The sequence below is a fragment of the Pongo pygmaeus genome, chromosome 9 (assembly GCF_028885625.2).
Source record: "Pongo pygmaeus isolate AG05252 chromosome 9, NHGRI_mPonPyg2-v2.0_pri, whole genome shotgun sequence".
Classification (NCBI taxonomy): domain Eukaryota; kingdom Metazoa; phylum Chordata; class Mammalia; order Primates; family Hominidae; genus Pongo; species Pongo pygmaeus.
Window position 1 is genome coordinate 6042330 of NC_072382.2, and position 125705 is coordinate 6168034.

The 125705-nt window shown below is 49.5% G+C and overlaps 1 protein-coding gene across 1 annotated transcript; it reads left to right on the forward strand.

Annotated features, from left to right (window-relative positions):
- The first annotated feature begins 34354 nt into the window (after positions 1 to 34354).
- Positions 34355 to 121684, forward strand: CPT1A (carnitine palmitoyltransferase 1A). The gene is made up of 19 exons (XM_054439228.2): positions 34355 to 34499; positions 59824 to 59977; positions 62732 to 62871; positions 67635 to 67806; positions 71176 to 71277; positions 75934 to 76071; positions 78060 to 78137; positions 80094 to 80201; positions 81601 to 81688; positions 91033 to 91228; positions 94095 to 94283; positions 95312 to 95417; positions 100942 to 101058; positions 104881 to 105045; positions 116141 to 116275; positions 117188 to 117340; positions 118563 to 118676; positions 119246 to 119338; positions 121164 to 121684. Exons 2-19 carry the CDS (start codon positions 59837 to 59839, stop codon positions 121248 to 121250), a joined length of 2322 nt encoding a protein of 773 aa, XP_054295203.1. The 5' UTR covers positions 34355 to 34499; positions 59824 to 59836; the 3' UTR covers positions 121251 to 121684.
- The last annotated feature ends 4021 nt before the right edge of the window (positions 121685 to 125705 follow it).

Here is a 125705-nt window from a genome sequence, read left to right on the forward strand (position 1 = left end):
TAGGAGCAGTGTCTTCAGTTTTAAATGCTGCAGGGTGGAAGAGTGTGTTTGGGTTGACACAGCACCCGCAGCTCACCATGGGACAATCACGGGGAGCTGTCCCTGATTCAGACACGCAGGAGGTGACTCCCGAGGGGACAGCTGGACTGCTGGACTGGGTAAAAGTCACTGTAGGGTCTGTGTACCCTGAGAAAGGTCCCTGTTCCTTTCCTCGTCTACGTGCCAAGTCAAATGTCTCAGACGGAGCAGCTGATCAGATTTGAACACAAGCCATTCGATGCTGGCTTTGTGATGAACAGAATGTGTTTCTACTGGACATGCCCATTACCCAGGTCATGGAAAACGCTGTGTGTAAGGGTGTTTGTTTGTTTGTTTTGTTTTGTTTTGTTTGAGACAGAGTCTCTCTCTGTCGCCCAGGCTAGAGTGCAGTGGCATGATCTCAGCTCACTGCAACCTCTGCCTCCCGGGTTCTAGCGATTCTCCTGCCTCAGTCTCCTGAGTAGCTGGAACTACAGGCACACACCACCATGCCCAGCTAATTTTTGTATTTTTAGTAGAGACAGGGTTTCATCATATTGCCCAGGCTGGTCTCAAACTCCTAGACTCAGGCAGTCCTCTCACTATGGCCTCCCAAAGTGCTGGGATTACAGGCATGAGCCATCACATCTAGTCCACCTGGGACTTTGGACTAGAAAATTTCCATTGGAGGGACATTTACTAACTTGCTGTTAGACATTAATTGAAGCTACCTCATGACTGAAGGACATAAAATAATCTTGAAACCTGAAATAACTACAATAGCTTGGGTGACATCACAGAAACCCTCTAATGGAGATGACAGCACCAAGAAAAGTTCCATAACAACACGAAAATGGTTCATATAGGATGATGCCACCTGGGGAAGGCAAGGAGGAGTCTCACAAGCAGGGACAATCCCCTGGGACTGACTCTGGAACTGTGTGAGGAGCTGCTGGATTTTTTTTTTTTAACTTTTAGTTTAGGTTCAGGGATACATGTGAAGGTTTGTTACATAGATAAACTCATGTCGCAGGTGTTTGTTGTACAGATTTTTTTTTTTTTTTTTTTGAGACAGAGTCTCGTTCTATCCCCCAGGCTAGAGTTCAGTGGCATGATCTTGGTTCACTGCAACCTCCGCCTCCTGGGTTCAAGTGATTCTCCTGCCTCAGCCTCCCAGGTAGCTGGAATTACAGGCACCTGTCACCGCGCCCAGCTAATTTTTGTATTTTTAGTAGAGATGGGGTTTTGCCATGTTGGCCAGACTGGTCTTGAACTCCTGACCTCAGGTGATCCTCCCACCTCAGCCTCTCAAAGTGCTGGGATTACAGGCTTGAGCCACCACATCTGGCCTGTTGTACGGATTATTTTATCACCCAGGTATTAAGCCCAGTACCCATGTATCTCACGCTGCTAATTAAGACATACCCGCGACCGGGTTATTTATTTATTTATTTATTTATTTATTTTGAAATGAAATCTCACTCTGTCACCCAGGCTGGAGTGCAGTGACATGATCTCAGCTCACTGCAACCTCTACCTCCTGGGTTCAAGCGAGTCTCATGCCTCAGCCTCCCGAGTAGCTGGGATTATGGGCATGTGCCACCACGTCTGGCCACTTTTTGTATTTTTAGTAGAGATGGGGTTTCACCATGTTGGTCCGGCTGATCTTGAACTCCTGACCTCATGTGATCCACCTGCCTCAGCCTCCCAAAGTGCTGGGATTACAGGCTTCAGCCACCGTGACCCGGGAGACTGAGTAGTTTATTTTAAAAAGAGGTTTAATTGACTCACAGTTCAGCATGGCTGGGGAGGCCTCAGGAAACTTACAATCATGGCGGAAGGGGAAGCAAGCATGTTCTTCTTCATATGGCATCAGATAGGAGACGTGCCAAGCAAAAGGGAGAAAAGCTTTTTATAAAACCATTAGATCTTGTGAGAACTCACTATCATGAGAACAGCAGCATGGGGGTAACCTGCCCCATGATTCAGTTACCTCCCACTGGGTCCCTTCCACAACACGTGGGGATGATGGAAACTACAATTCAAGATGAGATTTGGGTGGGGACACAGCCAAACCGCATTAACCCGATAGTTACCTTTTCTGCTCCTCTCCCTCCTCCCACCCTCCACCCTCAAGTAGGCCCCAGTGTCTGTTGTTTGCTTCTTTGTGTTCATAAATTCTCATTTGAGCTGCCGGATTTTATCATCGCTTGGGGAACGCCCCATACACAGCTGTCAACTGGCCAGGAAAGAGCTGCCTGGTTAGTGGTGAATAGGAAACATCCGGTCTGGAGGGATGCCACTCTGATCAAAGAAGGGTGGAAACAAATCAGCTCGGTGGGCTGAACTGCACACTGGTTTCCTGGCAGTGGTGGAAGAATTGAAAGGTGGGCCGGGTGCAGTGGCTCACGCCTGTAATCCCAGAACTTTGGGAGGCCAAAGTGGGCAGATCACTGGAGGTCAGGAGTTTGACAGCAGCCTTGGCAACACGGCGAAACCCCATCTCTACTAAAAAATACAAAAATTAGGCAGGCATGGTGGCAGGCGCCTGTAATCCCAGCTACTCAGGAGGCTGAGGCAGGAGAATTGCTTGAACCCGGGAGGCAGAGGTTGCAGTGAGCCGAGATTTCACCACTCTACCCCAGCCTGGGTGACAGAGCAAAACTCCATCTCAAAAATAAATAACATAACATAACATATAACATAACATAACATAACATAGCATAACAAACATAACATAACATAACATAACATCAAATCGAACAGTGGTGGGAGCCCGTGTGTTTGGGTTTCTACTGGCTGCTGGGCAGCAGCCACATGGTCAGGCAGGAGGGTGGTGGAAACCTGGCTTATTGAAGGTGGTGGAAAACCTGGCTTATTGAAGGGGTGGCTTATTGAAGGCACAGCCCTGTGGAAATGTGGGGGTTCCTTCAAGCAGGACACATCGATGCCCATCAGAAGAACTCGTGCGTACTGGCTTAACGTGGCCACCACTTGGGACCGCGAAATGAATGGGTGCGGGGGGAACTGCCGCCGTGCAGGGATGGGCTGAACTGAACCCTGCTGATGAGTAGGTTTCCTTCCCCAGGTGGCACCATCCTGTACAAACCATTTCCATGTTGTTAGGAACTCTTCTTGGCACTGCCATCCCCACTAGAGGGTTTCTCTGATGGCACCCAAGATATTTGTAGGTATTTCAGGTTTCAAGACGATTTTATGTCCTTCAGTCATGGGATAGCTTCAATCAATGTATGATTGTTGCGGTAAACTGAGTAATGGAGAAACCAATACAGAGTACAGGAGGATTTGTTTATTTTAGGTACGCACTGGCTCAGAGGATTCATATCCAAAAGCTAAGCCCTGAACAAAGACAGAGCAGGGTTTTTATAAGCAGCCTTACAGAAGCAAAATAAAAACAGCAGCAAAATAAAAGCAGTTAATCATACAGTAACAGGTCACGTAATCTATAGCATAACATAATTTGTGACCTAGCCAGTGGCCTTGTAGCTGCATTAAAAGAAAAATAAGAACTGGCTAAATACAGACATTTGTAAAACATAATCATGCTAATCATGCTTAAGAAGCCCGGGAAAAGAATAACAGTAAAAGAACATGTCTTTCTCTTTTTCCTTTCAAGCTTGCTCTGGAAGGGAGGTGGGTGTCTGGAGCCCATTCCTTTGGCCTTGGCTATTTGAACAGCATTATCTTCTAACTGTCATTGAAGTGAGCTGCTAGGCAAGAAGAAAACTTGTTCTTTTCTTTTTAGCCTTTGCCTTGCCATATTCTGGGCCTTAGCGTTTACTTTTCTTGGAGTGAATAAATTCAGTATTTATTATTATTATTATTTAAATTTATGCCTCAGTTTCTCCCCTTTGATGCCTTTTATGAAAGAAGTTTAATAAAAGGCATCACTATTACTTAGTTCTGCCTGAAGAGACAAGTTTTCTTCTTTAGACAAAGGTTGATATTTACGCAGAGCTACTAGCTGAGTTGTAGTTTGCCTGGCTACTATTGCCTCTATAGTTGATTGAATACTTCTAACAAGAAAAGGTAAGAGACAATGGAGTATTATGCAACTTCCTAGCATGGCCAGCACTACTCCTATTAAAGTCTTGAACTCTCCGAAAAATGAAAACCAGTCTCCAAAGAGAGAATCTGGGGATCACCTTTTCTAAGTTCGAACTGGAACACGGGCTAATTTTCTCATTCTTGCAGTTATTTCTATAATTGCTTTTCCACCGTCATCGATGTCCAGGCAACAATTAGTTAGACTGAACTTTCCACATACCCCTCCCTCCTGGGCTAGGATAGTCTAAAGCTAATCTGTTCTGATAGGTAGCGTTTCTCAATGTTGTGGTTTGCTGGGCCAGTACATCTAATGCATTTGTTGTTTCCTTAGTGATGATTTCAAGTACTGCCTGCAATCTTATGATGCGGTTAAGCATGTAAATAGGAGTTCAGTATCCCCTATGACCTATCTTGTGCCCAGGTAGCTGGCCTATAGTATTGAATTATTTTTTCAGGGGGCTAATCTGTGCCTTTTCAATCTCTTATTTTTATACCTCTTTGTGTCTGCATCTCTTTTGTTTCTTCTTCTAACTTCATCATAGGATACCTTGAAGTGTTTCCCTGTTGCAGTGGGAGCAGGAAGAAAGATGGTCTAATTGTTCTAAGCACACAGGCCTCTGTCCATTTAACTGGCAACTGTCGATATGCCTGTAGCCTACAGATCCAATAAAGATGGGGGGTGCTTGCCAAGTATTTGGAGCTTCAGGTTGATACCAAGTATGGTTTAGAGAAGAGAAACGAGAACGGATTTGGATGAGGTGCTTTGTAGTCATCTCTGCCCTGCTGCAAAGTTTTTCTTAATGTTTCATTATAATATTGCTGTCTTAAGCAGGTTAGTTCTCCTACTGGGTCTGTAAAAACTTTTCCCTAGGGAGCAACACAGTATCTGCTAATAATAGAAGTTTTTAAGAACTAGATGCTGGAACTTGTGGGTGTCTGTTTGGGGAAAAAGGCAATCAGAGTAAAGTTATCTTGAGGCATTAACTCTTTTGCTTCCCAAAGCTATTTGTCTCCCATGTTAGTCCTTCTACAAACATAACAGGAGGAAATGCCTAGGCTGCAGGCAATGTTTTTAGCTGAGCAAAAAAGGTTTTTGGCTAAAGGAGGAGGCTCTGGTAACTTTTGGTTTATATGCTCAAAGAATGACTTAAAGACTCGGAATTGCTGCTGGGCTGACTGCTTGGTTTGAGTCCTCTTTAGAATATACAAAGTTATTTTAGCTTTTTGACCGTGGCTTTGTAATGCCATGGAGTAACCTGTAATCTATATAGGTAGATCTGGCTCTAAGATAGTAAGATTTACAGGATTGCAAGTGCTTGTCTTACAATCTGGTTATGCTGGCACTTTGATGAGCAAGATTGGCTTTAGCCTCGGTGATGATCGGTCAGTAAACTGCGTTGTGCAGTTCCAGCAAGCTATTGCTAGGGCCTTGGAGGGGCAAACAGGGGGTGCACATACAATTTTGTACTGGCAGTTTGTATAGTACCCTGTAGGACCAGAGATTGTGAGATAGTTCACAATCTCTGGTTCATGGATGTTAACTGACAAATATCAAAGTATATGGATATAGCCACCCCACCCCCCACCCCCGGGAAGAGAGGCTTGGGTTCGACTTATAAAACTTCCTCCCTTTGACTCGGTATGAATCTCAAACCGAGTCCCAGGTAAACACTTAGGGTCATAGCATATATAAGGCTGGCCATTTCCTGGGTCATAGGTTGAATAGGTGGTTTGATTATAAGTACAAGTTCCTAAGCGAGTCCCTGTACACTCATAATAAGTATAGGGCAATAGGGTTCTAGTTATACTGTTCCCTGACCAAGTAGTATGTGTACAGTGGGAACACCTTCTATAGGTGTTTATCCTACATAGTTAAGGGGGTAACAACAAAACAATGTACAGCATATTCATATTCAGCAAGGACAAAAGAGGTCCTTACCTGGGAAAAAGGTTGAGCACAGCGACAGAACAATAGTAAAACAGTTAGTATACAGGAAAACCACTAGTCTTAAGATTTTTAGCTACATTACTTGCTTGATGAGTGCTCAAGCTTCAGCCGTGCGTAGACTAGTCAGCCTCCAGAGTGACCAGAGCAGGGCTGTTGTCCTCAGTAGCAGCTCGGTCTCATCTAAGGATCATCCGGGTTGGATGATCTGGGTCCTGCTGGCTGGTTCACTTGTCCTGAGCTGCCAGTGTTAGCCGACTGTGGCGGACCCAAGACATAACACCTGCAAGTTAAACAGCAGTGGGAGTGGACAAGACTACAATACAGGACCCATCCTACACGGGTCCTAGAGAAATTAGATTCTACTTTTTAACCTAAACAGAGTCACCAGATTTAAAAGGGTGTCAGACTTATAGGCATTTTCATGTACCTAATTATGAACACTTTGGCTGTTTCAAAAACCTGCATTTGCTTTCTTAAGGTTAATTCCCCTAGTTCCTGGAGGTCACCTTTAATTTGACCCATGATGGGGGGTGGCCGACGGAACAAAATCTTACAGGGCAAATACCCAGTTTGTTTGGTGGGGGTGCACCTGACTTGGAGGAGGACCATAGGCAAAAACCTGATTCTATCTTAAACGAGTTTCCTGGCAATATTTCTTCAGTAGTTGCTCGAGTGTCCGGTTCACGCCTTCCACCTTCTCCTGAACTTTGCAGCCGATAGGCCGTGTGTAACTTCCATTTTATTTTTAACAGTCTTGTTAAATCTTGCACTATTTCAGCTACAAATGCTGGCCTATTGTCTGACTTTAAAGTTAGAGGCAGTCTAAACCTGGGAATAATGTCTTTTAACAGTACTTTAGTCACTTCTTGTACTTTTTCTGTCCTGGTGGGGAAAGCTTTAACTTACCCTGAAAAGGTGCAAACGAGCACTAGCAGGTACCGATAGCCTGTCTCCTGCTCAGTTTCCCAGAGGAGGGGTTCTTTTTCTCCCTCTTTTGTAACTCTATCTAGTGGCGTAGCCATCAGTGAGAAATTGGAATCCAGATACGGCAGAATCCTGCTGCCTTTAACTTCTATTGTGACCATGCATGGGCTCCTGGGTGCCTAATGAGAAGGTGCCCGGTCTGTCCTATTCCTTACGTCCTTCAGCTCCTGCCAGCCTGATCAGATCAGTATTTGCTTCCTCCAAGGTGCGGCAGCCCTTGGCCGATGGCCTCTTTGTCTCGTGTGGTCTTGGCTATTTCCCTCATTGCCTTCTGAACACTCATCCTTCCAGTGTCCTTTCTTTTTGCATCGTGCACATTAATCTCTTTCTTTCTTTCTTTCTTTTTTTTTTTTTTTTTTTGAGACGGAGTCTCACTGTGTCTCCCAGGCTGGACTGCAGTGGCGCGATCTCGGCTCACTGCAAGCTCCGCCGGGTTCACGCCATTCTCCTGCCTCAGCCTCCGGAGTAGCTGGGACTACAGGCGCCCGCCTTGTCTGGCTCTTGAATCCCTGCCTAACTTGACTTTTTTCCACGTCTACGTCCGTGTCCACGTCCTCTCACATTGCTAATCTCTTTCCATAAGAGCCGTTGCCAACAGATTGACCTTTTTCTTAAGCCTTCAATTTACTTTCCTTTTTTTTCCTGAGTTCTTCTGCTCTTGCGACCAGCCGGTGGGGCCGGGCAACGGCACGGGCCTTGCCCCCGTGCACTGCCGTCTGTCTCTCCTGGTTTTTTCTGATTTCCTTTTTACTTTCTTCTTTCCCTTCTCACCCTTACTCTTACTTTCTCCTTTCCTTTTCCTTTGTTATTCTCCTGGCGCCAAGTCGCTGGCCCCTTCTTTTTCCAGATAGAGCCGGGCTGGGGAGAGGGACTCAATGGTTGGCGTGCTTAGCTGCCACGCTTGTGGCTTTTGCTCTTTCCCGTTTTGTTCCTTGGTCACAGTTAACATACACCTTGGTGGCCACTTTTATAGACTGGGTGGTGGTATTCATGCCTGAAGCTTCCACTTGATGTCACCCTGGGCTTGCCCTACAAATGAAGTATTCACCATAATGCTGATGTTCAGCAGCCTCACAGTTAAATGGGGTATAAAGCCAGAATGCTTCACAGTCTCTTATAAAACTGACTTAGGCTCTCATCAGCTCCTTGAAGCACTTCTGAAATCTTCTTTATATTAATTGCTTTCCTTCTACCAACTCGTAGCCCCCGCCGAAGTGCCTCTCAGTACCTCTGCAAATGCTGAAGCTGAGTTTCATCCTCCGGGTCCTAGTTGGGATCCTGGTCATCATAATAGATAGGTCCTCGCGTCCCCCTGAGAGGTATTTGCATAGCTCCAGCATGGCCAGATCTGAGACAGCCCACTTGACTATCTTGACCTCCTTCCTGAACTCTCAAGGCTCTGATCCTCCCCTTCGAGGTGAGACCTGGGACATGTTAGCTCCTGAATCTGGTTCCTGGGGGGGCTGTTGGCCTCGGTAAAGGGGGGGTAGGCTGGGATATATGGAGGAAGAATTTCTGTTACCTCTGGTGGCTCCCGTAAAACTGGCTTCTCTTGCTGTCTCTGGGATTCCCCTTTTAACTCTGTGTCTGCTGGCAACGCTGCTCTTACTTTCACTTTTGGCTTTTTTTTTTTTTTTTTTTTTTCGATATAAGCCATTAAACAGGCCTGGATCTATGTCGGTTTTGGCTATATTATATTTAACTATGAGTCAATATGAGGAAATCGATCCAGGTACACTGGCTGTTCTCCATCCCGTCACCACCTTAAATACATGGCCGATTGTTCACTGTCTATAGTTCCTTCGGTCGGCCATCCAACACCAAAAGGGGGCAATTCTAATTCACACAGAGTTCTCAACCTCTGAGGGGGTTAACTTAACTCTATAATCCCCTGCAAAACCTTTCTTAAGTTTCCGTAACATGCACTCCTACAGAGTAAGTTCGATGTTTTGATGACTTTCCTGCCGTTCCTCCCTTTACAACGCAGCACGGTCACTCTTGCCTACTCACTCTTCCTCTCATTTCCACCAACTACACCGTCTCCTATTACGAGGGTTTTCAGATGCTGCTTGGCTTTGGAGAGGTCCTTATTCCTGCTACAACTCTGAGCTGTAGGGCAGCTCCTATTAGCCATATGCAGATCACCACTAGTCTTAGTCGGCCTCACACTTTCTCGGAGCACACAGTCTACACTAAGGGATCTGTGACTCTTCACTTCACAGCTGATGCGCCTAATTAGGCCCTTTCATTCACACACTTTCACACACCTTCAGTTCTCATGTTTGTAATTGGGGTGGCAAGCCACTCTTGCCCCCTCTAGTTCCCAGTTGGGGTGGCGAGCCACTCTTGCCACCTCCAGATTCCTAGCCGACTTAGCGAGCCACTCTTGCATCCTGTGTCGGCGGGGTGTGAGTTTCATCGGAGTTGACGAGCCACTCCAGTCTCCCCCAGCCCCTCTGGGTCGGACTATTCGGCACACCCCGGGAGGTGATCAGGCTTCCTTTCTGTCCAAGGGACAGGTCCTGCCTTGGGCCCCCAGAAACCTTACCATGGTTCCTGAAGCACATTGTTTCTGAAATCATCCTGTAGCCCCTCTTTAGGTTCCGTTGCGCTGCTGGGTAGGGGTGCCGGGTCACAGGAAAGCTGATCTCCCCTCCAGGCTGAAGTTCTCCTGGCGGCACCTGGGGTCACAGGTTTCCCGAGACCCTCGCTCCAGCCTCCAGAGGCAAAGGAGACAGTAAGCCTGCCGTCTCCAGTCCCTTCGTGGTTGCCAAAAATGTTGCGGTAAACTGAGGAACAGAAAAACCAATTTGGAGTACAGGAGGATTTGTTTATTTTAGGTACGCACTGGCTCAGAGGATTCACATCCAAAAGCTGAGCCCTGAACAAAGACAGAGCAGGGTTTTTATAAGCAGCCTTACAGAAGCAAAATAAAAGCAGTAGCAAAATAAAAGCAGTTAATCATACAGTAACAGGTCACATAATCTATAGCATAACATAATTTGTGACCTAGCCAGTGGCCTTGTAGCTGCATTGAAAGAAGAATAAGAACTGGCTAAATACAGACATTTGTAAAACATAATCATGCTAATCATGCTTAAGAAGCCTGGGAAAAAAGCAACAGTAAAAGAACCTGTCTTTCTCTTTTTTCTTTCAAGCTTTCTCTGGAAGGGAGGCGGGTGTCTGGAGCCCATTCCTTTGGCCTTGGCTATTTGGACAGCGTTATCTTCTAACTGTCCTTAAAGTGAGCTGCTAGGCAAGAGGAAAACTTGTTCTTTTCTTTTTAGCCTTTGCCCTGCCATATTCTGGGCCTTAGCTTTTACTTTTCTTGGAGTGAATAAATGCAGTACTGATTATTATTATTATTATTTAAATTTCTGCCTCATGACAGCAAGTGAGTAAATGCCCCTAGTCAGTGTCCCTCTTGTACTGTCTGAGGCATAAAATGCCAATAAGGACAGTGCTGTCAGCCAGCAACAGAGACAGACATTGCTGCTGGCTGTGTGGCCAATTCCCTGGGGTAGACCCTGGACACAGCTGCAAGTCAGGCTGATGCGGGAGCCCTGGGTGTCGACTCGGGACTGGGCTTGGCTTGCCTGGTGGTGGACGCAAATGCTCAGAGTGCGTAAAAGAAGGAGAACAGAAGATACTGCACCAATTTGGATGGTGGAGTCACATTTCCTCAGCCAGAGGAACATCCTGTGCACCCCATCATGTCCAACGATGGGCAGAGAGTTATCCTCAGGGGAATAGTTGGGCAAAAAATTGGAATGGGCAATTGAACTGAAACATTGGTTGTCTAAAACACGGGGAGATAGGCCAGGCGTGGTGGCTCATGCCTGTAATCCCAGCACTTTGGGAGGCCAAGGCAGGCAGATCCTGAGGTCAGGAGATTGAGACCATCTTGGCTAATGCAGTGAAACCCCGTCTCTACTAAAAATGCAAAAAACAAATTAGCCACGCGTGGTGCAGGTGCCTGTAGTCCCAGCTACTCAGGAGGCTGAGGCAGGAGAATCGCGTGAACCTGGGAGGCAGAGCTTGCAGTGAGCCGAGGTTGTGCCACTGCACTCCAGCCTGGGAGACAGAGCGAAACTCTGTCTCAAAAAAAAAAAAAAAGCAAAAACACGGGGAGATAAAGCCATAAAGGGCTGGCCTACATGCCTTCACGGGTGTGTGTGTGCCTGTGCGTGTGTGCGCATGTGTGTGCATAGGTGTGCGTGTGCTCACACTCAACATGAATGGGGCTAGAGGAGAGTCCCCACTAGACATTCCTCTAGTGGAATCTGGGGAGGAGAAGGCAGAGGCGGATGCTGGAATGATGACTCTTTCTTTCTATATATATATGTGTGTGTGTATATATATATATATATATATATTTTTTTTTTTTTGAGATGAAGTTTTGCTCTTGTTGCCCAGGCTGGTGTGCAATGGCACAATCTCGGCACACAGCAACCTCCACCTCCTGGGCTCAAGCCATTCTCCTGCCTCAGCCTCTGGAGTAGCTGGGATTACAGGCATGCGCCACCACGCCCGGCTAATTTTGTACTTTTAGTAGAGGCAGGGTTTCTCCATGTTGGTGAGGCTGGTCTCCAACTCCGGACCTCAGGTGATCCACCCACCTCGGCCTCCCAAAGTGCTGGGATTATAGGCGTGAGCCGCTGCACCCGGCTACTTTTTTTCTTTTAAAGAATAAGAAATCAAAATGAAAGTAGGGCCCAATGGTGTGACAACAGCAACAAAAAGGTAGAGAGTGACTGACCAAATGCAGACAGAAGGGAAGGAGAGGAGAGGAGAGGAGAGGGGAGGGGAGGGGAGGGGAGGGGAGGGGAGGAGAGGAGAAGGGGAGGAGAAGGGGAGGAGATAGGGAGGAGAAGGGGAGGAAAGGAAAGGAAAGAGGAAAGGAGGGAGGGGAAAAGGGAGTGAGGGAAGGAGGGAAGGTAGGAAAGGAGGGAAGATAGGAAAGGAGGGAAAGAAAGAAGCAAAAGGCATGGGAATGGTGGTACAGGATGTACGGTGTAGAACAGGCGAAAGGAAACTAGCGTATTGGTGATCCTCCGGAGCAGTTTACAGGTAAAGCAGCCTGGCGGGCTGTTGGCAGTGCCCAGTGCAGGTAGCAGTGGGAGGCTTTCGGGAAGGCCCAGAGCTCCCACAGGCCAGGGTGGTCAGAAGGCTGGGGCCAAGGAGGGCCTGCTGGTGTTGCTGTGACAAGGCATGGTCCCAGAGTCCTGTCCCTCATCCTGGCATCCTGTCAAGACAAAGCCCACCAGTGTTGACCCAACTGGACGTGGGGGGCAGGGCACCTAAGGGCTTCTAAACACCCTGTCACCCCCAGAGACCCTCTCCAGCCCTGCCTCCTTCTCGTCACGTCCCCAGCCTTCCACGTGGCCATGTGCACCTGGCACCTGGGACCAGTGGTCATTGTCTTTCCCTGGAGTGTGGGGAGAAGCTCAGGTCGGGTGTAGGGCTGGAGAGGAGGCCTGTCTTGCAGCCTCTGCAGTGTATGCCCCTGCGTGCGTATGCGCGTGTGTGAGGATGGGGCACCTGCAAGCCCAGGACTGCCACCTGCAGCCACCCATCTTACCTGGTGTCTTTGCAAGGGGGAAGGGCTTGCCCAAGTCAAGGTGGAGCAGTGAGGCCCCTGCCTATTTTCACTGTTTCTGGACTCTTTTGCGGTAGCCTATGACCATGGGTGTGATCATTTCACACTTCTTTCATTCCTTTCACTTTTTTTTTTCAAGATGGAGTCTCACTCTGTGCCCCAGGCTGGAGTGCAGTGGTGTGATCTCGGCTCACTGCAATCTTCGCCACCCAGGTTCAAGCGATTCTCCTGCCTCAGCCTTCCAAGTAGCTGGGATTACTGTATGCCCAGCTAATTTTTGTGTTTTTGTTTTTTGTTTTTTTTTTTTTAGATGGAGTCTTGCTCTGTCACCAGGCTAGAGTGCAGTGGCACAATCTCGGCTCACTGCAACCTCCGCCTCACAGATTCAAGTGATTCCCCTGCCTCAGCCTCCCAAGTAGCTGGGACTACAGACGTGTGCCACCACGCCTGGCTAATTTTTTGTATTTTAGTAGAGACGGGGTTTCACCATGTTGGCCAGGATGGTCTCGATCTCCTGACCTCATGATCCTCCTGCCTTGGTCTCCCAAAGTGCTGGGATTACAGGCGTGAGCCACCACACCCGGCCTTTGTATTTTTTTAGTAGAGACAGGGTTGCACCATGTTGGCCAAGCTGGTCTCTAACTCCTGACCTCAGGTGACCCACCCGCCTTGGCCTCCCAAAGTGCTGGGATTAGAGGTGTGAACCCAGCCTCATTTCTTTCACTTTTTAGCTTAAATCGCTCCTTTAACCTTGTCGTACATCACTGCAGCTGTGAAATCCTAGCCTCGATGTCACAGCTACTTATTGATACACATTAAATAAATACCTGGCTGTGGATATAAAACCCCTGTGTTCACATCTCACCTGAGTCCCATCCGGTGTCCCCAGCACCACTCAGACCACCTGCTGGGCTGTTGTGGCCATCAGAGTGGAGCAGAGCTGGGTTTGGTTCCAGTTCTGTTGCTCATCTGCTATGGGATTTTTCAGCCAGTCCTCGCCCTTCTCTAAGCCTCGGTTTCCACACCTGGGAAGTAGAGGGCCCCTGGCAGGTAATGTTACTGAGAGGCCAGTTCTCCCACTCCCCCTGCCTTGGAACTACTGTCAGTCACTCTGGAGGTCCCTGCCTCCACCAGAGAAGCCTGCGGAGTTGAAGGGGGTTGAACTATCCTTGTTGCAGAAGCCTCCTGAATTCTGTAGAAAGGGACATGGCAGAGGGCAGGCTATTGGGCGCTCCCACAGCAAACTCCACCAAGGTACTGAGTACTTCAGGATCTGAAGGAAGAGGGAATATTTGTTTCCTTCACAGCCACAAAAGGACCTTTCCAAAAATAGCCACTTCTTAGGTCCAAGCAGAAACATCTGAGCCACGTTTGGAGGGTATTTTTTTTTCAGCATTACAATGATTCAACTTTTCAGAAAGAAAATCAAGTGGAAAGTGCATGTCATACCTAGCAAGCCTTGTGAACAAGATTGGGCAAATTGCTTCCAAATTCTTAACATTCATAACCTTTGGTCTGGAAATACCAGTTCTAGAATTTGTCATAAGAAAATAATCAAGCATATGAAGATATCTGTATGTATGAGAATGCTCTTCCTAGCTGAAATAGCAAAAATGGGATAAGCATGGATGTCTAACAGTAGAGGAATGCTCAAATAATTACAAGGCAGCCATATGGTGAGAAGCACCAGGTAATCATTACCAAAAAGCAGATGGGCTGCTGCCTGGGGGTGGCAGGAGGGAAACACCCCAATGGGGTACAAGAAACTTTTGGGGGGGTGATGGATGTGTTCACTATGTTGACTGTGGTCATGGTTTCCCAGGTATATACAGATGTCAAAACTTATCAAACTGTACACTCTAAATATGTATAGTTTACTATATATCAACTATATCTCAATAAATATGTTTTTTAAGAAACCATGCAGTTATTAAAAACCATGCTTCAGAAATATTTAATAAAATAGCAAATGATACGGAAATAACATAAAGTGAAAGGTGAGGGAAAATAATATAGTTTTTTGGAGAACAATTTGCAATTTGCAATTTGCAGCAATATTTTTTTTTTTTTTTTTTTTTTTGAGATGGAGTTTCACTCTGTCACCAGGCTGGAGTACAGTCCCACGATATTGGCTCACTGCAACCTCCACCACCTGGGTTCAAGTGATTCTCCTGCCTCAGCCTCCCAAGTAGCTGGGATTACAGGCGCCCACCACCACACCTGGCTAATTTTTGTATTTTTAGTAGAGACTGGGTTTCACCATGTTGGTCAGCTGGTCTCAAACTCCTGACCTCAAGTGATCCACATGTCTCGGCTTCCAAAATGCTGGGATTATAGGTGTGAGCCACTGCGCCCAGCCAATTTGCAGCAAAATTTGAACTGTCCATACCCTGAGGCCCCCCAGTTTCCCATCTGGGTCTTATCAAGTGAACAGTTTTAAAGATCTTACCTGCAGCTCCTCGGTACCATTAGAGCCCAAATCCAAGCCAGACTCCACAGTTACCTACCAGGCCCTACATGGCCTGGCCCCTCTGGGAACCCATCCCTGTCCTCGTTGCTTCCTCAGCACCTACAGCCGCACTGGCCTTGCTGTTCTGGGAATCAGCCGAGCTTCCTCCCACCTTGAGACCTTTGCACATGCAACTGTCTCCATCTGTGGTCTCTGTGTATGGAGGAGACTGTGCCTCCTGTCTTCGGTCTCTGCAAATGTCACCTCCCCACACTGGGCTAACTGCCCGAGCAAATCCTTTCCTCCAGGTTGCCGGGGACACACACGGCACAACCTTGGGAAAATCGAAGAAAGTTATGCATATTTCACGTCAGACACCAGAATAAAATCCACGTGGATCCAAGTTTTCTTTTTTTTCTTTTCTTTTTTTCTTTTTGGAGACAGAGTTTCACTCTTGTTGCCCAGGCTGGAGTGCAATGGCATGATCTTGGCTCACGGCAGCCTCCGCCTACCTGGTTCAAGCAATTCTCCTGCCTCAGCCTCCTGCGTAGCTGGGATTACAGGCATGTTCTACCACACCTGGCTAATTTTGGTTTTGTTTTTTTTTTTTGAGATGGAGTCTCGCTCTGTCTGTCAGGCTGGAGTGCAGTGGTGCGATCTCGGCTCACTGCAAGCTCTGCCTCCTGGGTTCACACCATTCTCCTGCCTCAGCCTCCCAAGGAGCTGGGACTACAGGCGCCCACCACCATGCCTGGCTAATTTTTTTGTATTTTTAGTAGAGATGGGGTTTCACTGTGTTACCCAGGATGGTCTCGATCTCCTGACCTCGTGATCCACCCATCTCGGCCTCCCAAAGTGCTGGGATTACAGGCGTGAGCCACCGCGCCCAGCCTAGTTTTGTATTTTTAAGAGACGCAGTTTCTCCATTTTGGTCAGGCTGGTCTCGAACTCCTGACCTCAGTTGATTCACCCACCTCGGCCTCCCAAAGTGTTGGGATTACAGGCATGAGCCACCGCACCTGGCCGGATCCAAGTTTTCAATGGAAAGCCTGAAAGCATAACAGTCCTAGAAGAGAATATGGGAAAGTTTCTTTTGAATCTTAGAGCAGGGACAATTTTATCTATGACTCAAAACTCAGACGCCATAGAAGAATAAAGTGTTTGACTACAGAAAAAGTCTACGTTAAAAAAAGCAAACAGGCTGGGCGTGGTGGCTCACACCTGTAATCTCAGCATTTTGGGAGGCTGAGGTGGACGGATCACTTGAGGTCAGGAGTTTGAGACCAGTCTGGCCAACATGGTGAAACCCGTCTCTACTAAAAATACAAAAATTAGCCAGGCGTGGTGGTGCATGCTTGTAGTTCCAGCCACTCGGGAGGCTGAGGCAGGAGAATCGCTTGAACCTGGGAAGCGGAGGTTGCAGTGAGCTGAGATTATACCGCTGCACTCCAGCCTAGATGACAAGAGGGAGACTCCATCTCAAAAAATAAATTAATTAATTTAAAAAAAGCAAATAAAAAGACAAACTGGTTATTGGGGAAATGCAACTTGAAAGCATAATGAAACCCCCTTCACACCCACGAGGGTGGCTATAATCAAAGCTCTAGGTAATAAGTGTTGGTGAGGACATGGAGGAAGTGGGGCCCTCACAGTGGCCCTGCTTCTGCTGGTGGGAATGTAAAATAGTACAGCCACTTTGGAAAACACTCTGGCAATTCCTGAAACAGGTTCCAGCAATTCCATTCCAAGAGAATTGGAAACATATGTCCCACAAAAAAACATGTGCACAGACGTGTACAGCATCATTACTCATAATAACCAGAGTGGAAACAACCCAAACATCCATCCATAGCTGAAAGGAGACTTGAAATGTGGTCCGTCCACACAGTGGAATATTATTCAGCCATGAAAAGGAATGAAGTTCCGATACATACCACAACCTGGACGGAAGCATTACGCAGAGAAACCAGACACAAAAGATCCCATACTGTATGATTCCATCTGTATGAAATGTCCAGAATAGACAAATTGATAGAGACTGAAAGTATATTAGTGGTTGCCAGGGGCTGGGAGAGTTGGGGGAAATGAGAAGTGATTTTGCTAATGGTACAGGGTTTCTTTTGGGGTAAGGAAAATTTTCTAAAATTGATTGTGATCATGTTGCACAATTATTTGAATATGCTAAAAACCATTGAAATATACTTTAGAGGGTGAACTATATCTCAATACTGTTTTTAGGACACACTGGTAATAAATTTTTTTCAGCTCAATCTATAAAGAGCAACAGCCTAATAGAAAACTGGGCAAAGCATGTGAGCAGTATACTGAAAAAAAAGAAATACAAATGGCCCCCACATTTGTAAAAAGATGCTCAGTGATTGAGCCACTGCACTCCAGCCTGGCAACAGAGCAAGACTCCATCTAATAAAAAAAAGAAGATGCTCAGCTTATTTATTTATTATTTTTTTTGAGACAAGGTCTTGCTCTGTTGCCCAGGCTGGAGTGCAGTGGCACAATCACGGCTCACTGCAGCTTCAACCTCCAGGGCTCAGGTGATTCTCCTACCTCAGCCTCCCAGGTAGCTGAGACTACAAGCACACACCACCACACCCAGCTAATTTTTGTAGAGATGGGGTCTTGCTATGTTGCCCAGGCTGGTCTCAAACTCCTGGGCTCAAGAGGACTTCCCGCCTCACCCACATGAAGTGCTGGGATTACAGGCGAGAGCCACCGTACCCGGCCTCAAGCTTACTTACAATGAAAATAATGCACATGCAAACCGCCCCCAAGATACCACTTTTCACTTCTCAGACAGAGGAATGTCCACATTTCGGCAGGCACTCTGGCGAGGCCTGTGCAAACCCTCACACCTGGGCAAGGGGACCACGGAACAGGACAATCCCCACGGGGAGACGTGATGGTTACTCTGATGTGTCAGCCTGATGGGGCAACAGGGTGCCGAGATATTTGGTCAAACATGATCCTGGGTGTGCCTGTGAGGCTGTTTCTGGATGAGATGAACAGTGAAATCCAGAGACTGAGGAGAGCAGAGAGGGCCCTGCTACCTCGGATGGGCTCCATCCACTTAGTTGAGGGTCTAAGTGGAACGAAAGGCTGACCTTCTTCCCCCAAGCAAGAGGGAATTCCTGCTGCCTGACTGCTTTGGAAGGGGGATGTGGCTCTTTCCCCGCATCTGCTCTCCTGGGTTTCTAGCAACTGACTACAGATCTTGGGACTGTCAGCCTGCATAATTTGGGGAGTCATTTCTCAATTCCTTACCATAAATCTCAGTCTCTCTCTCCCCACCCTCCCATCTCTCTCTCTCTCTCTGTGTGTGTTTGTGTGCGCGCATATGTACACATATATCCTATTGGATTTGTTTCTCTTGAGGTCTTCACTAATACAGAGGGCAACTCGGTGAAAGACGTCAACACTGTCTGTACCGTGGCCTTGACTCGGCAATCACAATTCTGGGAATCCACCCAAGGGATGAGGCCTACAGGTGAAGACCTGACCTTTGTACAGAGTTATTCATTGCAACAATGTTTATAGGAGCAAAAGATTGGGAAGACTCTTGTGTCACAGGGAACAAATCATTGTGGTAAAATAAATCCTTATGATGGAGCACTTTGTCCCTTTAGGCAGCATATATAAATAAAGTTAACGAACCTGGAAGCTCTCTATTTACTTAATGGAAATGAGCACCCAGACGCAGAAGTAGATTCTAAAATGCAAGCACAGAGCACGGGTGATAGCGTGCTCCCTTCACCATGAGAAACGAAGCAAACACATACAGGTACTCGTTTTTGCTTCTATTTTCATAAGTAAATTCTGATGGATACACGAGAGACCATGTGTCATATAGGCCAGGGATGGGAGTAAGACTTTTCTCTAGATACTTTTTTCTTTGTTTTTTCTTTTTGAGACAGACTTGCTCTGTCACCCAGGCTGGAATATAATAGCGCCACCTCACCTTACTGCAACCTCTGCTGCCTGAGTTCAAGCTATCCTCACACCTCATCCTCCTGAGTAGTCAGGACTACAGGACTACAGGCGAGCGCCACTACGCCCAGCTAACTTTTGTAATTTTTTGTAGAGATGGGGTTTTGCCATGTTGCCCAGGCTGGTGTCGAACTCCTGCTCAAGTGATCTGCCCACCTCGGCGTCCCAAAGTGCTGGGATTACAGGCGTGAGCCACCGCACGTGGCCTCTAGATACTTTTTAATTTTGATCTGGTATTTGAACCATAGTAATGATCCCAGTATATCCTCTTCTCAGAAAATAAAATATCCCCTCCTCATCCACCTCCGGTGTACTGGTTCATTGCCCTTGCGGGCCCAAGCCCCGCGATGGTGGAATGTGTCTGTTTGTTCCTGACTGCACACACTCCCTGCACCTAGGAGACGCCTGGAGTTCATTCAGCTGGTGCACACAGGGGCTGAAGGGTTGGATAGAGAAAAGCTGGAATCAAACTAAAAACAACAGAGAATGCTTGAAATAAACGAAGGTGCATTCCAGCTGTGAGTGGCACATCTATTACGCAGTTAAGAAGGAAGGAGGTCCATTCCAGGCGCAGTGACTCAACGCCTGTAATCCCAGCACTTTGGGAGGCCGAGGTGGGCGGATCACGTGAGGTCGGGAGTTCAAGACCAGCCTGACCAACAGGGTGAAACCCCATCTCTACTAAAAATACGAAATTAGCCGGGCGTGGTGGCGCATGCCTGTAATCCCAGCTACTTGGGAGGCTGAGGCAGGAGAATCGCTTAAACCTGGGAGGCGGAGGTTTCAGTGAGCTGAGATCGCGCCACTGCACTCTAGCCTGGGCAACAAGAGTGAGACTCCGTCTCAAGAAAAAAAAAAAAAAAGAACAAGCAGGTCTAGGCCAAGCAATTTCTGAACTCCCTGTTAAGTGGGGGAAAGCCCGTTCTAGAACTGTATCTACAACCCCATCTGCTTTACATTAAAGCGACCCCTAAATAAAACTACGTATTTCTAGATATATACACGGTATATAAAATGCGAAAAAGACTGGGAGAATACACAGCCGACTCACAACTGTGCTTACTTCCAGAGGGGGAGTGGAAGGGTGTGGGAGGGAGAGGGTCCGTGGGGCTTCGCTGTTCAGTTTCGGTGTCTTCTCAAGAGATTGCATTTATTATTCGAGGAAAACAACGTTTAAAAATATAAACGTTAAAAAACAACGAGCGAAAACGCTTATATACCAAATGACTTCCATTTTGTTAGCGCGCACAAAAACAGTTGAGAAAACTACATGGAAAGTAGCACAGACCAAAAACAGGAAGCAGAGCGGCATAGTAATCAGGCAACAAGATTCCAGGCGATTTTAATAAGCATTTTGTTTTACAGGTCAGTGTTTCCTGTTTTTCCACAAGGAATGCTTCTAATAAAGGGGGCTCGGAGCAACCAGCCCGGGGAGTGAACTGTCCCTCCAGCCCGGACGGGGCGGGCCGGGAGCCCCTGGGGGCGCTGGGCCGGGCTGGGGGCGGGTCCGCCGGGGCTGGGCTGCAGGGTGGACCGCGAACACCCGGAGCAGGAAAAGGTGCTCGGTGCTCAGCGCACGCAGGCGACCAGGGGGTGCTCGCGCAGAGCGCTCAGTCCTCCCTCCGGGTCTCGGGGCTCTGCGCAGCTCCGGGAAGCGCACCAGGCAGCGGGCGGCCATCCCCGCTCCGTCTCTCCCCACCCCCAGTCCCAGCCCGGCGTTGGGCAAAGGGGCGATTTCACACTCCGGAGGGGCGACTGAGGGGTTCACGCCTCTGCCCGTCGGTCCCTCCTGCGGTCTAACTTCTTCCCTCTCGGCGCAGCCTGGGCCAACTTCCACCTTCGGCTATCGCCCCCGGGTGGAGGGGCGCCTCTCCTGCCAGCCGCCTCCGACCCAGCTGACTCGGGAGAGTATTCGCGCGCTCACCGAGGACGCCCTCCCCACTCACCCCTGCGCCTCGTCGTCTGCAAAAGAGGAGCTGAGGATCCCAGCACTTTGGGAGGCCGAGGCGGGCGGATCACGAGGTCAGGAGTTCGAGACCAGCCTGGACAACATGGTGAAACCCCGTCTCTACTAAAAATACAAACATTAGCCGGGTGTAGTGGTGCGCGCCTGTAATCCCAGCCACTCAGGAGGCTGAGGCAGGAGATTCGCTTGAACCGGGGAGGCAGAGGTTTCAGTGAGCCGAGATCGCGCCATTGTACTCCAGCCTGGGCGACAGAGCGAGACTCCATCATAAATAAATAAATAAATAAATAAATAAATAAATAAATAAATAAAAAAGAGGAGCCGAGGGAGAGAGCCTGGGACGGAACTGGGGCTGTCCATGGGCGTCTAGAGGAGCTGAGGAAGCCAGGGGACACCCGCACGCCTCCTCCCCAGCCTCCGCCAGCTCCTTCCCAGAGGGAAGGACACGCGGCTGCGCGGGCTCCCCGGACCTGGACTGCGCCCTGGACCCCCAGCCCCTCTGCGGTCCTGCGCGGGCGCCCGGGCCGACAGCGGAGGGGGCTGCAGAGCCTGGACTGGCCATCGAATTATGTTGCATGAAAAACAAAGAGAGCAGGGCCATTCGGCCGGTCAGCCGCTCCCACCCCACCTCCCCCCACCCCGGGCCTTAGAGGAGGATCACTTCCTCCTCCCCACCGGTCCCTACCGCCAAAATACCCCAGCTCTTCTTTCCTCCGTCCCAAACCTGTGACTTCAAGGAAAGAATTAGCTTCTCCGGCAGCCAATTAGCGCCCAGCCAATTCCCCATTTTTCCAATGCACAAACGTTTTGGGGGGTTGGAGACGCCCAGGACCCCAGAAGCAGGACAATCGCAGTTCCGGACTGGAGCGGCTAGGAGGGAGAGACGGGTGGGTCTTAGACAAGGAAGAAGCCTCACTGGAAGCACAGCGGAGGAAGGGATTATGTCGATTTGTGGTAATGCGGGGACGCAAGTGACCTCCGAGTGGACCTTGAAGGCTGAGTGGGAATCTTCCAGAAGGGAAAGGAGACAGCCATTGGGTTATATTTCAGGGTCAAGGTCTGCGTGGGAGGTCCAGGCACCCACACCCACCCGCAACAGGCAGTCTGGGAGCTGGTTCCTGAAAGTGCTGTGCGCATCCGTCATATTGTGAATGGACGCATCCAATGTGGTCTGTCCGGACAGAGTACTATTCAGCTACACAAAGGAGTGAAACACCGGCCCAGGCCACAACATTGGTGAACCCTGAAGACATGATACTCAGTGAAAAAAGGCAGTCACCAACGACCACATATTGTAGGATCCCATTCCTATGAAATGTGCAAAATAGGCAAATCCATATGTGAATTTGACCGAAAGTGGACTGGTGGCTGCCCCGGGTGGGGAACATGGGGAGGATGGCTGCTAATGGGTTGGGTGTTTTGTTTAGGGATTAGATTTCCTAATCTAATGTTTAGGAAATCAGATTGCGGTGGTGGTTGCACAGCCCTGTGTATATACCAAAATTGATTGAACTGTACACTTGAAAACCGTGAACTTTATGGTATGTGAGTCAAATCTCAGTAGATCTAAAAAAAGAGAGCTTAGCAGGGCCAGGCGCAGTGGCTCATGCCTGCAATCCCAGCACTTTGGGAGGCCGAGGCGGGCGGATCACCTGAGGTGAGGAGTTCGAGACTAGCTTAGCTAAAATGGCAAAACCCCATCTCCACTAAAAATACACAAATGGCCGGACATGGTGGCTCACGCCTGTAATCCTAGCACTTTAGGAGGCCAAGGTGGGTGGATTACCTGAGGTTAGGAGTTCGAGACCAGCCTGACCAACATGGAGAAACCCCATCTCTACTAAAAATACAAAATTAGTTGGGCATGGTGATGCATACCTGTTATCCCAGTTACTTGGGAGGCTGAGGCAGAAGAATCGCTTGAACCCGGGAGGCAGAGGTGGCGGTGAGTCAAGATCACACCATTGCACTCCAGCCTGGGCAACAAGAGCAAAAACTCCATCTCAAAAAACAAAACAACAACAACAAAAATTAGCTGGACGTGGTGGCGCCCACCTGTAATCCAGCTACTTGGGAGGCTGAGGCAGGAGAATCACTTGAACTCGGGAGGTGGAGTTGCAGTGAGCCGAGATTTTGCCACTGCACTCCAGCCTGAGCAACAGAGCAAGAGATCAAGACTTCCTCTAAAAAAAAAAAAAAAGAGAGCTTAGCAGAGTTGCACCTCAGATCCTGCACCGTGGTTCTTATGGCTGCTCCATTTTGCAGCAGAGGAAGCTTCTGCTTGAGCCTTGCAGTGGGGTAAGGCTGCAACTGCCCTCTGAGAGTGTCTTCTCTGGAGAGCTGACTGGCCCTGCTTTGCCTCCGTCTCCTCTCCTGGCACCTGATCCATGGCTGTGCACAAAGACAAGAAGAAGTGAGTGGAAAGGCACTCTGGGCAGAGGGAACAGCGAGAACAGATGCTCAGAGGCAGGATGTGGGGTGAGGTCTTGAGTGGAGGGAGTACAGAGCCCAGTGAGGTTTGTGAGCCCAGGTTGGAAAGGTCGTTTGGGTGCAGATCTCTAGGAGGTCTTTCCGGCTTGCCTGAGAGGAAGGGCCAGCTTCCGGGAAATGCAACTCGCACAGTCACACAAGGGGAGAACTTAACAGGGTTTCGTGGTTAGTTTCATGCTCTGCAGTCACTGGCTTGAAATTCCTTTCTTGTTTTTTAAAATTTTTTTTAATTTTATGTATTTATTTATTTTGGAGACAGAGTCCCGAGAGCTCTGTCACCCAGGCTGGAGTGCAGTGGTGCGATCATAGCTCACTGCAGCCTCGAACTCCTGGGCTCAAGCTCAAGTCATCCTCTTACGTCAGCCTCTCAAGTAGCTGGGACGACAGGCACACCACCAGGTAATTTTTTTTTTTTTCTTTTGGTAGAGACAAGGTCTGGCTTTGTTGCCCAGGCTGGTCTCAAACTCCTGGTTTCAAGCGATCTTCCCACCTCAGCTTGAAATTCTTCATAGTTTTTGATCAAAGGTCTCAGCCTTCATTTCACTTTGCTTGACAAATTTTGAAGCCTGTTCTGCCTGGAGGCCACAGATTGCCTCAAAGATGTTGGGGCACAGAAGGTGACCGTGAAGAAGGGCACGCATGGGGACCGTTTAGAGGTTCCTGTGGGAGACATGGAAATGCGGTGAGGGCCTGGAAGGGAAGGGCCAGATGGAGGGGCACCAGGCAGCTAAGCCTGCAGAGCCCCAACTCTCCACCTGTCCATCCCAACCATCACTCAGTCATTCAGCTAACATTTCTGAAACCCAAGTTTTGTATCCGGTTCTGGTTTCCAGGGTCTCCAGCCCTAGGGGGCTTATCGTCTATCAAATCTGTAAGCTAGTCCCTACCCACCTCATGCCAGAGCCACACTCTGCCCAACTCCCTGGTTTGTTTTTCTCCTTTGCTTTTTATTTTTTTATTTTTTATTTTTATTTTTATTTTTAGATGGAGTCTTGCTCTTGTTGCCCAGGCTGGAGTGCAATGGCACAATCTCAGCTCACTGCAACCTCTGCCTCCCAGGTTCAAGTGATTCTCCTGTTTCAGGGTCCCAAGTAGCTGGGATTACAGGCACCTGCCATCATGCCTGGCTAATTTTTGTATTTTTAGTAGAGACAGGGGTTTCGCCATGTTGGCCAGGCTGGTCTCGAACTCCTGACCTCGTGGTCCACCCACCTCTGCCTCCCAAAGTGTTGGGATTAGAGGCGTGAGCCACCGTATCTGGCCTCCTTTGCCCTTTTCACATGAATCTGTTTCTTGACCACCTCTCTCACTAGAATTTGTAGCTTGGTTAAAATGCTCTGTTCACTCCCTGAGAGTCCCAGTGTCTAGAATAGTGCTGGCACAAGTGTAGGAACTCAATACATATTTGCAGAATGAATGAATGCGTGATCAAATGAATGAATATGGGTAAGACCAGGGCCAGATTCAGATCTTTCCTCTTTCCAGGACCTCCAGACTGCGCAACATGGTGAAATCCTCTGTCTACTAAAAATACAAAACTTAGCCGGGTGTGGCATTCGCCTATAGTCCCAGCTACTGGGGAGGCTGAGGCAGGAGGATCACTTGAGCCCAGGAAGTCGAGGCTGCAGGGAACTGAGATTGTGCCACTGCACCACTGCACTCCAGCCTGGGTGACAAAGGGAGACCCTGTCTCAAAAAACAAACAACAAAAAATCTTTCCGGGTCCTAAGTGCTAAAAGGTTTATGGCAACCTCTTCATATGTAATTTGAAAGATGTCGACTAAAGAAAAAAAATATCAAGATTTTGAAGCTTTAAAGTTAGTTTATTCAGAGATCTTGCTGAGGACTATTGACCGAGGCCTATAGCCCGAGAGCGGTTCCATCATATTGCTCCACCACGGTGTTTCAGGTCACACCTTATATACCTGTGGTGGAGGTTCCCTGTGTGCAAAATCACATCAAACTTTCTCAGAAGTTACATTGACGCAGAATCACATCAGAAGCTGGGTTTGGCCATATTTGGTTATAGATTACAGAGTCATAATCACTAACCTTGTTAGACGTTATTTATTTTTATTTCTTTTGAGACGGAGTTTCGCTCTTATTGCCCAGGCTGGTGTGCAATGGCGTGATCTGGACTCACTGCAACCTCCGCCTCCTGGGTTCGAGCAATTCTCCTGCCTCAGCCTCCCGAGTAGCAGGGATTACAGGCGTGCGCCACCACACCCGGCTAACTTTGTATTTTTAGTAGAGACAGGGTTTCTCCATGTTGGCCAGGCTGGTCTCCAACTCCCGACCTCAGGTGATTGGCTGGCTCGGCCTTCCAAAGTGCTGGGATTACAGGCGTGAGCCACTTCACCCAGCTGACGTCATCTTATATGCAGAAAAAGGCAAGGATTAGGGTCACTTATCGTTTAAGAAATATAGTAACTCAGGCAAGAGGCCTGGGGGCCATGGGCTCTGTCCTGTTTTGTCTTCAAAGCATCCTTCTGGAGAGCTGCCATCAGAATCAGGGTCTTTGTGAAATGACGCTGCCAACAGAAATGAGTAAACGCGGTTTCTTACATTCGCTGCTTTGTCTCATAAAGATGTGTGCTAAACTGTTAAATAAGCATAAGAAAGTCCATTGGCCAGGTGCGGTGGCTCACGCCTGTAATCCCAGCACTCTGGGAGGCCGAGGCGGACAGATCACGAGCTCAGGAGATCGAGACCATCCTGGCTAACACGGTGAAACTCCGTCTCTACTAAAAATACAAAAAAATTAGCTGGGCATGGCGGCGGGCACCTGTAGTCCCAGCTACTCAGAAAGCTGGGGCAGGAGAATGGCGTGAATCCGGGAGGCGGAGCTTGCAGTGAGCCAAGATTGCACCACTGCACTCCAGCCTGGGTGACAGAGCGAGACTCCGCCTCAAAAAAAAAAAAAAAGTCCACCGAGGTTCTGATAGGTATTTGCTTTCTTTTTTTTTTCTCTCTTTTCTTTTTTTCTTTTTGTTTTTGTTTTTGTTTGAGACAGATTCTCACTCTTGCCCAGGCTGGAGTGCAGTGGCATGATCTCAGCTCACTGCGACCTCTGCCTCCCAGGTTCAAGCGCTTCTCCTGCCTCAGCCTCCCAGGTAGCTAAGACTACAGGTGTGTGCCACCACACCCAGCTAATTTTTTTTTTTTTTTTGTAATTTTAGTAGAGATGGGGTTTCACCATGTTGGCCAGGCTGGTCTTGAACTCCTGACCTCAAGTGATCCACCCACCTCGACCTACCAAAGTGCTGGGATTATAGGCGTCAGCCACCATGCCCTATTTGCTGCTTTGACATAGAAAACACATACACACACACACCCCACACACCCCAATTTTTCTTTTCTTTGTGGCCCTGCTTTGCTGGCAACCGAGACTTGACTTCTCCGGTTGGGTAACTTGGCTGCAGGGAGCAAGTGAATGAAGTCATTTATCTGGGGGTGGAAGTAGGGGTGAGGGGTGAGGGTGGGCTCTAGTGAGGATTTAAGGGGATCAGAAAGGTGATGCCAGAGTGGCAGGGTGGGAGCTCAAAGGAGAGCCAGGCTGGAGACAGAGCCACTGAGCGGGCGGGCACCTGTAGTCCCAGCTACTCAGGAGGTTGAGGCAGGAGAATTACTTGAATCTGGGAGGCGGAGGTTGTAGTGAGCCCAGATCACACCACTGCACTCCATTCTGGGTGACAGAGTGAAACTCCATCTCAAAAATAAAAGGGAAAGAAAAGAAAGCTGCCATAAGATTGCTACAAAACTGGTTAATGTTCTGCAGGGCAATAAAATCATAACCTTGGGGAATTCTTTTTTACATCAATTGGAAATCCTTTGAATTTCTGTTGGACAAAAATCTACCAGCTCACATGTAACTTCACAGACTCTGGGGCCTTGTCCAAGTTACTGTTCCCTAGAAAATGAGCGAATCCTTGAATGGGACAGTTAGGCAATGATCAAGTGTGACACTGAAATCACATTCAGACATGCTTTTGCCTTATTTCCAAGTTTTGGATATTTTTTCTTAACCTGTGTGGGGCAGGAGGCTATAGACGGGTCTTGGAAGGGCCATGACTGGAGTGATTTACTGTATGTGTGTGCGTGTGTGTGTGCGTGTGTGCGTGCGTGCGTGTGCACGCGTGTGTGTGCGTGTGTGTGTGTGTTTCCAGGGATAGCATTTGTAGCCATCATCGGGTTTTCCAAGGGTCAGTGACTCCCTGTTTCAAATTTTTTTTTTTTGAGACAGAATTTTGTTCTTGTTGCCCAGGCTGGAGTGCAATGGCACAATCTCAGCTCACTGCAACCTCCACCTCCCAGGTTCAAGCAATTCTCCTGCCTCAGCCTCCGAAGTAGCTGGGACTATAGGCGTGTGCCACTATGCCTGGCTAATTTTTGTATTTTTAGTAGAGATGGGGTTTCACCATGTTGGCCAGGCTAGTCTCGAACTCCTGAACTCAGGTGATCCACCCACCTTAGCCTGCCAAAGTTCTGGGTTTACAGGCGTGAGCCACTGCGCCCGGCCCTTCCAAATTTAAAAACTATAAAGACTCAAGTTATTACCTGCCTCTCTCATTCTCCTTCTACCTCTACCTCCACCTCCAAAGGGGAGGATTTATGTCCTTAACATAGAAGACCTTTTGCCAATGCTTTCATTTAAAAACTCAGGTGTCTGCTAAAATGAGCTACAGGAGGGTCACCTCCTCCCTGTGCATGAAGTCCCAGTGTCTGGGCTGCCGGCACAGCAGTCAGGAGCAAGACTGCCCTGGCCCTGGTGATGGGCAAGTCGAGATACCAGCTTCAATAGCATCCATTAAGGCATTGCCTGCTCTGGGCCCAGCACGCTGCTCTGATCCCATGAAGAAGCTCAGGTCCTGGCCTGAACGCATACTCTCTAAGTAGGCTGGGTAGATGGGGGCCTCAGAGATGACTGGGGAAACTGAGGAGGGAGTAATAGTGACCTTTGAACTATTCTGACCATTTCAAATGGCCTTAAAGAGACCCCTCATCTATCTGAAATTAACCTGTATAGATCAAAATGCCCAGCTTTTTGGTTCTTGGCTGGCAGTACACAGTGTCTTGGCAGCCACTGTGCTTATTGATAAGCATCTTTTAAAGGAATGAGCGAATTTTATGCTGGTTATAGGCTCCAGCTGGCAGTTTTGCATATTTCTGCTGTATGCACCGGGAAATTAGTTATTCCCTCATCAAATGTGCTGTTTATAGGCAACAGTGTTTGTTTATTCATTTAGATATTTTTTCCTTTTTTTCCAACATTCTCTGATCTGGGAGGGCAGCAGCTTTTAAAACATGGACTCATGACGGGGTGGGGGGAATAATAATCACAGCTAAAGCTTATGTGGCACCTACTGTGTACCAGGGAATGCTCTAAGCACGCCGATCAGTTACTCATCTTCATTACAACTCTCCAAGGCAGCTTCCGTTTCTTTCCCATGTTACAGATGAGGAAACTGAGGTGCAGGGAGGTTTAAGATCACTCGGCTAGTAAGTGGCAGAGACAGGATTTGAACCCAGGCTGAGTGGTTCTGGAGTTCACACTCCCAACACCAGAATATGACTGCTTCTCCAAATAAATGAACTAATCAGAATAAGATCAGAAAGAAAAGAGTGGTGAAGAGGTTGCTTATTAGTGCCCAGGGTCAATGTCCTCTCTTTTTTTTTTGAGATGGAGTCTCACTCTGTTGCCCAGGCTGGAGTGCAGTGGTACTATCTTGGCTCACTGCAACCTCTGCCGTTTGGGTTCAAGTGACTGTCCCGCCTCAGCCTCCCAAGTAGCTGGGATTACAGGCGCCAACCACTATGCCTGGTGATTTTTTTTTTTTTTTTTTGTATTTTTAGTAGAGATGGGGTTTCGCCATGTTGGCCAGGCTGGTTTCGAACTCCTGACCTCAAGAGATCCACCCGCCTCAGCCTCTCAAAGTGCTAGGATTACAGGTGTGAGCCACCGCACCTGGCCATCCTCTTTTTTTGAAGTGAGGAAACCGAGGCCAGATGAGCGGTGAGGCACCCATGCAGCCAGCCAGACTCAGCTCTGTGCCCTGTGGCCTGCTGCACCCTCTCCCAATCTCCGTTCTTGCTTCTTCACTGTGCTGCCTCCCCAGGAAGGCAACCCCCTGCCAACCTTCCTTGTGCCTCAATGGGCCAGCCAGGGTGCCGGGGACTAAGAGGTGCAGAAGAAACAGAGCGGAGTCCGGCTCTGAAGGGACGAGGGAGAGTGGTGAAAGGTTGCTCATTAGTGCCCTGGGTCAAGGTCCTCTTTTTTTGTTTTGTTTTGTTTTTTTGTTTTTAGACTGAGTTTCAATCTTGTTGCCCAGGCTGGAGTGCAGTGACACGATCTCGGCTCACTGCAACCTCTGCCTCCCAGGTTCAAGTGATTCTCCTGCCTCAGCCTCCGGAGTAGCTGGGATTATAGGCACCTGCCACCACGCCCAGCTAATTATTGTATTTTTTGTAGAGATGGGGCTTCACTATGTTGGTCAGGCTGGTCTCCAACTCCTGACCTCAGGTGATCCACCTGCCTCAGCCCCGAAGTGCTAGGTTTACAGGCGTGAGCCTCCGCACCCAGCTGGTCCTCTTTTAAGTGAGGAAACTGAGGCACAGATGGGCAGCACAGATGGGCAGCAAAGCGTCCAGGAGCAGCGGGATAGAACGTGTTCTGGGCTGGGTGCGGTGGCTCATGTTTGTAATCCCAGCACTTTGAAAGGCTGAGGCGGGCAGATCACTTGAGGTCAGGAGTTTGAGATCAGCCTGGCCAACCTGGTGAAACCCTGTCTCTAGTAAAAATACAAAAATCAGCCATGGTGGCACGTTCCCAGCTACTCGAGAGGCAGAGGCAGGAGAATCGCTTGAACCTGGGAGGCAGACGTTGCAGTGAGCCAAGATCACGCCATTGCATTCCAGACTGGGTGACGAAGAGAGACTCCATCTCAAACAAACAACAACAAAATAATGTGTTCTGATCCTGCGTCAGAGCAGACCTGTTCCGTTAAGAAAACAGTGCACTTGTTGCTCTGAGTCCTTTCCGTGCACATCCTCTTGCTGCGTGCAGGTGCTTTCGTCTGCATCACCCCGTTCTGTCCTCATGAAAGCCTGGTGATGCAGACTCAGCAAAGTGGAACTGACCAAATTTACTCAACACCTAGAGGCCCAAGGTGCAAGGTCAGAGGCACTACAGGCTTTGGAGAGGAGAGGGAAGTACACCACGCTGAGATTTCAACACTGTTTCCTATGGGGATATCAGAGCTGAGTTCCAAGAAATCGTACACACTTCTGGATCAGAATCTGATGGGAGCTGCCAGCAAGAAATGAGGCTGGCGAGATCGAGTGGGGACTCAGCTGTGCTCTTGGCAGGCAACTGGGTTTACCATTTTCTGTCACAATTGTTCATCTATTTTAGGTGGGACAACGATAGTATGGTCATATTTTTTAGTTAAGAATATTTATCTTTTAGAGGTTTGTACTCAAGAATTTGAGGGCTGGGCGCAGTGGCTCACACCCGTAATCCCAGCACTTTGGGAGGCCGAGGCAGATGGATCACCAGAGATCAGGAGTTGGAGACTAGCCTGGTCAACATGGTGAAACCCTGTCTCTACTAAAAATACAAAAATTACCGGGCATGGTGATGCACATCTGTAATCTCAGCTACTCGGGAGGCTGAGGTATGAGAATCGTTTGAGCCCTGGAGGCAGAGGTTGCAGTGAGGTGAGATTGCGCCACTGCACTCCAGCCTGGGGGACAGAGCAAGGCTCCATGTCAAAAAAAAAAAAAAAAGGAATTTGTGGACATAACGGTAGGATTTCTGAATTTGCTTTAAAATAAACAGTAAGACTGGGCAGGAGTGGGTAGGAACACAGGCATACACCTTGGCCCTAGCTCCATAATGGTTGACCTTCAGTTTTGGTTGTATAGGCCTTTATTATACTATTCTGGTTAATTTTTTTCAAACGTTTGGATTTTTCAAAATATTAGCCAGGCATGGCGGGACTTGCCTGTGGTCCCAGCTACTCAGGAAGCTGGGGTAGGAGGATTGCTTGAGCCTGGGATGTCAACACTGCAGTGTCATTTTGCTACTGCCCTCCAGCATGGGCAACAGAGAGAGATCCTGTTTCAAAAATGAATGAATGAATGAATGAATGAATGAATGAATGAATGAATGAATAAAAAGGTTTGGATTTTTCCATTAAAAAAGTATTTTTTTAGTAAAAAGAGAAATCTTAGCGATAAATAAAAACATTACCTGCATTAAAAAGAAAAGTTTTCTTGTAGCTATGGTAGGCAATTGCTACAGTATTCAAACTGGGGCGGAATTTGTAAAAAACAAGGCTTGAGAAAGATTATTCTAGTTTCAGAGGCAGACATGGAGACGTTTTTGGCCCTAGGGAACTGAGGCTCAGGCCCGGAGCTCCCCGCGAGGTCTGGTTCTCTGGTTCTTTATTAATAGACTCGGCTACACAGCCGCGGGAGGGGCAGACCCGGGCAGGAGAGCTGCAGCGTGGTCGGCGGGAAGGGAGTAAGGCCTCCCCAGTGCGGCTGCAGTCGCAGGCCGGCGAGGGCTCCTTGCAGCTGCCGAGAGCCCGGCCACCATGGCACAGGTGAGCGTGGCGCCTCGGCGTCCCCACAGACTGGGTCCCTGTCCCTGCCCCGCCCGGCCTGCAGGTGGCACCGAGGCGGCGCGCAGGGAAGGGCGCACGGTCAAGGCCGAAGAGCCCTGGGAACAGACAGGGCGCGGGGCCAATCCCAGCTGGGCGCGCACCGGGGCGCTGAGCGAGGGAGGAAGTGACCTTGGAGCGGGGACATGTCGGTGGCTGAGTTTCCAGGGAAAGGAGGGAAGGGCATTTGCGGTGAGAATGACAGTCCAGCTTCCGTAGTGCAAACCGCGAAGGCCCACGTGCAAGGAGAGCCTCACGCGCGAGAGCCGCCAGGGCTTGTGGGGTGCAGCCGCGCGTCAGGAACCTGTGCCCTGGCCCAGCCCACCGGCCTCTTGGGGCGGTGAAATCTGCGGGGGTCGAGTGCCTGGGCTCACTGGTGGTCCAGACAAGCGCCAGCAGGGGGACAAACCCCCAACTTCTAACCTCAAAGAAATGCAAATTAAAAGGAGAGATGACAGATTCTTCCCTCCCCCACACCTCCTTTTAGGATTGGCAAAGATTAAAATAATCCATAATCGGAGACAGGGCCCCGCTTGCACGCGCGGGTGGCAGTGGAAGTTGGTAAGCTTTTCGGCATGGTAGCTTGGCCTGTGTTACCAAAATGTCTCACGTGCCTGGTTGCTTCCCCTCCAGGAATCTATCCTACAGGAGAATCAGGAGCTCCAGGAGGTACATCGACGGCCAACGCAGCTTTTATTTATACCTGCAATGGTGGGGTGTGGGGCGGGGAGGAGGGCCTAGTTGTCCAATGGGGGCCGCGTAAATGGATCACAGCATAGTCAAAGGAAATCTTATGCAGCCTTGGGAAGGCCGGTGGTCATCTCCGTCCCCCCACAGAGAACTGTCTACGACGTAAGCCAAGTGAAAACAAAACAGCCTTACAGACAGCTTGCATCCTGCCTGCGTTTAAAACAGCGAGCCCGGGAACCGCAGGGAGAGTTAACTGCAGCGGTGGTGGGGGGCGGGATCAAAGGAGAACTTTCATTTTCTCTTCTAAATTCTTCTGCGGTAACAACCAAATGACAGAGAGAGAAGGATGGTTGCAAACATGGATTTTTCATAACTAGAATAAGTGATCGAACTTAAAAAGAGCAGGGTTCATAAAAGAGGTTTAAAAGAGTCTTTGTTCATAACATCGGTGCATTTATGGAGCACCTGCTGTATGCAGAGCCGCCGGCTCGCGCCTGGAAGCATTGCGGGCAAAGATAGGGGAGGGGTGGCTCCCGGTCAGGAAGAGCCCCTTGGCCCTCCTGTTATGCCTGGGGCCCCTCTCCCTCCCCCTCAACCCCCCGGGTCCCCTGCAGCTGCGCTCGCCCTAGACTCCTGGGACCGGTGGATGTTCAGTTCCCGCTCCCGGCCCCTCTCCCGAGCTCCAGCACAAGGGTCTTTCAGTCACTCTGCCCTGGGCTCCAGCTACTCCTCTCCCAGCACCTATTATGTTCTTGACGCTGGAAGAATTATTTTAGTAAATCTCACCAAAGCCCCTCAAGTGAGGCATTTTTATCCTAGCTAGATGAGGAGCCACGCTGCCTCCGGATCGCGATGACGGTCACTCGTGGTATAAGGTCTGATTTGGGGCATGGGCTGTGGAATCAGATCTGGACCCAATGTCCGATCTATCACTTCCCCGCGCTTTTTTTTAGAGAGACGGGGTCTCGCTACGTTGCTCAGGCTGGCCTCGAACTCCTGGCTTCAAGCGATCTTCCCGCCTCAGCCTCCCGAGTAGCTGGGATTACAGGCGCGCGCCACCACTCCCTGTGGATCGGTTGCTCCTCAGCTCGGTGATGTCGGGTAACTTACTTCCTGGCCCGCGACCCTTGTCTGCATGAAGGAGTCGGGGGTGAATACAATTACGGGGTGCCTGGAGCATTACACGGGGCAGTGCCGATAGATAAGTCGCGAGCATCAGCCAGGCACGGAGCTAAGCGATTTTACGCGCACGGCCTCCACGAGATGGCTCGTTTTACGGATGAGGAAACTGAGGCTCGGAGGGTGAGGAATCTCGTCCTAGACCCCATTCTGGCAGAGGTCGAGGACGCGAGCACCCGCGCGAGCCTCAGTTTCCCTCCCCTCCTCTCCCCGCGGACGCTCCGCCCCGCGGAGGCCCCGGGCCCGCCCTCCGCGCGCCTGGAGTCACCCGCCTGCAGGCGCCGCAGCCGGACCCGCCTCAGCCAATCCGCTGCTGCCGGCGTCGGGTGCGCTCGGCCTCGCCCGCGGCCCTCCTTCCCCGGCGCCCGCTCGCCGCTCGCTCACTCCACCGCCGCCGCCGCCGCCGCCGCCACTGCCGCTGCCGCACCTCCGTAGCTGACTAGGTGAGGCCCGGTCGCGCGCGGTGGGGAGGGTGGCGGGGCGGCCCTGCGGGCTGCGGGGGCCGGGGACCGGCGGGGCGCGGGGCTGCCGGGAACCGGACCTGGTGGGGGACGCCGCCGGAACCGGGGCGCCGAGAGGAACCCCGGTATTCCCCCCGGACGGCGGGGTTGTGGAGATCCTGAACCCAGAGAGAGGCCGGGGCTCCCCATGTCCCTCAGGGGATTGGGTCTGAGGGTCCGCCGGTGGTCGGTCCATCCGCAGGCGGGTCCCGTGCGGCCGCGGGAGGGATGCTCGGCCCTCCGGACTTGGCTGGACGCCTCCGGCCCGGGGCCAACGGGGCCACCGGCTCCCTTGTCTCCCACTCCTTAATCCGCCCCGGACTGGATTGAGTCTGAGGGTCTGCCCAGGGGTCGGTCAGCCTGCGGGAGGCCGCGGGAGGGATGCTGGAGGCTCTGGATGCTTTCCAGGATGCCTTCGCCCGGGGCCAGTAGGGCCTCCGGCTCCTGTCCCTGCCCATCCCACCCTGGCTCTGGAGAGGATTGGGTCTGGGGGTCCGCCCGTGGGTTGGTCACCTGCGCGCAGGTGCAGTGCGGCTGAGGGAGGGATGCTCGGCCCTCGGGATTCGGCAGGGCGCCGCTGACCCCATCCCAGCGTCCGTCTCCCCGGTCCCGCTCCCCACGCCCGCCCTCGCAGTGCAGCCGTCGGGACACGCCCTTGGCGCAGGGACTCCAGGCGCGGTCCGAGCGCTGCGGTGAGCAGGATGAGGGTGCCGGTCCCAGTGCCTGCTTGGGAGCGCCCCGCAGCCTCTCCCGTGCAGCGCTGGGTCAAGGGCAGGTGGGCGCGGAGCATGTGCCCAAGGTCGTGTCGGGCTGGGAGCGGCGGGGCCGCGGGAGGGTGGGGGTGTCACGTGGCCGTGCCCTGGCGAACTTGGCCTGCGAGCCCGACGGTGCGGTCAGGGCCACGCGGGGCAGCCCCTTCTCGGAGCCACCGCCGCGGCCAGCCAACAGCCGGCTTCTTTCGGTTTGTCAGGAAAGGCCGTGGGTCAGCGTCTTTATAATGTAAATCCGCCCTTGGCTTTCGTTAAAGCCGCAGGACTCAAAGATGAGGGCTGATCTTACTTTAAAAAAAGAAAACAACTCAGAGAGTTAAAAATCCCAACTAATTACCAGGTTAAATACATAACAAAGTTAATATTCCCAACTCGGCACAGGCTTTCGGTTCCTCTCGGCTCCGTGTGTTATAAAATATTTAAGGGCAGATTTTAGTAGGAAGCCGGTAACTTTGTAAGTTACCGAATAAAATGAAAATCGGTTTTACCTTTTGCAACGGTGTATTTTGTTACACCATTTTCTTCCACAGGTGTCCGGTTTCTGGTCATTCCAGATATGCAAGCATGTTTATTTCATTCTAAGCCACAAACCAAGTGAATAAAAAATGGCTGAGCACTGGTCTTTTATTTATGCCAGGAAGCACCCCCACCCCCAGGCCTTTCCAAATTCTTTAAGGAGACTCTGACCGAGTGAACGTAGCAATAAATTGAGGACATTAGTGTCGCTGAGAATGCACACCGCTGAGGCCAGCGAGCATCCAGCTGTCAGTTGGTCTGGGGACCATCAGCATTCACAGCTGGTTCTTTGGATTGGTTTTGCCTCAATACCAAGAACCTGTGGCCTGCTTTTCGCATGTAAATTACTGGTTTCCTTCCTGTGAAGCATTGCTAGACTAGACCTTGCACTTGAACTCTATCTTAACAGTTGGAATCAAACAATAAAAAGGGCCAGGTTTGGGAGTGCACACACTTTGTTTCAAAGTGGCAGAAATTGACATCATGCACAGGCCAAAATAACGTTTCGAGTTGGTACTAAAAACAAGCCGCCTACCCTGGAGGGGAAGAGAATTAAACTGGGTCCCTTCCGATGCTGCTGCGGCTGCTGCGTTTGGCCCCGGCCCCGGACCAGTGGTCACCGAGCGGTCAAGCTGGGCCTCCGGGGAGTCCTGGAACGAGGGCCTGCCCTTACCCAACCCTGGCCCCGCGTGCTCATTCATAAAAACACCGTCAGTTTTCACTGGGGCTTCACAGGGAGCCCCTTTTAGACGCGCCCTGGGCTCTTGAGCGCGGTGCCTGCGTTTCTGGCTCGTTGGATGCAGCATCTGTCATCAGAAGCACTGAGCACCGAGCTGTCCCCACAGCTGGGCACCGCAGGGCTCGACCTTCCCACGGAGAGGTGCGTTGCATTTCTCCCGCTGTCGCTGGGGTGGCCACAGGGACGCGCGCCAACTCGCTCCGGAAGGTCTCTGTGGGCACGGCGGGTGGAACAGGATCCGAGCGCCTGGGACACGCCAGCCCGGGGGCGGGGCTGCTGCTGACCTTTCCCCTACTTTTCTCAGCCGTCACGTGACGCCCGCCCGGGGCTTGGGGGAAGGGGCGGGGCGCGAAGCCGCAGTTGCTGGCGGTGCCCTTCCGAGGACGCTTTCCAAGCGAGCAATTAAACTTGCTGCCCGAAATCTAAAGGCGCAGGGGCGGTGGCGGCGGCGGCGGGAGGCGGAAACCGGAGCCTCCGCGGGCCAAGGGCTGCTTCTGCACTTTGATCGTTTGCATTTTTTCCTTTGTTGGAAAAAATGTTTAGTCACTCTGCATGGTTATTATTGGCAGGCCAGAGATCTGTTGCTGGTGGAAGCCTGAACTTGAATTCCGGAAGAATTGGTGCTTTAAGAATTAAAATGGCTGTTCGAGATTGTTTGTTTAAAGTGTGTTGGAGAGAATCTCTCCAACACACTTTACAGAGGCCTCACTTGTCTTCTGCCAGTCTTGAGCTTTTCTTGTGAAGACATTTTTTTGTTTTGTTTTTACAAATAAGCGATATAAGCACACGATGCAAAGTTAAAGAGGCACAAATGGGCCCGGCCCCGTGGCTCACGCCTGTAATCTCAGTGCTTTGGGAGGCCGAGGTGGGAGGATTGCTTTGAGACCAGGAATTCGAGACCAACCTGGGCAACAGAGCCAGACCCCTGTCTCTGCAAACAATTAGTAGGGCCTGGTGGAGTGCATCTGTGGTCCCAGCTACTCAGGAGGCTAAGGTGGGGGGATGGCTTCAGCCCAGGAGGTGGAGACTGCAGTGAGCTACGATTGCACCACTGCACTCCAGCCTGGGTGACAGCCAGACCCTGTCTCTATTTTTTTTTTTTTTTTTTTGAAAAGGTGCAGATACAGAGTAGAGTCCTTCTCACTTGGTTCCCCTCTCCAGATGCCACCACTATTACCAATTTCTTTGACGACATGTACAGGATATGTTTTTTAAACAAATTGATTGCTTAACATAAGTAAGGACTTTTTTCTGCTTGCTAGCTTCAAATATTTGTTACCTTGTGTAAATTTCAACTTTTACCCCATCCAAATGTCGGGTGAAAGTTGGATCCCCAGCAGGCCCTGGGCTGAGGCCAGCTACCCTATTTGGGTAACTTGACAGCCTCAGAAGTGTCTGCCTTTGCCTTTTTTTTTTTTTTTTTTTTTTGTGAGGATCGTTCTTTGGTCCAGGAACGTCTTTGGAAGTTAACAATGAAAGAAATCATGCTGCTAAGTGAGGCATGCCTCTCCGGGGTGTGCAGGAGGGTCACGGTCAACTTGGAGGGTTGGGCAGTAGGATGGGTACCACTCTGCTTCCTGAGGGATATAGGTTAGGCATTGGACACCAAGTCCTTTAGGTTAAGAAAGGAAGGCTTCATACTCCTGATGCTGGTGGTTTGTGGTACCCAGCCCAGGAGCTGGAGAGCCAGCCTGCATTCTTCCTGTTCCCTAAGCCCCCACATGCGGCCGGGGCTAAGTGCTGCTACTTCTTCCTAAGCCTTCCTCATTATTTCAGTGGCCTAGAGCAGGCATTCAGATATGTGTTGAAGGAATGACAGAACATTTGAGACATCCTTTCTTTTCCTTTTTTTTTCTTTAGTGACAAGGTCTTGCTGTGTTGTCCAGGCTGGAGTGCGGTGGCGCAATCATAGTGCACTCCTGGCCTCAAGTGATCCTCCCACCTCAGCCTCCCAAAGCACTGGGATTACAGGCATAAGCCCCCTCGCCCTGCCCGAGGCACCCTTTTTCCACTCCGGATTGCCACAACTGCCTGACGAGGGGCACTGTTATTCCTGTTTGTGTTATGGGAAGTTCCTGTGAGGGACGCAGGGAGCAGAGGAGCATTTGGGTCCCCCCTCAATGCACCTTCCTTCATGCTGCTACTGTGGCTGAGGACATCTGGACCCGAGACCACGTCCCTATTCTCTCCCCACAGCAAGCTGCTAGCTCTCTGCAGTGACGTCTGCTTCGCCCACCAGCCCTGGCTCACTCGGGGGGTCCTGTGGTCATCGAGTCACACTGAGTCACCACAGACAGCATTCCTAGTGCTGTGTTCTGATGCCCTGGAGAGACTGTCAGCTGAGCGCGGTGGCTCACGCCTGTAATCCCAGCACTTCGGGAGGCCGCGACGGGCGGATCATGAGGTCAGGAGATCGAGACCAGCCTGGCCAACACAGTGAAACCTCGTCTTTACTAAAATACAAAAAAGTAGCTGGGCATGGTGGCACACGCCTGTAATCCCAGCTACTCGGGAGGCTGAGGCAGGGGACTCTCTTGAACCCAGGAGTCGGAGGTTGCAGTGAGCCGAGATAGCGCCACTGCACTCCAGACTGGTTGACAGAGCAAGACTCTGTCTCAAAAAAAGAAAAGAAAAGGGAAGAGACGAAACTGTCATATGCTATCACTGAAATTTGACTTTTTATAAAACGATTCTTCATTTATAAAAGCATTTATCCCTGATTTGCCAACTGTCATCTCCTCTGGTGCCCTGAAAAAGATTTAATACATGGAGGTTTGCTTTCCTTTTTCTTTATTTCCTTCCTTCCTTCCTTTCTTCCTTCCTTCCTTCCCTTTCTTTTCTTGGAGATTTTGTTTCATTTTTCTTTCTTTCTCTCTTTTCTTTTCTTTTTTTCTTTTCTTTTCTTTCTTTTGAGGAAGTCTCACTCTGTTGCCCAGGCTGGAGTGTAGCGGTATGATCTCGGCTCACTGCAGCCTCTGCCTTCTGGGTTCAAGCGATTCTCCTGCCTCAGCCCCCCAAGTAGCTGGGACTACAGGTGCATGCCACCATGCCTGCCTAATTTTTGTATTTTTAGTAGAGATGAGTTTCACCATGTTGGCCAGGCTGGTCTTGAATTCCTGACCTCAGGTGATCTGCCTGACTCAGCCTCCCAAAGTGCGGGGATTACAGGCGTGAGCCACTGCGCCAGGAGTTTTTTTTTTTTTCCGAGGCAGGATCTTGCCTTGGTGCCCAAGCTGGAGTGCAGTGCCATGGTGCCATCATAGCTCAACGTAATCTCCCATTTGGGCTCAAGGGATCCTCCTTCTTCAGCCTCTTACATAGCTAGGACCACAGGCATATGCCACCACACCTGGCTAATTTTTTATATTTTTTGTAGAGACAGGCCTCACTCTGTTGCCCAGGCTGGTCTTGAACTCCTGGCCTTAAGCGACCCTTTCACTTTGGCCTCCCAAAGCGTTGGGATTCCAGGCATGAGCCACCACGCCGGGCTTCCTGGTTTCTTTATACTTCTTCAAATACACAGTAGCGCGATGTGATGTCTAGTACAGTTTGCGCAAAATACAACCACAAATTGCTAAAAGGTATACATCGAAGTTAGAAGGTATCAAATGCTGGCACTGAGATTTGGCATGGGGTGGGGGTGCAACAGGTAGGAAGAGAAATCCACATTCCTAGAGGGTTGGCATTGGCACCCCAGGGCTACAGTTGGAAACGGACAAAGAATGTGTTCCCGCAGTAAAGACCTAACGGGTGTCAGAGCTGGCTGCCCTGTCCTCCTGCAGTTTGCCGGAGGAGGTAAGGGCATCCTGCATACTTTATGTGAGGCAAACACTTGCTCAAGGTCACAGGTCTGAGTAATTGGTAGAGCTGGGATTTGAACCCAGATCTGTGTGTTTTCTTTCCCTTTCCCAGGCTGCTTCCCAGACCACTGGGCAGCCAGAGGGCCTGGGTTTTGGAGGCCCCCACTCCCTACCCCATGCAGACTGGATGTGGCACTGAATCCACCTCTAGAGTTTCTGGGTTTCCATTTCCTCAACTGTAAAGTGGTGGATCTGACACCTGTCATTCCATGTCACACGAGTTTTGTGAGGATCCAATCAGAGGTCAGATGTGAAGAAAGTTTTGAGTGTGTGAAGTAAATACAGGTTCTAGCAAACAATGTCCTGGCTGCAGGCGGGATTTAGGGACACCAATGTATTTTGCAGTCCCCACATTAGAAGTTCAGTTCAAGTTCAGTTGGAATTAGAAGTTCAAGTTGTTGTATTCTGTGCAAAGGTGAAGAATATGCATGGGAGATACAGGGGACACTGCTCCTGTTGTCTTAGGGACATTTGTGGGAACAATATACTGGTACGAAGAGGGGGTTTAGGATGTCCTTTGGGCAGGTGTAGGTCTCCTTCTTGCAGTCTGAGCTCCTGCCTGAGTGCCGATGCTGGCTAGAGGCAGGGCAGGCACAGTGGGAAAGAAGTAGCAGCTGTTTAACTTCTGGTGGGCTTCTGAATAGCTAGGTCAGATAACTGGGTCTGTCAATACATTGGATATCTTCTCTATAAAATTGTGAATCTCTGTGGCTTTTCCCAATTTTTTTTTTAAGATCATATTTGTCTGTATTTATCTAACCATTACTTATTGATGTGGTGCACTATAAGGTCTAAATTTGAATTGGCTTAATTTTTGTTTTTTTTGAGATGGAGTCTCGCCCTGTCACCCGGGCTGGAGTGCAGTGGTGCAGTGGTGCAATCACGGCCCATTGCAACCTCCGCCTCCCGGGTTCAAGCAATTCTCCTGCCTCAGCCTCCCAAGTAGCTGAGATTACAGGCATGCACCACCGCACCCAGCTAGTTTTTGTTTTTTAGTAGAGACAGGGTTTCATCATGTTGGCCAGGCTCGTCTCAAACTCCTGACCTCAAGTGTTCCACCCGGAATTGGCTTAATTTTTACAGTACTTGGTAAGACAGGGTCTTGCTGTGTCATCCAGGCTAGAGTGCAGTGGCGTGATCATAGCTCACTCTAACCTCAAACTCCTGGGCTCGAGAGATACTTGCAAGTAGCTGGGACCACAGGCATGCACTACCCACACCTTGGTTAATTTTTTGTATTTTTTGTAGAGATGGGGTCTTGCTACATTGCCCAGATTGGTCTTAAATACCTGGGCTCAAGCAAACTTCCTGCCTCTGCCTGCCAAAGTATTGGGATTACAGGCATGAGCCACCATACCCAGTTCAGAATTCCTTTTATTTTATTTTTATTTTTTGAGATGAAATCTCCCTCTGTCACCCAGGCTGGGGTACAGTGGCATGATCTCGGCTCACTGCAACCTCTGCCTCCCGGGTTCAAGCGATTCTCCTGCCTCAGCCTCCCGAGTAGCTGGGATTACAGGCGCCCGCCACCACACGCGACTAATTTTTGTATTTTTAGTAGAGACGAGGTTTCGCCACGTTGGCCAGGCTGGTCTTGAACTCCTGACCTCAGGTGATCCACCCGCCTCAGCCTCCCAAAGTGCTGGGATTACAGGCGTGAGCCATCGTGCCCAGCCCAGAATTCCTTTTATAACCTGACAACCCATTATATTGACCACATAAATGTGAATAGTCCATTATGATAAACTTCAGTACAGGAAATCCACTGTGTGGCCAATTTAAATAATGTGACTATTGAATGATCAGTCATGAATTCAAGACACAACCTTTCATAATGAAAGCTCCAGGCTGGGCGTAGTGGAGCACACCTGTAGTCCCAGCTTAGGCTGAGACAAGAGGATCTCTTGAGCCAGGAGTTCAAGGTCACGCTCGGCAACAGAACAAGACCATGTCTTATAAAAAAAAAAAAATAATGAAAATTCCTTCACCTTTCTTGTACATGAAACCCTCCAAAAAACAAAAGGTGAGTCTCACATTCTCACTTCTAAGGTGCTTCCATCAGTTTGGGAAACAATTTCTTTTTTTTTTTTCTTTTTTGAGGTGGAGTTTCACTCTTGTTGCCCAGGCTGGAGTGCAGTGGTGGGACCTTGGCTCACTGCAACCTCTGCCAACCGGGTTCAAGCAATTCTCCTGCTACAGGCACCCACCACCATGCCCAGCTAATGTTTTCTATTTTTCGTAGAGATGGGGTTTCACCAAGTTGGCCAGGCTGGTTTTGAACTCCTGGCCTCAGGTGATCCATCCGCCTCGGCCTCCCAAAGTGCTGGGATTATGGGCATGAGCCAACACGCCCAGCCAAGTTTGGGAAATAACTTCTATTTGTGTGTATACACATTTACTAGAAAAGTACAAGGGCACCATTACAGATGTGCACATCTGCAGTTGAATAACGATGTGGCTCATACAGTGCAGAGAGCACACACCCACACTTGCCCAGAGAAGAGGAGCTGCTGCTTTTTTTCCTTCCCATTATTGCTAATTTTTGCCCGCATCTCAGTTCAGAAAAGCTATGAACTTCACTGCACATGTGTGTTAGTTCTAGGGAAACCCCTGGGCTGCTGATGTCCTTCCAGAGCCTTCCTGGTACTTCCCTTGAAGTTCTTTGGGCAGCAGTGAGGAGGCCAAGGCCAGATTTTTGCCACCTTGGAAATCATGCATGTTGTGAAGGTGGTTTCCCCGAGCTGGAGCCAGTCCCGGAGGCTGGCACTAGCTTTCTAGCGAAGCAGAAACTTCCCAGGCATTGGTCACCCAGGCATCCAAGAATGTGTTGTAGATGATAAGATAACTGCCCTGCCCTTAGCCAGAGACACTGCTTCTGACCCTGCCTACAGTGCCTTTTCCAGTTTTTCCAGGGATGGGGCCCATGTCATCCAGCCTCACACTTTCTCTGTTCCTAGAGGCCCTGCCTGCTACGCCTGCTGAGCTAAGCTGTCACTTCCCATGGGTAACCTTTTCTCAGAGGATTTCCAACACAGTTGTTTACCGCCGGAGGAGATGGGCAGCTGTTAGCTAGGTTTGAATAGAAGGCAGAGCCTGCTCCTGTGTGCATGGGCACTGTGCAATGCTAGTGGGAAGACTGCAGCATGTGAATAATTTTACAGTTGGCACTGATGGTGTTTGTACTTACTGGAGTTTTATTGCTGGCTGCAATCTCATCATTTTGGTTACAACAGTGACCTAATTTTATATTGTGTTGTAACTTTAGGAATCCTAAGTAGAACTTTTTGTGTAGTACCTACCACTTTACTTTGGGAGTTAAGAGTATAAGTTTTGGAGTTGGACCTGGGTTTTTTGTTTGTTTGTTTGTTTGTTTGTTTTTTGAGACAGAGTCTCACTCTGTCACCCAGGCTGGAGTGCAGTGGTGCAATCTCGGCTCACTGCAACCTCCACCTGCTGGGTTCAAGAAATTCTCTTGTCTCAGCTTCCCTAGTATCTGGGACTACAGGCGCATGCCACCACGCCCAGCTAATTTTTTGTATTTTTAGTAGAGACAGGGTTTCACCATATTGGTCAGGCTGGTCTCGAACTCCTGACCTCAGGTGATCTGTCTGCCTCGGCCTCCCAAAGTGCTGGGATTAGAGGCGTGAGCCACCGCGCCTGGCCTGGACCTGGGTTTGATTTCCAGCCCTGCTATTTGCTGGCTGTGACACTGGGCAAGTTTCTTGACATGTAAGCCCTGGTTTTCTCATTAGTACATGGAGATAGCCCTAGTACCCATTTCCTAGGGTGCTAGTGGGAATTAAATGATCTAATGCTAGTCAAATACATCAATATAAAAATATATATGGGTCACATTGTCTAGCATATGCTAAAGGGTTTGGTAAAAGGAGTGTTCTGGGTCGGGCACAGTGGCTCATGCCTATAATCCCAGCACTTTAGGAGGCCAAGGTGGACGGATCACTTGAGGACAGGAGTTCAAGACCAGCCTGGTCAACATGGTAAAAACCCATCTCTACTAAAAATACAAAATTAGCCAGGCGTGGTGGTGCATGCCTGTAATTCCAGCTCCTGGGAAGGCTGAGGCAGGAGAATCACTTGAACCCAGGAGGCAGAGGTTGCGGTGAGCTGAGATCATGTCACTGCACTCCAGCCTGGGTGATGGAGCAAAACTTCATCTCAAAAAAAAAAACGAATGTGCTGTAACTTCATTATTAAAAGCACAAAAAGGAATCTTTATGTCTTACCTACCTACCTTCCCACCTACCTATCTATTAGTATCTCCATACCTGTTGATTGCAAGGCTATGTGGAAAGACTTCTGCCCCACTCAGAAATTATTTACATATTTCAGTTGCTATAAAGACCATTTTCTTGGAAGTCCGTTGTCACGTATCAAGTTTTATTGTTTGTTTTATATTACAGAGGCAAGTCCCATATCTCCGTTTTCCTTGGGTGTGTTTTGAAACCTGGCAATGCACGGTGCATCAAGCTGACCTTTCACCTGCTTTCCTCGGCCACCTGCCTGTCTCAGCTCTGCAGGATTGGGAGTGCAGGGGTGGGGAGGTTTGCTCAAAGGGCATAGGGACCTGTGTTATGAGTGTCTTCTTGATGACGTGGCCAGTGTTAGGATTCATAGGCCAATGACTTCGAATGAGGTGAAAGGTTTTGGTTAAAAGGAATTGATTACGGAGAAAGGGAACAAAGTGAACACTTTGAAAAAACAAAGTACCAGAGCAATTTATTGGCCAAGGATTTGGGGGATATTGAGCAAAGTTGTTAAAATGAAGATAATCGTAAGCAAAATTGAAGATGTGTTATCACCTTCCCCCCCACGATTGTTGATGTAGCATTCAGCATTGGAGAACTGTCTGTAGTCTTCAGGATTCAATTCGGATGACAGAAGGATTCATGTCCTTGAGAAGTGTATTTGGAAGACTGGACACATAACTCACAAGTGAAGGTCATTTGCCAGCCGGTGCAGGTGACATTGCTAAATGTCTCTTGTAGAATTTCTTGGGGAGTTTGGATTCGTGGGCTGCCCCCTAAAGTGCTGGGAGCTTTAAGCTAAGTATGAAGAAAGGAGAAAACAGAAATGGAAAAAGAGCTGAAGAGCTCCCAGCTGCGAGCCAGTTAGTGGCATGGGTCAAGGCTGGTGGGCCTGGCGGAGGGGCAGGTGACAGGGAGAGCTGAGCTTGGAAGGTGGTAGGAACAACCACGGAATAGGTGAGCTGGAGACGGGACAGTGGATTTGTGACAATTGTGATGAAGGGGTTGCGGCCTTGGCTGGGGCCTCTTATTCTGCATCTCTGTGTGGTTCCGAGAGCAGATTAGCATAAGGTGCTTAAGTGCTCTGGCACAGACCTCAGTGATGAGTCCCTTCATAGCCTCCAGGATGGCATGTGGCCTGGCTCCCGTGCTCCACCTGGGAGTTGGTGGGCACCCAGTGTGCTCTGGGCAAGGAGGTCTGTGTGAGCTCCCAGCAGGTGGGCTCCAGGTGGGCAATCTCCACCCCCCATCCCCCAACCCCACTCAGCCTTTCTTTTTTTTTTTTTTTTTTTGAGACAGGGTCTCACTCTGTTGCCCAGGCTGGAGTGCAGTGGCACAATCTGGGCTTGCTGCAGCCTCGACCTCCCAGACTCAAGAAATCTTCCCACCTCAGCCGCCAGAATGGCTAGGACCACCGGTGTGCACCACCACGTCCAGCTAACTTTTTGTGTTTTTGGCAGAGAAGGAATTTTGCCAGGTTGGCCAGGCTGGTCTTGAATTCCTGGACTCAAGCAATCTTCCCGTCTTGCCCTCCCAAAGTGCTGGAATTTCAGGCGTGAGCCACTGTGCCTGGCCTCCCACTCAGCCTTTCAGGGCTCGTGTCCACTTGGGGCAGAGGCACAGGCCAGGCCCTAGCCACCGTGCCAGCTTCTTAGAAGTGATTTCTGTACTTTCAGTGAAAATGGACACATCCGCAGCCCCATGACAATGCCAGACGATGTGTTGTTTTTGGCATGGTGGAGGCCGCCTGGGTGTTGCCGCCACCTCCCATTTACCCCATAGCTGGCCTGGGGGCACACAGCAAGGAGGGGTCTTAGGTCAGGAACAGTCCTCAAGGGTCCGCCTGTTTTACTTACCCAGAGCTGCCTCCTCCACGAGTCCATTCCCAGGGCTAGTTCGGGATTCCTGTCCGAGGGCTCCATGATGATTTGAGGGAACGAGTGAGTGACAGGGGAGAGGTTAAGTTCCCTTTTCATCCATCTGTATTTTTCTGTATTTTCTCATTTCTTCCTTTTGACTTTTCTTCCTCCTTCTCTTTTCTGCCTTTCTCTCCAGTAAAAGTGTTCTCTCCTCTAGCCATCCTTGAACATGGGGCATAGGTGCACGCCCTGCCGTGCAGCTTGGATCCCAGTGGTCACGCTGTGTAAACTTTGTCCCCCAGGACACCACCTTTCCCCACCAGGGCTGTGACATGTCTCCGAGACCTGGGCATGGAAGAAAATTGCAGAAGGAGAGGGGCTGCAGATAGGCCAGCCCCTGGGGTGGCATGAATTAAAGAGCCATTGGGCAGGTCTCTCTGGGAAGTCTCTGTATGGGGGTGGCTTGGAGAAAGGAAGGCTGGGCTGTAGAGCGGACGTGTTGCTGGTGGGACACGCGGGCCCGGGGACCTTCACATCAGCAGGTTCTGGGGACTGGAGTGAACAGCGCTAGTCCATCCCTACTTCTTCCCAGGCAGGGCAGGTGCCGGCGTTCTCAGTAAGAGAAACCCTGGGGAGGATGCGGGCACGTGGGCAGGTGGCGAGATTTATTGTCAGCTGGTGAAGTTTTGGCTGGGTGAAGACGTGCTTGGAAGGTCAGGTGCAGTGTGCTCAGGTTGAAGCTAAAGTCCTGGGGGGCTGGCTGACTCCCGGGGTGCAGGGGGAACCACCTACTAGTTCAGAAGCCAGAGGGACCCAAGGCAGCAGCAGATGGACTGGGGCCAGCTTGTGTGCCTGGTGGCCTCCCCCAGGAGGAAGAAGGAACGGGAAGTGGGGCTGGCCCACAGAGACTAACGGTTTAGTTGTACACCGTGAGTGGGACATGGCAGAGCCCCCCACCAGCCCGAGGAGGCGGACGCCTGCTTGCCCAAGCCTCAGGCCATGCCGTGCCCCTGCCACCCTCCTCACTACAGCCTCAGGAAGGCTGAAGGGGTGAGCAAAGAGGCTGCCCAGTGTCGGTGGCCTGGATCCAGACGCAGGCCCGGCTGCCAGCTGGCCTGAGGGCCCTTCCTCCCAGCGTGCTGGGGCTCCCAGCCACAGTGCCCAGTCTGGCAGGGCGTGCCCAGGACCCCAGGGAAGGCTTCCGGGAAGGGGAGTTGTAACACACGGGTGCCCTGGCCTCCTGCCCCCGATGAAAGGTGCTGGGGAGGAGAAGACGCAGTGAGCCTGGTGAGGGACTCCCACGCAGGTGGGAGGTGGAGGGCCCTGACCCCGGCCTGGCTGTAGCGGACAGGTGGCCCATTCTGGACACACAGAAGCAGAAGGAACACAGGCTGCAAAGTGGCGGAGGGTGCCCCCCTCTCCAAGAAGCCCCTGGCTGGGGCCGATGTGGTGGCGATGGCGAGGTAGGCAGGGCACTCAGACGCCCTGGGAAAGCTGACTTGGGAGACACAGGGAGATGGGGTGTCGAGCAGCGGGCGGGACTCAGCGAGGGCAAAGAGGGCAGGATGACCACATCAAGAAGGAACTGGACCTTTGGTAGAGCAGGCAGGGCAGGACAGGCATGAGGAAGGCTGCCCCAGAAGCCAGGGGTGCCCACGAACACCATGCTCTTTTTCTACCCCCATTAAAATACGATGCTGCAACACGGACACGGCCACTGTTTGCTTCTTTGTTTGCAACAGTGAAAAAGTGAACAGAGAAGTTCCCTGAGCCCCAGCAGGGACACAGGAGCAGACTGGTTCCTGCCAGCAGGGGGGTGCAGGACAGCAGGGCCAGGGCTGTGTGGGTTGGCTTGGGGCAGCTCGGAACTCAATGTGGACGAGAAGCAAGTTGCAGGAGCGCGCACAGAGTAGGCAGCATTTGTGTGTGCCTCGAACGTGTGTGGTGGCACTGTATGCACTTGTAGATACTCAAATACGTAGGGAAAGATGAGCCCCGCATTCTGGGGACAGGGAGAGGAGGTTGTATCTATTGCATCTTAGAAATTTTTGCAGGGCTGGGCACCTGTAATCTCAGCAGCCTGGGAGGCCAAGGAGGGAGGACTGCTTGAGTCCAGGAGTTCAAGACCAGCCTGGGCAACATAGTGAGATCCCATCTCTACAAAAACAAAAATAAACAAACAAACTGGTGGGGGTGGGGTGGGGGGGACATTCTAAATCAATACAGCAAAATGTTAAATTTGTTCATTCCAGGAGGGTACACAGGTGTTATTCTCTGCTTGCCTGTGTGTTTGCAGTATCTTGTGATTTAAAGCATTTAAGCCAGAAAACAGTCTTGCTGTATAATATAGTAAAGTTCACTGGGGCTTGTGTGTGTGTGTTTTGAGATAAGATCTCGTTCTGTCACCCAGGCTGGAGCGCAGTGGCGTGATCATGGCTCGCTGTAGCCTCAACCTCCCGGGCTCGGGTGAGCCTCGCCCTTCAGCCTCCCAAGTAGCTGGTACTACGGGTGCTCACCACCACGCCTGGTTTATTTTTGTATTTTTAGTAGAGATGAGGTTTTGCCACATTGCTCAGGCTGGTCTCAAACTCCTAGGCTCAAGCGCTCTGCCCGCCTTGGCCTCCCAAAGTTTTTGTGAGGCTTATCTGAGGTCCAGGAATATATTAGTGACTGGCCTTCTTCCACCTGGACACCCCACCTCACCCCTACTCCTTCTCCCTAAGCACCAGGTCCTTGGAAGAGCTCTGCGCCCCTGGCCTTGGGCAGGTGGGCTCACCTGCCTCACCTGGCTGCTGTCTGTTTCCAGGAAGGTAAGGTTAGCCACCTGTGGTCCCAGTCCTGTTTTTGCCAGTGCGGTGAGGCCGCAGACCGATTTACTTTGAGGGATCCTGTTTGTGCTAAGTAAAGTATGTTACAGAAAGGCACGCAGAGGGCCAGGTTGGTTTTCTTTTTTTTTGGACATAGTCTCACTCTCTCACCCAGGAGTGCAGTGGCCTGGTCTCGGCTCACTGCAACCTCTGCCTCCCGGGTTCAAGTGATTCTCCTGCATCAGCCTCCCAATTAGCTGGGAATACAGTCGCGTGCCACCAGATCCGGCTAATTTTTGTATTTTTAGTAGTGACAGGGTTTCACCATGTTGGTCAGGCTGGTCTTGAACTCCTGACCTACAGTGATCCTCCCACCTCGGCCTCCCAACGTGCTGGGATTACAGGCCTGAGCCACAGTGCCCGGCCTCGGGTTGGCTTTCAATGCAGGGGTACATCAAGGCAGGAAATGGGCTGACCACTCTCAGACTCTGGTCTGGGACCCTCTAGTCTCCAGGGCCAGGGAGGGAAGCGGGGTGCGGTGCGAATGGCTTTATCTGGTTACCATTCTTATGAGTTCCTCGGTTTTAGAGACATTAGGAACCCTCTGCCTTGTGTCTGGAGTGAGTGAGGCTGGCCCAGGAGCTGGGTGGCACTCACTGGGGTGGGTTGGCCTCCGTGAAGCCACGGCGCCCGTGTCTTCTGCAGTCCCCCGGCTTTGTTTCCGGTGACTCAGAGGTGGGAGAAGCTGCCACTCTGCATCCACTCCCAGCTGGGTGAAAGGCAGGGAGCAGGTGTGTCCTCTTCTGGGGAGAGGTGAAGTACCTGCGTGGGCCAGGAGCGTGGCCTCGTGCCTGAAGAGGAAGCACCTGGAAGAGGCTGGCTGGGTGAGGCGGGAGGCAGGCACTGGGGGGCACTTGGGGAGGCGGGCACTGCGGGGGAGGCCCTGCTTTTCCTTTCTCATCCTTTTTACACCAGGATCATAAAAATCCTGTTGGGTTGGGCAAGCAGGTGGTGACTGTTCAGGTATTTCCAGGTTGTGGGTAGTGGGGACGGGTTAAGAGGGCTTGGGCGTGGCCAACTTTCCACACGCTCTGGCCCTGGAAACCTTTGCTCCCCCTGGTTTTATCTTCCCTGGCTCCGGATGGGTTACGCCGTTTCTCTGCTGCCAGCCCTGTTGTATTGGGTGGGCTATGGGGTGACAAGTGTGTGCTTCCCTTCCTGGGAGGGGAGGGCACCTGGGGCACTTGGAGTATCTGAGGAGCTCTCCAAACATGATATTTTTGAGCTCCGATTATAGCGGATGAATGTTTCATTTCATTCAACACATTCTAAAACATCAGGAGATCTCAAACGTGCGTAGAAGAGACACTTGCCTACCGGGCTCACGCGGCCCTGCCCTTCACCCATTCTCACGCGTGGCTCCTTCCTACCCATCCCTCCATTCGTCCCACCCCAAGTGATTTTGAAGCAAGTCCCAGATATGATAAAAGATAAAATTAGGCTGGGCACAGTGGCTCACAGCACTTTGGGAGGCCGAGGTGGGCAGATCACCTGAGGTCAGGAGTCCAAGACCAGCCTGGCCAACATGGTGAAATCTAGGCTCTATTAAAAATACAAAAATCAGCTGGGTGCGGTGTCGTGCGTCTGTAGTCTCAGCTACTGGGGAGGCTGAGGCAGAATTGCTTGAACCCAGGAGGCAGAGGTTAAAGTGAGCCTAGATCGTGCTACTGCATTCTAGCCTGGGCGACAGAGCGAGACTCAACAGTCTCAAAAAAAAAAAAAAAAAAAAAAAGATACAATTGCATGTATCAATATGTTAGGATGTATCAATAAAAGATGGGAACCCTTTTTAAAAATAACCACTGCCTGAGTGCCATGGCTCACACCCACGGTCTCAACTACTCAGGAGGCTGAGGCAGGAGGATCGCTTGAACCCAGAGCTGCAGTAAGCTGTGATTGTGCCACTGCACTCCAGTCCGGGCAGCAGAGTGAGACTCTGTCTCTTAAAAAACATAACCACAATATCTTGTAATACCTAAAAGATAATTCACAGAAATTCCTTAATGCCATGAGGTAACAGTTGTTTTGAATGAGTCTTTTTTTAAATTTAATTTAATTTTAGATTTGGGGGTATGTGTGCCTGTTTGTTACACAGGCATTTTGCATACTGGTAGGGTTGGGTTTCTGGTGTACCCAGAGTGCCCTCGATGAAAGGGAAGAGAGTGAACATTGTACCTGATAGGTAATTTTTCAGCCCTTGCCCCGCTTCCTCCCTTCCCTTTTGGAATCCCCAGTGTCTGTTATTTCCATCTTTTTTTTTTTCTTTTTTTTTGAGACGGAGTTTTGCTCTTGTCCCCCAGGCTGGAGTGCAGTGGCTCTATCTCAGCTCACTGCAACCTCCGCCTCCCAGGTTCAAGCGATTCTCCTGCTTCAGCCTCCCAAGTAGCTGGGATTACAGGCGACTGCCACCGCGCCTGGCTAATTTTTGGTATTTTTAGTAGAGATAGGGTTTCACCATGTTGGCCAGGCTGGTCTCAAACTCCTGACCTCAGGTGATCCACTTGCCTCGGCCTCCCAAAGTGCTGGGATTACAGGCATGAGCCACCGTGCCCGGCCAATTTCATTCTTTTTTATGGCTGCTGAATGAGTCCTTAATGTGACCAGAGCATTATGGTGGACAGGATATGGAAGAAAAGAATAACATATCCACCCCCCACCATTATATATTTGAGGAGAGAATGGTTAGGTGCATAGACATTAAATAGATAACACTTCTTGAGACGGTATTTTTTGGTAACAGCTTTATTGAGATATTCATATACCATAAAATTCACCCATCTAAAGTGTACACTTCGGTGAGTTTGTTTGGGTTTTTTTTGAGACAGGGTCTTGCTCTGTTGCCCAGGCTGGAATGCAGTAGTGCAGTCACAGCTCACTGCAGCTTTGACCTCCCAGGCTCAAGTGATCCTCCCACCTCAGCCTCCTTAGTAGCTGGGACCACAGGTACACATCACCACACCCAGCTAATTTTTGTAGTTTTTGCAGAGACAGGGTTTCGCCATGTTGCCCAGGCTTTCAGTGGTTTTTAGTATATCCACAGAGTTGTGCAACTATCACCACAATCAATTTTGGAATGTTTTCATCACCCTAAGAAGATGCCCCCGACTCCTTACCCATGACCTCGCTATCTTCCCATCTGCTCCAAGCCCGTGGCAACCACTAGTGTACTTTCTGTCTCTGCAGATTTGCTTGTTCCGGACATTTAGAATAAATAGATCAGCAATATGTGACCTTCTGTGTGGCTTCTTTCACTCAGCATCACATCTTCAGGGCCCATCCATGTTGCAGCAGGTGTCGGAGATCCATTCCTTCTCATTGTTGAATACTATTCCACAGTATGGATGGACCACATTATATTTATCCATTCATCAGCAGAACTTATTGCCACTTTTTGACTCTCATGAATGATGTCGTGAGTGTTCATGTGCAGGCTTTTGTATGGACATGTTTTCGGTTCTCTTGGGTATATATGTAGGAATGGAATTGCTGGGTCGTATGGTAAGTCTATTTTTCTACAAATTTTTTTTTTTTTTTTTTTTTTTAAGGATCTCCCCTGTTACCCAGGCTGGAGTGCAGTGGTGCAATCACAGCTCACTGCAGCCTCCACTTCCTGGGCTCAAGCGATCCTCCTGCCTCAGCCTCCCAAGTTGCTAGGGTTACAGCGATGCACCACCATGCCCGGGTAATTTCTTTGATTTTTAATAGAGATGAGGTCTTGCCATGTTCCCCAGGCTGGTCTCGAACTCCTGAGCCAAAGCAATCCTCCTGTCTTAGCCTCGCAAAGTGCTGGGATTACAGGGGTGAGCCACTGCACCTGGCCCAATTTTTAATTTTTTTAAATTTGTGTTTATTATATAGGGACAGGGGCTTGCCACCTTGTGCAGGCTGGTCTGGAATTCCTGTGGCCTAAAGCAGTCTTTCTGCTTTGGCCTCCCAAAGTGCTGGGACTGCAGGTGTGAGCTACGGTGGCAGGCCAGTAACTCTGTATTTAAGCTTTTGAGGAACGGACAGACTGTTTGCCAACGTGGCTGCGCCATTTGACCAGCCATGCATGAGAATTCTGATTTCTCCACATCCTCACCAACACTTGCTATCATCCATCTTTGTGATGCTAGCCATCCTCCTGAGTGTGAAGTGGTGTTTTCCTGTGGTTTAGATCTGCACCCCCTATTGGCCACAGGAGGCAGTCTTACACTTGCAGTGGTCCCCCCTTATCCTTGGGGGGATACATTCCAAGACCCCTCATGGATGCCTGAATCTGTGGACAGTACCAAACCTATACAGTCAGCTTTGTATCCTCAGGTTCTGCTTCTGTGGATTTAGCCAACCAAGGATTGAAAATATTTGGGGAAAAAGAAAAAACCTAGATAATAACAAAAAATAATACAAAATAAAAATACAGCATAACAGCTGTTTACACAGCATTTATAAGGTATTCATTATTGTAAGTCATCTAGAGATGATTTAAAGTATACAGGAGGGTTGGGCGCAGTGGCTCACACCTGTAATCCCAGCACTTTGGGAGGCCGAGGTGGGTGGATCACCTAAAGTCAGGAGTTTGAGACCAGCCTGGCCAACGTGGTGAAACCAGGTCTCTACTCAAAATACAAAAATGAAGTCTGGGCGCGGTGGCTCACGCCTGTAATCCCAGCACTTTGGGAGGCTGAGGCAGGTGGATCACCTGAGGTCAGGAGTTCAAGGCCAGCCTGGCCAATGTACTGAAACCCTGTCTCTACTAAAAATACAAAAATTAGCCAGTCGTGGTGGTGGGGGCCTGTAATCCCAGATACTCGGGAGGCTGAGGCAGGAGAATCACTTGAACCCAGGAGGCAGAGGGTGCAGTGAGCCGAGACCGCGCCATTGCACTCCAACCTGGGCAACAAGAGCAAAACTCCGTCTCAAAAATAAATAAATAAAATAAAAATACAAAAATTAGCCAGACGTGGTGGTACATGCCTGTAGTCCCAGCTATTCCAGAGATTAAGGCAGGAGAATCGCTTGAACCCGGGAGGCAGAGGTTACAGTGAGCCGAGATCGCACCACTGAACTCCCGCCTGGGGGACAGAGCGAAACTCTTGTCTCAAAAAAAAAAAGTATACAGGAGGATATGTGTAGGTTATTTGCAAATACTACACTATTTTCTATAAGGGACTGCACATTCATGGGTTTTGGTACCCACGGGGGTCCTGCAACTAGTCCCCCTCAAATTCCAGGGGACAGATGTGTATACGAGATGTTTTCCTGTGTAGTACTACTGTGTAGTAACTCCCTGCAGGCAGAGAGTGTTGGCAGCATGGATAGCCTGGGTAAAGGGGTGATTCACATCCCTGGCAGGAGGGAGTGGGACAGTGGGAGTTTTCATCATACTGCTCAGAATGGTGCACAATAGAAAACTATGATTTTTTTTTTTCTTTTTTGAGATGGAGTCTCACTCTGTCCCCCAGGCTGGAGTGCAGTGGTGCAATCTCAGCTCACTGCAACCTCTGCCTCCCAGTTCAGGCAATTCTTCTGCCTCAGCTTCCCGAGTAGCTGGGATTACAGGCACGCACCACCATGCCTAGCTAATTTTTGTATTTTTAGTAAAGACAGGGTTTTGCCATGTTGGCCGGGCTGGTCTTGAACCCCTGACCTCAAGTGATCCACCCACCTGGGCCTCCCAAAGTGCTGGGATTACAGGCATGAGCCACCGCGCCCAGACTGGAGTTTTCCATTTAATATTTTCAGATGGTTGTTGACCATGGATAATTGAGACTTCAAAAAGCAAAATCACTAGGCATGGTGGTTCACGCCTGTAATCCCAGTACTTTGGGAGGCGGAGACGGGTAGATCGCTTGAGTCCAGGAGTTCCAGACCAGTCTGGGCAAGGTGGTAAAACCCCGTCTCTACAAAATTACATAAATTAGCTGAGCATGGTGGTGCATGCCTGTAGTCCCAGCTACTCAGGAGGCTGAGGTGGGAGGATCACCTGAGCTTGGGGAGTAGAGGCTGCAGTGAGCCATGATCGTGCCACTGCACTCCAGCCTGGGCAATACAGCCAGACGCTGTCTCAAACAAACAAACAAACAAAGGTGCAAACTGTAGCTGAGGGAGGACTGCTGTAGGTGTGGCTATATCAGTGTTTTTAAGCATAAGGCCACTGATCACGGCCAGAACCCAGGGTGGGATTTGCGCTCATTAGATTTTGCACAGGGAGCTCCTCTGGGCCTTGTTGGGTTCACTCATTTCTGCTCATGGCTCAAACAGGGAGAGGCTAGGTCAGGACAGCCCATCTCAGCTCCTGCAGAAGTAGAAAAACAAATTGTGCACCTTAGGGGCATTTAGAACTCTTAGGGTTACCCTGAACCAGTCTAAATAAACAAGTCCTTCATTAAACTCAGATCACTCTGCAAGGGCGTTTCACTCCTAGAAAGGACACTGTAATTACCTCCAGTCTGACTCTTCCTATCAGAGGTTAGATTTCTGAGCAAGCGTCGGATACATACCTTTGGAGAGACTTGGCTACTGATGCTATATTTAATCCACTGCCATGAGTAATGCCTTTGTGTTCTGTATGAAGCCCAGGAGATCTTATCAATCATGCAGAGGTGGCCAGTCACGTCACTTTATTTGCCACAGTGCATGCTTTGCAGAGTCCTCTTCTAGGATGCCTGCCTCATGGTTACCGCGAAGGCTTTGATGGGGAAGGGGGCTAAGAGTTAACTTTGAGGCCCGGTGCGGTGGCTCACAGCAGTAATCCCAGCACTTTGGGAGGCCGAGGTGGGCAGATCATTTGAGCTCAGCAGTTCGGGGACAGCCTGGCCAATGTGGTGAAACCCTGTCTCCACTAAAAATACAAAAAATTAGCCAGGCAGGGTGGCAGGCACTTGTAAGCCCAGCTACTCGGGAGGCTGAAGCATGAGAATCGCTTGAACCTGGGAGGCGGAGGTTGCAGTGAGCTGAGATGGCGCCACTGCACTCCAGCCTGGGCGACAGAGTGAGACTCCGTCTCAAAAAAAAAGTTAACCTTGAGACTCCAGGGGAGTCTTACAGCTGCTTAGATAGCTTTTTGAGAAATGGTTCAGAGCTGCTTGCTTTGATGCCGTCTTCAACCCATGGCAAACATCTGCTTGGTGATCTTGCTGCTTTCAAAAATGGGATCCATTCCTTTAAAACTGGCCAGGCCATGGGAGTTGGCTGCATGCCTACTAAATAATATGTAAATACTATTGTTTTGTTGTTGTTGTTGTTGTTGAGATAGGGTCTCACTCTGTCACCCTGGCTGGAGTACAATGGCGTGATCATGGCTCACTGCAGCCTCTACCTCCTGAGCTCAAGGGATCCTCCTGCCTCAGCTTCCCAAGTAGCTGGGACTACAGGCCCACGCCACCACACCTGGCTAATTTTTTATTTTTTTTAGAGACGAGGTTTCGCCATGTTGCCCAGGCTGGTCTTGAGTTCCTGGCCTCAAGCGATCCTCCCACATCAGCCTCCCAAAGTGTTGGGATTACAGGTATGAGCCATCGTGCCTGGCCCATACATATTGTCGATTGCTTTGCAAATTGCTCTAAGCTGAAGTTATAGCTGGTGGAATGTAGTTTTGCCAAATTACTCTTTCAGAGTCACTGAGGCAGAGCTGGCAGGTTCTGTGCTGATACCTCCCGGGTATGTCGTCCTGCCTAGCTCCTCCCTCGCTCTGGCGATGTGGGGCATCTCCACCCGGATGTCCTGGTGACATTTCACATGTGGCAGGTCCAGACATGAATTCTCAGCTTCTGCCGCAGCCTGCCTCCTTCCCTCCCTGAGACTGTCCCTTGTCGGTACCTGGCTTCACTGAGTGGGTGGCTCAAGTCAGGAGCCCGAGTGCCCATTTCACCAGCACGTGCAGCTCAAGGTGCCTCTGCAGACTGTCTTGTGTGGGTCATTGTCCACACTGTCACTGTCCCTGTCACTGACAGACTGGGCCAGGCCCATGCACCTTCCTGGAAGACAGCCTCAGCTTCTTACTGGTCCTGCTTCCCCATCCCCACCCATACTCCATACAGCAGCCAGAGTGGTCTTTAGAACAGAAATAGTGGCAGGTTCCCCTTTCTCCAGGCCCTTGGATGCTTCTCCATTGCTAGCACAAAACCCTGCCACCTCCCACCGGCTGCCTCTGCCTTCCTCTCCAAACTTGGCCCCCTGCCCTTGAACCCAGACACCCTGTCCTTGACCCCAGCCACCTGCCCTTGACCCCAGACACCTGCCCTTGACCCCAGACACCTGCCCTTGACCCCAGCTACCCTGCCTTTGACCCCAGACACCTGCTTTTGACCTGACACCCTGCCCTTGACCCCAGCTGGCCTGCCCTTGACCTTAGCTGTCCTGCCACTGACCCAACACCCTGTCCTTGACCCCCCCCGACACCCTGTCCTTGACCCCAGCCACCTGCCCTTGACCCCCAGACACCTGCCCTTGACCCCAGCCTCCTGCCCTTGACCCCAGCTTCCTGCCCTTGACCCCAGCTTCCTGCCCTTGACCCCAGCCTCCTGCCCTTCCTGCCTCCAGCTCTTGCCTGCTCTTCCCATGATTGCTCCTTCTCCTGGCTTCACTGTCTCCTGAGAGGTCCCCTTGGCACCTCCCCTTCCTGCACCAGAGCACTGCTCATGCGTTGCTTATTAGCCCGGTCTAAGCTGTGGGAGGGCAGAGGGACCTTTTCTGCTGGTGCGCAGCTCTTCTCCTCGGCTGGCACGTTGGAGGCAGTCAACAAATATTTGTAATATGGACAGATATCTGAAGTCGGGTGCCTTTCTAGGGCCTGCCAGCGGATGGTTCTGTGTTTTGGCTGGTGGAGGACTGAGCCAGGCTGATTTCTGTAACAGCGGATCTTTGAAACTGTGATAGCCACTGATTTTGATCTCGCCTTCAGGGGGCATCAGTGGGTGAAAACAGGAAAATCATCCTGTGGTGAGAACACGCACACACACCCACACACACACACCACACACACATGCACCCACACACCCACCCCCCCACACAATCACATATCACCACACACCCACACACACACCCACCCCCCACACATACCACACACACGCCCACGCACCCCCCCCCACACACCACACACACACCACACACACTCACCCCCACACACAACCACACACACACCCCACACACACCCACACACACCACACACACCACACACACATACACACGTATACCGCACACACACACCACACACACATATACACACGTATACCACACACACACACCACACACGCACACACCACACACATACACCACACATACCACATACACATACACATACCACACACATATACACACACCACACACACACACACACGAGTTTTTGGATTTTTATTATGGTCCTTGATAGTTTTTTCCTCTTCGCTTCTCTTTTATCCATTTAGTACTTTGTGGCAGGCAGCTTGGGAGGAGGTGGAGGAGGCACTGTGAGAAGGGCAGGCGCCACCGCCCCGGGGGGTCCAGGAGGGGAGGGGGGTGGGCTGTGCTGTGCTAAAGGGCTGTGCCAAGGAGCCTTAAGGAAGGCGGCCGGAGCCAGGATGAAGGGGACAGGAGGGATGTAGCAGATCCGGAAGCAGTTTTCTGCAGCCGGGCAGGGGATGCTGTCCCCAGGGGCTGTGCTTGGGTCTGGACTGCAGCGCCCTGGGATCCATTCAGCCCACGGGGCCGCCAAGGCAGGTTCCGCTTCAGCCGCTGCCTCCGAGGAAGAAGGCCCGCTCCGTCTGTGAACACCCATTCTTGAGCCGTCTGTGCACGTGACTCATGGAGTATTCGTGGGTCTCTCTGAAACCCTAGAACAGTTTCTCAAAAGAACAGCCACACACACCAGAGGCAGAGGCATTTGGGATTGATCTGCGCTCGAAGTTTAGGGAGGGTCTAGGGCTGTCGTGGGCTCCTTCGTGGACTCCTGCGTGGACACTCTGGGCCTCTTCTAATGCCAGCCTCCAAGGGCCTGGCTGCAAGATTGAGATTTGTCTGTGCTGTGCGAGTTGCTGAAGCGCCGTGGGCTTTGCGTCAGCAGAGCCTGGATGCTGGCTTGGAGGCGTGGTTCTGGGGGACATCCAGGGCCAGGGTTGAGGTACCACACGCCTGGATGCTGGCTTGGAAGCGTGGTTCCGGGGGACGTCCAGGGCCAGGGTTGGGGTACCACGGGCCTGGCTCCTGATGATCATCTTGGGCCTCTAAGCAGAGGCGGCACCTGTCTTTGTAGCGGTGGACAGGCAAGGGGGTGCCAGCTGTGGTGATGGAATTGGTCTGTTGATGAAAAGTATTAAATCTGTTAAGTGAGGAGGAAGAACTTAAGTTCAGAAGGAATGGCACTTCTGTATGAGGGTTTTTTTAGTGTCTGGTCACACGTTCCACGGTGTTACATTTTCTCCTTCTCCTTCCAGGTTCTCTCTGAAGATGGCAGAAGCTCACCAAGCTGTGGCCTTTCAGTTCACGGTCACTCCGGACGGGATTGACCTGCGGCTGAGCCACGAAGCTCTTAGACAGATCTATCTCTCTGGACTTCATTCCTGGAAAAAGAAGTTCATCAGATTCAAGGTTTTCTGAGATTTGTTGAAATCTACACAGTATGCCTTTTAATATCTAAGAACGGGGCTCTGGCAGCTATTGAGGTCTACGTGTTTCAGACTGGCGACTGCATATCACTTACCTATTTCCGTGGTACTTAAGGCTTGGGGACACTGTCACTAGACTTTAGCTCACTGGATGCTTGGGGCAGTTCCATTAGGCAGGTGGATGGACTTGGCATGCGTTAAAGCAGGCTGGGAAATGGAGGCTCAAAGGGCCAGCGACCTACTTAATAGAAGGCAGAGTAAAGACTAGAATTCACATCTTCTGCTCTGAGTCAGAATCCTTTACGCCTTGTTCAAATAGGATTTTTTCCAGGCCAGGTGCAGTGGCCTGCACCTGTAATCCCTGCACTTTGGGAAGCTGAGGTGGTGATCGCTTGAGCTCAGGAGTTGAAGACCAGCCTGGGTGACACGACAAAACCCCATCTCTACAAAAAATACAAAAATTAGGCGGTGTGATGGCATGCACCTGTAGTCCCAGCTACTCAGGAGGCTGAGGTGGGAGGATCGCTTGAACCTGGGAGGCAGAGACTGCAGTGAGCCATGACTGAGCCACCACACTCCAGCCTGGGCAACAGAGCGAGACTTTGTCTCAAAAAAACAAAAAAATTTTTTTCCAAACTTCAGCAAGTGGATGTAATAACTACTTTGTTGATAAAACATTCACACATTAGAAACTCTCCACATAAGGGCTGGGCACAGTGGCTCACACCTGTAATCCCAGCACTTTGGGAGGCCGAGGCGGGCAGATCACGAGGTCAGGAGATCAAGACCATCCTGGCTAACACGGTGAAACCCCGTCTCTACTAAAAAATACAAAAAATTAGCTGGGCATGGTGGCGGGCACCTGTAGTCCTAGCTACTCAGGAGGCTGAGGCAGGAGAATGGCGTGAACCCAGGAGGCAGAGCTTGCAGTGAGCCGAGATCATGCCACTGCACTCCAGCCTGGGTGAGAGAGTGAGACTCTGTCTCAAAAAAAACAAACAAAAAAAGAAACTCTCCACATAAGTTCAAATACAGTTGAGTCCACGTTCTCAATTCTGTTTATCTAAAGAAGTGGAACTTTGTTCTTTTTTAAGTAAGTGTGTTGTTTTTCCATGTATTTTAATTTATTTTAAACATCATAGAAGGAATAAGTGCATGTTTGAAAACACGCAAACTAGGTGAAAGTTCATCAAGTCAAAAGTAGACATCCCCCCCCGGACCCCCGCGCCAGCCCCAGCGGTAGCTCAGTTCAGTTTGTGGGCTTCCCAGTGCTCCTTCTCCAAGGGCGGCACTGAAGTGGGCCACTGAGAAAGGCCTAAGCTCAAGAGCAGGTGGCAGCAGGGACAGCGGGGAGGCGGGCAAGCCCCTGGGAGCCAGCACAGCTGCACGGGTGTCCCTGGGGCTCAGCCTGTGGGTTCTTGGGCCCAGATAAATAACCCACCAAGGTGACATCCGACATGTCACTGAGGCACTAGCTCGGCTCACCGAGAGCTGCTCTTTTTCACCTTGGAATCTGGGAGAATAGAAACTTGGATGCAGAGGCTTGGCCATCATATTCAACCCAGTGGGAATGTTGTTCTCCCTCTCCCCTCCCCTCCCCTCTTTTTTTTTTTTTTTTTTTGAGACAGGGTCTTGCTCTGTTGCCCAGGGTGGAGTGCAGTGGTGTGATCACGGCTCACTGTAGCCTCACTGGGCTCAGGCAATCCTCCTGTCTCATCCTCCCAAGTAGTTGGGACCACAGGTGCCACCACAATGCCCGGCTAATTTTTTTTTTTTTTTTTTTTTTAGACAGAGCCTCACTCTGTTGCCCAGGCTGGAGTGCAATGGCACAACCTTGGCTCACTGCGACCTCCGCCTCCCGGGCTCAAGTGATTGTTCTGCTTCAGCCTCCTGAGTAGCTGGGACTATAGGCGCCCGCCACCACACCTGGCTAATTTTTTGTGTTTTACGTAGAGACAGGATTTCACCATGTTCATCAGGCTGGTTTCAAACTCCTCACCTCAAGTGATCGGTCCACCTCAGCCTCCCAAAGTGCTGGGGTTACAGACGTGAGCCACAGCACCTGGCCTACTTTGGTCATTTTTAATCCATTATCTTGGTCAAATCAATATCTTATTAGGATGGTTTAGGAAGAATTTTTTTTACTTGGAGTTGTCAAACATACACAAGAGCGAAGAGGACTGATTAAAGATCCCCACCGTTCCCTTCCTTGTTTCAACAATTTTGCCAATTTTGTTTGATATAATCCTTTTTTTTTTTTGGCTGGAGTATTTTACAGCAAATTCTCGACATGGGGTGAGGTCTCCCATGAAATCTTCAGGGTTAAGCAGCCCTTCTGACACAGGGGCGGCGAGAGGAGCAGTTTTGGAGCTGGGGTCTCGGGGCATTCCAGACAGCAGGCTGGGGACAGGACGTCATGGTGGCTCAGTGACGTCCTTCACCAGCTAAACTAGTGCCTGGGCTGATTATCGTGTCCTGGGGCGTCCACTCTTGGGGAAGCTTTCAGGGTGGGTTTTGGCTCAGAAGTAGCGGAAGGGAGGAAACTGGAATCATTGCAGGCTGTAAATTCTGGGGAGAGTCCCAGCCTGTGGGGCGTGGTTTCTCAGTGCACGCACGCTGCAGACACCCTCTTCTCACTGCCTGCCGTCCCAGCAGCCCTGCTGCCGGGGGCCATGAAGCATCGTTGCCCTGTGGGTTGTGGGAGGACACCGCTCACGGCCCGTGTGTCTGTCTTTAGAACGGCATCATCACTGGCGTGTACCCGGCGAGCCCTTCCAGTTGGCTCATCGTGGTGGTGGGTGTGATGACAACGATGTATGCCAAGATCGACCCCTCGTTAGGAATAATTGCAAAAATCAATCGGACCCTGGAAACGACGTAAGTAATCCTCTGAAATCTCCAATTGTCTGGGAAGTTACCGATTTTATTGCTGTTTTTATGTCTCTTCAAATGTGATGATTGTCACTGTTCTGGATTCGATGTGAAGCTCCTGATGCTGTTCTCACGTCAGCTTTCTTCCCGTCTCCTGGGTGGCGTTAAGGTCCCCCTTGGAGTTTGCGGTCCCCTGCAGCCTTTCCTCTGAAGACCAGGGTGAGAAGAGTGGCAGTGGCCCTGGGGCACCCCTCGGAAGGTGTCAGGGCCAGAGGGTTTGGCCAATAATGACAGTGCCCTTAGCCTGGCCAACAGGGCTCTGAAACGGAATTTCTGCTCAAAGGGCTGATTCCCCATGTAGTCATTTCTTTGCACCTGGAGTCTGTTCATCCCAGAGTGCTGTGACCCTTGAACTGACTGCCGTGGGGTCTCTGCAGGGACCTCACCTACTTAACTCTCTGTCAGGGTGGTTTAGAAATCTCTATGGGACCCCCCGTCACTCCCACCCCTAGGGTTTTGGATTTTCCTGGGGCTTATTTCTTGCTACCAAGAGATAAGGCCCAGAGACACCTTAGGTAACATTCAGCACATGTTCATTTTATTGTTTTTTTCCAACCATCTGCCGCCTGTTGATAGCGCATGTTTATTGCACGCCTGTGATGTCCGTTATTCCATCCAGTTCTGGAGATGGCCCAGACTCCCATCTAGGAAGGTCAGAGCCTGCACTGCAGTAACCTCTCATTAGGGTCCATTTTACCAGTGAGGAAGCATTCAGACAGATGCAGGTGTCTGCCCAAGTCACAGGAAGAGGGAGCGGGGAAGCTAGAGTTCAAACCCAGCTTTGCGCAGCTCTGAAATCTGTGCTTTCTTCAGTGTAGCACTGAGGTCCCCCCACCCCCTGCCCCAGAAGCTTCCGTGAGACAAATGCGAGTGAACACCGCTGCTTTACCGCCATTTGAACATCCAGACGGTGGAACGCAGGGTGACTCAGCTTCCTCGTGCAGCCGTGACCCTTGCGCTTGGACACACATTTTACTTTCCGGTCGGAAAGCTCCACAGTGTCTCGGAAGTGTCCCTGCTGCCCCATGCCAGACGTTTGATTCGATTTCTGTGCTGCTTGTTTACACCAATGGCATTTTTGCCATTTGGACACAGTGGTTCACACCTGTAATCCCAGGACTTTGGGAGACCGAGGTGGGTGGATCACCTGAGGGCAATAATAGCCACCAACTCCTCATAATTGGGCTTTGTTCTGGGGCCCGGAGTTACAGGTGAAGGCACAATGCCGGGTCTGGGCTAAGCTAAAAAACGAAGCTCTGGATCCTTATAGTCACGCCTTCCGGGTTGTTTGCATATAAATATTGTTTAATCAGAAAGAAATAAGAAAATAAACTGGCAGAAAAAGGGACGTAAACGAAAACTCACTCACAGTTAACGGCTGAATTTGATTTTTTTTTTTTTTTGGAGATGGAGTTTTTGCTCCGTTGCCCAGGCTGGAGTGCGATGGTGCAATCTCGGCTCACTGCAACCTCCACCTCCCCAGTTCAAGCAATTCTCCTGCCTCAGCCTCCTGAGTAGCTGGGATTACAGGTGTCCGCCACCACGCCTGGCTAATTTTTGTATGTTTTGTAGAGATGAGTTTTCACCATGTTGGCCAGGCTGATCTCGAACTATTGACCTCAGGTGGTCCACCTGCCTCGGCCTCCCAAAGTTCTGGGATTACAGGTGTAAGCCACCGTGCCCAGCCTTGAATTCTGATGACTAGAAATAAAAGATTAAGCAGATTAACGGTCTGAGTCTCCTGATGACAGCTTGAGCAGGTGCCCTGATTCCTGACCCTCTTTTTGCGAAGGGTCTGCAGAGGACCCCTCCACATCCTGTTCCTTCTCCAGGAAGCCCCTGGATCCTCCAGAGTCATCAAGTGTCCAGCTGAGTTGCTTGCAACCTTGAGACCTTGAGGTAGCTCAGGGACGCTGGCTCAGGCCTCTATAAGTGTCTGCAAGAAACATCATAAAAGTTCCCAGTCATTTTAGCAGAAGCATGCCTGGCTGGGATGCCTGCCAGGTTCCTTGTCTGCCTGGGGACTGCTGTCATTGCTGTCACTCAGAAAGCAGTTGGCAGACCTGGGCGCTCGGAGCAGGCCTGGCTGCTCTCTTCCTTGAGGTCCTAGGACCTGCAGGCCTGCAGTGGATAGCTGCCTCCGAGCCTTGCACGTGGAGCTGTTCCTACGTACTTTTCATTCTCTCATAGGGTTAATGAATATCTTTTTTTTTTTTCTTTTTGAGATGGAGTCTCACTCTGTTGCCCAGGCTGAAGTGCAGTGGTGTGATCTCGGCTCACTGCAACCTCCGCTTCCCAGGTTCAAGTGATTCTCCTGCCTCAGCCTCTTGAGTACCTGGGACTACAGGCACACACCACCATGCCCAACCAATTTTTGTATTTTTGGTGGAGATGGGGTTTCGCCATGTTGGCCAGGCTGGTCTTGAACTCCTGACCTCAAGTGATCCACCCACCTCGTCCTCCCAAAGTGCTGGGATTACAGGTGTGAGCCACTGCACCCGGGCCAGATCTTTAATTTACTCTCTAGTGTAGGCGCTCTCTTAAAACTGGATTATATTTAGAAGTGTTGACTGTTTAAAGCCCTTAATAATCTTTGTAAGATTTGTTTCTTTGTACCTCTTAAACCTATTTTGGTAAACTGGGCCATCCCTGGCCTAAATTTAGAAAGGCCGGGTTAAGGGCCAGCGTCTTCCAGCCTCATGGGCCATTTCCTGTCCTGGAGGGGATCTGCAGTATCTCTGGGCCGCTGCCTTCAAAAGTGGAGTCAGGCTGGGCGCGGTGGCCTATAATTCCAGCACTTTGGGAGGCTGAGGCAGGAGGATCGCTTGAGCCCAGGAGTTCAAGATCAGCCTGAGCAACATAGTGAGACCCTATCTCTTAAAAAAAAGAAAGAATAAAAAAGTGGAGTCATACGTGTCATGTGAGGTTTGTCTCTGAGTCTGTCCCCAACAGCCTTGTAAGGAGCATGTCCTTTCAAAGAAGGCTTTTTGCTAACATTTTTTATCTAAGTGCCTCTATGTCTATATTTTTAAAAATCTTGAATGTGTCATTTGTTTGTTTATGCTAAAATATTTTTATTTTTGCAAATCAAGTAAGTATATAGGTCTTTTCTTTCAGTAATCTAAAATGTAGATTATCTAAAAGATAGCTTCTTAAATGCCTAAACCCAAGTTTGTTTATAGGTTAGATGACCAGAAAAGAGTGTATAGGTTTAAAAAAGAGACTACAGTTCAACTCCAGTGCTAGATTTCACGGGTTATAGAAAGATATACATTTTGGAGCAAGAGTATATAACTTTGAAGATAATTTGTTTTTGTCCACTTAAATATTATACAGTGTTAAATTAGTGGTTTTCTTTTTTTTATTTCTCATTTTGAAGAAATATTTATTATTTATTATTTTTATTTCTTATTTTATTTTCTTTTTTAAATTTTATTTTTGTATTGATGGGGTTTTGCCATGTTGTCCAGGGCTGGTCTCGAACTTCTGGACCCAAGTGATCCACCCATCTCGGCCTCCCAAAGTGCTGGGATTATAGACTTGAGCCACTGCACCTGGCCAAATTAGTGCTTTTCAAATATTAGGGACACCTTTAGGTTATACATATTGGTGTTTTAATCATTTGAAGCATGCTTAAATAGTTTTCATTTAAAAAATATTTTGCAGTTCCCAAAACAACCAAAACTAAAACAAACCACAAAATAGCTGCATTTCTGGCCAGGCACGGTGGCACACACCTATAATCCCAGCACTTTGGGAGGCCGAGGCAGGTGGATCACCTGATAGGAGTTTGAGACCAGCCTGGGCAACATGGCAAGACCCCATCTCTACAAAAAATACAAAAATTAGTTGGATGTGGTGGTGTGCACCTGTAATCCCAGCTACTCAGGAGGCTGAGGTGGGAGAATCACTTGAACCTGGGAGGTGGAGGTTGCAGTGAACCAAGATCGCACCATTGCACTCCAGCCTGGGCAACAGAGCGAGACTCTTGTCTCAAAAAAAAAAAAGCTGCATTTCATCTCATTTTTAAAGTCCCATCTTTAGCATAATATATACTACCTTCCTTCACAAACAAAAACACTTCCTGTATTTAAGTTGAATATTTACATGACCGTTTTACAGAGTCCGTTTCTTTATTTGTGTTAAATACGCCTAAGTCAAAAACAAGCTCTTTTGATATAAATACTGGAGGTAACAGTTGTAACAAATAATTTGAGATTAGGATTACATCTAAAAGTAAGTTCGAGAGAAAAAAATTCATCAAGAGCTGAAGAAAGTGGCCCAGAATCTCCTGCACACCTGCCGGGGAGGCACAGGTCGGCCTCACAGCATCCCCTCTGCCGTTGGTCCTGAGGTCCTGGAGAAAGCTGTGTCTTTTTCCAGAAGACACAAATTAGCCCTGGTTGGTTTCAAGGCCACCCGAGCAGATCGGGTTGAAGGGACCTCTGGGAAAAGAGCATACAGGCCTGCCCCGGGCGCCTGGGTCTGCCAGCTACTTTCGGCGTGATTGGTTTTGGGGTGAGGAGGAGAGGGCCCATGAGTGTTTTAAGAGCTCACTTCCTGCAAGTGCTCTCTCTCTGACTTTCCCGGCTGTACCTGGGGCAGGCTGCTGGGCCCTGCAGCATGTGGCGTCTGTGGTGTCACCGGTGGTGTCGGTGGCACCGTGTGGCCTCATGCACAGCCTCCCTTGTCTGGGTCTGTCTCCACAGCAACTGCATGTCCAGCCAGACGAAGAACGTGGTCAGCGGCGTACTGTTTGGCACCGGGCTGTGGGTGGCCCTCATTGTCACCATGCGCTACTCCCTGAAAGTGCTGCTCTCCTACCACGGGTGGATGTTCACTGAGCACGGCAAGATGAGTCGCGCCACCAAGATCTGGATGGTAATTGCGTGTCCCTCTGGCTGTGGAGGAGGGTGGACAGTTTGGGCTTTGGGAAGAAGGACACCCCTGAGGAAGGACACCCCTGCGACCTTTTCTCCCTCGATGCTTGGTTGGTGACTTGGGCCTCAACCTTGAATGGCTGGAGAGGTTTGAGTCACCATGACACAAAAGCAGGGGCCAAAGAGTGCTTCTCTTTCGTAACATTAGTGAGACCTGCAGCATTTTATATTGAGGTCTGCTCGGTTTGTAGTTCAGGTCATTCATCAAATAAAAGTGCTGTCCATCCAGTTCTTTGTAGCGTTCTTGACTCACTTGTTGTCAGGCATTAAATGGTTACCTTAGCTGACCCCTCGGACAGGCTCCCATGACTCGGACTTAGCTTCTGGAATGTTCCCCCAGCTTGCTTTGGCCCTCAGCCCAAGGGTCCCTTATTTAAGGTAATGGCTTTGCCATATATATGTGGATGCTTGTCCAAATTTCATGATTTAAATGTTTTTCTAATTTTTTTTTTTTTTTTCATTTTAGTTTTTTTTGAGATGGAGTTTCACTCTTGTTGCCCAGACTGGAGTGCAATGGTGTGATCTCAGCTCACTGCAAACTCTGCCTCCCAGGTTCAAGCAATTCTTCTGCCTCAGCCTCCCAAGTTGCTGGGATTACAGGCATGCACCACCATGCCTGGCTAATTTTGTATTTTTAGTAGAGACGGGGTTTTACCATGTTGGTCAGGCTGGTCTTGAACTCCTGACATCAGGTGATCCTGCCTTGGCCTCTCAATGTGCTGGGATTACAGGTGTGAACCACTGTACCCAGCTTTTTTTTTTTTTTTTCTTTTTGAGACAGGGTCTTGCTCTATTGCCCAGGCTGGAGTACAGTGGCACCATCAGGGGTCACTGCAGCCTCGACTTCCTAGGCTCAGGTGATTTTCTCACCTGAGCCTCCTGAGTAGCTGGAACCATAGGCGCACACCACCATGGCTGGCTAATTTTTGTATTTTTAATAGACATGGGGTTTTGTTGGTCAGGCTGGTCTCAAACTTTTGAGCTCAAGTGATCGGCCCACCTTGACCTCCCAAAGTGTTGGGATTACAGGCATGAGCCATCACACCCAGCCTCAATTTAAATGTTTTTATGGGGGCTGGGCACGGCTGCTCATGGCTGTAATCCCAGCACTTTTGGAGGCCAAGCCCGGTGAACCACCTGAGCTCAGGAGTTTGAGACCAGCCTGGGGAACATGGCAAAACCCTGTCTCTACTAAAAACACAAAAATTAGCCAGGCAAATTAGCCAGGCAAATTAGTCAGGCGTGGTGGTGCATGCCTGTAATCCTAGCTACTCGAGAGGCTGAGGTGGGAGGAACGCTTGAGCCCAGGAAGTCAAGGCTGCAGTGAGCTGTGGTTGCGTCACTGCACTCCAGCTTAGGGGACAGAGCCAGACCCTGTCTCAAAAAAAAAAAAAAAAATTTATGGGCTTAGTTTTTCTGAAAATCAACCCTCCAAGATGAGCATCATCTCTGGACTTTCGAGGCCTCCGTCTGGGGGGCTGGGGCCCCTGTGACCGCCTGCAGGCGGGCGTGTGCCCCATGTACTATCTGCCCGTTGTAGTCATGGCCCTGGGCCTTGGGCTTTGCTTGGCACCTCAAGCCCAACCGGGATCTCTGGGGCCAGATATGTGTAAAGAAACATCTGCTTTATTCACCCCTGTCTTGCCAAGTGGCCTAAATGGTTCCAATGGACCAGGTAATCGTGAGAACATTTTCTGCAGAATTTTTCTTGAATGGGGCTGCTCTGTGGGTCAGCCAGTGTATACGAAGCCATGGGTCTGCTTTGGTTTCTTGTCTGCCCCGACCTTGGCCCCGGGGCCCTTCTGCTCGGTCGCCTCAGGGTGGCCCCCACAGTGGTGCCTGCCTGGACTGGGCTGCTGTCCCAACCTCTGGGGAAGCCTGCCTGTGAGAGAAGCATGGGAGTCACTGCAGTGCCCACCACACACTGGGACTCCGCTCTTTGTCAAACAATTTTTTTTTTTTTTTTTTTGAGACAGCATCTTGCTCTGTCACCCAGGCTGGAGTGCAGTGGTGCAATCTCGGCTCATTACAACCTCCGCCTCCCGGGCTCAAGTGATTCTCTCACTTCAGCCTCCACAGTAGCTGGGACCACAGGCACACACCACCACGCCCAGCTAATTTTTTGCATTTTTAATAGACAGGGTTTCACCATGCTGGCCAGGTGGTCTCGAGCTCCTGGGCTCAAATGATCCCCCCTCCTCGGCCTCCCAAAGTGCTGGGATTAACAGGCATGAGCCACTGCACCCAGCCAAACCAATTTTTTCTCTCAAATCAATTTTCTACCATTTGGATATAAAATTTCTGATTTCTAGAGAAGCAGAATTTAACACCTAGAAGAGACTCAGGGGTGGCTCCCACGCTTGGCAAAGCAGGCTAAAGGGCACTCCCTATGGTGGGTTCGCAGCTGAGGTTCAGCGGAGTCCCAACACCCTGCAGTACCAGGACTCCCTGCCTAGGCCCGAGGACTGTCTTTGTTTTGGTTGGCATTGAGGTGACTGGTTATTATGCAGGCTTGATCATCTAGCCTAAAACCAAGGGCCACAGATGTGCCCTCTGGGAGGCTTGGCAATGACTGAAGGAAAGACACTGCTTCCCCTCGGCTTGGCTCAGGGCCAGGCACGTTGATCCTCCTTACTGTTCCTAGAGCCTGGAGCCCATCCTGAAACTAAGAGCCTTGCAGAAGGAGGTGGGGTGAGACTCACACTAGGTGCAGAAGCACGGTCAGGGTCCTCGCCTGTCGCTGGCAGCGACATCTCACGGCCTCTGTCAGGCTTGGCTTTGATTCCACCTGGTTTTTTGGTTTGTTTGTTTTAGTTTTGCTTTTTGACTTAGGGTCTCACTATGTCACCCAGGCTGGAGTGCAGTGGTGTGATCACGGCTCACTGCAGCATCACCCTCCCAGGCTCAATCAATTCTTTCACCTCAGCCTCCCAAGTAGCTGGGACAACAGGCACATGCCACCATGCCTGGCTAATTTTTTGTAGTGATGGGGTTTTGCCATGTTGCCCAGGTTTTTATTGGCATGGAGGGTGGGGTCATATATTTATTTGCTAGAACCTGTAAGTATGGGGCGGGGAGAGGATGGACAAGATGAAGAATAAATCGACACAGGAAATCAGTAAGTGGTTGGCACATTGTGCGCGCAGGAAAAGTGGCTTCGGATCTTTAGCGTAGCCTTGTCTTTGAAACTGTAGTTCTCCCATCCAAGTACTAACCAGGCCCGACCCTGCTTAGCTTCCGAGATCAGAAGAGAACAGGTGCCTTCAGGGTGGTATGGCAGTAGACTGAAAATATAATTCTCTCTCTTCAGGGTATGGTCAAGATCTTTTCAGGCCGAAAACCCATGTTGTACAGCTTCCAGACATCGCTGCCTCGCCTGCCGGTCCCGGCTGTCAAAGACACTGTGAACAGGGTAGGTGTGGCTTAGGCCTCACACTGAAATGTCAGCCATCTGTGGATTAAGGCTTAGGTCTTAATTATGATGAACTAGGTCACTGTCATTTGGCTCAGGTAGCCTTCAGTGGTGTGCCTGGTAGGGTTCTCATAGGAACTCTTTTTTTTTTTCCCCCCAATGCATCACTGCTGCATCTTAGGTGTTTTTTTAAAGTGTCAGGTTTCATAGAGGAACTGCTTGGTACATTTTTTAAAGCTTTATTTTATTTTATTTTATTTTATTTTATTTTATTTTTTGTGATGGACTCTCCCTCTGTCACCCAGGCTGGAGTGCAGTGGTGCAATCTCAGCTCCCTGCAACCGCCACATCCCGGGTTCAAGTAGTTCTCCTGCCTCAGCCTCCCGAGTAGCTGGGATTACAGGCACCCGCCACTGTGCCTGGCTAATTTTTGTATTTTTAGTAGAGACGGGGTTTCACCATGTTGGCCAGGCTGGTCTTGAACTCCTGACCTCAAATGATCCACCTGCCTCGGCCTCCCAAAGTTCTGGGATTATAGGCATGAGCCACTGTGCCAGGCCAGTTTTTGCTATTTTAGATAATTGCTAAATACAACATTGTATTAAATGATTGCAGTCACTCCCCATTCTTCTCTCCCCCCACCTAGTAACTTCTCTTCTACTTTCTGCCTCTGGATTTGCCAATCTGAGGGACCTCATATAAGTGGCATCATATCATATTTGTCCTTTTGTGACTGGTTTCTTTCACTCAGCGTAATGTCTTCAAAGTTCATCCACATAGCAGCCTGTGTCAGAATTTCCTTCCTTCTTATGGCTGAATAGTATTCCATTGCATGGCTAGACCATATTTTATTTATCCGTTCATCTGTTGCTGGGTGGCAAATGTTTTTGATCTGATTGGCGAGGGTCACCAGCTGAGGGTGGGGTGATAGTCAGCTTCTAGCCGGTCTGAGGACAGGGTGCTTCTTGACACACCAGCCCCACTTCAAAGCCAGGCCCTACCTAGAAAGCCTATCATTTCATCCTCAAAACTACTCATTTCTTTTTCATTTTCTTTTTTTTTTTTTTTTCTGAGACAGGGTCTCACTCTGTTGCCCAGGCTAGAGTGCCGTGGCGCAATCTTGGCTCACCGCAGCCTCGACTTCCTGGGCTCAAATGATCCTCCCACTTCAGCCTCCTGAGTAGCTGGTACTACAGGTGCATGCCACTACATATGGCAATATTTTTTTTTTTTTTTTTTTTTTTGAGAAGGAATCTCGCTCTGTCACCCAGGCTGGAGTGCAGTGGCGCGATCTCGGCTCACTGCAAGCTCCACCTCCTGGGTTCTCACCATTCTCCTGCCTCAGCCTCCCGAGTAGCTAGGACTACAGGCCCCCGCCACCATGCCCAGCTAATATTTTTTTTTGTATTTTTAGTAGAGACGGGATTTCACTGTGTTAGCTAGGATGGTCTCCATCGCCTGACCTCGTGATCTGCCCGCCTCGGCCTCCCAAAGTGCTGGGATTACAGGCGTGAGCCACCATGCCTGGCCCTATTTTTTTTTTTTTTTTCCCAGAGACAGAGTTTCACTATCTTGTCCAGGCTGGTGTTGAACCCCTGAGCTCAAGTGATCTACCTGCTTTGGTCTTTTTTTTTCTTTAATTGAACAAAAGGAGAGGGAGCAGCTCCATTTCTTTCTTTTTAGAAAAATTATGGTAAAATGTACACAACATGAATTGTACTGTTAACCATTTTCAAGTGTACAGTTCAGGGGCACTAAGTACATTTGTAATGTCACGCAGCCCTCACTGCTGTCTCGTTCCAGGACCTTTCATCACCCAAAAGCTCATGGCCACTAAGCAGTCACTCCCGATCCTTCTACCTCCCTCTCCCAGCGCCTCAGAACCACTAATCTCCTGTCTGTCTCTATGGATTTGCCTCTTCTGGACATTTCACATAAATGGAATCACGTGGCCTTGTGTGACTAGCATGTCATTAGGGTTCACCCATGTTGTAGCATGGATGAACTTTATCCCTTTTTGCGGCTGAATAATATTCCATCGTATGGAAGGACCACAGTTTATTGACCTGTTCATCCGCTGTTGGGGATGTATCCAGGAGTGGAATTGCTGGCTCATGGGAATTCCGTGGTAGCTCGTTGAGGAACAACGAGACTCTCACGCAGCTGCACCATTTTGCATTCTAACCAGCAGTGCATGGGTGCTTTAGTTTTTCCACATCCTGGGACCCCATTTTTAAAACTATAATAAGCAGAAACTTCTCGGGCTAAAGGTTTGAATCCAGGCTTGGTTATTGAATCCCTGAGGGTTTGAATCCAGCCTTGGTTATTGAGTCCTGTTGGCCTTGGTAAGTTTCTTCCCATCTCTCCTTTTTTTTTTTTTTTTTTTTTTTTTTAGACGGAGTCTTGCTCTGTCGCCCAGGCTAGGGTGCAGTGGCATGATCTCAGCTCACTGCAGCCTCCATCTTCCAGGTTCAAACAATTCTCTTGCCTCAGCCTCCCGAGTAGCTGGGATTACAGGTGTGTGCCACCATGCCCGGCTAATTTTTGTATTTTTAGTAGAGACAGGATTTTACTATGTTGGCCAGGCTGGTCTCGAACTCCTGACCTCAAGTGATCTGCCCACCTCGGCCTCCCAAAGTACTGGGATTACAGGCACAAGCCACCATATCTGGCCCACCCCATCTCTCCTCTTCTGTGCCCACACTTGCAAATCAGGGCTGTTGACAGCCCCTGTTCCACTGGCAGGATGGGGTGAGCGTGAGATGCTTGACCTTCAGTGACCTCTGTCTGTGTTGCGTAGCTCAGGGTTCCACTTCAGCTCATTCAGGGCATGATTTTCTGTCTCATTCATGGGCATTTTACTTTGAATAAGCCTCAAGATGCTTGACACCTGCCCCCTCCCCCTTTTTTTTGGAGACAGAGTCTCACTCTCTTGCCCAGGCTGGAATGCAGTGGCACCGTCTTAGCTCACTGCAACCTTGAATTCCTGGGCCCGAGTGATCCTCCTGCCTTAGCCTCCCAAGTAGTTGGGGCCACAGGTGTGCACCACTATGCCTGCAAATACTTTTTTGTAGAGACGGGGTCTTGCCATGTTGCCCAGGCTGGTCTTGAACTCCTGGGCTCAAGCAATCTTCCTGATTCAGCCGCCCAAAGTGCTGGGGTTACAGGCATGAGCCAGCGTGCCCAGCCACAGGTGGCCCTTTTAAGGGAGTGGGGTCTTACTTTTCAATGTACAGGGAGGGACTATAGAGAGATTACTGTTGCACCAAGCTTTGTTTTTTACAGCAGACAAACAACTTGTCGGATTAAAATATTTCATGATAAATTATGGGGTTAGCAACAGTTTTACTTTTTGTTGCTGGGGGAGACAGCATCTCATCCAGGCTGGAATGCAGTGGTGTGATCATGGCTCACTGCAGCTTTGAACTCCTGGGCCCAAGTGATCCTCACACCTCAACCTTCCAAGTAGCTGGGATCACAGACACGTGCCACCGCGCCCAGCTAATTTTTGTATTTTTTTTTTGCAGAGACGGGGGGTCTCACTCTGTTGCCCAGGCTGGTCTTGAACTGGTCAAGATTGCTTGGGCTCAAGCACTCTTCATACCTCAGCCTCTCAAAGTGCTGGGATTACAGGTGTGAGCTACCACACCTGACCAGTGTTACTTTCTGTAAGAGCTTGCTTAGGTGTGTAGCAGAAGCTTTTGAGTATCTTTTTAAACAATTGCTCTCTGTGTTTCCACCTCTGAGCATTTGTTCAACCAAAGTAGCACATGTAAAAGGACGAGGCGGGGTGGGGGCTGGAAACCCTGAACCTGGGGCACTGGCCTTGGCCTGGTTCCGTGACCTATTCCAGCCGCTCGTTCCCATCCTGCTGCCTGAGCACCTGCCCAGCCCCAGCACCCAGCTCTCAGCATGACTCTGCAGCATCTCATGGTCACCATCACAAGTCATCAAAGCTTACTTAGGTCAGAACAGATCTTTTATTAAGGGCCAAATAATAGATAAGAGACATTCTTGAAATTTCCTTGTTAACTTTTCTTGTCATATCTAGAATTTATTTTAAATTCTAAAAATTTAATGGTGATTTTCTGGTGATGTAGGATTTGGGACACTTTTAAAGCTAATAAAGGAAGAAAAAGTTTAATTGTTAAATTATCATTATACCCTATGACACCATTTAGCATTGAAGGGAGTTTACCTGTCTAAGGACTGCCAAGACCAACTTGGGGGAAGAGTCTAAAGTTTTTCTTTTTTTTTTTTTGAGATAGGGCTCACTGTTGCCCAGGCTGGGGTGCAGTGGCGTGATCATGGCTCACTGCAGCCTCAACCTTCTGGGCTCAAGCGATCCTCCCACCTCAGCCCCCCAGGTAGCTGGGACCACAAACATGCACCACCATGCCCAGCTAATTTTTGTCTTGTTTTTTTTTTGTAGAGATGGGGTTTCATCATGTTGCCTAGGCTGGTCTTGAACTCCTGAGCTCAAGCGATCCACTGGCCTTGACCTCCCAAAGTACTGGGATTACAAGCATGAGCCACCATGCCCAGCCTAAAACCTTTTCAATGTGTTAGAACTTTTCCTAAGGCACAAGTGAGGCAAACATAGGCTTTGATTAATATGTTTTAACTTGGGTGATTTTTTTTTCCCGATAATCCCAGTATCTAGAGTCGGTGAGGCCTCTTATGAAGGAAGAAGACTTCAAACGGATGACGGCACTTGCTCAAGATTTTGCTGTCGGTCTTGGACCAAGATTACAGTGGTATTTGAAGTTAAAATCCTGGTGGGCTACAAATTACGTAAGTCTGTATACACAGTTTTTCTTGATGAAATTTTTCTATATGAAGACGCTAATTTTGAGGGGCAGGGATAACAGGGCTGAAACGACAGTTTTGATTCCCTCTTCCCCAGAGAGTCCTCCTGTGAGCTGTTTCTCCTGCAGCAGTGCCATGCTGCCCCAGAGACCTGCTCCCATCCTCCTCTTTGGTTTATCTTGATTCCAAGGGCATCCTTCCCGAGCTCGCTGGTGGATGCAGGGATGGTGTGGGATAGGGCGGTGCTGAATGCCCCTCCCTGGGGTTGAGTGTGGCCCGGTGGTCCCAGGAGCATCTCCTCCAATGAAGCGTCTTAGCTGGCACCCTGTGTGCGGGGAGCTGGCTGGGCTTCCACGTGCTGGGAGGGCAAGAGCAGGCCTCCAGCAGACAAAGCAAGGGAGGGAATCTAGCTTTGAGGAACAACTAACACGGAAGAGAAGGTGTCCAAAGTGACCCTGACAGAACCAGCAGGTGGTGCTAGAAGTTGCATCGTGGGTGGATGGGCAGTGCCTGGAGGGGTCTCTCGAGCCCCAGGGGGCCGGGCATGTTCGCTGGCTACACGGGTGTGCTGGACTGGTAAACATTAGCTCTCTGCACAGCTCTCCACACATGAGACCCTTGCGTGGGCACTGTTCTGTAGGTACGTGTGTTTCAGCACAAAGCTGAAAAGGAAGCGATCCCTGGGTCCAGCAGGCTGTGAAGGGACAGCAGCTGTGAGGTGGTTGGGGGGCACTGCCTCTGGGTGGCCTTAGGACACATGTGCCAGGGAATAGAGACAACACCCTGCGGAATGCCAGGTTAGTGCCACGGACTGGGATGGTGGCTTCTTCAGGGAGACCTGGGAAGCAGGAAGACAAGCAGTCTGTGGAGCAGTTTTGCATAACACTGGTTTTTTCGTTGTTGTTTTCTTTTCTTTTCTTTTGTTTCTGAGACAAAGTCTCACTCGTCACCCAGGCTGGAGTGCAGTGGAGCAAGCTCGGCTCACTGCAAGCTCCGCCTCCCAGGTTCAAGCAATTCTCCTGCCTCAGCCTCCTGAGTAGCTGGGACTACAGGCGCCCGCCACTACTCCTGGCTAATTTTTGTATTTTTAGTAGAGATGGGGTTTCATCATGCTGGCCAGGCAGGTCCGGAACTCCTAACCTCAAGTGATCAGCCTGCCTCAGTCTCCCAAAGTGCTGGGATGACAGGCGTGAGCCACCGCACCTGGCCTTTGTTTCTGTTTTCTTTTATTTGAGAAAGGGTCTTGCTCTGTTGCCCGGGCGGGAATGCAGTGGCACGATCATAGCTCACTGTTGCCTCAAACCCCTGGGCTCAAGTGACCCTCCTGCCTTAGCCTCCCAGGTAGCTGAGACTACAGGCGTGAGCCACCACACCTGGCTAATTTCTTAAATTTTTTTTTGGAGAGATGGAACCTTGCTATGTTGCCCAGGCTGGCTTCAAACTCCTGGCATCAAGCAATCTTCCTGTCTCAGCCTCCCAAAGTACTGAGATTACAGGTGTGAGCCACCATGCTTAGCCCATAGTACTGGTTTTTAAAACATGTTAGCAGTCAAACGTTTATGATTTCCTTTCCATTTGATCCTTTAAACATTTTTAAATTTTTATTTTATTTATTATTTTTATTTTGAATGTTGATCTAGAGCCTTGCTATGTTGCCTAGCCTGGTCTCGAACTCCTGGTCTCAAGCAGTCCTCCCGTTTTGGCTTTTTTTGTCCCTTTTGAACCATCTACAAAATGAAGGTGATGTACCTTCTTTCTGCCTGTCTCAACTTAAAAAGAACATTTTTCATTTCCCACGGTGTTGCATTCTGTCTAGTTAGGACTGCATTCCCTGTTCTGGAATGGCCCCCGTTAGACGCCGAAATGTCTGCCAAAAGCACTGCCTGCCCTTCCCCGCGGCTCTGGGCTGCTGCCAGGGAGCCTGCATGGCCCCTGCTGAGTCTGCGGGTTTGTCTGGTGTTTGCGCCTACTAGGTGAGCGACTGGTGGGAGGAGTACATCTACCTCCGAGGACGAGGGCCGCTCATGGTGAACAGCAACTACTATGCCATGGTGAGTCCCCCCGCCCGGGCTGCTGTCTGACGAGGACGGTGGGGCGGCGGGTCTGTCCACAGAGGTGGTGTCTTCACAGGCCTGTGGACGGCCTGGGAAAGCTCTGGGGATTGGCTCATGCTCCTCTCTGTCCTGCTTCCAGGCCGGAGGACCCTGTGAGTACCCTTCAGTATTAGCCTAGTAGCCCAGGGTGCTCTGCTATGGCAGGGGGATTTGGGTTGCAAAAATAAGTTTCTGGCAAACAGGAATTCCCCACTGTGCTGTACCTGTCCTGCTGTTTTTTTGTTTTGTTTTGTTTTGTTTTGAGATGGAACTTTGCTCTTGTCCCCCAGGCTGGAGTGCAATGGCACAATCTTGGCTCACTGCAGCCTCTGCCTCCCGGGTTCAAGTGATTCTCCTGCCTCAGCCTCCAAAGTAGCTGGGATTACAGGTGCCCACCACCACGTCTGGCTAATTTTTGTATTTTTAGTAGAGACAGGGTTTCACCATGTTATCCAGGCTGGTCTCGAACTCCTGACCTCAGGTGATCCACTTGCCTCAGCCTCCCTAAGTGCTGAGATTACAAGTGTGAGCCACCGTGCCCAGCCTGTCCTGCTGTTTTTATGGCTTAGCACTGGAACTTAGTGCCACAGCAGCCTTAAGATCCCTGCAGAACCCCTAGAGCTCAGGGACAGTGGGTTGGCCAAGATCCTGCCACCAGCGCGCTGCACTTCACCCTACTGTTTTCTGAGACGCCAGAGGGGTGTGCATCGACGGTAGTTTCTGGTTTCCTGGGCTTTGTCTTTCAAAGCATGGATGGTTAGAAGGCCCCTCGATTTGGGTTCTCGACCACTGCTTTAATAACTGGCAAATGTAACTCTTCTCTTTCCTTTTCCTTCCATTCCTTCACTTCCTTTTATTTTTTTCCCTCGTTTATTTTTTAATCATTTACTTTTTCTTTTTTTTTTGAGATAGAGTCTCGCTCTGTCGCGGAGGCTGGAGTGCACTGGTGCAATTCATCTCACTGCAGCCTCCGCCTCCCGGGTTCCAGCGATTCTCCTGCCTCAGCCTCCCGAGTAGCTGGGATTACAGGCACCTGCCACAACGCCCAGCTAATTTTTGTATTTTTAGTAGAAACGGGGTTTCGCCATGTTGGCCAGGCTAGTCTCAAACTCCTGACTTCAGGTGATCCATGCGCTTTGGTCTCCCAAAGTGCTGGATTACAGGCATGAGCACCCGGCCTATCATTTGCTTTTTCTTTCTGTTTTTCTTCGTTTCAAAATTGTCCTTTCTTTTTCTCTTAACTTTTTTTTTCCCATCTGAAATAATCTCAGACTGAAAGAAAAACCGTCAGTGTAGTCCGTAGAACTTCTTTTCCTGCTCTATTTGGAAATGAGCTATTTATCTGATGCCCTTTCCGCCAGGAGACCTGTGTTTATTTCCCACAAACAGAGGCACTTTCTGCATCAATGCGGACATGGTGTGGACATAGACTCTTCCAAAATGTAGGTTAGACCTGTGTTCCTTGGCCTTTTCTTCCAATTGTGGAAAATGTAGACATTTAGAACAGGGTCTCAAAATTTAGAAAGCTGCACACACAGCTCTATATAAACAATTATTTCAACCTTTCATTGTGTCTCTTCCAGAAAACTTCATGATTGTCTAATTGCTCCCCGACTAATTTTTGCTTTCCTTTCTCTGTGTTATATGAGGGTATTTGGTACAAATAGTTATCTTTAATAGCCCAAGAGTTTTAGAGGACTTATGTTCTCATAAAACATTTACAAAGTCAAAGACAAAGTGTAGAAAATCAAATTACCATTTATTTTGTAGCATCACAGATGTAACCGAATATGTGTGTATATTGATGCATCTCTAGAAATATTGTGACAGCGTGCAGGATGTGCTGTGATGTATTTAAATTTGCTTATCTTTCCCTATGCAAATTCTCTCCATGTCACCTTTTTCGCTTTTCAGGATCTGCTGTATATCCTTCCAACTCACATTCAGGCAGCAAGAGCTGGCAACGCCATCCATGCCATCCTGCTTTACAGGCGGAAACTGGACCGGGAGGAAATCAAACCAGTAGGCAAACAAATTGCTTTAAAAAATTATTTTCAAACAGCTTTACAGAGATATAATTGACATATTGCACATGTTTAAAATATACAGTTTGTGGCCGGGCCCAGTGTCTCACGCCTGTAATCTTGGCACTTTGGGAGGCCAAAGCAGGCAGATCATCTGAGGTTAGCAGTTCAAGACCAGCCTGGCCAACATAGTGAAACCCCGTCTCTACTAAAAATACAAAAATTAGCTGGGCGTGGTGGCACGCGCCTGTAATCCCAGCTACTCAGGAGGCTGATGCAGGAGAACCGCTTGAACCCGGGAGGCAGAGGTTGCAGCGAGCCGAGATTATGCCACTGCACTCCAGCCTGGGTTATAAGAGTGAAACTCCATCTCAAAAAAAATAAATAAATAAAAAATAAAGTGTAGAGTTTGATAACTTCTGATGTGTGTATATTGATGCATCTGAGAAACCATCATCACTGCAGTCAGGATGGTGAATACATCAGTCAACCCAAAAACCCCTCTGCCCTTTGTCATCTCTCCCTCCCATCTGGTCCTGGACCCCCCAGTCTACTATCTGTCACTCTAGATTAGTTTGCAATTTTTAAAGCTTTATGTAAGTGGAATCATACAGTATGCACTCTTTTTTTCTAAATTCTAGTTTCTGTCACCCAGCCTAATTATTTTGAGATTTAATTCTCCTTGTGTCTCCTAAATGAATATACATCTGTTGTACTTTAGTTCTGTAATCTGCCCTTCGGAGAAGCCCTTGATGTTTTTGAACTAATACTAGCTGGTGAGTTGCTCATAAGAAACAAGCCTTTTCTTCCCGGAATATTTCTTTGGTTTTAAGTGTCAGTTATCAATAATCAATTAGAATGTGTTATTTAGGATTTAACTGTGCAGGAAGTTGCACCCTGGCATGGTTTAATGAGTCCCCCCAACGAGTCATTCCAGGGAACCATTGGAAAAGAGGAAGTCAAACGAAGCAATTTGCACAGAAAACACATTCAGCATTTCCATGTGGTCTTAACTTGCTGCTTGCTGCTTTTCTTTTCTTTTCTTTTTTTTTTTGAGACAGAGTCTTGCTCTGTTGCCCAGGCTGGAGTGCAGTGGCGCGATCTCGGCTCACTGCAGGCTCCGCCTCCCGGGTTCACGCCATTCTCCTGCCTCAACCTCCCAAGTAACTGGGACTACAGTCACCTGACACCACGCCCAGCTAATTTTTTTGTATTTTTAGTAGAGACGGGGTTTCACTGTGTTAGCCAGGATGGTCTCGATCTCCTGACCTCGTGATCCGCCCGCCTCGGCCTCCCAAAGTGCTGGGATTACAGGCATGAGCCACCACACCCGGCCAACTTGCTGCTTTTCTTCTGTGGGATTTTCATTGTTGGTTTGAAATATATTTTTGTTACAGATTCGTCTTTTGGGATCCACAATTCCACTCTGCTCCGCTCAGTGGGAGCGGATGTTTAATACTTCCCGGATCCCAGGAGAGGAGACAGGTGAGTGAAGCTTCTTCGGGACTCCCTGGGGAATCGGCACTTTCCATCCCTGTGCTCAGAATTAGGAAGTGTCAAAGGGGCCAAATTGATTTTTGCTGACCCTTCCTGAGATTGTAGGCTGGTGAACTTTCCTTCTGCTGAATTTCCTTTGTCTTTCTTAGGCCTGGACACTGTCGTTGACTCATTTCCAGATTTTAATTACTCTTTGGTTGAAGACTGTCGACTGTCTTATAGAGTGTTTGATTTATTTATTTATTTTGAGATGAGGTTTCTCTCTGCCACCCAGGCTGGAGTGCAGTGACATGATCACAGCTCACTTCAGCCTCCACCTCCTGAGCTCAAGGAATCCTCCCATCTTAGCCTCCCCAGTAGCTGAGACCACAGGCACATGCATCATGCCTGGCTAATTTTTGCATTTTTTTATAGAGATGAGGTTTTGCCGTGTTGCCCAGGCTGATCTCAAACTCCTGGACTTAAGTGATCCGCCCGCTTCGGCCTCCCGAAGTGCTGGGATTACAGGCGTGAGTCACGCACAGCTGAGTGTTTTTTCCTGAGTATGGATTTCTCAGGGGCGTTTTGCTCCGGCTCACAGGCAGGATTTGTGATGGAACGCACACTGGGTAGTGCTCAGAAAGGTGGATTTGTGTTCCAGCCACTCCTTTATCAGCTGCCTGACCTGGGCAGGGTGGCCACATAAGCCACCGTCCAAACCGGGACGTCCTTGAGAATGACAGGGAGGGAGAACAGGCACCGTGGGGAACATCCAGGCCAGGCCCGGGCCCAGGCTGTGCTGTCCATGGCATCCATTTCCCCAGGTGCCTGTGGATGGGGAACTACCCAGAGACACTTGATGAGCTACAGCCCAAGACCACCATGGCAGGCCTGTATGATGGGCGGGCCTCGGGGCTGCTTGGGAAGCTGGCTGGAAAGGGCCAGAGCTGACCCGCAGATTTGTTTTGTTTTGTTTTGAGACGGAGTCTTGCTCTGTCGCCCAGGTTGGGGTGCAGTGGCGCGATCTCAGCTCACTGCAACCTCTGCCTCCCGGGTTCATGCCATTCTCCTGCCTCAGCCTCCCGAGTAGCTGAGACTACAGGCGCCTGCCACCACGCCCGGCTAATTTTTTACATTTTTAGTAGAGACCGGTTTCACCGTGTTAGCCAGGATGGTCTCAATCTCCTGACCTCAGGTGATCCGCCCGCCTCGGCCTTCCAAAATGCTGGGATTACAGGTGTGAGCCACCGCGCCCGGCCTGACCCGCAGTTTTGAGTGTCTTGTTGCAGCCCAGTCCTTCCAGACCAAGCCCTAGTCAATATTCCAGACCAAGCCCTAGTCAGTATTCCAGACCAAGCCCTAGTCAGTATTCCAGACCAAGCCCTAGTCAGTATTCCAGACCAAGCCCTAGTCAATATTCCAGACTAAGCCCTAGTCAGTAGTGTGCACTGTGGTGGTCGTTGGGGAGGCTTTGCTGTATCCTTGCACAAAAGCTGGCCTCTGAGTGGGCTTTCCTAAGCAGATTCTCCCCTTTCCTCTGATCCTGCCTTCAGAGGTTCTCTAAAAACCCATTCTGGCCAGGCGCTGTGGCTTACGCATGTAATCCCAGCATTTTGGGAGGCCGAGGTGGGCGGATCACCTAAGGTCAGGAGTTCAAGACCAGCCTACTACTGGTCTACAAAACCCCATCTCTACTAAAAATATGAAATTAGCCAGGTATGGTGGTGGGCGCCCGTAATCCCAGCTACTTGGGAGGCTGAGGCAGGAGAATCACTTGAACATGGGCGGTGGAGCTTGCAGTGAACTGAGATTGTGCCACTGCACTCCAGCCTGGGCAACAAGAGCGAAACTCCATCTCAAAAAAACAAAAAAGAACCCACTCTATGTGTGTTCACGGATTTCACAGTGTTTCTGGCTAAACCCCTCCTGCCTTCCTGCCACACGCTGTCGTCCATTGTCCTGCAGCTCAACACGTGAAAAACAGATGTGTTGGCCAACAGCAGTCCTGGGGCAGTTAGGCAACGAGGTGGAGGAAAGTGAAGTTGGTTCTCTCCATCCTCTCACAGTGTCCCCCTGATTGGAGGGGCAGTTGCCCCTTCACTGACCAGGGCAGGCAGTGTCCCCAAAGGGAAGCAGGTCAGGGTGTCTTGGGGAGGCTGTCACCTGCTCTCAGTCAGCACCGTGGTATAGGGACGTCCTTAAGATCATTTAAGTTTGAGACATGCGGCCTACACTGACAGTGATTCCAGGAGGTAAATATTTATGTGTTTAAAAAAATAAACAAGGGAGGCCAGGCACAAAGGCTCATTCCTGTAATCTCATCACTTTGGGAGGCCGAGGCAGGTGGATCACCTGAGGTTAGGAGTTCGACACCAGCCTGGCCAACATGGTGAAACCCCATCTCTACTAAAAATACAAAAATTAGCTGCGTGTGGTGGCGCATACCTGTAATCTCAGCTACTCAGGAGGCAGAGGTAGGAGGATTGCTTGAACCTGGGAGGTGGAGGTTGCAGTGAGCCAAGATCATGCCACTGCACTCCAGCTTGAGTGACAGAGTGAGACTCCATCTCAAAAAAATATGTATATAAAATAAAAATAAAATAAGTCAATAAACAAGGGAAATGCTGGGATAAAACCTAGTTACTTAGTGTACCTGGACAGCCATTCTGAGCATGATACCTGAATCAGTTTCCTGGGGCTGCTGGAATAAATGACCACAAACTGGACGTCTTAAGATGAAAGAAGTTTCTTCTGCCACAGCTCTGGAAGCCAGAGTCCGAGATCAAGGTGTCAGCAGGGCCATGCTCTTTTTGAAGGCTCTGGGGGAGGCCTTTATGCCTCTTCCAGCTTCTGGGGGGTCCAGGTGCTCCTTGGCTTGTAGACACATCACTCTGATCTCTGACTCCATGTCACCTTGGCCGTCACCTCTGTGTTTGTGTGTCTCTCTTACAAGGACAACAGTCATTGGATTTGGGGTCCACCCTAGTCCAGTATGACCTTATCTTAATATTGAACTATATCAGCAAAGACCCTATTTCCAGGCCAGATGTGGCTCATGCCTGGCTGAGGTGGGTAAATCACCTGAGCCCAGGAGTTTGAGACCAGCCTGGGCAACATGGCAAAACCCCATCTCTACAAAAAATACAAAAATTAGTTGGACATAGTGACGTGTACCTGTGGTCCCAGCTACTCAGGAGGCTGAGGAGGGAGGATCACTTGAGCCTGGGAGGTGGAGACTGTAGTGAACTGAGCTGTGATCACACCACTGCACTTAGCCTGAGTGACAGAATGAGACCCTGTCTCAAAAAAAGAAAAAAAAGATCCTACTTCCGATTAAGAAATAAGGTTCTCACAGGTACCAGGGCTAGAACATGGACATATCTTTTGGGGAGACACAGCTCAACTCATTATAACAATGGAAAAACCCAGATATTGTAATGTAAAGATTTTAGTTTTCTATATTTCAAAAATACTTCAAACTGTTTTAAAAGGTAGATAACAAAATTGAGGGTAAGTGCTCACAACAGAGAACAGGGTTAATATATAAAGAGTTCTTATAAATCTGCCAGAAAACCATGAAGATCCTAATTGGAAAGGAAATGATGGGCATCCCTGGAAGGAGGAATGTTTAATGAGTTATAGAAAAGCATTCAACATCACTGGGAATGAAAGAAATGTAAATACAAAGGCTGGGAGTGGTGGCTCATGCCTGTAATCCCAGCACTTTGGGAGGCCGCGATGGGTGGATTGCCTGAGTCTAGGAGTCTGAGACCAGTCTGGACAAGATGGTGAAACCTCATCTCTACAACAAATACAAAAAAAATTACCTGGGCATGGTGGTGCATCTGTAGTCCCACCTACTTGGGAGGCTGAGGCGGGAGGATCGCTTGAGCCCAGGAGGTTGAGGCCTCAGTGAGCCGTGATGGCACCACTGCACTCCAGCCTGGGCAACAGAGAGAGACTATATTAGTCCCTCTCCACACTGCTGTGGAGAAATACCTGAGACCAGGTCATTTATAAAGGAAAGAGGTTTAATTGATTCACAGTTCTGCATGGCTGGGGAGGCCTCAGAAACTTACAATCATGGTGGAAGGTGAAGCGGACACTTTCCTCACAAATGGAAAGGAAAGAGAAGGGTGAAGGAGGAACTTCCAAACACTTATAAAACCACCGATCTCGTGAGAACTCACTCACTCACGAGGACAGCGTGGGGGAAGCCGCCCTCATGATCCAATCACCCTCCACCCCCACGATCCAATCACCCTCCACCCCCATGACCCAATCATCACCCTCCACCCCCATGACCCAGTCATCACCTGCCACCTCCATGACCCAATCACCCTCCACCCCCATGATCCAATCATCACCTGCCACCTCCATGATCCAATCACCCGCCACCCCCATGATCCAATCACCTGCCACCTCCATGATCCAATCACCCGCCACCCCCATGATCCAATCACCCTCCACCCCCATGATCCAATCATCACCCGCCACCCCCATGATCCAAACACCCGCTCCCTTGACACGTGAGGATTATAGGTCCCTCCCTCAACGTGTGGGGATTACAATTCGAGATGAAATTTGGGTGGGGACACAGAGCCAAACTATATCAGAGACCCCGTCTCAAAAAAAGACAAAGAAAAACAGAAAAAGAAATGTAAATGTCAGAAGCTGGGCGCAGTGGCTCACGCTTGTAATTCCAGCACTTTGGGAGGCTGAGGCGGGTGGATCACTTGAGGTCAGGAGTTCGAGACCATCCTGGCCAACATGGGGAAACCCCACCTTTACCAAAAAAAAAAAAACCCACAAAAATTAGCCAGGCGTGGTAGCAGATGTCTGTAGTCCCAGCTACTCAGGAGGCTGAGGCAGGAGAATCACTTGAACCTGGGAGGAGGAGGTTGCAGTAAGCTGAGATCACACCACTGCACTCCAGCCTGGGCGACAGAGCAAGACCCTGTCAAAAAAATAAAGAAAGAAATGTAAATGTATATGACCGTGTGCAATACCATTCCTTGGTGATCAGTGGGCAAAGCCCCACCCCCTTTCTCAGATGTCCCCACCGGAGGATCCCATCAGTCACAATCCTCACCAATTAGGCCATTCAAATTCCCCAAAATAAAAAAAAGGGAAAGACTTATCTTAAGGGTCTTAAGTTCTGTCATTTTTCTATTTAATAATATATATTGCTATATAATGGAATTACTACCAAAATTTAGAAAATCTTTTAGCAGAAGATACAGCCCTAATCTCACCACTCCAGTACAATCATTATTGACATTTATGGTGTACTTCATTATAGTATCAAAACAATTCCAGTAAGTGAACGCTTTTCTTTCTTTCCTGTTTTCCTTTCTAAGTGACGCTCAGTGAATTCTGTGTATGTTTCTCCCCTGCGTGCATTGGTTAAACCGTCTGTAGAGCAGGCACCTAGAATTGGCTTGCCGGCTGCCCTGGTGGACATTTCCAGTCTTACTGGCATGGACAAATTACCCTCAAAGTGATTTTACCAACTTTCGCGTCCCCAGCAATCTATAAAATACCCTTTTCCCTTCATTTTTGCCAAAAGGGTTAGCAACTTTTAAAATGTTAACTGGACACTTGGGTTTCTTCTGTTGAGAATATTGTTCATATATTTTGTATATTTTTTAAAAATGGGTGTATATCTTTTCCTTATTGATTTGTAGAAAGTCTTTATATATTCCAGACATTCTGCTTTTATTTTTTATTTTTGTTTGTTTGTTTGTTTTTGTTTTTTTGAAACTGAGTCTCACTCTGTTGCCGAGGCTGGAGTGCAGTGGTGCAATCTTGGCTTACTGCAAACCCCACCTCCCAGGTTCAAGCAATTCTCCTGCCTCAGCCTCCCTAGTAGATGGGATTACAGGCATGTGCCACCATGCCCAGCTAATTTTTGTATTTTTAGTAGAGACAGGGTTTTGCCGTGTTGGCTAGGCTGATCTCAAACTCCCGGCCTCAAGTGATCCTCCCACCTTGGCCTCCCAAAGTGCTGGGATTACAGGCATGAGCCACTGCGCCTGGCCCCTTTTTTGTTTTTTAGGCAATTTTAATAAAATGTCATACTTTTCTCCATAAAGGTCTTGCACATCATTTGTTCGAGCTGTTTCTAAGCACCTTTATTGTTTTGTTCCTTTTCAAGAATATTTTCAAGTTGTTGGTTATGCAGCATGTAAGTTTGCTCAGGCCACCATAACAAATACCACAGACTACACGGCTTAAGCAACAGACAGCTATTTTCTCACAATTCTGGAGGCTGGAACTCCAACATCAAGGTGTCGGCAGAGGTGGTTCCTTCTGTAGGCCTCTCTCCTTGGATAATTATCTGCTCCCTGTGTCCTTACATGGTCGTCCCTCTGTGCGTGTCCTAAACTCCCTTTTTTTTTGAGACTGAGTCTCATTCTGTCACCCAGGCTGGAGTGCAGTGCACAATCTCGGCTCACTGAAACCTCTGCCTCCTGAGTTCAAGTGATTCTCCTGCTCCAGCCTCCCAAGTAGCTGGGACTACAGGTGTCCGCCACTACACCTGGCTAATTTTTGTAATTTTTTAGTAGAGACAAGTTTTCACCATGTTGGCCAGGCTGGTCTCGAACTCCAGACCTCAGGCGATCTGCCCACCTCGGTCTCCCAAAGTGCTGGGATTACAGATGTGAGCCACCGCGCCCAACCCTAAACTCCTCTTCTTAAAAGGACGCAGTCACATAGGATTCAGGCACACCCTAATGACCTTGCTTTATGTTTATACCTCTTTAAAGACCCCATCTCCAAATGAGGTCACATTCTGAGGTGCTGGGGTTAGGACTTCAATATATGAATGGGGGGGCACAGTTCAGCCTGTGCCCTGGGGTATAGGAACATGAAAGGTTTTTATAAACTGTGTTTCTACCCAGCTGTATTCTTTTTTTTTTTTTTTTTTTTTTGAGACAAGAGTCTTGCTGTCGCCCAGGCTGGAGTGCAGTGGCATGATCTCGGCTCACTGCAACCTCCGCCTCCTGGGTTCAAGCTTCTCCTGCCTCAGCCTCCTGAGTAGCTGGGACTACAGGCACATGCCACCATGCCCGGCTAATTTTTTGTATTTTTAGTAGAGATGGGGTTTCACCATATTAGCTAGGATGGTCTTGATCTCCTGACCTCGTGATCCGCCTGCCTCGGCCTCCCAAAGTGCTGGGTTTACAGGCGTGAGCCACTGCATCCAGCCACTACCCAGCTGTATTCTTATTGGCTTAAACAGCTGATAGGTTTTCTTGGATTTTCTACATGCTAATCATAGCTGCAAATGACACCTTTGATATTTCCCTTTCAATCCTTTATCTTTTATTTGTTTCTTATTTTATTGCCCAGCCAGCATCCTGAGTGTAATGTGGAATATACATAGTCATGGTGTGCATTCTTGTCTTGTTTGTGACTTTAAAGCGAAGGCTCCAAATGCCGTTTGGTCCAAGTTTCTGGTAGGAAACCTTCAGCAAACCAAAGCAGGTCTCCTCCATCCTTGGTTTGGTAAAGATTTTAAAAATGAGAGCGGGGAGGCCAGGCGCAGTGGCTCATACCTGTAATCCCAGCACTTTGGGAGGCCGAGGCGGGTGGATCACCTGAGGCCAGGAGTTCAAGACCAGCCTGGCCAACATGGCGAAACCCCGTCTCTACTAAAAGTACAAAAATTAGCCGGGCGTGGTGGCAGGTGCCTGTAATCCCACCTACTCAGGAAGCTGAGGCAGGAGAAGCTTGAACCCAGGAGGCAGAGGTTGCAGTGAGCCGAGATCGCGCCACTGCACTCCAGCCTGGGCGATAAGAACGAGACTCCGTCTCAAAAAAAAAATGAGATAGGGCATAATATTGATGAATTCTGTTCTTCATCTGGCCGGGTTCTTCTTAAACATCACTTCCTTAGTGGGGGTGGAAGGGCTTTCTCACATCTCCAGGCTAGGTTGGTCCCAGTCCTACACTTTCTAGCCTTTTGTGACACTTGTCCTATTTTGTTTTTGTTTGTTTGAGATAGGGTCTTGCTCTGTCACCCAGGCTGGAGTGCAGTGGTGCAATTTCAGTTCACTGCAGCCTCTGACCCCCAGGCTCAAGTGATCCTCCCATCTCAGCTCCAGAATAACTGGGACTACAGGCGCACACCACCACACCCAGCTAATTTTTGTATTTTTTTGTAGAGATAGGGTTTCGCCATGTTGCCCAGGCTGATCCCAAACTCCTGGGCTCAAGCAATCCTCCCTCCTCAGCCTCCTGAAGTGCTGGGAATACAGGGTGAGCCACTGCTCCTGGTAGCTTGTCCTATTTTTAATCATGCATTTATTACGTCTTCCTCACTAGACGATCTGCCTTGATCAGCTGTCGCTGTGCGTCCCCACTGAGAGTGCTTAAGAGGACTTGATAAATATTCGTGGAGTGAATGTACTTCATCACATTTCTGTGATGTTTAAGTTTACTGAGGAGCTTAACTTACTCTGTTTTAGTAGTTTTTACGGAATGGCTTGGTTTCGTAATTTTCCACTTCCTTTCTCAGAACATTTCTCGAGCTCTCAGAAACAATTCTCGGAATGTTTCTCAGAATATTTTCTAAGTTGCCCTATTGTCATTAATTAATAAAAAGTTACTACACGGATCGAATGCCTATTTACATGGGCTTTATGGATATCGTCTCTTAATTCTTGCACAGTGCATATGGGGAACATATGATTTCCATTTTACTGAGGAGAGGCTTAGGGAGGGTTGAGTAATTTCTTTTTTTTTTTTTTAATGATAATATTCCATTTTGCTAAGCATGCTTTTTTTTTTTTTTCCTGAGATGGAGTATCGCTCTGTTACCCAGGCTGGAGTGCAGTGGTGTGATCTCGGCTCACTGCAACCTCCACCTCCTGGTTTCAAGCGATTCTCCTGCCTCAGCCTCCCGAGTAGCTGGGACTAGAGGCGCATGTCACCACACCTGGCTAATTTTTGTATTTTTAGTAGAGGCGAGATTTCACCATGTTGGCCAGGCTGGTCTCGAACTCCTGACCTCAAATGATCCTTTCACCTCACCCAACGTGCTGGGATTACAGGCGTGAGCCACCACTCCCAGCCTCCCACTGCGCCTGACCTCGGGTAATTTGTTTGAGGTCATAATCTAATGAGTGACTAAGCTGAGCTCAGAAGTCAGGCCTCTCCGATCCAGAGCTTTAACTCCATGCTGTCCTTAATCATTTAAAACGTCTTGAGGAATAGGTTCCTGAGGCTGCCTGGAGGGACACAGAGCAGGAACTCCCATGCCCTTTGCAGAGTCTGGGTACGGCCGTCTCAGCACGTGCTGAACTTGGGACTCTTGGTTTTGTGTCTCCAACCCGCGGCTGGCTCAGACACCATCCAGCACATGAGAGACAGCAAGCACATCGTCGTGTACCATCGAGGACGCTACTTCAAGGTCTGGCTCTACCATGACGGGCGGTTGCTGAAGCCCCGGGAGATGGAGCAGCAGATGCAGAGGATCCTGGACAACACCTCGGAGCCTCAGCCCGGGGAGGCCAGGCTGGCAGCCCTCACCGCAGGAGACAGGTGCGCAGCCCGGGTCCCTTGTCCTGTTTTGGGGGGTGGTGGAGGTGCTCTTCCTCATCGGGGCCCATCCCTGTCGGGGCCTGTGGGAATACTGGCACGGGGCTCCCCACCTCGGCTCTGTTTTGCTCTGGGGTCTCCCGGCTTGGCAGGTCTCAAGAGCAGTGGGGACATGGTGGGGGGTCCCTGGCCACCCCTGTGTGTGTGTCAGGCAAATGTGTGTGGAAACACTCCAGAGTCCAGGACAGGGAGAAGTGAGGATTAGAATTAGGCTTTCTTTTTTTTTTTTTTTTTTTTTTTTTGAGACGAAGTCTCGCTCTGTCGCCCAGGCTGGAGTGCAATGGCACTATCTCAGCTCACAGCAACCTCCGCCTCCCAGGTTCAAGCAATTCTCCTGCCTCAACCTCTCCAGTAGCTGGGAGTGCGCCACCATGCCTAGGAGAAACAGGGTTTCACCATGTTGGCCAGGCTGGTCTCAAACTCCTGACCTCAAGTGATCCACCCACCTTGGCCTCCCAAGGTTCTGGGATTACAGGCATGAACCATATGCCTGGCCAGGATTAGCCTTTCTTACGGGGCTGCGGGCATATTTATTAATTTAGGAAACAGAACAAATTGAAACCAAGGCCCCTGTGTTAGGGTTACATTTCCTTGCCTCAGTGAAAAAGAATCAGGCCAGGCGCAGTGGCTCACACCTATAATTCCATTGCTTTAGGAGACCAAGGCAGGAGGGTCACTTGAGCCTAGGGGTTTGAGACCAGCCTGGGCAACAGAGTGAGACCCCATCTCTACCAAAAAATTAGCCAGGCTTGGTGGTGCGTGCCTGTAGTCCCAGCTACTCAGGAGGCTAAGGCGGAAGGATTGCTTGAGCCCAGGAAGTCGAGGCTGCAGTAAGCCATAATCGAGGCACTGCACTCCACCCTGGGTGACAGAGTGAAACCCTGTCTCAAAACATAAAAAAGAAAGAGAATCAGCCCGAGCTTGGTTTTCTCGAGGGTGTGGTGTGTAGTGTATACGAGGGTTTCTCACCTCAGCGCTGTGCACACTCAGGGCCAGGTACCTCTTTGTGGGGGGCACTGCGCTGTGCAGCATCGGATGCTGAGCAGCAGCCCCGGCCTCTGCCCACCAGCTGCTAGCAGCAACCTGTGTGACAACCAGAAGTGTCGCAGACATTGCCCAGCATCGGGGGGACACTGTTGTCCCCAGCTGAGAGCTGCTGCGTTCCAGCAGTGTGACAACTGCTACGCTATCGCTGGGAGTAAGGCGGGAGGGGCAGGTGTTGGGGCCCCTTCTGCAAAGATCAGGAGAGGTTCTGTGCTGCGTGGAGCGGCCGCAGGTGGGCTGTGTCTTGCAGAGGGCGGCAGCAGACCAGGAGGTCAGTGGGTGTCCAGGGGGTGGAGCCGCATGCCCCGGGGCAGCAGAGCAGGCAGGAGCCGTGGAGTGGGCTGGGCGGCTGGGCCACGGTGCCAAGCTGGGGAGGGGCCCAGGCACCCAACCATATTTGAGCTTGATTCTGCGACTGGGTGCCGCTTCAGGTGGTGTAGGGTGGGGTGGGGCCGGGGGTGTATGAGTAGGTTAATGCGGGAGATTCTTCTGGTTGGGCAGGGAGGAGGGGCCCTGGACACAGGGATGCTTTCTGGTGGCCCAAGTAGTGAGGGCCTGAAAGAGGGCCAGGCCCGGGAGCAGGAGCGGGACGGAGGAGGATGTGTACGGGGAAGCCGGCGTTGTTTGGTATCCGCTGTGGTGTTGACAAGGCTGGAAAGAGCGGTGGCAGGAGATGCATCTCAGGTGAAGATGCGCTCATCCGATGGGCTCCTCTGAGAGCCTGGAATCCCCAGTGGAGGAGACGTGGGGAGCCTGAGCAGGCGCGTGGGGCCTGGGCTCCCTGTGGGTCTGTAGGCGCCTCGGTCCCGATGCCCCCTCTGGCTAGGGCCAGATCAGCATCTTACCCGCGGGAGTCCTTTGCAGGAAGGGCTCCGTACATGCCGGCTACCGTCACCTTTGTTCCCCGAGCGGGGTGCACTGGGGCCTGGCGTGTTTCTAGGCTTCTTCGCCCTGCGGGCCGCCGTAGCCAAGCACTCGTAGAGAGAAGAAGGTGGGGAGAGAGCCAGATGGCCCCGATCTGGAAGGGTGGGCAGTGGCAGAGGGCCCTGGAGGAGCTGGAGTGAGAGGGACCCGGGAGCACTCGAGGAAGCCCAGCTGGTGGGTCTTCCAAGAAGGAAGTGGGCGTCACATCAGTTCTGTGTATTCGAATAAGACGGGCACGGAGACCTCCTTGTGGAGGGGTCACATGGGCATCTGTGGCATGCACCTGGGGGCTGATGGCCTGGGTTCCGACTCCGCCTCAAAATAGCTGTGACCTAATCTTTCCGTGCTTCAGTTTTCTCATCTGAAAAATGGGTACAGTAGCATTGAGAAGATCAGTGAGTTGGTACACTGAAAAGGTTTGGAGCAGAGCCTGGCATGAGGGACGCACTCTTACGCACTTACTGTGACCTGGGCTGCCCGAACTTACCTAGGGTGGTTCCTGTGGAGGGGAGGGAGGGCGTGTCAGGGAGCATGGAACACGGTGATCTGGGTCTGCTGCTTCCTGGCGGCTTTGCCCACAGGGCCAGCCTGCAATCTGGCTGTTCATTTAGTCAGCATTTATTGAACAAAAATTACCCACCGTTCCCTGTGTTGTGGTCTGGAGACCAGGAGAAGGTGAGAGTCCTTCCAGCAAACAGTCTCACATGGGGAACATCATCAACATGGAGTTTTCCTTCGAGAAATTCTGAAAAACTGCAAAGGTTTGATTGTGTCATTTCAAACATCACACGCCATTGCTGCAGGTCCGGCTGCCTTTAATCGTATTTCATCTTCACCGCAGAGTTCCCTGGGCCAGGTGTCGCCAGGCCTATTTTGGACGTGGGAAAAATAAGCAGTCTCTTGATGCCGTGGAGAAAGCAGCGTTCTTCGTGACGTTAGATGAAACTGAAGAAGGATACAGAAGTGAAGACCCGGATACGTCGATGGACAGCTACGCCAAATCTCTGCTACATGGCCGATGTTACGACAGGTACCATCCTTACCTTCTGAGAGACGGGAGTTTGCCCATGAGCCTGGAAGAAATACCCTGTGTGCCTGACACTCACCCCTAAGTATCTATAATGCTAAGAAAGAAGGTGGCATAAAAATATAACCTTCAGTTTTATTTTATTTTATTTTTTTGAAATGGAGTCTTGCTCTGTCACCCAGGCTGGAGTGCAGTGGCTTGATCTCGGCTCACTGCAACCTCCGCCTCCCGTGTTCAAGCGATTCTCCTCCTTAGCCTCCCAAGTAGCTGGGATTACAGGCGCACCCGCCGCCACGCCTGGCTAATTTTTATATTTTTAGTAGAGACAGGATTTCACCACGTTGGCCAGGCTGGTTATGAACTCCTGATCTCAAGTGATCCACCCACCTCAGCCTCTCAAAGTGCTGAGATTACAAATGTGAGCCACCGCGCCTGGCCAACCTTCAGTTTTCTTCCCTCCGCCAAAACTGTCACACATACACAGCCTGAGCTGCAAATCTGAGATTCTTCCCTCCTCTGTGCGTGACCACCTTTGTTTGGAGATGCTCGTGAGACGCAGGGCTGCCAGGTCCCTGGACTCAGGCACGGGAGAGTGGCAAACAGGGCTGGGCACAGGGTTAGGCCAGGGTGTTGGCATGTGGCTATCTCAAGTCCTCTTTTCCTTATCTGTAAAGTGTTGGCCAGCCCCGCCCCCCCGCAGGGTGGGGCCAAGGATTGGCTGAAAAAGGGGTCATGGGCCCACAGGAAGAACCTCCCACCTCTCGCCAGTTGCCTTGCGAAAACACCAGGTCCTGACTTCAGGCTCCCAGGATATAAGCGCTCATCTTTGTGTCTGGGACAGGGAAGAAATGAGTGATTCAGTGTCCCGTTTGTACTTTCACCCTCACTCCACAGAGACTGAGCGTCTGCTCACTGTTAGAGGGACAGGTGCAAAGTGAATTAGTCCATCCAGGATGAAGCAGAGAGGTGCAATGTCTCCTCATTTTTGCCTCTTTGAACACTTAAGTTCCACACATGTGTGTTTCACGTAGGTGGTTTGACAAGTCGTTCACGTTTATTGTCTTCAAAAACGGGAAGATGGGCCTCAACGCGGAACACTCCTGGGCAGATGCGCCGATCATGGCCCACCTTTGGGAGGTGAGTTTTCACACTTTTCACTTGAATGTGAAGTTGCTTTTGAAAATCCAAACCTGGCTAGGCGCAGTGGCTCACGCCTGTAATCCCAGCACTTTGGGAGGCCGAGGCGGGCAGATCACCTGAGGTCAGGAGTTCAAGACCAGCCTGGCCAACATGGCGAAACCCCGTCTCTACTAAAAATACAAAAATTAGCCGGGCATGGTGGCACATGCCTGTAGCCCCAGCTACTTGGGAGGCTGAGGCAGGAGAAATCGATTGAACCCAGGAGACAGAGGTTGCAGTGAGCCGAGATCGTGCCACTGCACTCCAGCCTGGGCGACAGAGCGAGACTGTCTCAAAAAGAAAAAACAAAAAAGATAATCCGAACCCCACAGTGAATTTAGTTTTATAATATTTGCGTGATTATAGAATATGAATTTTTCACTCGTACTAGTAATGCACATGAAGTTAAATCACTAAATTAAAGGCATCCCTGTCTTCCTTTCCCATAACTTAGGTCCCTTGAACAGCAGTGCATCTACTGCCATCTCCTTAGGGAACAAAAGAGTGAAATGGCAGTTGACTCTCAGGCCGCAGCTTCACAGCAGAAGTGAAGCTCAGTTTTTCCTGGAATAAACTATCCCTTATGTGCTGGATTTCCTAGTGTTTCCTACCTACCGCATTTTTTAGGCCAAATAGAAACAAGCATGTGAAAATCTGGGTTTATAAACATGCAGCGTGTCTTTTACCTAAGACATCATTTTAATTCTTAAAATTACCAGGTTATTTGAAAACCACAAACCCCTGTCCCCCTGCCTGCACCTGTGGATTGGCCTCTACCGTTGTTTTTGTTTTTGCTTTTGTTTTTTGAGACAGGGTCTTACTCTGTCACTCAGACTGGAGTGCAGTGGCACAATCATAGCTCACTGTAGCCTTGACCTCCCAGGCTCAAGAGATTCTCCCACCTCAGCCTCCCAAGTAGCTGGGACTACAGCTGTGTGCCACCATGCCCAGCTAATTTTTGTATTTTTTGTAGAAACAAGGTTTCCCCATGTTGCCCAGGCTGGTCTTGAACTCCTGGGCACAGGGGATCTGCCTGCCTGGGCCTCCCAAAGTGCTGGGATTACAGGTGTGAGCCACCACACCCAGCCTTTTTTTTTTTTTTAATAATTCGTTACTCTGAACTGTTTGACCTGTTCCATGTTTGGCATGAGAAGTTAAATGAAAGTTTTGTTTCCTTAACTCACCGGTCAGGTTCTTGTTTAAAGTTGCTAAATTCTAGGATCATCATCCGTAGACGACACAGAAAATACTGTGGTCACTTGTTGTGATGAGACTTGAGATCTTTTTCTTTTAAAGCAACAAGCCCCTTTGAGATTCACATTGACTATAAAGACCATCTTTTTGCAGTCTTTTACATTTTCCTGCTGGCCTAATAAATGAAGTGGAATAAAATGACCTTAAAGTCACATCTTGTGTAGGAGACAGGGCCCAGCTGCAGGCTGAGCACCTCGCTGTTCTTGATAGGGCATGGAGCCAGGTTTGTGTGTCTGAAATTAGGAATTAGTAGTGGCCGGGCGCAGTGGCTCACGCCTGTAATCCCAGCACTTTGGGAGGCCGAGGCGGGCGGATCACGAGGTCAAGAGAATGAGACCATCCTGGCTAACACGGTGAAACCCTGTCTCTACTAAAAATACAAAAATTAGCCGGGCGTGGTGGCTGGCGCCTGTAGTCCCAGCTACTCAGGAGGCTGAGGCAGGAGAATGGCATGAATCTGGGAGGCAGAGCTTGCAGTGAGCCGAGATCACGCCACTGCACTCCAGCCTGGACGAAAGAGTGAGACTCCGTCTCAAAAAAAAAAAAGAAAGAAATTAGTAGTAAACTTGTGAAGACATCATAATGTATGACCTTTTTTTTTTCTTTAAACTTCTGTAAATGTTTTGAATTTTGACTTTTTTTTTGAGATGGAGTCTCGTTCTGTCACCCAGGCTGGTGTGCAGTGGTGCGATCTCAGCTCACTGCCACCTCTGCCTCCCCGGTTCAAGTGATTCTCCTGCCTCAGCCTCCGGAGTAGCTGGGATTATAGGCACACGCCACTATGCCCAGATAATTTTTATATATGTATAAACCTGACCTCAAGTGATCCACCTGCCTTGGCCTCTCAAAGTGCTGGGATTATGGCGTGAGCCACCATGCCTGGCATTGACGTTTCTTTTTATAATATTGTGTCTGTCTATTTTTTCCCCTAGAGATAAACAAATTCTGGTGCCATTTTTTTCTTGCAAAGTCTTCGCACTCACCCTCCTCTCTGCCTGGAAGGTTTTTCCCCCTGGCTTCCCCTGGCTCCTGGCCCCGTCGGGTCTTCTTTAGGTCTCAGCTGACCTCACTTCCCCTAGGAGTGGCCCTGTCCTGCTACCCTCTCCCAAGACTAGGTTAGGGGCTCCTGTCTCATCTTCCTCTACCTCTTTTAATTGTCTTACCTCTGGTTGGAGTCTTGGCAAAACCTCCAGCCACTCCTTCAGCCAAGGGAGGTTTTCTATGTAGGAAAAAGGATAAAAAGGAAAAAAAAACAGAGTACTCTAGGCTTTAAGACACCAGTATGACCCTAGGACATTAATACCTGATAAAAAGCAGCCAATATTAAAAGGGCTTTTCACCACCACCAGGGTTCTTTGGCGATGCCGACAAAAGCTGAGAGAGCCTTTTAGCTACAGAGCGCATTGAAGATCAAGCTGCCTTCAGTGTCTCTGGACATGGCAAGAAGGCATGCTTTAATAAATCTCTGCACAGCATAATAGCCCAGGCTTGTTATACCCCAGGCCAAGGACTTCCCGTGTCCTACCTATGCCTAAGAGCTGTTGTTTGGCAAAAGAAAAAGAGTCGGGACCATAGGCAGCTGGATCACACAGGGTATGTTTATAAAGTAGAGAAATCTACTGGATATTTACAAGATCAGGCTTGTTTTTCAAAGTTCTCCAGATAAGGATAAAGGGATTTCGTCTTAGACCAGGGTGGCCCTGTAGAAGTAGTGGTATTTAGCTGTTAGCGTCCAGCAGACAGGATGGCCTGACTCCAGGGGCCCCTGGCTGGGGGCTCATGTGATCCAGACACAGATGGGGACTGACCTAGTCTCACATGGAGGCCCAGTGCAGTCCCTTAAAGACAGATCTAGTCAAACTTGAGTCTGTTTGTTCTTGTTCTTGTTCTATTTTTATTTTTTATTTTTTGAGACAGGTTCTTGCTCTGCTGCCCAGGCTGGAAGGCAGTGGTGCAATCTCAGCTCACTGCAACCTCCAACTCCTGGGTTCAAGTGATTTTCCCACCTCAGCCTCCCGAGTAGCTGGGACCACAGGTGTGCACCACCACGCCCAGCTAATTCTTGTATTTTTTGTAGAGATGGGGTTTTGCCACGTTGCCCAGGCTGGTCCGGAACTCCTGGCTTCAAACAATCTGCCTGCCTCGGCCTCCCAACATGCTGGGATTACAAACATGAGCCACCACACCCAATCTTGCTCTTGATTTATTTCTGATGTTTCTGTGTCGGGCTCTTCTGGAGCTCTGACCCAGAGCAGGTGGAACCTGATCAAGTCTGTTCGTTCGCTGGCTCAGGTCAGCCTGGATCGTGACCCCCAAGTATTAGCGGCGCCTTCCACCCACCCCACCCCCTCACCAGCTGACAGTTACCCTGAACTTGTGTTGTTGTTTTTACCTCCCTCGCTAGAATGTAAGCTTCCTGAGCACAGGGATTCCTCTTTTTAAAAAAATTAATTTTTTTAGTTGAGATATAAGTCACATACCTTAAAATCCACCCTTTAAAAGTATCCAATTCGGCCAGGCGCCGTGGCTTACGCCTGTAATCCCAGCACTTTGGGAGGCCAGGGCGGGCAGATCACGAGGTCAGGAGATCAAGACCACCCTGGCTAACATGGTGAAACTCCATCTCTATTAAAAATACAAAAAAATTAGCCGGGCGTGGTGGCGGCGCCTGTAGTCCCAGCTACTCGGGAGGCTGAGGCAGGAGAATGGCGTGAACCCGGGAGGCGGAGCTTGCAGTGAGCCGAGATCACACCACTGCACTCCAGCCTGGGCGACAGAGCGAGACTCCATCTCAAAAAAAAAAAAAAAAAATTATACAATTCAGTGGGTTTTAGTATATTCACGAGGTGCTTGTGCAACAATCACAGCTTAGCCTCCCGAGTAGCTGGGATTACAGGCATGCATCGCCACACCCACCTAATTTTTGTATTTTTGGTAGAGGCAGGGTTTGCCCTTGTTGGCAGCTTGGTCTCGAACTCCTGACCTAAAGTGATCTGCCCGCCTTGGCCTCCCAAAGCACTAGGATTACAGTCGTGAGCCACGGAGCCCAGCCTAATTCTGTACTATTTTTATCACCTCCAAAAGAAACCCCTCATTCCTTTCTCCCCCAGGTTCCTGATAACCACTAATGTTTCTGTGTGTATGTATGTGCCTATTTTGGACATCTTATATAGATAGAATCATACAATATGTGGTCTTCAATGTCTGACTTCTTTTTTCTTTTCTTTCTCTTTCTTTTCTTTCGCTTTCTTTTCTTTCTTTTTTAGAGACAGGGTCTTGCTCTGTCGCCCAGGCTGGAGTGCAGTGGCACAGTCATGACTCACTGAAACCATGACCTCCTGGGCTCAAGTGGTCTTCCCACCTCAGCCTCCTCAGTAACTGGGAGTACAGCCATGTGCCACCACACCTGGCTAATTTTTTAAATTTCTTGTAGAGATAAGATCTCACTATGTTGCCCAGCTGGTTTGGAACTCCTGGCCTCCAGCAGTCCTCCCAACTTGGCCTCCCAAAGTGCTGGGATTACTGAAGTGAGGCACCGCGCCTGCCTGCTTCTTTTCACTCAGCATAATGTTTTCAAGGTTTAACACGTTGTAACATGTACCTGGAATTCATTCCTTTCTAGGGCTGGATAATATCTCATTGTATGGATTGACCACACTTTGTTTATCTCTTCATCAGTTGATAGGCATTTGTGTTGTTTCCACTCTTTGGTTATTATGAATAATGCTGCTCTGAACATTCTGTACAAGTTTTTGTGTGAACATCTATTCATTTCATTTCATTGAGTATATACCTAGGAGTGGAACTGCTGGGTCATACAGGTATATTTCACTTTTTAAGGAAGGGCAAGAATTCTTGTCTGTTTTGTTCACAAAACGTAGTTCTTGTCTGCGCTGTCACCAGGGCCTGGATGCCGCTGGTGCTACAGTGGTTCCGACCCATAGTAGGTGCCCAATAAACACCGTTGAATAAATTGGCTTAGGTTTACTTGCCAGTGAAAGGAGAGCGTCACAAACTTGAGCAAGCCCTTAGCCCTCGTCTGTCCTCTCTCTGTCACATCTGACATGGAGATAAGATCCACCTCATTAGGTGCTGAGCATACTGGAAGCATTAACAGCTGTGGTGCAAACTTTGTAACATCTCTGCAAAGAACAACCCTCTGTTCATGTTGGAGGTTAATGTGTTTTGTGTACCACTGTTAGTTGTAATAATTTCGTTCTTTTGACAGTACGTCATGTCCACTGACAGCCTCCAGCTGGGCTATGCAGAGGATGGTCACTGCAAAGGCGACACCAATCCGAACATTCCGTACCCCACCAGGCTGCAGTGGGACATCCCGGGGGAAGTAAGTCCGGATTATCCAACCATTGTTACTTACCTGGGATGGGAAACACATTTGAAGTCTTACAGATTAATTTTCCAACTGTAGTTCCTGCCCTATCATGAGCTCAGTTGAAGACCACTGAGGCTGAAAGTTGTTTGCTCAGGGAGTTCCGTGGGTCTGCGGGGCTGTCACAGCTCCTGTTGCCTCGGAAGCCTCGGTAAATATTTCTTCTTCTGTTTGAAGCTTCTGGCTAAGATTGTCAGTGTGATTTCCAGCTCAAACTTAACTAGACATCTACAAAATGCTCATAATCAAAAACTAAAAGCCAAAATCACATAGGTTAGAGCTGAAAGCCTCTAAATTGCTCATTTATAATTCTCAAAGTTTAATTCATTTTGGTACCTCTTAAACACACCCAGAGGCAGCCCATTCACAGGAGCCCTTTTGGGAAGGAATTTTAGGGTTGCAAATACCAAATCCTAGTTCACTTAATCCAAGGAGAAATTCCCTGGAGTCTAAGATACCATTTTTTTTTTTTTTTTTTTGAGACGTAGTCTCATACTGTCACCCAGGCTGGAGTGCAATCGCGCCATCTCAGCTCACTGCAACCTCTGCCTCCCAGGTTCAAACAATTCTCCTGCTTCAGCCTCCCAAGTAGCTAGGATTACAGGCGCCTGCCACCATGCCCAGCTCATTTTTGTATTTTTAATGGAGACGGGTTTTCATCACGTTGGCCAGGCTGGTCTCGAACTCCTGACCTCGTGATCTGCCTGCCTCGGCCTCCCAAAGTGCTGAGATTACAGGCGTGAGCCACTGCACCCGGCCCACCATTTTCTTTTTAAATTTATTTATTTATTTATTTGAGACAGGGTCATGCTCTGTCATTTAGGCTGGAGTGCAGTGGTGTGGTCACAGCTCACCGCAGCCTCAACTTCCCCAGGTCCAGCAATCCTCCCACCTCAGCCTCCTGAGTATCCGGGACCACAGGTGCACGCCACCGCACCCAGCTAATTTTTATATTTTTGGTAGAGACAGGGTCTTGCCACGTTGCCCAGGCTGGTCTCAGACTCCTGAGCTCAAGCAAGCCACCCGTCTGGCCTCCCAAAGTGTTGGGATTATAGGCGTAAGCCACCGCGCCCGGGCCAGAAATAATTTTCCACGTAGTGAAGTACTGTGTGCTGTGGTCGTAGCCCATTGCGTCTGCTTGCCCTGTGGCTGCAGGGCTGGTGTGGATTCTGCAGAGAGCTGAAACCTCTGCAGAGCACTTGGGCTTAGAGTCCTGGTAGCTCACCAAGTCACTTACCACTTAGTTTTTAAAAATTTCTTTTAACAAACTTTATTTTTTAGAACAGTTTTGGGTTCATAGCAAAACTGAGTTCCCATACACCCCTCTCCCTGCACATACACAGCCTCCCCAACTATCCACATCCCCAACAGAGCGATGCATTTGTTACAACTGACACACCTGCACCAACCAAGGCCCATGGTGGATTTACTGTTGGTGTTGTACATTGTCTGGGTTTTGACACATGTACAATGCCCTGTGTCTGCCATTACAGTGACATACAGAATCGTTTCACTGCCCTAAACATCTTCTGTGCTTCGCCTATGTATTCTTCCTTCCTGCTAGCCCCTGGCAACCACGAATCATATTCACTGTCCCCATAGTTTTACCTTTTCCAGAATGTCACATACAGTAGTTCCCCCCATTAGCTGAGGTTTCACCTTCTGAGATTTCAATTCCAAGGTCCGAAAATATTAAACAGAAAATTCCAGGAGTAAGCAATTCATGAGTTTCAAGTTGCATGCTATTCTGAGTAGTGTGATGAAAGTTCCTGCTGTCCTGTGCGGTCCCACCCAGGGTGGAATCATCCCTTTGTCCAGTGTGTCCGTGCCGTAGGTGCTACCCATTTAGTGGCTGTCTTGGTTACGAGATTGAGATAACACTGTATATATAATGTTTGGCACTATCTGAAGTTTCAGACATCTACAGGGGGTCTTAGAATGGATCCACATGGATGAAGCGTTGCTGCTGTAATTGGAATCATCCGTGTGTAGCTTTTTCAGATTGGCTTCTTTCACTTAGTAATAAGCGTTTAAATTTCCTCCAAGTCTTTTCATAGTTTTATGGCTCATTTATGTCTAGTGTTGAATATTTCATTGTATGGTTGTCCATTTATTTTCTAAGATTTATGTATGTATGTATTTATTTATTTAGAGATGGAGTCTCGCTCTGTCACCCAGGCTGGAGTGCCATGGCGCAATGTGGGCTCAGTGCAAGCTCTGCCTCCCGGGTTTACACCATTCTCCTGCCTCAACCTCCTGAGTGGCTGGGAACTACAGGTGCCTGCCACCATGCCCGGCTAATTCTTTTTGTACTTTTAGTAGAGATGGGGTTTCACCGTGTTAGCCAGGATGGTCTTGATCTCCTGACCTCGTGATCCACCCGCCTCGGCCCCCAAAAGTGCTGGAATACAGGCATGGGCCACCACGCCCGGCCTAAGATTTATTTTTAAAAATGTGTTTCTTGGCCGGGCGCAGTGACTCATGCCTGTAATTCCAGCACTTTGAGAGGCCGATGTGGGGGGATCACCTGAGGTCAGGAGTTCGAGACCAGCCTGGCCAACATGGTGAAACCTCGTCTCTACAAAAAATACAAAAATTAGCCGGGCATAGTGGTAAGTGCCTGTAGTCCCAGCTACTCGGGAGGCTGAGGCAGGAGAATGGCTTGAACCAGGGGAGGCACAGGGTGCAGTGAGCAGAGATGGCGCCACTGCACTCCAGCCTGGGCAACAGAGCGAGACCCTGTCTCAAATAAATAAAAATAAATAAATAATAAAAAGTAAAAAATGTGTTTCTTTATTGCCACTGTGATGACGTCATCATAAGATGACGTGTGACTATTTGAAACACCCTTTGGGGTCACACTGGAAGCCAGGGTGGCCCCGTCCCCTACCCGTGTTCCTGTTAGCAGCAGAACATATCTGTACGGGTCTGCAGCAACCTCAACTCTTGCCTTCTCAGAACGAATTTGACTGTGAGGCAGAAGGCAGGAGAGACCAAGTTTAAGAGCAGGAAAGTTTATTAAAAAAACTTTAGGAACGAAAGAAGGAAAGTACATTTGGAAAAGGGCCAAGCGGCCAACTTGGGAGATTAAGTGCGAGGTTTGACCTCTTGACTTGAAGTTTTATACACTGGCATGCTTCCAGGGTCTTGTGTTACTTCTCCCGATTCCTCCCTTGTTGTGGGCTGTCCGCATGCACAGTGGCTGCCAGCGCTTGGGAAGGGAGCATGCGCCGTGTGTTTACTGGAGTTGTGCGCATGCTCACTTGAGGTGTTCTTCCCTTGCCTGTCTAGCATTCTAGAGGAAGCTCATACTCCAGTTAGATTCCGCCATTTTGCTTCTCAGTGCGCATGCTCGAGCCTACTCGCCCAACGCTTGAGATCTTATCGGGAAGTTGCTGGTCACCAGCTCCATTTCTATCTACTGGGAGACTGTCTTTCCCTGGCACCGGCTGTGACCGATTATTATTTTAGAGAGACAGTTCACAACCACCTGACCATCACTGATGGTCGCCTGACATTCCCAGTGTGTGTCGGAGGAAGCCCTCTCCTGGCCTGCTCATGTCAGACCCGCTACCTACTGTAACATTGCAGCTGCTCCTCCGGGGTCAGGGAGCCATGCCCCTAACTTACTAGGGCTTCTGGGTCAGGAAAACATTTGTGTACTTCCCAGTACCGAGTTTGTAGCTGCACTAAAAGCCAGCCTCCGATTTCCTTCTGGGTGTGCGTCAGTACTTTTCTCCCCTCGTTCCGTAAAACCTTTTTCTTCTTTCTCTCAAGTGTCAAGAGGTTATAGAGACCTCCCTGAACACCGCAAATCTTCTGGCAAACGACGTGGATTTCCATTCCTTCCCATTCGTTGCCTTTGGTAAAGGAATCATCAAGAAATGTCGCACGAGCCCGGACGCCTTTGTGCAGCTGGCCCTCCAGCTGGCGCACTACAAGGTAAGAACCGACCGCCTAGGGTTTTGTCGTGAGCACTTTGGGGGTTCCTACACCTGCCCAAGACTGTTCACCCAGTGGGGAGGGAAGGCCCGAAACCCGGCATAGGAGCAGCACAGCTCCCCCCACCACCCCGGTCTCCGGGGGCCGGGTGGCGTGGGGTGTTTCACCACGCACGCGGGCGAAGTTCGCAAATCCCCCTCCAGCAGGCGTAGATTCCCAGCTGACATGCAAGAGGGAGAATCTGGAGGATGGGGACAAAGTGAGATCTCATCACTGTGCAGAGGGAGAGTTAAGCCCCAAAATAAGCCCCGAATCCTAGCATTTGCTAAAGTGGAAATAGTGTGGGCAGGTGGGGGAATAGTCAGTTACGTATTCGTCTGGCGCTCGGTAGATCTGCACTTTACACAGGTCAGGTGAGTACAGAGTGGACATGGTCCACGTTTCATCTGTCGCTCTCTGCTTGGGAACAAAATAAAAAGAAGCTTCTTGCATGACTCAGCTTTCAGCTTAATCCTTTCCTTTTGGCAGAGTAAATCTTCCTTTCACGATACTAAATTAAATTATGGTATTTTCATACAGTGGAATATTATATAGCTATTAAGTGATGGCTGTGGGCAAATTACTTAACGTCTCTGGCCTTTGACATCCCCTTCCATAAAAGGAGAAACTCCAGCCACTTGGAGGTGCCATGGGCTGGATCCCCTGTATACACGTGGCATTTCCATCTCCTTTTTCTGAGCACCGGCCATATTTTGGCTTGCACCTGGCAACCCCTGTTGGAGGAGCAGCCTGAACCCCTAGTAGGGACATAAATGGGTCTTCTTGTCCATTGGAGGGAGCATTCCATCCCAGAGAGGGGGCCCTTGGTTTCCAGGGGCAGCAGAAGTCATCGTGGCATTGGCTTGAGATATTCCCAGCATTTTTTTTGAGACAGAATCTCACTTTTGTTGCCCAGGCTGGAGTGCAATGGCATGATCTCGGCTCACTGCAACCTCCACCTCCCGGGTTCAAGCAATTCTCCTGCCTCAGCCTCCCGAGTAGCTGGGATTACAGGTGTGCACCACCATGCCCAGCTAATTTTTTGTATTTTTAGTAGAGATGGGGTTTCACCATGTTGGCCAGGCTGGTCTCGAGCTCCTGGCCTCAGGTGATCCACCCGCCTTGGCTTCCCAAAGTGCTGGGATTATAGGTGTGAGCCACTGTGCCCGGCCTTGTTTTAAAACTTGAGTGCTGTACACATATGCAGCGTGTGGCACTGCCCCCCAACCTTGGTAACGATTGTACCATTGTTGAGTTTTGCTTGGTGCATCACGTACATCATACTTCACTGTCTCTCCACCTGGGAGGCACTCTTGTTATCCCATTTTTAAAAATTTACAAGTCCCCATTATGCCCCAGAAACTCTCGTTATCCCATTTTACAGGTGAGGAAACAGGTGCAGAGAGACCAGGTGCTTGCCAGGGTGGCACTAGGCAGGGATAAAGCTGGCCGGCAGCTCCAGAGTCTGTGCTCTCTCCACCTAAAGTTAAGAAAATAAACAGTTACAGAGAAGTAAGAGGCAGTGTTAATATCAGATGAACTGGAATGAATGGGCCAAAATCATATTTAAAATGTATGCTAATACAGTTCTGTAAAGACTGTCACAGTTACGAAGCTTTGCTTTCCCAAGTAACATGCTCGCTATGCGTAAACCAGAAGCAGCTGGGCAGAGCACCAGGAGCACAGTGACAAGCTCCTGTCTGTGACAGAACATTGACTAAAGATCACGTGATTAAAAGGTGACATGGAATAGAGGCATCGCATCTCAGAATCAATGAGCTGGATTTTGAGAATTGATGAGCAGATTTCGCCCATAAACGTGCAGTATGAGGGCATGCAAGCAGTTGATACCTTACCTACAGAAAGGATGTTATTTTATCTTTTTAAATTTTTTTCTTTTTTAAAAGAATTCCCTGCAAGTAAGTGCAGGACTCAGAGAGGAGTTTAGTAAGGGAATGCCACGCTCCAGTTTTGTACATTTTAAAACTTGATGAAATGACTATTCTGCAAGCAGTACAAATTAGTGACGTTGACTCAAGGTAGAAAACCTGAAAAGGTCTCTGGTCCGTGGACCAAAGTGAGACGTTGTCAGGGAGCCACCCTCATGGCTCCAAAGAGCTTGCAGCTAAGAGATTCCACAAAGAAATGAAGCCACCCCATCTGCTCCCCAGAACCCACAGGGCCCTGGCATGGGAATGAGGTGCAAGGGGCACCCACCACTGTGCCAAGTACTTGGCAGGAGCGAGCGAAACTTCAGGACAGCCCTGAGGAGGGCATCTCTTCATCTCTGCTTTCCACACTCGGAGGTGAAGCATCTTGCCTGAGGGCTCCAGCTCCTACGCAGCAGGACCGAGATCGGAACCAGGCAGGCTTGTTCCAGAACCTGTGGCTTTCACCACTGTGCCGCAGGTAAACACAGAAAAAGGAAGCACAGACCAGCTTCCCTCATGAATGGAAGTACAGAGACCCTCCATAAAATCTTAGCAACTAGAATCCAGCACTGTAGGAAAAGAATAGTCACCAACAGTGGCGTACACCAGCGGTGAGAGGCTGGTTTTGTGTCAGTAAATCCAGTCATACACTAAACCATACTGTTGGGTCAGAGAAGAGCCTGGATAGTGAGTTTCACAGATCCTAAGAAGACGTTTCACGTTTAACATCCATTCCTGATAAGAGCTCTTGGTCAAGGGGCTTAGTAATAGGGCTCTTTCCTTAACAGGATAAATGGCATCTTGTATTAATAGCTAGCTACTGCTTCAAGGTAAAAGTGTGGGAGGCAGTCCCATTAAAACAAGAAAGATGAGGATGCCTCTAGCAGCTGACAGGGTAATTGGGCAGGAGGAACATTTATGTCTGCTCAGGAGACGGAACAGCAGAAAGGCTTTGACGATTAAGAGGCACACTCAGTGAGCTGGCCCAGCGCAGAGTCGCACAAAGACCACCAGCTTTCTTGCATAAGGACGATGGCCAAGTGGGAACTATAATAAGAGAAAGTAATAGAAACGAGAATCTGGGGCCCCACCCTCCAGGCATACATGTATAAAGCAGACTGGACTCTGGGAAGAAGGCCGAGGAGCACTCGCCCCCCAACTCCTCCCCAGGGAGAGGGAGAAAAAGCCATGATTTTGAATGAAAAAAAACTTCAGAACTATAGAGGAAGGGATGTTCCCAGTTCACACTTTTTTTTTTTTTTTAAGACGGAGCCTTACTCTGTTGCCCAGGCTGGAGTGCAGTGGCATGATCTCGGCTCACTGCAGCCTCGGCTGCTCACTCGGCTGCCAGGTTCAAGTGATTCTCCTGCCTCAGCCCCTCGAGTAGCTGGAACTACAGGCACCTGCCACCACACCCGGCTAATTTTTGTATCTTTAGTAGAGACGGAGTTTCACCATGTTGGCCAGGCTGGTCTCAAACTCCTGACCTCAAGTGATCTGCCTGCCTCAGCCTCCAAAAGTGCTGGGATTACAGGCGTGAGCCACCATGCCTGGCCCAGTTCACACATTTAATATGAACACAGTGAAGGTCAGGCAGGGGCTTCAGGAGAGGAGCTTGCCCAGTTGATCTTGAAGCTTGAAAAGGCTAACATTTGAGAGTCACCTGTAACGTTTTTGAAAAGAAAAGCAATCAGGCGGAGGCGGGACAGGGGGAGGTGGACATGTACTTTTTCAAATCCTAAAACTCAAAGTGTAGGAGTTAGAAGACTGTTGTGATTAAAGTGGTCTCACTCCTATAATCCCAGCACTTTGGGAGGCTGAGGCAGGTGGATCACATGAGCCCAGGAGTTTGAGACCAGACTGGGCAATATGGTGAGACTCTGTCTGTACAAAAAATACAAAAAAAAAAAAAAAATTATCCCAGCATGGTGGTGCATGCCTGTAATCCAAGGTACTCCAGAGGCTAAGGTGAGAGGATCACTGGAGCCCTGGAGGTGGAGGCTACAGTGAGCCGTGATCGTGCCACTGCACTACAGCCTGGATGACAATGAGACCCTATCTTTAAAAAAAATGTTTTTAATAAAAATAAAATGCTGCAGTCCTTGTACAAAAGCAGGCCCGGGAAATAACGTGTAATGGAGGGAGCATTTGACATCAGTGGGGGACGGGGAGCTGGTGAGTAAATGGGGTTGGGAAATCTGGCTAAGTGGTTGCCTTTGGAAAAAAATAATCCAAGAGAAATAAGGAGTCAGAGCAGAAACTGTGGTTCACAAGAGAGGAATAATACAGTCAATGAGTGTAGGTAATAAGCTTAATCTTACCAAGAATCTAACAAGTGCAACTTAAACAAGACTAGATTTTTGCCTATGGGGTTGGTAAAGACTTTTTTTCATGTTGGTGAGGGTGGACTGAGGCAGGGATGTTCATAGCAGCAGCTGGGAATAGTTTTAATAAATTTAGGGGCCCCATGGCAGGCCTGGGAGCAGCACAGACCACACAGTTGGAAACATGCATTGGGGAAGAATAACTTTGACCCTGCACGTGATCCATGAAAAAGGGTAGGTACACAAAAAACATGTGTGAGCAAGCTTACTGTAAAAATGTGAGGAAATCTGGCCAGGCGCAGTGGCTCGTGCCTGTAAACCCAGCACTTTGGGAGGCCTAGGCAGGTGGATCACTTGAGGTCAGGAGTTCGAGACCAGCCAGGACAACGTGGTAAAACCCCATCTCTGCTAAAAATACAAGATTAGCCGGGTGGTGGCGCACACGTGTAATCCCAGCTACTTGAGAGGCTGAGGCTGGAGAATCGCTTGAACGTGGGAGGTGGAGGTTGCAGTGAGCCGCCAAGATCGCACCACTGCACTCCAACCTGAGCAATAAGAACAAAACTCCGTCTCAAAGAATAAAAAAAGAAGAAGAAGAAATCTTAAAAGTTAATGCTGGCAGGCCGGGCACAGTGGGTCACGCCAGTAATCCCAGCACTTTGGGAGGCCGAGATGGGCGGATCATGAGGTCAGAAGATGGAGACCATCCTGGCTAACACGATGAAACTCCGTCTCTACTAAAAATACAAAAAATTAGCTGGGTGTGGCGGTGGGTGCCTGTAGTCCCAGTTAATCGGGAGGCTGAGGCAGGAGAATGGCATGAACCCAGGAGGCGGAGCTTGCAGTGAGCCGAGATCGCGCCCTGCACTCCAGCCTGGGTGACAGAGCAAGACTCCGTCTCACAGAAAAAAAAAAGAAAAAAAAGTTAATGCTGGAAACCAGAAAGTATCTGAGACAGGTCTCAATTTATTTAGAAGTTGATTTTGCCAAGGTTAAGGATGCGTGCCCGGGAGACAGGCCTGTGCCTTCCTCCAAAGGTGGTTTTGAAGGCTTCTGTATTTAAAGGGAAAAGCAGGCAGAAGGGGAAGGAGGGAGGGCGTGGCCACGTTACGGAATTCCCATGATGCAAGAGAAAAGGGGCAGTAGGGGAATCGTCAGTTACATATTCGTTACACAAAATCCGGTGAACACAGAGTGGAGACATTTCGCCTTTTATCCGTCGCTCTCTGCTTGGGAACAAAAGGAAAGACAGCTTCCTGCACGAAGTTTTCAGTGTAATCCTTTCGTTTCGGCAGAGTGACTCTTCCTTTCATGATACTAAATTAAAATATGGTATTTTCATACAGCGGAATATTATATAGCTATTAAGTGATGTCTATAGCATATATATTTGTATATGTATTTTTGAGACAGGGTCTCACTCTTGCCCAGGCTGGAGTACAGTAGCACAATCACGGCTCACTGCATCCTCGACCTCCCTGGGTGCAGGCGATCCTCCCACCTCAGTCTCCCGGGTAGCTGGGACTATAGGCATTTACCACCAGGCCCGTCTAATTTTTGTATTTTTTGTAGAGATGGGGTTTCACCTTGTTTTCCAGGCTGGTCTCGAACTCCTAGGCTCAAGCAATCCTTGGCCTCTCAAAGTGCTGGGATTACAGGTGTGAGCCACCACGCCCGGCCATCTATGGCGTATTATATGGAAAAATATTTAGTCATAAAAGCAGTATGTGAAAATCAGGTGTTTCTTACAATGATCTGCAGACTGGCTCATAGGCCAAACCTGGCCCTTCACATGTTTTTGTTTTCGTTTTTGTTTTTGTGGCTTAGAAAGCTAAGAATGGTTTCACATATTTAATAGTTGAAAAGCAATCAAAAGGCAACCAATACTTTGTGACATGTGAAAATTATGTGAAGTCTCAGTGTTCATCAGTGAAGCGTTCTGGGCACGGCCATGCCCGGCTTTCACATGTTGTCTGTGCTATTCTCACTCCAGTGGGAGAGCAGAGTAGTTGCCACAGAGAGCACCTGGCCCGCACAGCCTGTTCTGCATTTTACAGAAGTTTCCCAACCCTTGCTTCATTATATGCAAAGTCTAGAAAGGATAAATGCAAAATATTAGCAGGTGGTGTTGTGAAGTTTCCTTTTTCTTTTCTTTTTTTTTTTTTTTTTTTTCCTCCTTGACGGAGTGTCACTCTGTTGCCCAGGCTGGAGTGCCGGGCGTGGTAGTTGACGCCCGTAATCCCAGCAGTTTGGGAGGCTGAGGCAGGTGGATCACCTGAGGTCAGAAGTTCGAGACCAGCCTGGCCAACATGGTGAAACCCTGCCTGTACGAAAAAATGCAAAAAATTAGCCAGGCATGGTGGCAGGTACCTGTAATCCCAGCTGCTTGGGAGGCTGAGGCAGGAGAATCCCTTGAACCCGGGAGGCGGAGGTTACAGTGAGCTGAGATCACACCACTACACTCCAGCATGGGCGATAGAGTGAGACTCTGTCTCAAAAAGATAAAAAATAAAATAAAAATGACAGATCCATTAAAGTGATCTGTTAAAAGTATACATCAGATTTATTCATTCAAAAATTAACATTCAGACCGATCTCAACCCAGCTGGGAGCTGCAGAGCCTCCCTGTGGTTTTCCATAAATCCAGAACCCCTGCTGTGGCCCTGAGGGTCTCTTCTAAACTTCTGAGCCTTCTTTCTGCCCTGGACCCCTTGGGCAGCCTGGGAGAGCCTGGGGACCCCTTCTCAGACTAATGTTTATAAAGCATAAAATGAAATACACAAGGTTACAAGAGTAACCAGTTAAAGTGCATATGCCAAAATATTAAACATATATTCGTGGCACAGTAAGTATAATTCTTTATTGATGCATTAAATAATAAGATCGGGCGGTGGATCTGATAACTGCTGTAATATTGAAGTAGTGATGTGTATAAATAAGATCTTGGGATAGATACTGCACCAACCATAATTTGACATGAAAACACCTGTGGTTTTCTATTCAAACTCACAGGCACTGCCAGTGATTACTGTGGTTTATTGCCTGTGCTTCTAAGTGCTGTCTTCCAGTTTGAGCTTACAGGAAATTAAAATAAATATACATTTCCCAACCAAGTTCACATCTCCCCAAGGTTAGCAGCTGTTGGTCTGTCCCTCCACCCTTCTCGAATACCTCTTTCAGCCTTATTCATCCTGCTTTCCCACACTGGCCTTCTGCTGCTCTTACGTATGCCAAGGTCCCTCCTGCCTTAACCTTCGCACTTGCTCTGCCGGGGCAGCTGCTCTCAGCCAAATTGCAATATAGTTGGTTAGGGCAGTAATGTTACCATTTCCTTTTTAAAGTAGCCCCTACCTGGGCTGGGCACAGTGGCTCACACCTGTAATCCCAGCACTTTGGGAGGCTGAGGCAGGTGGATCACTTGAGGTCAGGAGTTTGAGACCAGCCTGGCCAACATGGGGAAACCCATCTCTACTAAAAATACAAAAATTATCCAGGTATGGTGGCATGCATCTCTAATCCCAGCTACTCAGGAGGCTGAGGCACGAGAATTGCTTGAACCCGGGAGGCAGAGGTTGCAGTAAGCCGAGATCACACCATTGCACTCTAGCCTGGGCAACAGAGTGAGACTCTGTCTCCAAAAAAAAAAAAAAAAAAAAAAATTAGGCCCTCCCCCATTGCTCTGTTCCCTTGCTTCCTGTTCCTGTGTTATTTCTATTCAGTGGCCTGACTTGATGTGATACAGTTTTTCTGTTCATCCCTCTCTCCTGCTAGAATGTTTGCTCATTGAGGGCAAAGGCATGATCTGTCTTACAACAGTATTGCCTGAGCCGGGAGCATTAGTAAATCAGTATTGAATATTGAATATGGATTGAATGCTGACACTAGACAGTGGTGTTAATTCTAGTCTGCAGCAGTTATTTGCCTCCTGCTTTGGAATCTTTTTTTTTTTTTTGAAACTAGAGAGGTGAAAAATCCCCAGGCCCTACCAACCTGAGTCATTAGCCCCATAGTAACAGTGCTAGCGTGTGATGCCGCATATGTTAGTATATCTATAGACTGTCTTTGAATCCTGCTTCTTAGAAACTGGAGATGTTTTGGTGGCAGCGAAGGCCCATCCCCCTGATGGCGGCTGGTCACAGTGGGTCAAGGGTGCCGCAGTTGTAACCTGGTTTGGCTCTTTGATGGCGTCTGAGCTCAAGTGGGGCTTGTACACTAATATTCAATGCATTTGCCAAGAAGTTTTTTAGATGACTATCTTTTAAACTGTGGGCACAAAGCATGACTGTTCTCATAACTTACACAATTAAAGTTTGATATTGGAACGTTGAGTTCAAATGGATCATTGCATCATATACTTCAAGTTTACCTTTATTAAATAACTAAAATGCCACATTTCCGCTTTCCCTTTTATCTGCTTCTCTCCCTCTCCCCACTTCTTCATCACGAGCGCCTGTGAAGTGCTCTGCAGTGAGGAGATGCAGGAAGTGCTCTGAAAGCGCGTTTGCTATCAGCATGGGAAGCAGGAGGCCCCGTGGCCTCATGGCAGGCCCCAGGCCTGTGACCCTCGCTCCCAAGGGAATCTTGAGTGTTGTGTCATGCCCCCAGGGTTGGTGGCATCTGTGGGTTGGGGGAGAGAGCTCCCCAAGGCGGCCAGCTATGCTGGGGGGATCCTGGGGGCTCAGCCAGGTCCTCACTGCAAGTGCTACTTGGCACTGGTGTCCAACGTGCTCCCACGGTCTCTAGACGCTTCTCTCTGCAAAGCTGCTGTTCTTGTCGACACCTTCAGTTTCTTTTTTCTGCTGGCTGTTGCGCTCTCATTTCACAGGGCCCTGGGCCTGCACGCTTCCTTCTGCCTTTCAGGGGCCTCCTCTCCTCCAGAGATCTTGGCTACACCGTAAGGAGCCTGACTTCAGCTGGGCCTGTGTGCAGGTGCCAGGCCTTCCCCAGCTGAGCCGGTCCTGTGCTCTGTCCGGCTCCCCATTCCCCAGCTGAGTAGGTCCTGTGCTCTGTCCGGCTGTCCCTTCCCCAGGCTGAGTGGGCCCTGTGCTCTGTCCAACTCCCCCTTCCCAGGCTGAGCGGGCCCTGTGCTCAGCCCAGCCTTGCCTCTGGCACCCTCTTCTGGGTTCGTTTGACAGTGTCAGCCTGCCACATGGTGTCCTCTGCAGATTGGCAGGTCTGCCACCCTGGGGCCACCAGGGCCTGTGCCAGGGTGCACCCTAATGTCCAGGGATGTATCTAGTCAGGAATCACTTGGGTCCATAAACTGCTGCTTATCACCGTCTCATCCCCACTTGGAACCTGGTCCTCTTTGAGCTGGCCTGGTGGCCCCAGGCCCCCTCTTGGGGCAGAGCGCGCAGATGCTGTTCCTCCCATAGCTGCTTGCTGCCTTGGACTCTGTCTCTGTCCTTATCCACCATCTGCTGTTCCCAGCAGGGGCCCTTGCTGCACTATCCCAGCATCTCCACCAAGGCTCAGCCTCAGGGGCATCAGCCCCTCCTGCTGTGCTGTCCTCTTTAGGCCCAGATGCCCACGTTCCTTGACCCCATCCCCTTGTCCTTCCCTGCCCTCCGTTTTCTCTTCGCTGGGCATGGGTTCCATCGTTCTTTGGGACCATCCCTTACCTCGGCTCCCTGGTCCCCCTGAACTCACCTGGGGAGCCTGCAGAGGCTGCCGGGTTCAGCCCAGCTCTCCAGCTGCTGTGATTCTGTTCCCAAGGAACCGGCCTAGCTGGAAAAAAAGCATTCAACAGCTGGCTTGTCTCCCCTCCCCATGAAGGAGCGCTGACCCCGGTGGGCCCGGGCACCGTGTTTCCATGCCCCTGAATGCCACGTCACACCCCTCTCGCGCTGCCAGCACCTCCTCCCCAGCCCAGCCCTCAGCAGGCCCACTTTCTTCTGTTTCACCCAGAGCTTTTGGAAGAGACCTTCCCTGTGCATCTGCCAGCCCACCTGAGGCTTCCCGTCTAACAGGGGCAGTGGCTGTGCTTCGGGCTCCGGCCCCACCCACTTCCCGCCCTCCTGCTAAAGACATTCCTCCTGCACCCCAGCACAGTCTCTCCCAGATCATTCTCACCATCTTCCAGATGCAGTGGAATTGCTCCAGGCAATACGTTGTGTCTTTAAATTATTTCAAACACAGATCCCCTGCTGTGCACAGCATTCCTTCTGTACACTGCTGCAGGCTGCACCTTAGCCTGAAGGGAATGCAGTGGAGGTGTGTTGGACTCGGGGGTTGGGGGGGGTGTCATGGTATCAGTTACATCTTGAAACAGAAACCTCGTTAACCTAGAAACTGACCCACCTCCACCAGGCCCTTCCTGAAGCCAGTGACACCTCTGTCTGCTGCCACATAACTACCCACATGTAAAAGCAGCCAGAGACTGAAAACATAAATTGACAATAGGCTGGGCACAGTGGCTCACATCTGTAATCCCAGCACTTCGGGAAGCCAAGGCAGGTGGATCGCTTGAGCCAGGAGTTTAAGACCAGCCTGGGCAATGTGGTGAAACCCTGTCTTTACAAAAAAATTTTTAAAAAAATTAGCCCGGCATGGTGGCATGCACCTGTAGTCCCAGCTACTCAGGAGGCCGAGGTGGGGGGATCACCTGAGCGGGGGGAGGTTGAGGCTGCAGTGAGCTGTGATTATGCTATTGCACGCCAGCCTGGTTGACAGCAAGACCCCGTCTCAAAAAAATGTTGATGATGAAGTCCACTTCTCCTTGCCAACCTTACCCAATCCTTCCTTACGTTTTAGACAGATCAGCATGCCCTGCCGTGCACTAAAGTACTTCTCTTTCCCCAGGACATGGGCAAGTTTTGCCTCACATACGAGGCCTCCATGACCCGGCTCTTCCGAGAGGGGAGGACGGAGACCGTGCGCTCCTGCACCACTGAGTCGTGTGACTTCGTACGGGCCATGGTGGACCCGGCCCAGACGGTAATGTGCCATCAGGCTGAGGACACAGCATGCTTGTCACGCTTCCCTAAAAGGCTTCTGGAGGCCGTCACTCCAGCTTCTCTGATCTCATCATTCCTGTACCTTCTTCTTCAGGGGTGCTCAATTCAGCTTCTTTCCTCTGCCCCTTTCAAGGGTACAGAAGGTATTAAAATATTAAAAGGTAAAGGTAGGGACAAGGACAGAGACGCACGTTACAAATGATACTTCTCCAAATCATATTCTACTTCCCAAGAGTCTTTAAATTAGGCCAGGACACCACAGTGAGGAAAGGCATAGCAGGTGGCTGCTTTGGAACTGAACAGGTAGTTGGTGTCAGGGTAGGTGAGCTGTGACTGCCACACGGAGACCTTCCATTGGTTATTAGAGCCATTGCCACGCTGGGCCCCAAGTGCCAGGCTGGGGGCCTGGGGGTGTTCTGTACATTGTCCTTTAAATTTTCTTAGCAGTGGTCCTGAGAAGTGTCATCAGTTCATTTCCATAGATAAAGAAACGGAGGCCTAGATGAACTCAGCAGCTGCTGGGCCATTCCGCTCATTAATGGCCGAGGTCAGACCCAGGCCACTGGGTCCACCTGACTCCAGCGTGCAGGTGCTTTCTGCTGATCCCCAGAGGAGACACAGGCCAGGGCTCTTTTTTCCGAGACAAACTTCAATCTGGAAAGGCTGTCAGACCGGGCGCGGTGACTCACACCTGTAATCCCAGTACTTTGGGAGGATGAGGCGGGCGGATTGCCTGAGCTCAGGAGTTCGAAACCACCCTGGGCAACATGTTGAAACCCCGTCTCTACTAAAAATAACAAAAAATATTAGCCAGGTGTGGTGGCTAACCTAGATCCGTAACCGCTCAACTTGAGACAGGCAACATATGTCCATCCCAACTTTTGTCACTCAGGTGGAACAGAGGCTGAAATTGTTCAAGTTGGCGTCTGAGAAACATCAGCATATGTATCGCCTCGCCATGACCGGCTCTGGGATCGATCGTCACCTCTTCTGCCTTTACGTGGTGTCTAAATATCTCGCCGTGGAGTCCCCTTTCCTTAAGGAAGTAAGTCTCTTCCACTTCTTCCGTCAGTTGTATTGGCTAGACCAAAACTTAGTAAATTACTACAGCCTTGCATGAACTTGTTTTCATGTCATAGTGGGCATTTGAAAAAAAAAGGGTCTGTGGGCGTAGCTGTCATAAAATGGAAAATGTGAGCAGCGCGTTTAGTACCGCGTTTCTTCAGTAACTTCGCTGTCACACGTAGCCCCTGACTTAATAGACCCGAAGACCTCGAGAGCTTACTCACAGTAAGACGCACGGAAGTAACTAGGGGCTGATGAGCTGTGAATGCGTACCACCTTTGTTTTTAAAATCCTTTATTTTATTGTAAGTTTATGAAATGTATTATTATTATTTTTTGAGACAGGGTCTCACAGTGTTGCCCAGGCTGGTCTCAAACTCCTAGACACAAGCAATTCTTTATCCTTAGCCTTCTGAGTAGCTGATGTGCACCACTGTGCCCAGCTCAAATTTAATTTAATTTTTATTTATTTATTTATTTATTTATTTATTTTATTTTTTATTTTTTGGAGATGGAGTCTCGCTCTGTCACCCAGGCTGGAGTGCAGTGGCGCCATCTTCGCTCACTGAAACCTCTGCCTCCCGGGTTCAAGCTATTCTCCTGCCTCAGCCTCCCGAGTGGCTGGGATTACAGGCACACGCTGCCATGCCTGGCTAATTTTTTTCTTTTTTTTTGTATTTTAGTAGAGAGGGGTTTCACCGTGTTGCCCAGGCTGGTCTCGAACTCCTGAGCTCAGGCAATCTGCCTGCCTCGACCTCCCAAAGTGCTGGGATTACAGACATGAACCATTGTGCCTGGCAAATTTAATTTTTAATAGTGGCTGTATTTAACAGCCAGCTTGAAAATTCTCTGAAAATATGGCAGCTGGCTCGTGGGAGTTGGTACAAGTCTGACACCTCTGTCCCCGTTCTGGATCTTACTCGATATATCCGTTACCTTCACTGTCTGAGATGCTATTTGCTGGTATGCCCCCCACCCCCGCCCCGCACTCCGTGCCCCAGTCTGGAGGCCCCACCCACCCCGCATCCTCTCTGCAGATGCTGCCTGAGCCAGCGAGGCCTTCGGAGACATAGACTTGTGGTGTCTGGAACAATCAAAAGACCAAGCCAGGCTTTTCTCATCTTCCCAAGGCGACTCCTGAGAGACGGTAGAGGAGGGGTTAGGAAAAGTGTCGTTGGAACATTTCCCTGTTTCACTCAATAGGTTTTATCTGAGCCTTGGAGATTATCAACAAGCCAGACCCCTCAGCAGCAAGTGGAGCTGTTTGACTTGGAGAATAACCCAGAGTACGTGTCCAGCGGAGGGGGCTTTGGACCGGTGAGTGCAGCGGAGCTGGGTGAGGCGCAGTGGGGCGTGGTGATGGGATAGGTAATGGGGTGTAATGGGCCCATCTCTGTGCTGGGTGCCCCCGTTACCTTGCGGTTCTACCGCTGTAAAGGAATTACTGCCGATCATTGCTATGGATGTCCTTGGCAGTCTTGCACTTATTTTTTATTTTTTTTGAGACAAGGTCTCACTCCGTCACCCAGGCTGGAGTGCAGTAAGCATGATCATGGCTCATGGCAGCCTGAATCTCCCCTATCTCAGGTGATCCTCCCACCTCCACCTCCTGAGTAGCTGGGACTACAGATGCATGCCACCATGCCCAGCTAATTTGTGTGTGTGTGTGTGTGTGTGTGTTTTGTAGAGACAGGGTTTCGCCATGTTGTCCAGGCTGGTCTCGAACCCCTGGGCTCAAGTGACCCGCCTGCCTCAGCCTCCCAAAGTGCTAGGATTACAAGGAGGAGCCACCAAGCCCGGCCAGTGTTGCATTTAGAACATTAGAAAGTCCCTTTTTCACATCGTCTCATTTCCCAGCAACAAATTCAAATTTCCTCGTCCTCCAGGTTGCTGACGACGGCTATGGTGTGTCATACATCCTTGTGGGAGAGAACCTCATCAATTTCCACATTTCTTCCAAGTTCTCTTGCCCTGAGACGGTATGTATGAAAAGAAGTTCCTTTTTCTGAAGATGGGTTATTTTTACTTTATTCTTTTTAAGGAAACACATCTTTAATTTGACAGAAAAAGTCAGTTCAACTGCCTGCTTTTACTTGGTTTGGGCATTTTCACGTAAATGGACTGCTTTTTAAAAAAATTTTTTTTTTTTGGAGACATAGTCTCACTCTGTCGTGCAGGCTGGAGTGCAGGGGCGAGATCTTGGCTCACTGCAACCTCTGCCTCCCGGGTTCAAGTGATTCTCCTGCCTTAGCCTCCCGAGTAGCTGGGACTACAGGCGCCCGCCACTACGCCCGGCTAATTTTTTTGTATTTTTAGTAGAGATGGGGTTTCACCATGTTGGGCAGGCTGGTCTCGAACTCCTGACCTCAGATGATCCACCTGCCTCGGCCTCCCAAAGCGCTGGGATTACCGGCATGAGCCACCGCGCCTGGCCTAAATTTTTTTAATTAAAAAATTATTTGTACAGACAGGGTCTCCCCACATTTCCCAGGCGAGTCTCGAACTCCTGGGCTCACACGATCCTCTTACCTCAGCCTCCCAGTGTTGGGATTACAGGCTTCAGCCACTGTGCCCAGCCATAAGTGAATTTCAAAATTCTCTTTACCTAGTTTTAAAGAAATGTATCTCAGCCGGGCACAGTGGCTCACATCTGTAATCTCAGCACTTTGGGAGGCTGAGGCTGGCCAATCACTTGAGGTGAGGAGTTTGAAACCATCCTGGCCAACATGGAGAAACCCTGCCTCTACTAAAAATACAAAATTCAGCTGGTGTGGTGGCACACACCTGTAATCCCAGCTACTAGGGAGGCTGAGGCAGGAGAATCGCTTGAACCTGGGAGATGGAGGTTGTAGTGAGCCAGGATCATGCCACTGCACTCCAGCCTGGGTGATGGAGTGAGACTCCGTCTCAGGAAAAAAAAAAAAAAGAAAATGTATCTAATTTGGTTTAACATGTTTACCTCTGTTGGCAGCAATGGTTTTGAAGCTTAATGTTGGAGTGCTGCTGTAACTTTCAGACTCTTTAGCACTTGGAAGGTGAACTAAGAATAATGGGTACACGCTAAGAAATCTGCATACAGAGCAGGGGACCCCTGGCTTCCTCTGTAGATGGAAAAAGGGACCTCCTCCCTAGCGTGGCACATTGCCCTCATTTATATTCTGCTTTCCTTGTCGTACATAGCCTGGCAACCCATGCCACTGTCGCTGTTAACAGAGGAAGTTGGGGTTCATTTGTTCACTGTGGTTTTCTTTTCTTGTTTGTTTGTTTTAGACAGGGTCTCACTCTGCCACCCAGGCTAGAGTGCAGTGGTGTGATCTCAGCTCACTGCAGCTTCAGCCTCCTGGGCTCAGGGGATCCTCCTACCTCAGCCTCCTGAGTAGCTGAGACTATAGGGGAGTGCCACCACAACTGGCTGATTTTTGTATTTTTTGTAAAAACGTGGTTTCACCATGTTTCCCAGGCTGGTCTTGAACTCCTGGGCTCAAGAGATTCCAAAGTGCTGGGATTACAGGCATGAACCACCATGCTCAGGATGGTCATTGTGTTTTCCGTGGCATGAATGCATTGGCATTAGGGGAAGGCTTAGATCGACAACACACCCGCACAAACACATCAGCTGTCACCTCTTTACCATCAGCATTTCTCCGGAATGTGTAAGTTAAGCTTTAAGACGTTGGTCAGATCTTAGAGAACTGGCAGAAAGGAATTTCAATGAAACATTGGGTCAGATTGCAAATGAAAAAGCTTGAAATGTGGGGATGGCCACGTTTTAATACGTTTTTGGTTTTTGTTTTTACATGAAAGGATTCTCATCGCTTTGGAAAGCACCTGAAAGAAGCAATGATTGACATCATCACTTTGTTTGATCTCAGTTCTAATTCCAAAAAGTAATTCCACTGGAGCTGCTGGGAAGGAAAATGAGCTCTTCTGATACAAACCAAATGAAAAATAGGCATTAATCCTGATCTTAGTTCGGGATGAAAAATTGCTCTTAAAAAAACTCAGAAGTTTTCCTTCCAGAAAATTTGGGTGTTTTTTTTTTTCCTAGAACAGTATCTCTACCCTGTGAAGCATAACCCCACTACTTCCAGACTTGCCCTCCCTTGGGGGACATTTGATAAAGTCTCCCCTGATGTCTCGGCATCGGCTTGGATTTATTAAGGGATGCAAATCTTGTTGAGTTAATGAAGGAATTAGTAGGGTTGTGGCTTCACACACAATGGAATGGAAATGGTGTGCTTTCTCAGTGGCAACTGAAGTCCTAGTGCTTAAGGGCATTTAGCATCATCCAAGCAGGGTAAACTTTTGTTTTGTTAAAAGAAAAATGTGTTATTCAAGTTGGTGGTGTCCCCAGTCGTAGCTAACACATCTGGAATGCACTAACCAAAATGCTGTGCTTTGGAGACCTGCTTTTGTCACCGTGGGTAACTGTTCCCGTCTGGTCCAGTAGCCTGTGTTTGCCTCTCCACATTTGAAGCAAGCAGGATGCAATGTCTTCAGTTTTACTGACCTTGTATGTCTTCGAGTCTTCACAACCCAGTGCCTTAAAAATGAAAGGCCCTAAATGTAAGGGAGATGGAGAGAAAGATTTATTTTGTGGAGTCTTTGGGTGGAATTGTGGGTATACTGTTCCCTTCACCATTGACTGAGTATGGATAACCCTACATAAGCATTTGCTACACCCCACCGGCTCCCTCCCCCTCAGAAACACCAGTTCCTTCCCAAGGGCAGCTGTGCCAGACTCCCCTCCCGGGACTGCCTTCTTGTCATCATAAGCAACAAAAGAAATCACAGGCACATGTCATAACAGGGGAGCAAGGGCCGTGATGGTCAGATAATTCACTCAAGAATAAAACATGACACGTGCCTCAGGAGGATCTCTTTCCCAAAGTGACAGCAAGGAGGGCAGGGCATTGGCCACCGAGCAGGGACCAGCAAGTGGGGAAGGGGAGGGCAGCCCACCGTGGTGAGGAGAGAGCGGCTCCACGACCCTAAGGGATGGTCTTCTCCTCCCACCCGGTGAGGGGGAAGACTCGCTGGAGGGTGATGGAGACAGTATGCCGGCTCATCTTGGTGACCGGCCAAGATGTCTCGAGTGACGGTGCTAGGTGTTCACCCAGCCTGTCCTTCAGATAGGAGTGCCTTCACAAAGCGTCTCATGGACCACAAAGCAATTATGCACTGAGTCATCTTCAGTAATTAATGCAAAAATGAAGCATCATGGAATGAAATTCCCACTGGCTGTCATGACAAGCTTAGCTGTCCATTGTTTTAAATCGTGTATTTATTTTTTTGACCACTTGATTCTAGCTGGGCCTGACTCCTTCAGGTCCTGCACCCCGACAGTACAACAGCGACGGCTGAACTGTTGGAGTCAATGGAAGGTGCTTGCCGGAGAACACACGCCTTTTTTTTTTCTTTCTTTTTTTGAGATGGAGTTTCACTCTTGTTGCCCAGGCTGGAGTGCAATGGTGCGATCTCAGCTCACTGCAGCCTCTGCCTCACAGGTTCAAGCAATTCTCCTGTCTCAGCCTCCCAAGTAGCTGGGATTACACGCCCGACACCATGCCCTGCTAATTTTTGTATTTTTAGTAGAGACGGGGTTTCATCATACTGGTCAGGCTGGTCTCGAACTCCTGACCTCAGGTGATCCACCTGCCTCAGCCTCCCAAAGTGCTGGGATTACAGGCGTGAGCCACCATGCCCGGCCCACATGTATGTTTTATGTATGTGTACTTCGTGATGTAAAAACCCCACCTTTATGGGCCAAAGATTTTTTTCTCCTGAAAGCAAGAAAAAATGAAAACAAAAGAAAAAAAAAAAAGCAGCCAGGCGCGGTGGCTCATGCCTGTAATCCCAGCACTTTGGGAGGCCGAGGCGGGCAGATCACGAGGTCAGGAGATGGAGACCATCCTGGCTAACACGGTGAAACTCTGTCTCTACTAAAAATTCAAAAAATTAGCCGGGCGTGGTGGCGGGCACCTGTAGTCCCAGCTACTCGGGAGGCTGAGGCAGGAGAATGGCGTGAACCCGGGAGGCGGAGCGTGCAGTGAGCCGAGATCGCACCACTGCACTCCAGCCTGGGTGACAGAGCGAGACTCCATCTAAAAAAAAAAAGCGAAAACCAACAACAAAAGCCCCTGACTGTCCGTGGTGTACGAGTCAAGCAGGCAGGGGGGATGTAGCTCCCTCTGCCCTGGGCAAGAATAGCACTTCCCGTTAAAAGCCGGCAGCCGGCGTCAGTCCCTACCAGAGCCAGCTAGGTCATGCACTGTTGACCACTGAGCAATCTGTGTTACTGTAGAGTTCACAGGGCATTTTGAGTGTAGACGTGAGTGCTTAAACATATTTGGGTTTCTCTCTCAGGTTTTAAATGTTTCAAATGTAATTGTTGCTCATCAGTGCAGTTATCAATGCAATTTTATATTCCTTGAGGGAAGAAAGAGGGGTCTTATTGTACATGTCCAAGGGGGGTGATAAGAGTATTATCTATTTAATTTAATTTGGAACAAACCATTGTCTTAACGCAGCCATGGTTTGAATTTATTATCTTGGGCTGACCGGTGCATGTAAATACAATATGTTCTTTGGATGTAAATCTTAGAAATGCAGTGTGAATGTAGGTTATCATTAATAAAACATTAACCCCAGTCTACTACAAGATTTGTTTCTGTGTCTTTTGTTATATTAAGGGGATTATAAGTCAAGGACCAAGTTCAGATACTTGAGACAAAGTGGAAAGTCTCAGCATATGGAAACAAGGCCTTGGAGGAGACCATAAACATCACCAAGTTCATGTGCTGGGCTGGAAAGAAAAGCCTGTTGATTTTCACTTGCTGTGCATTTATTCATCCATTCCATTGCCTCAGTGCTGAGAACAGTGCCTGACACATAATAGATGCTCAATAAATATGTTAAAGGAATGCATGAATTCCATTTTTCTGTTTTTCTTGAGCACCTGTATTAGGCCATTCTCACATTGCTATAAAGAAATAGCTGAGACTGGGTAATTTATAAGAGGTTTAATTGGCTCTCAGTTCTGCAGGCTATACAGGAAGCATGGAGGCATCTGCTTCTGGGGAGGCCTCAAGCAGCTTTTTACTCATGGCAGAAGGCAAAGGGGGAGCAGGCATTCTACATGGCGAAAGGAGACAGAGAGAGAGAGAAAGAAAGGAGGTGCTCTCTTACACATTTGCAAACAACCAGATCTCACAGGAACTCACGCACTCTATGGTGAGGACAGTAGCAAGAGGGATGGTGCCATTCATGAGAAACGCTCGCCCATGATCCAGTCACTTCCCTTCAGGCCCCACCTCCAACATCAGGGATTACCACTGAACCTGAGATTTGGGTGGGGACACACATCCAAACCATATCAGCGCCTGTTCTAGGCACTGGGGAGACAGCAGTGACCCCATCAGGTTCTGGCTGTCTCATTAGTCCATTTTCACATTTCTATAAAGAACTTCTTGAGACTGGGTAAGTATAAAGGAAAGACAGTCAATTGACTCAGTTCAGCATGGCTGGGGAGGCCTCAGGAAACTTATAATCATGGCAGAAGGTGAAGGGGAAGCAAGAAATCTGTTACATGGCAGCAGAGGAGAGAGAGTGAGGGGGAATTGCCAAACACTTTTAAGCCATCAGATCTTGTGAGAACTCACTCCTTATTACAAGAACAGCGTGGAGGAAACCGCCTCCATGATCCAATCACCTCCCAGCAGGTCCCTCCCTTGACACAGAGGGATTACAATTCAAGATGAGATTTGGGTGGGAACACAGAGCCAAACCATATCACAGAGGAAAAAGAGAACAAGCCAACCAGCTGAAGGATTTTAAGTGTTCTGAGGCAACTAAGAGGGTCATTGGGAGGGGGTGGTAGCTGGCAGGGAGGGTGACCCACTTAGAGTGGGTTGAGCTGAGACCTGAGAGACTCGACGGAGCCAGCCCGGCCAGTGCAGCAGGTCAGCAAGTGTCTAGGAGCAGCAGGTGCAGAGCCTCCAGGCTCGATTGCAACCCGTGGGCGACCCCCACAGGTGGCTGTGTATGCCTGGCATGATGCTGCTCAGTAGATGTCTGATTCTGATTAGTAAACGAATGAACGGTGCGACCTTGTGGGATACTCTCTTGCTCGGGCCACTCAAGCTATGCATAATTCTTGGGCTCTTTGATTTATTACTTTTATTGTTTTTTCTGCTTTTGTGAGTGTTTTTTCTTGTTGTTGTTTTTGTTTGTTTGTTTGATTTTTGAGACGGAGTTTCACTCTTTTTGCCCAGGCTAGAGTACAGTGGTGCAATCTCAGCTCACTGCAACCTCCGCCTCCCAGGTTCAAGCAATTCTCCTGCCTCA

Coding starts and splice junctions, on each gene's coding strand:
- CPT1A (XM_054439228.2), top strand. CDS start 59,837: ATGGCAGAAGCTCACCAAGCTGTGGCCTTTCAGTTCACGGTCACTCCG. Junction 105,046..116,140: donor TCCAGCTGGCGCACTACAAG/GTAAGAACCGAC, acceptor CTCTTTCCCCAG/GACATGGGCAAGTTTTGCCT. Junction 118,677..119,245: donor GCGGAGGGGGCTTTGGACCG/GTGAGTGCAGCG, acceptor CTCGTCCTCCAG/GTTGCTGACGACGGCTATGG.